Below are 144,179 nucleotides of genomic sequence, written 5' to 3' on the forward strand. Positions count from 1 at the left end.
CTTTAGCTTCCGGAGTTACGGGTTGTGGCGCGCGGTCGCAAAGCAAATTCCGTTTCAAACCAATACCGCGATGAATGCAAACACGTCACAATTTCGCTTAAATTTGTGTCAAATAACTTGCGTTTGAAATTCTAAATCACTGACGGCCAAGCGAAGTCTCGTTTCCCGGAAGTGCCCTAAGAAAAGTGACCACCAAAATTAACAAACCCACATCAGCTTATCGGGGATGGTTTGGCCGATTTGCACACACTTATTCCCAAGTGAAAGGTAAAATATCCCCACAGACGTCTAGAAAATTTGTATAGATCGCTTTTGTGGTATAGACTGAACCGTCTGGTCACATATGAAATTCCCATATAAGCCGGAACTAAATTTTATTATCAATTGAGGGACCTCATGAAATGTCATAAATTGAATTCATATTTTGATGCCAAATATCTTTAATATGCATGAAACGTCGAGATTTTATGCAATTCCGAACTTATTTTTAACATTTATCCACTTTTTGGGTCTTAACCAATTTTGCTCCTTTTGTGCCTATATGAATAGAATGGTTATGCAATCACTATGAAAATCCTCGTCCCGGCTTTTTTCGACTGACAATGTTTCTGGATTTGAACAGAACGTAGCTAGGGGTTTACGGAGAGCGGTCAGCCCTCCCCCTGGCTTGAAAAAAATGGCCGCCTAGCAGGAGGCTGTTTCTAACCTAATCGCGTGAAGTTTGTTACAATGGTGTACAGAAATCGAGATGCCACATTCGAAATGTAAATGTCATACAATCTTGCGTATAATTCTGTATCATTTGACTATTGGTCGTCGAGTGTAACAAAGAAGTTGGACGAAACTCAATTTGTTCATTTTAATAATGGCGAAGGCAATAGATTCGACTGTTTTATCGGTGAAAGCACGTAAAGCCGATGAAAAACAAAGACAAATTCTAGAGAAACTTTAGAATAGGACGTAAGTAACAATGAGAGATTTCTTTTGGGGTCTTTCTCTTCTGTTCATTACTTGGTCGTTTCAACATTTAGCACTCAACTGTTTGCATAATATTCTAGTAAAACCCATCGGCTTTCGATATGTACTGCGCAATTAGTGCAAAGTGTTATAGTGACGTCGTAATAATCGAAAGAGTATGTAAACAAAGAAAGGCTCTCAGTGTTACTTACGTCCGGTTATAAATTTTCTCCAGAATTAGTTTGATTGGTTATGTGTCACATTAAATTGTGGAAGCTAAAATACCATCAAACAGATAAGTTTTGGAAGTATTTTGCTACAATATGCGTTTTGTGAAATTATCCGCAACGGAAAATGCAAGAAATCCTTAACCCATCCATGCCCATGTTGTTTGTGGACAACAACGTTTTTAAACAGCTATAACTTTTGATTAAGGCATAATTTGCTCACAAAAACAAGTAAGGCTAATAATAAGGCTAATAACTATTGCCTTTCATTTGAGTATTAATAGTTTCAAGGACCAGCTCTAGAACTGAAGTTATTGCAATTAGTCTGATTGGATTCCGATGGAGCAGTACTGCCAAGACTAGTTTACGTTGACGACGGAAAATGATTTTTTCATATATCTTCGTTATGTTGCCATATTATTGAAAATTGATAAAACTTATCGATTAAGACTGCCTTTGGCTACATTTTCCACGCGATGGGACTATTGTAAATATTCTAGGAGAATTGCATTGAGCATTGGAAGATAAAAACTGAGGAGCTTCTAGCACTGCGAGGGAAGCACCTATCTTTATAAAAAGGCTTTTCGTATTTCTTGACCCCACCGTTTTCAAGGAAAAATAGTTTTGAAACCCTACGTTCACGAGAAAAAAGTTGGGCATGAAAGGACTAAAAAACTACTTCTCTAGGACGTACCATCAACAGAATTTGCGTCGATAATGCTGCTATTCAGGCAGAAAATTCCAAGCTGAAAGCAACTAATTCCCCGGGCGCTTATGGCGTTCCGTCATTTTTTTGTTAAAAAGTGCATATGAGGGCTTCTTGAACCAGTCGAGTCCTTGTGCTATCACTCACTACTGGAACATTCACTTTCTGCTGGATAGCAGCGCACATGTTTCCAGTTCACTTGATGGGGAAAGGGGGTTTGGGGAAGGGTGGTATGTGATATGCGGGGGGTGCTAACCCCTCACCGCATACCCATAGCTACGCCCCTGTCAAAATACAGAAAACCTATATTAGTCAGAAAAAGTGTAGTTGACGGTGTCAGAGTGATTGCATAACCTTTCTATAGCAGAAAGGCAAAAATGTGAAGTTGCTCTTCAACCCGTAGCTCCGGAACCGAAAGTCGGAATTAAATGAAATTCAATGGCAGCCTATGGGAGCGTTGTATCTTTCATTTAAGACTAAGTTTGAGAAAATCGGTTTGGCCAGCTCCGAGTAACCGATGTGCATTTGTTGGTCACAACCATACACCCGCACACATACGCACATACACAGACATTTGCCGAATCCGACGAACTGAGTCGAATGGCATATGACACACGGCCCTCCTGGCCGGGATTAAATTGACGATGTTCAGAGTGATTGCATAACCTTTCTATAGCAGAAAGGCAAAAATATTAAATTGCTGTGTGGCCGCGCTCTTCAACCCGTATCTCCGGAACCGGAAGTCGGAAATAAATTAAATTCAATAGCAGCTTATGGGAGCGTTGTATCTTTCATTTAAGATTTATTTTTAGAAAATCTGTTCGGCTATCTCCGAGTAACCGATCTACATTTGTTGATCACATAAATACACACACATGACATACGCCCCCCGTCCGGGATTAAGTTGACGAGTTCAGACTGATTGCATAACCTTTCTATAGGTGAAAGCCAAAAATGTGAATTTGCTGTGTGGCTGCACTCTTCAACCATTAACTCAGGAAACGGAAGTCGGAATAAAATGAAATTCAATAGCAGCCTATGGGATGTATCTTTCATTTAAGACTAAGTTTGAGAAAATTGGTTTGGCCAGCTCCGAGAAACCAATGTGCGTTTTTTGGTCACAAACATAGACACACACACAAAAAAATAATGAAATTTAAACGACATGCAAGTCAATACGAATGTAAACATTCAAAGATTGAATCAAAACTTTGATTGAAAATTACGTTAAAATCAATGCACTCAATTGGAGGATCAAAAAGCATACAATTTTAAACTTGCATTCGTGTAATGTTACATGTCATTTATTTTACAGCAATAGGCGTGTAAAAATACATTGAAGTGCATTGGTTTTCCGTTTGAAGAAACTATAATTTTCAATCCACGTGTAGAGTTATAATAAAATTCGTTGAAGAAAGCACGACAAGTCGTGTGGATTTTTGGTGGAACTTAATTTTACATTTATGTGCATGAAAATAAACTTAAAATCACAAAATACTTTTTTCTGTGCACTCATACGCACACACAGACATTTGCCGAATCCGACGAACTGAGTCGAATGGCATATGACACACGGCCCTCCTGGCAGGGATTAAGTTGACGATGTTCAGAGTGATTGCATAACATTTCTATAGGAGAACCTTTGGGTCACTTCAATCCATTTTTGGGTCCATTCATTTTTCTTGGAACGGTTTCAAATTTTACAGGTGTTTTTGTTAAGTTAAAAGGAAACTTTTTTAGCCCGTAGCTCTTCGAAATCGAGTGATGTTGCGAAAATGGGCAGGCTGCTGGTTAGGCTAATTGAGTATGATATGTTTTTGCCTTTCTCATATAAAGAAAGGCTATGCAATCACTGTAAAAATCGACTTTTTAACCGAGGCCCGGAGGGCCGAGTGTCATACACCATTCGATTCAGTTCGTCGAGATCGGCAAATGTCTGTATGTGTGTATGTGTGTGTGTATGTGTGTGTGTCATTTAAACTCACACAATTTTCTCAGAGATGGCTGAACCGATTTTCTCAAACTTAGTTTCATCTGAAAGGTATAACGCTCCCATAAGCTGCTATTGAATTTTTAGTTGATCCGACTTCCGGTTCCGGAGTTACGGGTTGAAGAGTGCGGTCACACAGCAAATTCACATATAAACTGGTACCACCATGATGTTCAAATAATGTAAAACATATTAAAATTGATGTAACATTACTCTAGTTTGCGGGTCTGGATCACTAATGATCAATGAAAGCAGCTTTGACCACATTGGCCACCTATGACGGTTCATGACGCCCCCGGGGAACCCGCCAAGTTCCTAAACTAATATCACACCCATTCCCTAACGAATTCTCTACCGATTTTTACAAGCTTAATTTCAAATGAAAGATGCAGTAATACCATTGACTGCTGCTGAATTTCATTCGGTTCTGACTCTTGCTTCCGAAGTTACAGGGGTGTTAGTAAGGATACACTGGAATTTCCCATATGAATCGGTACAATCGTAATACCTCAGAGGTTAAAAACTATTGAAATGGTCACCAAATTACTTCTAATCGCAGATCTAGATCACTGATTGCCAATCAAACATTCTTTGAATATATTGTGCACTATCGACGATTCCGGAAGTCTGGAATTCCGGGCATATTCCACAATTAAAGTTACATCGGTTCATCGGTGATGACTGAACCGATTTTCTCAAACCAAGTCTCAAATGGAAGGCAAAATATGCAGTTGAGTATTGCGTCGCCGCCCCTCCCCCCGCCTTGCCCTTGCACCTCCCTCCTTCATCACTCCCCTCCTCTTGGACCACCCTCACGCCCGCATTTCCTTCATCCACCCCGTATACCGAAATAAGATGAAGGATTTCTGACGCATCCTCCACTCCCACTCTACTAACAATACACGTTCAAACCCATTCCACCAACCTTTCCAAATTTTAATCACATGAAGATAACATTGAACTCATGCTTATTAAGCTAATTAAATATTATTCTTTTGCTTTCTTATATAGAAAGGTTATGCAATTGCTCCAAAAACCGACTTTCTAACCGAGGCCCGGAGGGCCGAGTCTCATATAACATTCGACTCAGTATGTATGTATGTATGTATGTATGTATGTATGTATGTATGTATGTATGTATGTATGTATGTATGTATGTATGTATGTATGTATGTATGTATGTATGTATGTATGTATGTATGTATGTATGTATGTATGTATGTATGTATGTATGTATGTATGTATGTATGTATGTATGTATGTATGTGTGTGTATGTGAGGATTTGTTAACAAAATGTCCACATCGGTTTCTCGGAGATGGCTGAACCGATTTATACAAACTAAGATTCAAATGAAAGGTATAATATTCCCATAGGTTGCTATTGAATTTCATTTTCAACCGACATCTTGTTCCGGATTACGAGTTGAAGAGTATGGTTACAAAACAAAATTTGTTGATTTGTCCACATCGGTCTCTCGGAATTTTCTGAACCGATTTTGACAAACTTGATTTTAAATGAAAGGTCCATCAGCTGCTGTTGAATTTTGTGTGGATCCGAGTTCTGGTTCCTGAATTACAGGGTGATATTTTCCAAAATGTAAACACAACTGTTGAATTTGTAGATCTAGATCACCAACAGTCATTCAAAGTCTCTTTGGCCACACTGGCCACCATCGACGGATCCTGAAGTATCCAAATTCAGAATAACGGTTATATTGGTTTCTCGAAAATGGCTAGACCGATTTGATCAACTTAGTCTCAAATGAAAGGTGTTGCGTCCCCGGAAATTGATATTAAATTCCATATCCATCTGACTTCCAGCTCCAGAGTTACGGGTTATGGAGTGCGATCACATAGAAAACTCCGATTCAAACCGATACCGCGATGAATGCAAAAACGTGCTCTTATATATACTTACCAAGTGTAATAAGAATGAAAGACATTTCCATAATGTTATATTGTACGAACCAGCTATTAAATCATAGTTTGGAGAAATGAGAAAGGCACAATTGCACCTCTAGGTGGATTAAAACAGGTTTTGTTTCAAGTGTTTCACTATCGACATGTAGCTCATCAGGTTCGCGGCTAGCGAGCCATTGTGTGTAGGTGCGAAGTGTACTGAGAATGTAATAGACATTTTCACAATTATGTTGAGCATAGTTAGACAGTTTGAGAAATGAGAAAGGATAATTGCACCAATAGCTGGATTAAAACAGGTTTTTTTGATTTAATGTTACCGTGGATGCTTCGAAAAATTTTTGCAAACTATTTTTGGTAATTAGACCATTTGGACATAAAGTATCCTTGCTACACTTGGTGTGAACATTACTCTTCTTCTCCCACCAGCTGATCAAGACGACCAAGCTACGCCTCAAATCGCCGATTACTGGTTCTGATGGTTAAAGTTTTCAGTTTTGCTCTTTTTCTTTTACAAAATTTCAGAACTCGAATATTGATCGCTTTTCTTGTATATAGTTGTCATCTTATGTATAATAAAAATACATACATTTGAAGCTTTACAACAACGACAAAATCCTAGTGTTCATGATTGAGAAAGACACAATTGCACTGCTAGGTGGATTAAAAGAGGCTGTTAGTTATATTTCCAGCTATGGAAAGGGGTTAAAAATCTTTCCTCCGAGCTCAATGTTTTTAGTTCTCTTTTGATAATAGTTCGAATATACCAACCTATAGCTCGTTGGATGGGTATTGTATACAATTTCAGATGATATGCAGGGCGTTGTACAGTGGCGGATTTGGCTAAAAACCTGGCCAAAAGTCGAAAATTGCATGGTAGTACTTTGGGGTCTAGTACATATATTGTCCTTCAGATGGTGCTGCTGCATGCTATTTTAAGTGAAACACTACAAAATTTCCATATTTGAGGTGTTGGCACATCCAAACAGTTTAAACCATGGCGTTTTGCTCATATTTTTCATCGAGCGCCCGAAATATCAGTATTATTCAAATCTAGCTAGATTTTGATAAAAGTGTCGGTTTCAAATGTGTAATAATGGAAAGTTATGCTGACGGTATGTACATTAATTATATGTATTAATGTCAAAACATATTACTTTTTTTGTCTACAGAAAATGTCAATAACTTTCACGCTTTTGTAGCAGACGGTTTCAACAGACATTTTTGCTAAATTATTGAAATACTTTTTTTGTCCACGTATGTCCACTATGTTTCAAGGCAATTTGTGTTCCTTAAACGATTCTCTATTTGGAACATAATAGAATTCTTGCCCGAATTTGCCCGTTTATGAGTAATCTTTGATTAAGTGGAGAGGGAGATGGATTATAAGATTTTCAGTTTAAAATTTGGACTCGTACTTTTAATTACTGCTGCACCTCCGATTGTCACAGCGAGTCGAACAATACTGAATTTTGATCAGGAAGAATTGTGTATTTAGTGGTGAAAACTTTATCGAGATTCATAAACATTTTAAAAAGTTATCAGAAGTGGAACGCAAAAGACGTAAATAATTTTGATCGTTCACATTGAAATCCAACGAGTTCAACAGAAGTGGTCGCCAAAGGTTCCAAATATCAAAAATAGATGATGAATACCATGATTAAACGTTATTGGAGAACTATGACCTTTGATCATGCAAAACAAAGCAAATCTAGAGGTGGAATATAGGTCTGAATATTACAAGCGAAAAGAGTAGAGTAGTGCAAAAGAATACTGGGATTTCCGGCCGTGGTTTGGCCAAAGAGCTCACTTTGGCGTACACTCCAGTTTGTCGAATTTGTTTGTGAGAAGACAGTCGTAGCATGTCAGCAAGCATGACAACAAAACGTGGTTGCTCAAAACTATAACAGGAAGCAGTACTAGCATGTTCTGACCAAGTGTAACGCATGAATTTAAATGGACGTTTCATCGTATAATAATGTACTTTGGACAAATCCTTGGTCAAACTCAATTTAAATGAAACTATTAATCTTAGTGAATTTCACTTATTTTCGTATTTTTCTCATATATTAGTTACTGCAATTTGCATGCAAAATTGTTGTCAATTTTCACTCCATGCATTTCGTCGCAGAATCGGCTTATATTCTGTATATTAAAAAAATACTATTTTTCGTTCTTTGAAAAATATGTGCCTCAACAATTGAACAATAAACGTACTGAGAGTTTAAAAGTTTTGTAACTATGTTGCATAATATTCCAAAATACATAGTTTGCAATGACTAATAACATCAATTCTCATAATAGCTACATTATCAGACACCCAAACCTATTAATGCGTGCAAATCAACAAATTCTATCATTTAGCTACACACTATTTAAAATTCGATACATTATAAACGTTATTGGCAAACACTGGAACCATTAAATCTTCATTCGTGAAAATTTACTTATATTTAGATTAAAATGTCGGCCATTTTGCATGCGCCATTTTGAATTTTGAAAATCTGACATCAAAATCGTAATCTGCGCCCCAAAAAACCGTGGTATGCACGGTTTTTGGTATCAGTACGGTAAGCTCGTCCAAAATGCAACTTTTTTAAATATTTTTTTACATATGTAGAATGGTTTCCGAGTTATCAGTGATTGAAAAATGTTCAATTTTTTATAACTTTCAAATTTCAAAAACTCATAACATTAAAATATATTATATTCAGTCAAAACGAAAAATACAAATCAATTATTTTCAGCTAAAGAATGAAAGAATTTTGTTTAAGGAACTAAGAAGTTTGTTTGTAAATCGGACGTGGAATTCCCCGTATATCTTTTCAGAATTAGCTTAAACAAACATTTGAATGTGTTGATGTGATATGAAGAACTTAATGTGGGTGAACATACATGTTATCAAGGTCACCCCTGAATACGAAAACAGACTTCATGCATCAGTACATTATTTAAAAATGTTAAACTTGGAAAAAAGATTCAACTGTAAATGTGTAATGATTACTTCAAAAGTGATCCAAGTCGCTCTGGTGTACGGTACATAACTATAAAGACACAGGTAGGCAACGCGTCAGACTGGCACTGTGCAGCATTCAACACAGATGAAATGAATATCTACTACGGACACGGTGCAGTCATCAGCAGAAAACTTTTGCTCATCGAAATTCAGCTTTTCGTTAGCATTAGTATTTTATTTTCAATTGCGTTTTGTAAGATTTCCTTGCATAATATAACTTTATTTGTTGTTTAATTATGTATGTACATTGCAGTACTTGATCTGATATCTCTGTTAAGGTAGCATTCTCTCTCTTTTACTGTAATTGCGTGAACATTGCGTGCATCGTGCAATGTTAACTGATTACTTTTTCTTGTGCTTAAATAATTCGTTTTGTTTTGAATTTGAACAATTCAATTAATTTTTTTCCGGGAATCCGCGAAACTCGGTCGAAATCTTAGAAATAGCTCGATATCCAGCCTTAATCGGCTATTTCCAAGATGTCTTTCAATCAGTTAAATTATTCATGACGGCTCCCAAGAATAGACAATATTTTTCTTGTATTTGAACTCATTATTGTTTTCAGCACTATGTTTCAATAACTGAACTATAAAAGACCCCTACGTACACCATAAGGTATGTCAAATCACTAATAAATAGTTTTGTTGGCGCAAAAGCTATGAGCTCCTAATATCTTATTGATTAAATGTACCAACAAATCGGCACTGGTAGGATAGGTAACATTCACGCCTATATATTACAAGAACATTCGTCTGACATTCCAGCACCTTAAGCAATATACTCAATTATTTTGAAAGAATTAAAGGATCGACGACGGAACAATTGTTGAGTATCCGGTGGTAGGTAGGAGGGAAAAGAACAACAGGGTAAGGGAAATACATTAAAACAGTTCGTTGCCCTCGCTTCCGCTGGAACTGATCAGCTCATTCATGGTTAGCAGACCATCCTTATTAGTGTCGACAAAGCGTTGTAAAATTGTCCGAGCTAAGGCCGGATTCGAAGTCATCTCGTTGGCGAACCAATCCAGTGGAAAACTGTCGAAAACAAAATGTAAGAAATAACAGAATATAACTGATTGCATTGACATTGCATATGTTTTTGTGAATATCTAGATTGATTGATAGAATGCTTTTATGCTATTGTTTTATGCGAATAATGCTGCGAATGAGAGAGCTATCAAAAACTAAATACCTCTCCTGTTCTCCGATCATCTGTTGCACTGAATCGCCGGTCTCACCGACAAGTTGTTCGAAAAGCTTCCGCGCTTCCCGCTTATCGTAGCTCCAAGGTGCATCGTCGGCCGTTCCGCTGCTTCCGCTACCCACGTTGTCCCCGATCGGAACACGCCTCTTGCCAAATCCTCTAGCTGTCATCATTTCCGAGTTGCGGAACGGTGCCCTTATTGAACGGGGAATTTTTGAGGCTCGAACGGCCAAATTGGCCAACTGGCGTGCCGGACCGGCATTCGAAGTGTGACAACAGAGCAGGATGCAAGATATCACCACTGCGAACAGCAGCTTGCAAGCGGACATTTTCATAACCTATAGCAGAGGAAAATTGAATGTATTGTAATATTTTAATTAAAGAAACATAAATCAGAACTAAGTGGCTCAATCAACTTTCACCTAATGCGCATGGCTGTGATCAATGTGTGTGTTTCGAACAAACAGATTGGTTTAGATTCATTTTGAGCTTAGTTTAAGAATGTGTTGGAACTTTTTTGTCAAAACAATGTATGGTCTATTAGTATGTGTAGAACAATATTGGCCATATCTTTTGAATACAAGTTTTCGTGTTATTCGTCCTTATTCGCGGTGACATTTACTATTCCGCATCGCACGTCCTGTCCCAGGTTTCATCTGGAGCCAGAATATCAAACTACTTGAATCAGCAACTCTTGTAAGGACACTGCACTTATAAATAGTTTTGCCTTTCTCATATAAAAAGGCGATGCAATCGCTCTAAAAATCGTCAACCTAATCCCGGCCCGGAGGGCCGAATGTCATTCGACTCAGTTCATCGTGATCGGAAAATGTCTGTGTGTGTATGTGCAAAAAAATGTCACCTCTGTTTCTCAGAGATGGCTGGACCGATTTACACTTAGTCTCAAATGATAGGTACAACCTTCCCATCGGCTGTTATTGAATTTTTTGTTGATTGGACTTCTGGTTCCGGAGTTACGTGTTGAAGAGTGCGACCACACAGCAAATTCCCATATAAACTGAAATGAAAAATTCCCAAAGGGGGGAGTAAGGGAAAATTTCAAAATCGAATTTGTATTTTGGATGTCAAATGACTTTAAAATGAATGAAACGTTGAGATTTGATGAAATCTCGAAAAAAAAATTTTTTGGCGAAAATTGATTTTTTTGACTTTGACTTTGACTTTTTCTTCTGATATAGAAAGGTTATGCAATCGCTCTAAAAATCGTCAACCTATTTTTTTTGGCTTGTATAGGCTTAGGTAGAAGTATGCAGTAAGGGGTTGCTACTTTAAAATTATAACTAGTTTAAAATTTCTTAACGGATCTTCCTCCTTGATTCGCCGCTGGTTTCAAGCGATGTTTCAGTGTCGACACATAGTATCTCAAAATCGTGGCTGTCGATCAATTGTATGTACTATGTGCAAATCGTACTGAATATGTAATATACATTTCCACCATTGTATTGAACATAATGAGCCATGGAATCGTAGTTTGGACAAATGAGAAAGGCACAATCGCACCACTAGGTGGATTAAAACAGGGTTTCATATTGAAACGACATTTAATTAGCAAGAGATCAAAAGGTGTGAAATTTTTCCCAATATTGAGAGCCAAAGTACTCAAGGAAGAGCAAGAAGTTGAAGCAAGAAAGTTTAGAAAAGCGTGGAATAGAGTCATATGAGCAAGCTTAGAGTTTCCCGGCGACTTAACTTTTTCTCTTCTATACGTAGAAGTGAAGATATTTTGAAGCGTAAAGTCACTTAATGACTTATGCTGTCGGAACTGACAAAAAGGGAAGTCATGGAAAACTTCCACACTGAGCATTTTGCGACATTGAAACTCTTGAATGAACTTCTAAATATTCGCAATCTTGAGATTCAGAAATAAAAAATGTGCATGTTTGCTAGTAGTGCATAGTGACAAAAACCTAAACTATTCGGTGTACCATTTTCTAGGTATTTATCTTTAGGCGAATTTCGTGCTAAATCGTATTCAGGGTTGGCAGCACCCTCTCAGATTTCAATAAAACTTTCTGTACATGAGAACTTTGTCACAAAAAGCCACTTTGCATACATTGTTTTTTTTTTAAATTATCTAGACTGTCTTTTGAAAAGGGTCAAACTTTTTTACCATTTTTTTCCAATGGCTATAGTCTAAAAATGACAAATCCTACAAAAAATATTGCAGGAGTATTTGTCACAAAATTAGTTAAATTTTTTAATAAAAATATTGAAAAAATTGACCCCTACACTGAGAAAAATCGATTTTAAAAATTTAAAGTAGATTTGCAAAAAACCCCATCTTTGATTTGGATAAAATTTTGTTCCAAGATAAGTAATTATGTTCCCTACCTACCGTCAAAAATTCGAGTTGGGCACTTTTTAGGTAAAAAAGTTATTTGAAGAAAAAACTTTTCCTTGTCCAAACTGTTTTTTTTTTTTTTTTTCAAATCATTGAAAACTAAACCAATGAAAGTCATAATCATCTCAAAATCCAATTTCCCAATTGCTAGTTGCCTGAAACAGGCAAAAAGTATCAATAACGAACTTGGTATATATTCATAACAAACTTGAATGAGGGCAAAGATAAGCCATTTAACATCATCGATTTATGCGAGATTCAACTAAATACATTTGGCCGTGTACGAAGAAGTATCTTGTCAATGTACCCGCCCGGGAAGTAGAGATTGATGGTGTAGTCTCCAACAGGGACCTTAATTGCGAAGTATAAGGTTCGCTCCTTCAAGAACCCTTTGCTACGGATTAAGGAGTATATGAAAACAACTTATTTTCCATCAGCCTCATTTCGAACTTATCACCGAATTTGCTCTTCCACACTTTCATCTTTTGGACGGGGCTAGTCTACCTGTTCGTCTTTTTGCGCCGCGTGGCATGAACTGCCGTACACTGTACACTAATGAGCAAGAGTCTGACCATCCCATTATGGGATCATCTTCTAATGTGCCTATAAATTTCCGAAAGAGGAAAATCAGTTTTCTCTCCTAAGCTTCCTCGTAAAGGCCTGAGAGTGTCCCTTGAAGGGTGCTGTTACAAAACCGAAATAAGTGTTTCCTGGCCTCGGTAATCTTAGAAACTAGCAGGAATTTCCACATGGGATATCAATGTCCCTATATTTCAGTTCCTGCATTTTCCCCCAGGTTTTACACAATGCATTTGCAGTACGATTAAAGATCAGACAAAACGAGTACCCGACGCGAACAACCGTGAACAGTCTCAGTCAGGACTTTTGAACGTCGTATCGTCCGATTTTTTTCCCAATATACGCAACGCTAAAAATGCAAATGAAAAACTTGATGAAAGCTGAAAACGCGATTATTGGCAGCAGTCCGTCGACGGATTAATGGACGGATCATCAGAGAAACAATGTTTTTTTCTGGAGGCTAGGACCTACGTTGTGTGTTCGATTCATCCTGTGATTGGAATATAAGGAACGTTCGTCATATGATGACAGCTATGCATCGCTTTTATGCTAATTATTATGACAGTAGTGGTGAGTGCAATCATAAAAGGGGCTGTGATGCCAACATTCTCCCCACATAACTGATGGTTTTATATTTACCTATCAACGACCATGCCCACATCGTTACAGTTACGGCAGGCACTCCGTTTGAGTTTTTGAGTACTTTATCTGAAAAAATCATAGCAGATTACCTTAGTTTGAGTTCTTTTGCCGTATTCCATTCCTGGTAATGAGAAGGCGGACACTTGGATTAAAATGATAATGAGAAGGTGGACATTTACGCATTTGAAGGTGATACATATGAAAGATCGCGTAGCTTCAACGAGGTTCTAAATATTTCTTCTCAGAGGACCCTCGAAAATTGGCAAATTTCGTGGAGCGATGGATGTTCAGGAATCCCAAAGGTATCAACAAACGTTGGTCCAAGAGAATGGCTGAGGGTCATTACTTCATTTGGGTGATATCTCGGGTCATGTACAATCATTATACGTAGAATGCCCATCGTCGGCGTGTTGGGGTCGTGGAGAGCGGTCTCTGCGCTTGTGGCGGTGGTTATCGCGATATTAAACATGTTGTCTGCCCTAATTTTTTTTCGACTCGCATAAGGTTTCAGGATTTTAACAGGGGCGTAGTTGATGGTTTACGGAGAGGGGTTACACCTCCCCCTCTATTGTTCGCTCCCCTCCCTTAAAAATCTCTTTAAATCACCCCTCAGACCACCACCCCATCCAGCCCTCATACCCCTCCCTTTCAACCCCATCATCTTTAAACCACCACTATATCACAAAGCATACCAATTTAAGCTGGGGAGTCATTCGTTCATGGGACTTTCACCCTCCTCACATACCCACCCCCGCATGACAAAATGAGTTAGCAAGCAGATAACCTTGATCTAATGCTGATTAGGCTAATGAAGTATGATATTTTTTTTGTTTCAAGTGTCTCACCGTCGACACGTAGCTCATCAAGTTCGTGGCTGGCATGCCATTGTGTATAAGTGCAAAGTGTACTAAGAATGTAATGGACATTTCCACAATTATGTTGAACATAAAAAGCCCCCGTGCCATAGTTTAGAGAAATGAGAAAGGCACAATTGCACCGCTAGGTGGATTAAAACAGATTTTTAACATTTTATTGCTCTATTTTGTAATACCGTGGAACATTTTTGTCGATATTATGGAACATATCGACGTGTTTAATGTACATTGTTAATATTCTATGGATCAATGTCAGTTAATTTATGGCGCAAAATGTAACATTTTATGGAACATTTTCAATATTTTTATGGGGCATTGGATGGTTTTAATTGCTCGTTTATTACTATTTTAGTGCTCTTTTGAGATCATTTATGGCTCAATTTTACATAATCTATGGATCAAATCACCCTTTTTATGGATATTTCACACTGTTTTATGGATTTTCAGTTTTGTTTTATGAAACATGGACAACTTTTTATGGATCGTTTTACAATTCTTTATGGATTTTTTTAAATATTTTATATGCAAAAGTATATTTACCCGTTATAATCCACTGCCCATGTTTGGAAGAAAGTAGTTCTCCAAATGATTAGGATCACGAGGTATCCTAAAGATTATCTGTGTTGCACAAAGTACAACGCGCGAGTGCTCGTGTTGCAAAATTTGACGTGAGTGCCGGAGGGTTAAATATTGAAACTTCGTATTTCTTGTTAATTACTTCTTTTTTGGTGACACTGGCTTTTGGTTTGGAAGTTTTAGGTATGTTTAGAGAACAGAGCAGTTTTATTTCGGTGTTTTTTTTTCGTTCAGGACATAAAAATGCAGATTGGAAAATGAAAATCGATACATACTCGGTTTAGAAAAATTAAATTGAAAAAATCAGTACATCCACGGTTGTTTATAACGCAGTTTTTCGTTTCGTAGAGTATTATTGAGTCCACGAAAAATGTTTCGCATAATATTTAAAAATTCGATTTGTTTATTGACCAAATTTAAATTAGAGTCATACAAATGGAATACAAAAAATAGAAAGCGACAAAAATATTTAAAAGGTCAAATTTTCAATTCTACTGTATATTCTCTAAGAAATCGAAAATACTGTGGTTAAATAACAGTTAAACATTACGGAAGATATATTTCCGACCGTGGATCGTTTCCAAAAACAATTGCATAGGTGACGCAGATCATTTGTTGTTTCGAATTAGAACCTAGGACTGTTATCGCATCGCCATTCTGAAACGAGCTATTCCATAATTAATGCCAACCAAATTGGTAAAGTGAATCCTTCATTACTGCGAAAGAATCAATTTTGCACCAGCCAACGAAGCAAACTTTTGTTACCAGTTTAGATTCAATTTTCACTATTGAAATTATGTCGTCATTTTCCGCTATAGATTTTACTTTTCATCAGTCTGGAAGCGCTGGGATTTAATCACTCGTAGCAAGACTAGTCTAAGTTATTTGAATTATGTTGCAGAAGATGTGTCAGCTCTTTTTGGTAGGTATCACTACGTATTGTTGACCAATGGTAGTATTTTAAGCGTACGTCCAAACAAAATTAAAATCAATATGAAACCATAGACAATGTCTCGTTCAGGAACGATTCCTCGTATTTGAGGAATAGTATCTATAGTGTTAAAATAAGATCTATAATTTAAAAGTTAAAAAAATATAATTTATGTGAGAAATCTAAAATACGAAACATCGAAGCCCTAGTGCTCGTCGCACAATTTGTTCGAATGTATTTGATAGATAGAGCACGAATAGTTTTCAAAATTGTTATAAATAAACGAAAGCAATTAGAGAAAACTAGGATTAAAACTCAACGTCAAAGGTGAATTATTTGAACAGATGTGCCGATCTGTTCACTAAGATGGGACTAAGCAGAAAAGGTCTAGTTTAAAATGGTGATTTCAAAACACTTTTTAATAAAATAGTATATATGTACTCATGATTCATTCGTATGACAATGTTCATGTTTAGAAAGTGAAACAAGCAAGAAATCTAGAAAGTCGTTATTGACAATAACACTTTGTGGCAAAAACTTCTATTTCGACATGTAAGCGGTTGATTCGAAAATCAATTAACAATTTGAGTAGACGTCAGCAATCCTACAACGCTAACTAAATATACAGAAAATAAATGGCGGGTGTTTCACAACAGGTACATACCCCTACCCTTTACATGTGAAATTTTCCCGCCACGCAAGCACAAACTTGGTCATGCATTAGGTACATGGGAAAAGTTGAATTAAATTATAGGATTTAGATGTACTGCTTCATATATGCAAAATCAATCGATTTATGATCATTTGCTTGAAATTTCAATCACCATGCAGCATCTTGGCAATATTTGTTGATATTAGTTTTCAGCGATTTGGTATCCACCACTAGCGGACAAAGTTTTTACACCCCGTGCTGCTGTTAACAGTTCGTAGATTAAACTGATTTACTCGCTAATAACAACAAAAAACAAAATTGTTGATAAATTTCTATTAACAAGTGCAAGTTTTAAGCACTCTACACAACCCTTAACTATAAAAAGAAAACATCATGTGATTTAGATAATTGGTCTGGGTTGTAGCGTGACTGTCGCAAAAATTATGTAACGGAGGGCCTTCACAAGATGGGTGCCACAAAAAATTAATATATTCAAAATCAAAAACAAAAGTTCAGATATGTATTTTGATTAACACAAATGACCTTTTTGCTGTCGCATTATATTCTTGTTCAAAATTTTTTCCAAAGCATTTCATACCTCAAGGTTTTAAATAGAGTGCTCCCCTTAACTTGTTAGTATATTTGGACGTACAATAATAATCGAAATGTTGTGCGTTTACTCTCTTGGCGCATACGATAGGGGTCTTCAAAAAGCAATTGAGTTACTTAACGCCAATGAAACCCATGTGTTTTCATGTATCCCTAGACGGACTGAGAATGTGTGCGTACAGACACTTTAACCCAAATTAAAAGACACTATATAGTACAACCTCAACCGTCACACTAACACAAACACATTTGTATGAGACTATATGAAATAGATGATAGATGTTTTTAAAATACTTCAAATATTTAGGGGGCCCGGTGCTATTAGGGCCATGGGGGTAATTCAGACCCCTTCGATTTCTCATAAAATCGTACGACTTTCTGACTGTCGTACATATTGGTGGAACCGCTAGTCTAAAACAATAATTTTGACAACTGAATCTAATTCTTTGTTTTTTTAGAAAGGAGACGTGTTAATGTTTTAATGATTAAAGCAACAAATAAAGATAAAAAATAACTGGCAAGTGTTTTGGAAATCTTGAGCTCTTATTTTGTGCAATGATTTTTGTTTAGGTGAAAACATAGATATTTTCAAGAAGCTCACCATTTTTGTGCAAAATAAGCATATGGGGCTATTCGGACCCCTATTCCATCAACCACCATTCAGCGGCTTGCGGTTACGCACACGATTGCACAGCTGAAAAATACATGATGCACCAATCGACAGCTGTGACTATCCAGATTAAGTTTTTGCAACGCAATTTATTTTGTTACTATGTTTCAATTTATTTTGTTTTGCTTCTTAAGGAGTTTTTTTTTCCATAGGAGGACATAATTCCATTATAAAAAATTGACGGTCTGAACTGCCCCGTACGGAATTTCGAATTACCCCTATATTTAAAAAGGATGGGAAAACGTAGAGTTTTGCAAATTGTCACTTAGCGCTACCATGGAGTGGTACAAATGAGCTTTTATGGCACCAAAATGTAGGTGTAGTTTCAAACTAACAATTAGCACATTTGACCGATAAAGTCTTTCACATCTATCCACCTAAAAGGGCAATTTCCTTAAGTAAGTCCGAATAGCCCTGGGTTCCCCCATACATCGAGATTGCTAAACCGAACGAAACATTGCAGTTGTGTTCGGTTTAGCAATCTCCATGATTTTTTCTGGCTATGGCAATATTTTGATACAAGATCAATCTTTCAAAAGGGCGTAGACGTTCTGCGTGCTGTACTTTCAATTTATTTTGTTCGATTACTGTTTCGAGCAGCAAAGCTATCTGAGAAGGAGTTAGACGCCCCTGTTAATATCTAAAAACCATATTACACCGTAAAAAAATCAGTTTTTCCGTCAATTTTTTTAGAAAGATGGGTGAAGTGAATTGGTCGAAACTTTTGTACATAATACTACATCATTTCAATAACATTCTGTAATTTTTTCATACAAAAATACCTACAAGTGACTTGATGATAAAGATTTTGTGGAACGTCTCTGGAAAAAACACGATTTGCTGTGTTCGATGCCATTCAAAAACTACTTGACCAATTTATTTCAAACTTTGCATACACATTCTATGTAAAAAATGCCTAACCCCTACGTTGAGTTTTTGAGATAATTTTTCAATTACTAATTTACGAATAAAATGGCGGAATCGCTATTTTTCAAGAAAAATTTCGCAATTTTATGAATAATACGCCCCCTTAATTGAAAAATTATCCCAAAAACTCAACGTAGAGGTTAGGCATTTTTTACATAGAATGTGTATGCAAAGTTTGAAAGTTTGAAAGAAATCGGTTCAGTAGTTTTTGACTGGCAGGTAACACCGTTTTTTACCAGACACGTTCTACAAAAAGCTTTGTCACCGAGTCGTTTGTAGATATTTTTGCATGAAAAAATTACCGAATGTTATTGAAATGATGTAACATAATGTACAAAAGTTTCGATCAATTCGCTTCACCCATCTTTCTAAAATAATTTGACAAAAAACTGATTTTTTTACGCTGGAACCCTTAACCACAAAGAAGAAATGTTGAAGAGTCCATGTCGACATTTCTCGCCTCCACCACCGTCTCGTGATCTATAAGCGTAGACTTTTTCGTACCCCCTACCCTCCCTAAGCCGTCCACTTGGTATATGAACGGGCCCTAGTGGATTTGCGCCAACGTTCATCCCGAATGATTTTAAACCGCAGACCATTATCGGTGTTTTTTGCGAATTGTCAACTATTGAGGTAATAGAGCGAAAAAAATAATCTGGATAAAACAATTACTGAAAATTATTGAAACAACGAGAAAGCAAGAAGATGAAAGGCAAGTACATCATAGCGTTAGGAAAGCAACGTAGTAGGGAGATGATTTTTCTTGTGAATTGTGACAATGAGTAAAATTGCTTAAAAAATAAATAATTTAATGCAATTCAAAGTATGTTCGGATTTTAATTCTCATACGCTACTTTCATTGCGTTGGTATTTTAATTTAAAATAGCGAACTGTTTGAGCGGAGATGCAAAAAAATGGGCTTTCATTATTAATTGCTATACAAACTTTAAACACTATCCAGGAACCGAGAAATAAGCAATCGCCCCCAGAATTTGCTGTCTTTTGAAACCATATACGCTACTTAACCCTCCAACACACGCGCCGTTATATTTAGTGCAACACCTTCAGAAACTCTAGCGAAATCTTCTTCGGGGAGCCATTCGCGCGAGTGCCGGAGGGTTAAAAAGAAGCTCACAAACCATTCATAAAGTACCTAACGCTGTTAGGAGTGTGAGAAGGGGGAGGGAGAATCACCAAATATTACATTGTGACATATGGGGGAAGGGGGAGTAAACTAGACCATTACGTAACACGTTTTCACTGCAGAAAATGTTATGTACTAGGAGAGGAGGAATGATGAAATCTTTGACATGACTTTTGCGTTACGTTATTTTCGATTTTTGCCGTACAACCATGAACCACTATATTGAACATACATAAGAATCTTATTACTATGTTCGATCCCATCAATACATTTTTAAATAGGAATTGAATTTGAATTTGAGTGCATTTATTTTAAACGCCCTTTGCTCAAAACTGTGTTTTAAAGTAAGTTTATACAATATCTCAAATGGCTGAACCGAGTGAGTTCTACGATATTTTTTATAGGAATAATCGAAAAGTTTTCCTCGCTGATACCTATTTTCCATTGACAAATATTTTGTGCTGTAAAATCTCATTTGGTTATAAATAATATTGCACTTTCGGTCATATACCTCGTTGATAGCAATATCTTGATTTTCCTTCCGTTTTCAAGGGTGGGCAATCTCCGTACTCCTATCCAACTAGAATGAAAATCGTTTAAACCTTGTTCACAGAATTTTTTTTGGGCTGTTGCAAAAAATATTTCATTTTTGAATGAAATCGAGAATTTCAGAAATGTTTACACAAAATAGAAGTAACCTTTGAATTTTTGAATTGGATCATATACCATGTAACAATGCAAAAAAGTAATCACGATTGAGGAAATTAAAGAAGATCAGAGTTAAAAATATTCAAATTCATTGAATGAAAATTGATCATATTCAGCCGCATTCATTTTCAATATTCAACGACGCAGCTGAAAACGTCAAACGAACAAACCGCCCATTCATCCATGCAGATTTTCATTCGTCTCCGATTATTACACGAAGCGACCGTGCAGCCACGAATCAAACGCATCGAAGTAGGCCCTGGCACAATGTAAGCGATGATGATTATTGTTTGATATGCTTTACCGGCATTTGAAAACATTTTCCTAGATAATTAGTGAAATGAATATATTGTCCGATATTCAACTGAATGAATAAGGCTGGATATTCGAATGAATATTTTTTCTATTCACCGCGAGTCGCGTCAGGCTCATTTTCAGCCATCAAAAAAGAGCTTCGATTATTTTTAACTCTTCAGAAGATTGGATCAAGGGTTTTTGGTAGCAAAGTTGCGACAATCGTTATATTGAAATGCATGTGCGATTTAAGTGTTTCTTGCAATTGGAAAAAAATGTTGAAGGAAAACAGCTTATACCAACTGTGGTGCAAAATTGTATTGTATTGTATTGTTTAATGGGGCTTTAACCTCGATAGGTCATTCGCTCTTGATGTAAAATTATTTTAAAAATGGACAACGATGAAGAATCCCCTTGTGGTATATGGAAGGTCCCTTATTTGTTCGGTTAATTACGGGATAATGATTCATATTCTTGTCTTCATTCTTTTAGATGGTCCCATTAAGAGCTATCGAGCATTCCGTAAAATGCTATTTAAGGCAACTCACAGAGATTGGAGATATTTTTTTGAAATATATTTATAAAAATAACTTTTTTAATTTAATATAAACTTTACCCCAACATGTGCATAAATTTTCACGACAATAAATCAAATTCTATCTTCCAAATAATACTGAAAAGTCTCTTTCTCTGCTATCCTGGCTGCGTATAACAATAAACGGTGTTCTATTTCGATTGATAATCAGACAGCAATCATGGCTTACCAATAATGGAAAAAAAATCTTTATATAATATTGAACCAAGTTTCGCATTGATGTGTTTTTATATCTCCCAAACAAGCGATATACCTTTCATGCTTTAGTCGAACAATACGAGACGAATTCACTTTCCACTGAGTAGAGAATAGATCTATAGCACATCAGCTACTTGCAATCATGACAGCACTGGGATTGATTGACTAATACATATTTATTGATAATTTGGTTTATAACAGAAGAAGAAAGCGAGAAAAGCACAACCCAGGCGATGAGTCAGCAATTGAACAATCATAATACCCATTCAATTGTTCTAATCGATTATAAGAACGAAAATACCGTCAGCACTCATTTAAACCAAAAAAATCATCGTTAGTTCATTCGCGTCAAATGAAGCAACACATAAAACAACTAACTATAACTTGACAACTTCCCATTTTGTGCTCCGATATTTCACCACTTCCGGTCCGCGAAATAAAAGTGACAAACTCAGTCGACGGTGTTATTATGTGCTGGTAGGACAAACTAAAATTTTCAAACGGTCCACTGCATTGCCTTTGTTGAAGGAAAACCTCAGCGGTTGTGGTAGCTTCCAACAGCAGGATAAGTTATGCTTATATTTGTTGCTATCAAATTATGCGCTTCCTTCTGGCCACTACTAATAGGTAAGTCCAACAACATAATTATGATGAACAGAATGCAACGAACTTTGTTATAAAATTTGCTACACCTCAACAGGTCCTAAGTGGTCATCTCTGTAGCTTACTTTACAGCTGTCACTAGCGACCAAATTTATTGTCGCGGCTGAAAAATGAAAAATGAAGCACTTTGTGGTACTGTATCTGACTTCAAGATTGACGCTATTATACTAGGATGGAATAGAATTTACATCTATTTACGCGAATTCACCCATACATGTAATTAAAACATTTTCAAATATTCATCGCGTCTAAAGGGGGTATGAATAACAATTAGATATACGTACGCTCTGTACACATACCATAACCCAGTAATTCATTTTCAAATATACTACAACCGATACTACTAATTTTCCTTGGTTTTGATATACTTTTGTACATGAAAATGCAGTTAACAAATTTTCTATTGCGTTAGAGCTATGTTCACCTGCTAAAACATGTTAAGATATGTCTAAGGAACAACCTTTGATGATTTGTGGGCATGCAGGGTTTATTAAGAGGTTATGTACAAATTTGGAACTCAAAAATCGATAAAAAAAAAAAATTATTTAATATTCTGGAAGTACATACTTTTGAAAATATCTGTGCGAAATTTCATCCAGATCGGAGCACTAGATTTCATACTACATCCGTACACAGCGCGCTGGTTCTTCCGCGTATGAAATTAACACAAAACTTTAAACACAATTTTCTCCGAACTAAGTTTTTCGAAATGTACCGTTGCGGTGAACGTGATAGGGTAAAGACCTAATTTTGGCCCCATTAGGGAGGGTACCACCCCATTCTATTAATTACCTAAGAGAAGAGACGACAACAGGCTTCTTGCTCTTCTTAATTTTCCCGACTTGGCCCTGCAGTACATCTAAAGACAGCAAGCGTTCATCGTTGCCAGATTCCTTTTGTATGCTTTTCGCAATTGCTGAAAATAATTTTACCTCGAAAATCGCACCTCAACTAACAATTTACAATGCATAAGCTGCATTTAAAAATTTAATTTGATTTTTATTCGTGTCTCTCTTAACAGTAGACGTAACTATATCGTCATTCAGGACTTTTATTGAATTTGCATGAAATGTTGATGTGTATGAAAAGTAGCCAGAATAGATTCAGCAGCACTGTTTTCCATCCCGTTGGTAAATATAATAAACGCTCATGATTGGCAAAACGACCAATCAGAAGCTGGTTCAATATTGAGGTTAGGACTGGATCAAATTGGCTACGCGATTGTCTTCTCTTCTCTTAGTTAATTACGCAGCCTACACTCGTTAAAACGCGCATAAATTGGCGTCAGTATCCTTGCTTCATTCCCAAGAACCAATATAATAACAAAAAGGTCCTGAAAAAAGAGAAACTATTCTGTTTGAGAGCCCCGAAAACTCGAATCGAATGCTCCTATTTTCGCACTACCATTTGAGCTAATGCGTTGAACAAAGATGGCAGACGCTGCTCTAACTAACGGCTTCAAATGGGTAGGGCGATAATAGAAATAGGGCGAAAATAGTCTCCACACCCTATCTTAAAAACTTAAAGTTAAACCACAGAGAACAGACGTCCAACTTCAGTATTCAACTTGTGTAAAATCTCTAACGGTTTCGAAGGTAGTTTGGATATCTAAACCAAGTGCGCTACTGTCGTCATGTTTTTTGTGGCTGAGTGCGACAGAATTGACAGCGGTTATTTCTCTACCCAGTCAAACTAGTCCGGAACCGATTCGGACTTCCAGCATGAATTCCAGCTCAAATGCGTCAACCGATAGAGTCGGTATCGGTTGTTTTCTTTGAGCTAGATTCCATGCTGAATCCATCCAGGATTTCGAACCGGTTCCGGAATCGATTTGACGGATAGTTGGGATAGGTTGGTGTGGCGGCGCTAGTGTTTTTCGTATATGAATTCAAACGTTTACACACGTTTTTTAAATATTTTTGTTCGATCCTGGATGTCTGTTCTCTGTGGTTAAACTGTACTCTCCAATATAAAACGGTATCATTATGATAATGGGAAGCAAAACGATGAAAATAAAAAAATCTCAAGCCTGAACGTGATCCACAGGAGCTAAAAATGGACTAACGAGTGAATTCTGCCTAAGAAGGGGCGGTGACATTTCGCTTATGAGAGGCATTGGGGGTACAACAGTCCACTGTAGGTATTAAGACCGGGACGGGGATCACGATACTGTTGGGAATCTGTTATGACATCATCACAGTTCCTCGATGGCGGAGTGGTTAACGCACCCAACCGTGGCCCGGATGGCCGAGTATTATATGTCATTCGATTAAGTTCGTCGATATCGCCAAATGTCTGTGTGTGTATGTGTGTCAAATAATGTCACTCGATTTTCTCAGAGATGGCTGAGCCGATTCACACAAACTTAGTTTCAAATGAACAGTGTAACGCTCCCATATGACGCTATTGAATTTTTAATTGATCGGACTTCCGGTTCCGGAGTTACGGCTTGAAGAGTGCGGTCACACAGCAAAGTCCCATATAAACTGGTAACCCTATGACGTCCGAATGATGTAATACTTATTCAAATGGTTTCAACATTACTTGGATTCGCGTGTTTGGATCACTAATGACTAATCAAAGTAGTTTTGAGCATACTAGCCACCTACGACGGTTCTTGATGCCCCCAGGGAACTCGTCAAGTTCCTGAGTCACACCTATTGCCCAGCAAGCTCTTAACCGATTTTTACAAGCTTAATTTCAAATGAAAGATATAATACTCCCATTGACTGCTCTTCAATTTCATTCGGATCTGACTTTTGGCTCTGGAGTTACAGAGTGATTATTGCGGTCACATAGGAATTTCTCATATAAACCGGTGCAAAAATCTATATTAGAGGAATTCCGAAAACCTCTAAAATCGTGACCGACCAACTTAGATTCCGATAAAACTTTACAGGTTCAACCGGCATGGAAGATTAAACATTTTTCACAGTCAATAAGATTATTTTGGCTCAAGCGTAATTTTTTAAAAGGGCGTAAACGTTTCTACGCGCAATAGTTTTAATTTTTTTTTTTGTTCGATTACACTATTTTATACAGTAAATCTATCCGAGAACGAGTTACAAATAATGAATACTTCTGCACGAAAAAAATATACACTGAAAAAAATGTTGTGCCATTTTTCACAAAAACAAAAATTTATGATAAAAATTTAAATTACAAAAAAAATTATATTTTGTCAACAAAAACCTAAAGAGAAAGGACATATTTTGAATGTGGTTTCATAATGTAGAAATTATCAGCAAAAAAGTTTTTCTAACAATAACTTTACACATGTTTTAAAATTTCCTACTAATTGACATACAAAACTATAATTTTATTACATTTAACAAATATCTTCAAAAAAAGGAGACAGTTTTCGAGATATTTGGAATTTTGCTCCAACAAAAACAATTAATTCTTGTAATTATGTCCTTTTTAAAAGTTATTCGCGTAACCCCATGATTAATTGTCAAAAGTCTAATGTTTATCGTTTAAAAGACATAAAAGAAGCTTTTTCAGTGTATTTGGATCATGCAGAAGCTTTTAATAAAAACCTGTTTTAATCCACCTAGCGGTGCAATTGTGCCTTTCTCATTTCTCTAAACTATGGCACGGAGGCTTTTTATGTTCAACATAATTGTGGAAATGTCCATTACATTCTTAGTACACTTTGCACTTATACACAATGGCATGCCAGCCACGAACTTGATGAGCTACGTGTCGACGGTGAAACACTTGGAACCAAAAAATGTCATACTCCATTAGCATAATCAGCATTAGATCAATGTTATCTGCTTGCAAACTCATTTTGTCATGCGGGGATGGGTATGTGAGGAGGGCGAGAGTCCCATGAATGAACGACTCCCCAGCTTAAATTGGTATGCTTTGTAATATAGTGGTGGTTTAAAGATGATGGGGTTGAAAGGGAGGGCCCCTGTTAAAATCCAGAAACCTTATACGAGTCGAAAAAAAAATTTGGCCGGGATTAGGTTGACGTTTTTCAGAGTGATTGCATAACCTTTCTATATGAGAAAGGCAAAAATGTGCAAAATCCAAAAAAGTGAATCTTCGTCAATTTTTTTTCGTGTTTGCATCAAATCTCGACGTTTTATGCACCTTGAATACATTTAGCATCAAAAATAAAAATTCTATTTTTAATTTTTCCTATAGTTTTTATGAGAAATTTCTGTGTGGCCGCACTCTGAAACCCGTAATTCCGGAACCAGAAATCCGATCGATCCAAAATTCAATAGCAGCCGATGGGAAGGTTGCACCTTTCATTTGAGACTAAGTTTGGGCAAATCGGTCCAGCCATCTCTGAGAAAAATGAGTGACATTATTTGACACATACGCACATACATACACACACACACACACATACACACACACATACACACACACATACATACACACATACACACACACACACATACAGACTTTTTCCGATCTCGACGAACTGAGTCGAATGGGATATGACACTCGGCCCTCCGGGCCGGGATTAGGTTGACGTTTTTCAGAGTAATATATGAGAAAGGCAAAAATGTGCAAAATCCAAAAAAGTGAATCTTCGTCAATTTTTTTTCGTGTTTGCATCAAATCTCGACGTTTTATGCACCTTGAATACATTTAGCATCAAAAATAAAAATTCTATTTTTAATTTTTCCTATAGTTTTTATGAGAAATTTCTGTGTGGCCGCACTCTGAAACCCGTAATTCCGGAACCAGAATTCCGATCGATCCAAAATTCAATAGCAGCCGATGGGAAGGTTGCACATTTCATTTGAGACTAAGTTTGGGCAAATCGGTCCAGCCATCTCTGAGAAAAATGAGTGACATTATTTGACACATACGCATATACATACACACACACACACACACATACACACACATACATACACACATACACACACACATACAGACTTTTTCCGATCTCGACGAACTGAGTCGAATGGGATATGACACTCGGCCCTCCGGGCCGGGATTAGGTTGACGTTTTTCAGAGTGATATATGAGAAAGGCAAAAATGTGCAAAATCCAAAAAAGTGAATCTTCGTCTATTTTTTTTTCGTGTTTGCGTCAAATCTCGACGTTTTATGCACCTTGAATACATTTAGCATCAAAAATAAAAATTCTATTTTTAATTTTTCCTATAGTTTTTATGAGAAATTTCTGTGTGGCCGCACTCTGAAACCCGTAATTCCGGAACCAGAATTCCGATCGATCCAAAATTCAATAGCAGCCGATGGGAAGGTTGCACATTTCATTTGAGACTAAGTTTGGGCAAATCGGTCCAGCCATCTCTGAGAAAAATGAGTGACATTATTTGACACATACGCACATACACACACACACACACATACACACACATACATACACACATACACACACACACACACATACAGACTTTTTCCGATCTCGACGAACTGAGTCGAATGGGATATGACACTCGGCCCTCCGGGCCGGGATTAGGTTGACGTTTTTCAGAGTGATTGCATAACCTTTCTATATGAGAAAGGCAAAAAGTTTTCCTAACAACAACTTTGGACAAATTTTTATAATTCATACTATTTGCAGTCAAAAGTATAATTTTATTTTTGAATATGATTCTAAACACCATTTTAAATCAAAATGCTCATAACAAAAATTTTCTGAAATGTAGCAGTTTATTTCAAATTTTGTTTTAACAACAAAATTATTTTGTTTTATTACAACCTTTTCAGAAGTTATTCGCGTTTCTCCATCTACAACAATTAGTTTTTCGTAAGGCCCATAACATTTCCTATAACTTTCCCATTGACATCAAGGCGATATTGTAAACCATTTGAAAGCTCGGAAATATGTCATTGTAGTGCCGACCAGAGCCAATTCGATACAGAACATGAAACTTTTACTTTATGCTTTCAGATGATTCGATTCCAAGAAATGATGATAGTCACCAACAAATCGGACGAGTTTGAGCAGCTGTTTTCAGAGCAACCATAACAATAAAAATGTTTTTATGTAGTTTAATATATGTACATACTTTTGACTGTAAAAAGTTTATTTTGAAATATTTTTGGAACAATAAATGGATTAAAAAAAAACACGTTTTTTGGAGGAACCTAGCCTTAATCAAATGAATCACATAAGAAATCAGCTGCATTCAGCAGCTATTTAGATTTTTTAATCGGGCGAATGACCTAATGGTTAAAACCCCAATCAACAAAATACAAATTTTATAATGACGAAGACTTCTGTGTAACGGAATCAATTACTCCATTAAAGAAGAATGAAGCTTATCATGCAGCCATTGAGTTTTCTGTATTCTTGCATGTTAACAACATACCTGAAGGCAGTCAGTTTAAAGAAAATTTGACAACGAGTTCACTAATTATAAAAGCTTGAGGCAAAAAATTACTGCTAAAAACTAATGAATGATTTTAAGGAATGAAGAAAATATTGAAGCTGTTGTGGACATCTTCTGCAAAATATTATTTGAAGTTATTCACGACATTATACCATTGAAAAAAGAAGACGTCGCTATAACTCAAAATATCCCATCTGGTTCAACAGAGAAATCAAAAATTTTAAATATTCAAAACAGAAAGCCAAAAAATCTATAAAAAAATTTAACAGCGAAGATAACATAACAAACTATTTAAATCTATACGATCAATTGAACCTTTTTATTGATATTGCGTTTGAAGAGTACAATGCAAAAACTGAGCAAAACATGATCAAAAAACTTATTTAATCACGCAAAAACTAAACAATTTTTTTTCTAGCAGAAATGCATCTTGGCGGAAAGGTAGGGGAGATGACTAGTGGATGAACTATGCCAGCGCCTAAGCAATTTTAAAAGTAAAAAAAAAATGTTTAAAAAAGGAAACGCTGTGTAAGACCCAATAGTTGTGATAGTGTTCCTATAGTTGGAAGTCTATGTTCCTATAGTTGTAATATTTGTTTTCGCTCATCCACATGGGTTATTTCGTTCTATTTTAACAAATATAATGATTCAAACATTAAACATTATCAAATTCTAATAGTATAATAGTACAAATAGTATAAAAATTATTAATGTATTTTCAGTTTTTTGGTTTTACAGTAATGTGTCCGACAGGATACCAGGGTACAGGGGCGGGTCCAGAAAACAAATTTCGGAGGGGGTCTGAAATTTCGATTTTGAAATGTTCAGTGTACAATACGTAATATCTAATAACCTTAGGTAAGTTTTGGTTGTTAAATCTGATTTAGAATGATTTTGAGCTTAGAACGAATTTAAAATAGAAATTCTTTTAAAAATTATTAACAAGTTAAAAATTTCGGAGGGGGTCCGGTCCCCCAGGACCCTCCCCCTGGATGCCACTGCCTAGGTATCTTTTCATATTTAAATCCATGAAATTCCAGTATTAATCTCCAAACTGGGGATTGGTATTTAGTGACATCTTAGAACATCCCCAAGCTTAGCTTTTTGGGAAATAAAATTGATGATGTGGAAAACGGGGGCCTGAAGAAGGACTTCTAGATTTTTTTACCCCGTAACAGGCCGACAACGGTACCTGGGTACCCAAAAACTTAAATGCTCATAACTGCGGCATTTTCTAACCGATTTTGAATCTTTTAAATGTTTTGGATTCATGAACCCATCTACTTTTAGACTCTGAAAATAAACCGGATGAATTCATCTGGTTGTCGGGATTTCGGATGTTTCGGAGCGGATACATGCAATAAAAACTTAGAAAAATGTTTACATTGCGGAGAAAATTCACACGAGCTCCTTGAATGTCCCATATATAAATTGCGGGAGGATAAAATTAAACGATCCTTGAAGGAGAGGTCTAAGCGCTCTTATGCAGAAATACTGAAAAATGCTACTCCTGAACCCACGGTCTCAGAAAACAGATACGCTATTCTATTGCCGAGTTCCGATGCAATACCGAAACCAGTCCCTCCCGGTTTTGGTACACTGATAATATAAATTCTTAAATATAATGAAATCGATCATAAAATGCACGAATTCATTCGTCGTTTTCTGCAACGAAGCATTTTCGTGCATTCTAAATAGTAGGTTTCGTTCATTTCATGAAGAAGAATGGCCGCTTGGCGAACGAAATCTTTCGTAAATTTTACACGTTTAATGTATACTGCACGAATGTTATCGTTGATAACAACATTATTTTTCGTGAATGAAACGAAATGTTTTGTTTATTTTAATAAACGTGTGTGTATATTACGAACGATTTCGTTGGTCGCACGAATTCATTTCGTTTATCTTAGAAAAGTGTTCGTATTTATTATCCTCTTATTGTTTTCAGTCGATCTTTTGGGATCGATGTTTGACAACATAGATTTTATTTTTATTTAAAAAAATCGATGTGTCCGAATCGATTTTATTGTGGTACGAAGACATGGCCGCTTGATGAACGAAAGTTTTCGTAAATTTTACTTATTTAGTTTACATTGCACGAATGTAATCGTTGATAACGACATTATTTTTCGTGAATGAAACGAAATGTTTTGTTTATTTTAATAAACGTGTGTGTATATTACTAACAATCTCGTTGGTCGCTCGAATGCATTTCGTTCATCTTAGAGAAGTTTTCGTATTTAATAGCATATTTTGTTACATTGCTCCGGCAGAGAAAAACTCAAAATTATTCATGCAAAACCATCGAGCGATGGCTCAGCTGAATCCGTACTGCTCCGGATTCTGGATTAACTAGAAGTGGAAGAGGTTTAGAAAATATTCCTGAAACCGGCGGACACGGATACGGCTACTAACTAGTCAGACCGAGACCGTCGTGAACATCAACAATTATCTGGTGTATAGTAACAATGGCTCCATATTGAAGCTCTGTTGACGTTGACGGTTCGACGAATGGTGCTCGTAAATATTATAAAGACATTCGTATATAGCAGCGAACAATTCGTTTGCCGAACGAAGCTGTTTCGTAATAAGCCAACGAAAGTCGTTTCGTGGTTTTCACGAAAAACTCGTAATAAAAAATAAATAGGTTTCAATAGAACTACGAACAATTCATTATATGTACGAAAAATTCGTATATTTTATGAAAATTATCTGTACGAAACTAATGCATAGCGATTTACGAATATATTCTATCAGTGTAATGTACAATCCAAACAGAACACCATTACTGGAAATAATAAAACTTCAACTTCCTCCGAGCCTCAACCGGGGATAGGTTTATTGAAATTTTCTGAAATTGTTGATTGGATTTTCGAAGCATTCAATATTTCTGAACCACTAAAAAGTATACTTTCAGCGTTCCTCCCAACAATTAGAACATTTTTTAGAGCAGCTCATTGCTCAATGGCCCATCCTTACAGCGATTGTATCTTTCAATGGATAATTCACCTCCTTCAGTGAAAGATTCCATCACTGTTTTACAGTGGAATTGCGGAAGAATCATACCTAAAATTGATTCCTTTAAAATTTTGCTGCATAATTTGAAATGCGATGCTTTTGCTTTATGTGAAACATGGCTTACCTCAAACATTAATTTCAACTTGAATGATTTCAACATTATTCGCCTAGAGCGAGACACCCCGTATGGAGGAGTGCTTCTAGGAATTAATAGGTGCTATTCTTTCTATAGAATTAACATCCCCTTGTTTGCTGGCATTGAGACTGTAGCTGTCCAAACGAACATTAAAGGCAAAGACATGTCTATCGCTTCTATATATATATATATACCTCCCAAAGCTCAAATTGGACAACGTCAGATTTTTGAGGTAGTGGAATCCATGGCTGCTCCGCGGCTGATACTGGGAGACTTCAACTCGCACGGAGTATTGTGGGTTTCCCTCTTCAATGATAATCGATCCTCTTTGATATACAATGTTTGTGACAAGCTCAATATGACAGTTTTAAATACAGGCGAAATAACACGCATCCCCAGACCACCCGCACGACCAAGTGCATTAGATCTATCTCTATGCTCGACATCACTTCGGTTAGATTGCACGTGGAGGGTTGTACCTGATCCTCACGGTAGCGATCATTTGCCAGTCGTTATTTCAATTAACAGTGAATTAGGCCTCACGAATTCAATCAATGTCCCTTATGACTTGATACGAAATATTGATTGGAAAAAATACCAATCTTTAATTTCCACTTCTCTTGTTTCGATGGAAGAGCTACCACCTACCGAAGAATATGAATTTCTAGCGGGTTTAATTATTGAAGCAGCAGAACAAACCCAAACGAAATGCAAAAATTCTATTGGAGACGCTTCGTTGATGGCTTGTCAAGAGAAATCGAGGAATCGAAACATAACTAATGAAAGCGAAGATTTTTCGAATCACTGGATATTTAATTTTGCCAAGAAAGTTTGTCCAGATTCTGCTCCTGCGCAGAAAATCATTCGCGATGCTCCCACAAGTAACGATTCCATAGATTCGCCTTTGACAATGATGGAATTTTCAATTGCACTCCTCTCATGCAACAATAATGCTCCGGGTCCAGACAGAATTAAATTCAACTTGGTGAAGAATCTGCCTGACCTAGCAAAAAGACGCTTGTTGAATTTCTTCAATAAGCTTCTTGAGCAGAACATTGTCCCGCACGACTGGAGATAAGTGAGAGTTATCGCCATTCCAAAACCGGGAAAACCAGCCTCCGACCATAACTCGTATCGACCGATTGCAATGCTATCCTACATCAGGAAATTGTTGGAAAACTCTATCCTACGATGTCTCGACAATTGGGTTGAGGCGAACGGCTTGCTATCAGATACCCAGTTTGGTTTTCGGAGGGGAAAGGGAACGAATGATTGTCTGGCGCTACTTTCGTCAGAAATCCAACTAGCTTACGCAAAAAAAGAACAAATGGTGTCTGTGTTCTTAGACATAAAAGGAGCATTCGACTCTGTTTCCATTGATGTTCTCTCAGAGAAACTACATCAATGTGGTCTTTCACCAATATTAAATAATTATTTATACAACTTATTGTCAGAAAGGCAAATGGATTTTTCATATGGCGATTTGACAACATTCAGAATAAATTACATGGGCCTCCCACAAGGTTCTTGTTTAAGCCCCCTTCACTACAATTTTTACGTGAATGACATTGATAATTGTATTGTCAGCCCATGCACTCTAAGGCAACTTGCAGATGATGGTGTGGTTTCTGTTACAGGACCAAAAGCCATAAATTTACAACAACCACTGCAAGATAGTTTGGATAATTTATCAAGTTGGGCTTTGAAGTTAGGCATCGATTTCTCTACGGAGAAAACAGAGTTGGTTGTTTTTTCAAGGAAGCGTGATCCAGCTCAGCTTCAGCTTCAGTTGGTTGGTAGAACGATAGCCCAAGTCATGACCTTTAAATATCTCGGAATCTGGTTCCATTCTAAAGGTACATGGGGAGGCCACATTAGGTATCTGATAAAGAAGTGCCAACAAAGGATAAATTTTCTCCGAACAATAACCGGATCTTGGTGGGGTGCTCATCCAAGTGACGTGATAAGATTGTATCAAACAACGATACTTTCAGTAATGGAATATGGGTGCTTCTGTTTCCGTTCAGCTGCAAACACTCACATTATTAAATTGGAACGAATACAGTATCGTTGTTTACGAATCGCCTTAGGTTCCATGCAATCGACACATACGACGAGTCTTGAAGTACTAGCGGGAGTTCTTCCCTTAAAAGATCGATTCTGGGATCTCTCCTCTCGTTTACTTATACGATGTGAGGTTATGATTCCACTGGTAATTGAAAATTTCGAAAGACTTGTCGAGCTTCAATCCCAAACCAGATTCATGACAGTGTACTGCAATCACATGTCACAAGAAATAACGCCTTCTAGTTATGTTCTGACATGTGTTAATATACTAGATACTCCCGATTCCACTTTATTTTTCGACACGTCCATGCAAGAGGAAATTCGTGGAATCCCGGATCACCTGCGCTCTCTGGAGATCCCTAAAATAACCAACACATTGACTGCCATAAAATGTTCTACGCTGATGGGTCACGAATCAATGAGGCCACTGGCTTCGGTATTTTCAACAATAACACCTCGATCTCTTTCAAGCTTGCAGAACCTGCCTCTGTTTACACAGCCGAATTAGCAGCAGTTCACTATAGTCTGAAAATCATTGATACTTTACTTCCGAGCCATTATTTCATCCTCACAGATAGCCTCAGCACAATTAAGGCACTACGCTCTTTAAAGCTTGATAATCACGCTCCGTTCTTTTTGAAGAAGATGCGAGAATACTTAACTAAATTAACAAATAAATCTTATCAAATTACCTTAGTGTGGATTACCGGGTAATGAGAGAGCGGATAATTTAGCCAAAATAGGGGCGCTGGACGGTGACATCTATAAAAGACCTATTGCCTTCAATGAATTTTATAGCGCTTCTCGTCAGAGAACGCTTGCTAGTTGGCAAACATCATGGGACAATGGAGATCTGGGACGGTGGTTGCACTCAATTATCCCTAAAGTATCAACGAAGGCGTGGTTCAAAGGGTTGGATGTAAGTCGAAACTTCATTCGTGTGATGTCTAGACTCATGTCCAACCATTATACGTTGAATGCGCATCTTCGCCGTATTGGGATCGCAGAAGATTATCAATGTGCTTGCGGAGAGGGTTACGAAGACATTGAACATGTTGTTTGGTCTTGCACTGAATATCGTGAAGCCAGATCCCAATTAATAGACTTTTTACGAGCCAGAAGAAAACCACCCTATGTTCGTTTTCGTGATATCCTCGCTTTACGAGATCTCACATACATGGGCCATATTTATCATTTCCTGAAAACAATAAATGTTCAAATATAATTATCCCCACAATGTTTCTAGTTTTTTTTCCCTTGCTACCCACAAACAATTTAGATTTCTTCGCAGTTACTTAAGTTAGATAAAAGGATATAAATAAAGAAAAAAAATTACAGAAAAACTATCAATAGGTTTACAATGAAATTCAAGAAAATAGAGTATAAATAAAAATATTCAAAATGATGATTATCCTCAGTGTTAGCATTAGAAAGTGAACTTTTATTATAACGTGATAGACTTAAGAACTTTTGTAACATGTTATATAAAAAAACCCCGGCGTAAAAAAACTTTTGCAAACGCCGTGTCAAATAAACGTTTTATGAAAAAAAAAATTATCAGTAAGTTATTGCAATCAGTCTGATTGGAATCCACTGGAATCAGCGCGTCAGGGAAATTTTCAGTTAACGGTGGAAAATGAAATTTTAATATATCCTCGTTGTCTTGCAATAATGCTCAAAGTGATAAAATCCAACAATTGAGACTGTCTTGAACAATGTTTTCCTTGCAATTGGACTTTTTGTTATATTCTAGGAGGATTTTATTAAGTATCGAAAGGTAAAAATTAAACAACTTTTAGCACTGCGAGAGAAGCACATGTTTGTCGTGTTACCCAACAATCTTAAGGAAACATATTTTTGGTATGATATGTGCTCTACAAAATAGATAAGCATGAAAGGGTTAATTATCATTTTCGCCAAGAACCAGCTAAAAATCTGACAAAATAAAAGGTTAAGGTTGAACAGAGAATGGGTAAAAATCGAAAACGAAAAAAGCAGTTTTTTCCATACCGTGTTTTAGATTTTCATAAAAATCAATCAGCAGTACTGTAACAACATTCTACATAAGCTGATTGATTTTTATGAAAATCTAACACACGGTATGGAAAAAACTGCTCTTTTCGTCTTCAATTTTTGCCCATTCTCTGTGCAACCTTACGCTCTGAGAACCAAGCTGTGTCTTAACAGTTGCCCACTTAATGATGTTTGGCCCATGAACAATTCTTGGAGAAAAGAGTCACATAGGGTAGATGAGCCCATATTCATCTCATTAGTCAGGATATCACACTATTTCGTTTATAACTCTGCCAACTGTCACTGGATTGCGCTTAAATTTTTTTTCAAAAAGACATATCTGCAATGAGTTAAAACCATCGTCTTTCGATCTGTACTGTAAAATAAGTGGAAAGTGTTATAGTGACGCCGTAAAAATCGAAAGAGAAAGTAAACAAAGAGAGTAACTCATTGTAGATATGTCGTTTTAAATAAAAGCTCTAGAAATATGTTTCAACATCTTTGCTTCGTTCCTAAGAAGTAATACAATGAAAAATCTAACCTGGAAACTGTAAAATACTCGCGTTTAAGTGAAGTGAAAAGTCGAGTACAACGCACCCTTATTCATCCTATTATTTTAACTAATGCGCTGAACAGAGATAACAGATACTGCCCTAACTAATGTGTTCAACTGGGTTGGATGAATGAAGGTGCTAAGATGAATTAGGGAACTGTTAGCCTATATGTATTTGAAGAAGTTCAAATGAAAATTTTCTCAACAAGACTCAATTAAATAACGTAGCATCATTCCACGGTGTTGAAGAAAAACAATACACATAAACAGGTTCTGTCAATTCAATGAGCACACTAATGAAATTCTGCACATGCCTCCTCTTATCACGAAAGATAATATAATAATAAGTGGCACGTGCAGTGGATATAAAATAGAAATCGAAAACATATTCTCTTCTGGTAAGACATAATAAATCAATTTTTCATTAGAGTGCGAATTAAATATTCGGATGAAAGAATAAGTTCCCAAGTTGGTTAAATATTACACCCAATAGTATGAAGCTTTCGAACGTGATGATATTACGAAACCGACCAAGCCATGTAGAGTTGCAGAAATTCCTGACGTGGGTTAAGAACGATTTATGTTCAACATATCAAAACACATGTCTTGCAGTTATTTTTATTTGCCGCGATCCTTCGAAGCCGTACTTGTTGAATTGAACTGCCTCACACCAAAAGAGTTCACTCATATCATGGATGGACGCGAATGAAAAAAATCAAGTTTGGAACAGTATAACGTTGTCTGTGGCACTACACAATGAAAAGTCCGCTTTGGCAACCAAATCAAATTTCTAGGGATTCAATTGTAGATACACTGAGAGAATATTTAAATCGTTATAGTTCTCCATGTAATGTTTTTTATTACGAGTTTTTCATAAATACCATTTTCGTCCGAATGACGAATATATTTTTTTCAGTGTTGACGTTTACAACTGGTTTGACGAATGTGACAACCTATGTTTGAATGAAAAAAGCTGTGCTAAGAAAATAGGGTACACGGATAAATATGGGACACATTTTTCACGTAACCTTCCGACAGTCGCGCTAGTGCACTGAATGAACGCTGCTCTGAAAATCTAGCCAAATCGTCTGGGGGCAGCTGCGGCTGCTCGTTCAATGAGCCATTTGAGCGACTACGAGAAGCATCGTTAATTAGGCTTTCAAAACAGATACTGCAAGTTTAGTGCAGCTTGTTTGAATAGAAATAAAGTTATCCCAAAAAATATAGTGACCGGATAAATGTGGGACAACACTTGTTTAACTTAAACTTCCATAACAAACGAACAAAACGCACCAGGGTTTCCACATTTTTAGAAACATCGTGATTAAACTTCAAAACAAACCCTGAAAATTTGGTGCAGTTTGCTTGATTAGAAAAAAATTTTCCAAAATGTGCTAAGCATACTTTTTATAATAGGGTTGCGAATGTTATAATGTACTCATAATTGTTTTTATGTATATTTCTAATCAACGGAGCTATTACCTTCATGCAACAACGCACTCTCTTTTTCGTTGATTGCGGTCAACTTATCACGGTGTCTCAGGTAGAGCAATATTTATACAAAAAATCAGTATCGCTGAAGTACCCAATAATCGAATGCTTAGATACTGCTCTTTCATTTGAGACCAAATTTGAAATGTTCTATCGGGGGTCTGTAATATTTTTTTTACATTTTAAGGATTGTTTTTTTTAAGATGACTTTTCAAAGAATAGTTTTCAAAAGATATCTCATTTTTTGGTGCATGGATTTTTAGACAAACAGTATCAAAAGAAATGACTTGTTACGTTAATAGGTGCCTCTCAAGACGCCAATGATCGATATTTAGCTAATATTACGTTAATTCAAATTTAAAATTTGAATAATATTTTTACTCGGGGTTGTTTTTGTTCCTTGTAGAACAATATTACCATCAGAGCTTAAAAACTTGACATCCCTGCGTGAACTTGAAAGTAAACGAAATTAAATTCATGTCCGCTGCGATGAACGAAATTTGTGGTTCGTTTCCCTCGTCATTCGTTCTCCCGACCAGAGTTAAAAATAATCGAAGCTCTTTTTTGACGGCTGAAAATGAACCTGTTACGACTCGCGGTAAATAGAAAAAATATTCATTCAACTATCCATCTTATTCATTCAGTTGAATATCATACAATATATTCATTACACTAATTATCTAGGAAAATGTTTTCAAATGCCGATAAAGCATACGAAACAACAATAATCATCGCTTACATTGTGCCAGGGCCTACTTTGATGCGTTTGATTCGTTGCTGCACGGTCGCTTCGTGTAATAATCGGAGCCGAATGAAAATATGCATGGATGAATGGGCGGTTTGTTCGTTTGAGTTTTTCAGCTGCGTCACTGAATATTGAAAATGAATGCGGCTGAATATGATCAATTTTCATTCAATGAATTTGAATATTTTTAACTCTGCTCCCGACGCAGCGCATTCAGCATATTCGGTTTCAGAAGCAAACTGAATTTTGTTTCTATGCTAGCTCTGAGAGGTATTATCGAGCAAAAGTGCAAAAGGGCGTCGGCGGTAAAACATGATGATGAGTTATGTTCTACCATAGACCATGCGGTAGACTTGGGTGAAACGCCCAACTCCTACTCTGCAGAAGGCAAAAAATTCTTTACATTTCCTTTCGATCATGCCCATATGAGCCTGCCTAGTTCTAGTTTTCCGTTCTAAGTTAATAACTGATTCGCTCTAGAATACCTATCCGTCTTTCAATTTCATTGCTTTCGTTTCTCTTAGCCTCAAATTTGCCGAAAATAGCCAACAAAATCGATACAGTAAAACACCTAATTAGCAAACTGATTAAAAAGTGTGAATGGTGTCTTCATAATATATCCGTTCCTCAGAAACTGTGTAGTCACTAGTTTAACTTTCTAAAAGTGGCATATTAGTTTAGAGCTATCTCAGTGAAAAATTACTTCAAAATTAAGCCTCAAAATTGAAATTCAAACATAAATGTTCTAGACCCCTATTTTAGCGATACTGATTTTTTTTATTAAATACTAGCTAATACCTGTTGCGCGTTACTGCGACTTTCAACGAAATAGGAGGAAAACACAATTTGTTCCAAAGCGCCATCTGGCGGGCAGATAATCCTCAACCAATAGCACACAAACACGCTCCATAACAAATTCCTACTACATGTAAAGTTTGACGGCAATCGGTTAAGCCGTTTGGATAGATAGATATTCTACAAGAGACTCCGTGATATATCATGCGGTAAACATGATGTCTTATTCAATATCACTAGTTTACACCATTTCTGAACTAAATAAGCTAGTGGTCATTTTCAATGTAAAATCGTGTGCTGAATCCGAAAATAAGGTCCAAAAAATTTACAGTAGAAAAGTTTTCGAGTTACAGTGAAAAAATGAATTTTACCTTTAAAATTAAAAGTACGTTTAGTTAAATCCAAATATCTTCAGTTGTAGTGCATCGATATGAAATATTATTATGATGAATTAAAGGTAATTGAATGCACTTTAGATCGTTGGAACATGTTGTTTTAGTGCGATTACTGGTTCTGATGTTATTTACGAATCCATTGAACTTTTTCTTAATTTTTCGTCATTTTTTGAAGAAAAATGAAAATGTGGTCAATAAATTTAGCAAGATAAAGCAATCCTAAAAATTTTATTTTTATAGGAAATTAAAGCCGGCAAAAAACCAATGAAAATAAGCACTTGTTAGTTTTAATCCGATGAAAATTGCGAAAGTTATTCAATTTTTTGTAAAATGGCAATTTTTAGTGTTTCTCTGGGTCAAGTTATTGAACCGTCTCGCTTCCAATTTTTTCTAGGGCTTGTTTAATAATATATGCGGAACTCTCTGTCTGAATTCTGTTAAACATGTAAATAAAAGAATTTTGAAAGAATTTTATGTAAGGTAATACTCGAACTCGTTTATCTAAATGATTAAAGACTTCTGATAACAATAATTTCAGGCTCAGTGGAGTAACGTCATCAAAAATTTGGCATTAATAATACGCATAATATTTACAGAATCGTATATGTAGAAACTACGTTGTAAACTGCACGCTCCACAATGCCTTGATACACACATCGGAAGCTTATCACCGTGTAAAATGCTAAATTCGGGCACTAGCTTAACGAAAGATGACTTATCCGCCTATTTCGTCGCGTTTTGTTCTACAAACTATTTATTTTACGTTATTAAAACGTTTATAAGTTGAAATAATATTGGATTAACATTCTCTTCTACGATGTACCGATTTTACTGTAGTGGTTCACAAAACTTCAAACTACTACAATGTATTGCGTAAAACATCTAAGTGCAATTACAAAATATTCTACATTCTTCAAATCATTCTTAAGTTCAAATTCTGAGATTTTAGACCTAAAATAAGTCTTGTTCGATGTCTTACATAATTTCAAAACACTAGATGTTCTATGAAGAATTACAAATTAAAAGTTTTCAAATTAATAATTTTATAATACTTTACGTAGAGTGATGAGCCTATTTGCGCCATGTTTCTATTATCACCCTACCCATTTTAAGCCGTTGGTTAGAACAGTGTCTGCCATCTTTGTTCAACGCATTGAGTCAAATGGTGGCGCAACAATAAGGGCACTCGATTCGAGTTTTCATTGTGCTCAAACACGAGAATTTTACTGTTTTCAACGTATTTATGTTATTATATTGGTTCTTAACAACGAAGCAAAGTGGTTGATGTCAATTTTTACGCATTCTATTGATTGTAAGGCAAGAAATTACCGAATTAGTGAGGCACCTTGCTTAGTATGGTGAAAATAGGCTCATCACCCTATGTAGTATCACATATTTGAAAGCAAGCAGCTTTCAAAATACGAATTTTATAACTTGTGCGGGTTTAGTTTACAACGAATTTTGTATCATAAGAGTGATATTTTATGTAATACCTACACTTGTAAATATTACACGCAGTATTGCATACCAATCATTCGATGACTTATAATTTCTTTGATCCTGATATTATTGATATCAGAAGTCTTTAATCATTTGGATAAACGAGTTCCCCACATTAAATTCTTTCAAAATTCTTCCATTAACTTGTTTAACAGAATTCTGATAGAGAGTCCCTCACATATTATTTAAGAAGCCCCAGAAAAAATTGGAATCGAGATGGAAACACAAAAATTGCCATTTTACAAAAAATTGAATACTTTCGCAATTTTCATCAGATTTAAACTAACAGGTGCTTATTTTCATTGGTTATTAGCCGGCTTTAATTTCCCATAACAATATAATTTTTAGAATTGCTTCATCTTGCCGAAAATATTGATCACACGCTCATTTTTCTTCAAAAAATGACGAAAAATTAAGAAAAAGTCCAAAAGATTCGTAAATGACGTCAGAACCAGTAGTCGCACTAAAACAAAATGTTCTAATGATCGAAAGTGCATTCAATTACCTTAAATTCAACAAAATAATATTTCATATCGATGCACTATATCCGAAGATATTTGGATTTTACTGAACGTACTTTTAATTTTAAAGGTGAAATTCATTTTTTCACTGTAACTCGAAAACTTTTCTACTGTAAATTTTTTGAACCTCATTTTCGAATTCAGCATGCAATTTTACATCAGAAAAGGTGTTCGAATATTGAAGTTCAGATTTATATTTTTATTTTGTAAACTAGTGTATTTAGCAAAGGGATTCGCGAAAAATGATTGAAACGTGGCGATTTTCCTTAAAAATGTCGCGTTTTGGGAGCATTCGCATTTGTTTTTGGGCATTAGGATTAGTAATAAATCTTTTCTAAAATATTGCGTCTGTGTTAGGTCGAGAGACTAGATATTTTCGAACTTGCGTCACTTCACTTTTTGTCTGCATGAGAAATCTCTGGCACTAGTCTCCAATTTTATTGTGATCATGAATAAAAATCCTAGCAGAGAATCCTCAAATAGCACTTACCTTTTTAAGAATAAAATTCAATGCAAGACAAAAGTTTAAAATAAAATGTATAAACGTACACCTAAACAAAAACTAAACTGCGTTTTATGTTTTTGCCTTTCTCAATAGAAAGGTATTGCAATTGCTCTGAAAACCGACTTTTAAACGGAGGCCCGGAGGGCCGAGTGACATATACCATTCGATTCAGTTCGTCGAGTTCGGCAAATGTCTGTGTGTGTATGTATGTGTGTATGTATGTTTGTGTGTGTGTATGTGTGTGTGTATGTGACCAAAAATGTCACTCATATTTCTCAGAGATGGCTGAACCGATTTTGACAAACTTAGTCTCAAATGAAAGGTGCAACGTTCCCATAGGCTGCTATTGAACTTCTAATGGATCCGACTTCCGGTTCCGGAATTACAGGGTGATAAGTACGAACACGCAGAAAATGTCGATTTTAATAAATTCTGCAATGAATGTATAAAGGTGAAAATTTTTCCAAAATATGACCACAACTGCTTCGATTTGTAGTATTAGGTCACTAATATCCATTCAAAGTCTATTTGGCCACATTGGCCACCATCCTCGGTTCCGGAAGCCCCGGCGGAAGTATCTAAATTCAGAATAACAGTCACATCGGTTTCTCGGAGATGGCTAGACCGATTCGACTAAACTTGGCCTCAAATGAAAGGTATTGCGTCCCGTAAATGGCTATTTAATTTCATCCCGATCCGACTTCCGGTTCCGGAGTTACAGGTTGTGGCGTGCGATCACATAGCAAATTGTGATTCAAACCGATACTCCGATGAAAGCAAAAAAGGTAAAAATTTCGCTAAAATGTCTCTCAAACAACTTAAATTTGCTGTTCTAGGTCACCGACGGCCAACCAAACTTTCGTTGACTACATTGACCACCATAGACGGTTCCGGAAGTGCCCGGGAAAAGCGGCCATCTTTCAAAATTTACGAACTCGCATCAGTTTCCCGGAAATGGTTAGGCCGATTTTCACAAACTTAGTCCCAAATGATAGTTATAATTTCCCCACAGATGTCTATAAAATTTCGTACGGATCGCTTATATGGGTCCGGAAATATAGACTAAACCGTCCGGTCACATATGAAATTCCCATAAAAGCCGGAACTCAATTTTTTTTTTCAAAGGGGGGACCCCATGAAATTTCAGAAATCGAATTCGTATTTTTGATGCCAAACATCTTTAAAATGCATGAAACGTCGAGATTTTATGTTATCTCGAAAAATTTTTTTTTATAAAGATCGACTTTTTGGGACTTTGCCGATTTCGCACCTTTTTGCCTTTCTCAATAGAAAGGTATTGCAATTGCTCTGAAAACCGATTTTTTAACGGAGGCCCGGAGGGCCGAGTGACATATACCATTCGATTCAGTTCGTCGAGTTCGGCAAATGTCTGTGTGTGTATGTATGTGTGTATGTATGTATGTGTGTGTGTATGTGTGTGTGTATGTGACCAAAAATGTCACTCATTTTTCTCAGAGATGGCTGAACCGATTTTGACAAACTTTGTCTCAAATGAAAGGTGCAACGTTCCCATAGGCTGCTATTGAACTTCTAATGGATCCGACTTCCGGTTCCGGAATTACAGGGTGATAAGTACGAACACGCAGAAAATGTCGATTTTAATAAATTCTGCAATGAATGTATAAAGGTGAAAATTTTTCCAAAATATGACCACAACTGCTTCGATTTGTAGTATTAGGTCACTAACATCCATTCAAAGTCTATTTGGCCACATTGGCCACCATCCTCGGTTCCGGAAGCCCCGGCGGAAGTATCTAAATTCAGAATAACAGTCACATCGGTTTCTCGGAGATGGCTAGACCGATTCGACTAAACTTGGCCTCAAATGAAAGGTATTGCGTCCCGTAAATGGCTATTTAATTTCATCCCGATCCGACTTCCGGTTCCGGAGTTACAGGTTGTGGCGTGCGATCACATAGCAAATTGTGATTCAAACCGATACTCCGATGAAAGCAAAAAAGGTAAAAATTTCGCTAAAATGTCTCTCAAACAACTTAAATTTGCTGTTCTAGGTCACCGACGGCCAACCAAACTTTCGTTGACTACATTGACCACCATAGACGGTTCCGGAAGTGCCCGGGAAAAGCGGCCATCTTTCAAAATTTACGAACTCGCATCAGTTTCCCGGAAATGGTTAGGCCGATTTTCACAAACTTAGTCCCAAATGATAGTTATAATTTCCCCACAGATGTCTATAAAATTTCGTACGGATCGCTTATATGGGTCCGGAAATATAGACTAAACCGTCCGGTCACATATGAAATTCCCATAAAAGCCGGAACTCAATTTTTTTTTTCAAAGGGGGGACCCCATGAAATTTCAGAAATCGAATTCGTATTTTTGATGCCAAACATCTTTAAAATGCATGAAACGTCGAGATTTTATGTTATCTCGAAAAAATTTTTTTTATAAAGATCGACTTTTTGGGACTTTGCCGATTTCGCACCTTTTTGCCTTTCTCAATAGAAAGGTATTGCAATTGCTCTGAAAACCGACTTTTTAACGGAGGCCCGGAGGGCCGAGTGACATATACCATTCGATCAGTTCGTCGAGTTCGGCAAATGTCTGTGTGTGTATGTATGTGTGTATGTATGTATGTGTGTGTATGTGTGTGTGTATGTGACCAAAAATGTCACTCATTTTTCTCAGAGATGGCTGAACCGATTTTGACAAACTTTGTCTCAAATGAAAGGTGCAACGTTCCCATAGGCTGCTATTGAACTTCTAATGGATCCGACTTCCGGTTCCGGAATTACAGGGTGATAAGTACGAACACGCAGAAAATGTCGATTTTAATAAATTCTGCAATGAATGTATAAAGGTGAAAATTTTTCCAAAATATGACCACAACTGCTTCGATTTGTAGTATTAGGTCACTAACATCCATTCAAAGTCTATTTGGCCACATTGGCCACCATCCTCGGTTCCGGAAGCCCCGGCGGAAGTATCTAAATTCAGAATAACAGTCACATCGGTTTCTCGGAGATGGCTAGACCGATTCGACTAAACTTGGCCTCAAATGAAAGGTATTGCGTCCCCGTAAATGGCTATTTAATTTCATCCCGATCCGACTTCCGGTTCCGGAGTTACAGGTTGTGGCGTGCGATCACATAGCAAATTGTGATTCAAACCGATACTCCGATGAAAGCAAAAAAGGTCAAAATTTCGCTAAAATGTCTCTCAAACAACTTAAATTTGCTGTTCTAGGTCACCGACGGCCAACCAAACTTTCGTTGACTACATTAACCACCATAGACGGTTCCGGAAGTGCCCGGGAAAAGCGGCCATCTTTCAAAATTTACGAACTCACATCAGTTTCCCGGAAATGGTTGGGCCAATTTTCACAAACTTAGTCTCAAATGATAGCTATAATATCCCCATAGATGTCTATAAAATTTCGTACGGATCGCTTATATGGTTCCGGAAATATAGACTAAACCGTCCGGTCACATATGAAATTCCCATAAAAGCCGGAACTCAATTTTTTTTTTCAAAGGGGGGACCCCATGAAATTTCAGAAATCGAATTCGTATTTTTGATGCCAAACATCTTTAAAATGCATGAAACGTCGAGATTTTATGTTATCTCGAAAATTTTTTTTTATAAAAATCGACTTTTTGGGACTTTGCCGATTTTGCACCTTTTTGCCTTTCTCAATAGAAAGGTATTGCAATTGCTCTGAAAACCGACTTTTTAACGGAGGCCCGGAGGGCCGAGTGACATATACCATTCGATTCAGTTCGTCGAGTTCGGCAAATGTCTGTGTGTGTATGTATGTGTGTATGTATGTATGTATGTGTGTGTATGTGTGTGTGTATGTGACCAAAAATGTCACTCATTTTTCTCAGAGATGGCTGAACCGATTTTGACAAACTTAGTCTCAAATGAAAGGTGCAACGTTCCCATAGGCTGCTATTGAATTTCTAATGGATCCGACTTCCGGTTCCGGAATTACAGGGTGATGAGTACGAACACGCAGAAAATGTCGATTTTAATAAATTCTGCAATGAATGTATAAAGGTGAAAATTTTTCCAAAATATGACCACAACTGCTTCGATTTGTAGTATTAGGTCACTAACATCCATTCAAAGTCTATTTGGCCACATTGGCCACCATCCTCGGTTCCGGAAGCCCCGGCGGAAGTATCTAAATTCAGAATAACAGTCACATCGGTTTCTCGGAGATGGCTAGACCGATTCGACTAAACTTGGCCTCAAATGAAAGGTATTGCGTCCCCGTAAATGGCTATTTAATTTCATCCCGATCCGACTTCCGGTTCCGGAGTTACAGGTTGTGGCGTGCAATCACATAGCAAATTGTGATTCAAACCGATACTCCGATGAAAGCAAAAAAGGTAAAAATTTCGCTAAAATGTCTCTCAAACAACTTAAATTTGCTGTTCTAGGTCACCGACGGCCAACCAAACTTTCGTTGACTACATTGACCACCATAGACGGTTCCGGAAGTGCCCGGGAAAAGCGGCCATCTTTCAAAATTTCCGAGCTCGCATCAGTTTCCCGGAAATGGTTAGGCCGATTTTCACAAACTTAGTCCCAAATGATAGTTATAATTTCCCCACAGATGTCTATAAAATTTCGTACGGATCGCTTATATGGGTCCGGAAATATAGACTAAACCGTCCGGTCACATATGAAATTCCCATAAAAGCCGGAACTCAATTTTTTTTCAAAGGGGGGACCCCATGAAATTTCAGAAATCGAATTCGTATTTTTGATGCCAAACATCTTTAAAATGCATGAAACGTCGAGATTGTATGTTATCTCGAAAATTTTTTTTTGTATAAATCGACTTTTTGGGACTTTGCCAATTTTGCACCTTTTTTCAGTTCAATATTACCGTGGCTGTTTTTTCTTTTTCAAAATTTTAGAACTCGAATAATGATTTATTTTTCTGTATATAGTTGTCATGTGATGTATAATAATAAAATGTAATATATGCATTTAAAAGCTTTTAATGAATATAAACAACGCACACATTCTCGTGATTCATGATTGAGAAAGGCACAATTGCACCGCTAGGTGGATTAAAATAGGTTTTTTTTTTCGTGAATACTTTTTCCTATTTTTATGTTATAACGATATTTAGGTAGCAAGCGACTGGAAAATGTGAAGTATTTTTCAATATTAAGAGCCATAGTTCCCAAGGAAGAGCAAGTAGTTGAAGGAAGAAAGTTTAGAAAAGCGTGGAATAGGGTCATATGAGCAACCTTAGAGTTTCCTGACGACTTAACCCTTTGTCTTCTATTGCAAGAATCCGGATGTTTTTGCGTTTTAAATACGAATCATCTGAATCTGCGACACGTCCGGAAAAGCGTAAAGTGACTTTGTAGTTTAGGCTGCCGGAACCGACTTTTTCCTATACTTACTTCTAAACACAGTAATACCATTTTATATGTTTCCTTATGTAAGAAACATTGAAAGTTTATTTTTTAAGTTTCTCGTGAGTTTTCTATTAATTTTGCCCAATACTCATGTTGCAATGCATATTATTTTTAACTGGCAGCGCGCAGCATGACGATAGCACTGAACTATTTATTATCTTCCAATCTAACATTCCATGTTTTTGTAAAATGGACTGTATAGATGTGAAAACGAATATAACATGTTTTAATAGATTTAAGCTTCGTAGCTCCGTGGTATCCGTACGCTACGCTTTTCAATGATTTAATGGAAATATACACGACGCACTCTGCAGCATGCTCGATAATAAACTGCAACGCTTGCTGACACGTCACGTGCTGCGTGTTTCGACTTGTGGCACTCTTAAATATCTAACTATTTTGCTATTTAAAAATTACGCCATATTCTAGTAAACTGGGTTGTGTAGATAAAAATCGGGAATAATATAATATATTTTTCAGTGAGTTCAATTTGGCGAAAAGGCATGTTTCGTCAATTTCAATTATATAATTGAAATTAAAAAAATAATTTCAACAATAAAATTTTGCTTCAAATGCACCTTAAAAGCTTATGAAATTACGCGTAAATAAAAAAAATGATATTTTCAAGAACAAATTTTTAGTAAGATGCAAAAATACGTGTTCAATAAATTCGTTCAAAAATGACATAAAACTACAAGCCTACTGGGGTTGTACGGACTACACGTAGAACTATACTCTATTGACTATAATATCAATTAATTTGATAGTATAATAATCGAAATATTGTATAAAAATAATCGACATATTGTTAATAAAGTTTTCGATGAGCAAGTTTATGTTTTCTACACAATCAACCTATTCAAACTTAGCTTCCCATTCGAAAAAATGTGCCCAATCCATATTTTGGAACATCTTTCCAAAAAAATAAGTCATGATAATTCAGACAAATATTTTATTTTATATTGATGTAAGTTACAAGATCCCCTTCTCACAATTTCCCAAAAGTCCTCATAATGCTTAAAACAATAGGTTCTCAATGTAGTGATCAAACAATATTCTTTCAACAATGTTTCGTTCAAATTTTTCAGCATCAATTTTATTTTTCAATTCAATTAATTTTGGTTTGGAGGGATGGGTTTAAACCCTAAGCCCCTCCCCCCACCCTGGTTACGCCACTGGACTCATCGTTTTATGTGACACTACGCTTTCCGGGCCTCGGTGAGAGTGTCGATTTTTGGAGTGATAGTTTACCCTTTCTAATAAGAAAGGGAAAAGTTGATCAAATTTTTTAAAGTGTTCTAAATCAAAGGAAATCGTTACATTGCTTTCAATAGGTTCGAGAGTGTGGCTTTTACTTCAATAGCTTCATGTGCATACTTACAGCAAACAAACTTTTTTCAAGTATTCGCGGTCCACCTCTAATATTCTACATTTTTGGCAGGTTTCATACAATATGAGAAACCCTTGTACTGTTAGCAGTATTTGGCGAGTAGGAAGCATCACCTTGTATCATTCAGCTTTTTTGATGAACACAACCGCTTCACACTTTTATAGAAGGGTTCGAATTTCAATTCAATGATCAGCTTCGCGCACAGGTCTTATATCCCAAAACTAGCTTCCTAGCAATGAAACGGAAGTAAACAAACAGCCATGCTCACTATACCGCTACATGTGTTGGGGTGGCTATAAAATAACAGTCATTAGTTTTTAGTTGTTACTAATAAAATTATAAGAGCCAAACAAAAAAATATTTAAAAGTTTGAATCTAATTAATTCTCTCTCAGAAGTTTTTTGATGATATGAACCCAGACTAAATATCTGGAAAATGTATCTATGAGTGATACCTCGTTCGTCAGGAAATACTAACCACCCTTATGTACACAATAGAAGCGTTATCGTTTTCCACGGAATTCATCATCATTTGAGTTGGGTGTTATCTTATTGTATTAGGTAAAGGGTCAATTGCTACCGCTCGCAGAGTAGGTACTATTTTTCGTTTATACTATTGAGTTTATGCACAACTGGCGACATTCAAACGTCACTGGAAGTAAACACATTCGACCCGAGAATGTAAAAATAAACGAGTTCGTGGAAATTGCGACAGTAAATATTTGGCTATCAATGACTCAATTTCTGCGTGTGGTGGGGTCGGGGTCGAATTCGTAACAGAATTTTTACGTTGACAAATATATTTTAAGGTTGGGTTTATGCAACTAACACAAAATTTTTGCCACACGGTAGTTATCGCATAAACATCAAGTGTCAGGTAATTGTTAAACATGTACTTGGAACAGTATCTGGTCAAGGCTTCAGTCTGTCATGTTACAAGTTTACGCATCTTTCATAAATAAAGTCTGCAAAAACGATAAAATCAGATTCAATCACAATTGCACATTATTAAGGTCCCTAAACCCCACATTTTTTCTCCAAGAAGTTATTTTCTATCATGAACGGTTTCCGCTTTATAGTCATTTTAATACGTCTGTCACGTTACGCAACTTTCGCTGTGAGTTTTGAGGGGGGCCGACTAAATTGAAAAAGTCTGTTCCGTTGACCCCAAAATTTTAAGTTAAAGCCTGGAACACAAAGAAGAGATTGAAATATAGTTTTTTTTCGGAAGTAAAACTCTTTTTTCGAATTTATGGAGTATTATCAATGATCTGTCACGTTATAAACAAAGTCTGCCACGTTACAATTGTGAAGCAAGGATTTCAGATCAGTTGTACACAAAACATCTTTGATATGGGAACTAAGTATTAACAGGAAATTTCATGGTTTAGTATTTACAGGAAATTTCATGATTATTTGGTTTTGATGAAGAAAGGTGAATAATTTATGAACAGGTAGAAGTAACTAAGTTTAGTTTATGTAGAAAGAAAATCTAAAATAACTTGAAACGGCTGCAGTTGGAAGAGCAATTTTTCATGAGTATTTCCATTTTGAATTGAAAAAAAAAATTTGAAATGCATTCTATAGCTAAATCACCTAAAGATGTTGCAAATTAAATGAATTTTTGAAATATGTTTCAAGTTTTTGTTGTATTATCTTTTATTGTTATTTTCTCAATAATGCAATTATATTTAAAACGTTTTTATTTGCAATAATATTTTAAACGGCTTCTGCTTTTTATGTTTGGTATTTGTGAACAACTTATTAAAAGGGCGTATTTCCACTACTTAATATTTTTGTTGAAAAAAAAACAAAATGTTTTGAAATTTTTGCTTCGAAATGACCTGTAGTATTGTGTTGAAGTAGATAAGCGAAGTGTCACTGTAGGCATCTAGTACGCTGTTATGTTGCTACCAAAAGTTAGGTTCATTTTCCGCTGTTCCGCATGTACAGTGTTGTACGGATCAGCTGTTTCCTAGGTAGTTGGTTTTTGAAACGAAGAAATAAAATTCAGTAGTTCTTGACCGTCGAACAGTGAACATCGCCTAAAAGAAAATTGGAATTAAAGTGCAGTGAAATAAAATCTTACCTTTTTGTGTGATCCAAACTGCTGTTAGTGCATTTAGTCCATCCCGCTGCCGTGGTATTTTCGCTTCCATCGTCGAGTAAGGAGATTTCTTTCGTCGTTGGTGAAACGTTACGCAAAAGTCACAACGTAGGGAAAATTGTGCGCGATCATATTTGGTGCCGTGACCAGGATCGCCATCTGCAAACGATCGGTTCCACCATCGTCGATTCGCTGGAAAACGCCATTGCGCTGCTGGAAAACACCCTGAACGTTCGCCAAATCGCCATTTGTAGACGCCGTCTATTCTTGCTGAATACCCGAAGACCGCCATCGCAAGTTCTGGATACAAGCTGTTGGGAAATATTCGTACAAGGTCTGATACCTTCAGGCAGAAGGTTAGTTTCTGTCCAACCCTTTTTTGGTGCTTTCTGGTGCGCTCTAGATACCCGTTTCTTTCTTCTGCATTGCATTTTTCTCGAGTTTTCGGCAACTTCGACTGTCGTGTCAAGAAGGACGATCTTGGTGAATCAGCTTCATCAGCAAAGAGGTAGGCAGCCAGGTTCTACGCTCAATTCATACGCCGGCCCCTGCGCCATTCTTCGGATTACTTTGCCGGCCCTTGCGCCGTATCCGGTGGGCTTGAGGTCCATCGCCTTACACATCCGACGCCATCTTGTTAACGTCGCCTGCGGCCATCGCTGTAATAACTTGAGGAGAACGCTTCCTTTCGTTCCGGAATTAAGCTGCTTACTGCACTTATCGTTCGATAGAAATCAAACTGCTGACGTCCATCACGTGCAGTGTAACCTGTTCCTGTTGTATTAAAAATCCAAGGCTTTTCTTGCCTTGGAAAAGATGGCCGATGACCAGCGAATCTACCAGCTGACAACGAGGAGAAATACAGTGGTCGAGGCTTTGGGTCGGGCAGAGGCTTTTTTAGAGGACTATATTGCTGAAAGAGATCAGGCGCAAGTACAGTTGAGGTTGGAGTACCTGGACACGATGTGGACTACGCTGGAGGAAGTGCAAGCTGAACTGGAAGCTGAAGCGATAGATGATGAAGGTAGGGCACACCATGCATCAATTCGTGCCAACTTTGAACCTCGGCTTTTTACAATAAAAGCTTCTTTGCTTACTAAATTGCCTCAACTTCCTGACGCTAGTATCCCTCACTCTCTGCATGCTAATTCCGCTCTTTCTGGCATCAAACTCCCGACGATTTCGCTACCCGAATTCGATGGGGATTACCAACAATGGCTTACCTTCCACGATACGTTTTTGGCTCTGATTCACAATAATGCTGATGTTCCGCCTATTCAATAATTCCACTACTTGAAGGCTGCCGTTAAGGGAGAGGCTGCCCAGCTAATCGAGTCCATTGCTATATGTTCTGCTAACTACTCACTAGCATGGGGAGCACTTGAAGGTAGATATTCCAATGATTATCTTTTGAAAAAGCGACATCTGCAGGCACTCTTCGACATTCCGCACATGAAGAAGGAGACTGCTGCAACGCTACATAGCTTGGTAGATGAATTCGAGCGCCACACAAAAATTCTGCACCAATTGGGGGAACCGACCGACGCATGGAGTACCCTTCTTGAGCACCTGCTGTGTACGCGCCTCCACGATGATTCCCTCAAGGCCTGGGAAGACCACGCATCTACAGTAGATAACCCAAACTACACTTGTTTGATAGATTTTCTGCAGAGGAGAACACGAGTTCTAGAGTCGATATCCGTCAATCACCAGCCTGCTTCCAACCCCGGTTCCAGTAGCGACATTGCATCTTCCCACCACTTCAAGAGGCACTCCCAATTCCGTTTATCTGCTTGTGCTTCTACCACTGGTTCTTCTCTTAAATGCCCGGTGTGCAACCAGGCCCATTCTTTGTCGAGGTGCGAGAAATTCATTCAGTTTTCGATGGCTGAGCGACAGCGGGCAGTCAACTCGAGGCGACTGTGCCACAATTGTCTGAAAGGGAACCATTTCGTTCGCAACTGTCCCTGTGATCTGAACTGCAGAAAATGCAACTAGCGTCACCACACTCTTTTGCATTTCGATCAATCCAACGGTCCTAGAAAGCCCAACATTACTGTTCAAGGTGCCGGTCAGCTATCCAAGGCGATACGTGAATCGGTATACGCCCAGATCACTTCAAGAAAAGAGAATTTTTCGTGCGGCGTTAACTTTCTTGTGATGGATAAGGTCACCGCCGACCTACCTGCACAAACCATCGATACAAAGATGTGGAATATTCCAAAGGACCTGTTCCTGGCGGACCCAGCATTTAACAAAAGCCAGCCAATCGATATGGTCATCGGCGCTAAACACTTTTACTCTTTCTTCCCAACCGCGTCTCGAATACAGCTGCACGGCAATCTTCCGTTATTAGTAGATAGCGTTTTCGGATGGATTGTGGCAGGCTCTGCGGGTTCAGCTTTCTCTATACCAAGCTTGACATGTACCTCCAACTCTTGCAGTGTAGTAGCTGTATCGATGGTCTCTTTGGAGGAAAGTCTAGAACGATTCTGGCAAATGGAGGAACTAACTACCAAGGACAACTATTCCACCGAAGAACGTCATTGTGAGTCCTTTTACCAGTCAACGGTTGCGAGAAATTCCGAAGGACGATATATGGTTCGTTTACCCAGAAAGCAAGACTTCGCCGTTATGCTAGGCCAGTCTAAAACAAACGCATTGCGCCGATTCGAATTTCTAGAGAGACGTTTGGAACGAGACTCCAGTTTGAAGCAGGAGTACCACCAATTCATGCAGGAGTACCTCCAGCTTGGGCACATGCAGCTGGTCAAACCCGAAGATACTAGCTGTGGTATAGAATACTACTTACCCCATCACCCAGTAGTTAAAGAATCCAGCACGACGACAAAGGTTCGCGTCGTATTTGACGGCTCAGCAAAAACTTCCACTGGATTTTCGCTCAACGATGCTCTTTGCGTCGGACCAGTGGTTCAGGATGACCTACTCGCCATAATTCTTCGCTTCCGTACATACCCGATCGCCCTCGTCGGAGACGTGGCAAAAATGTACCGACAAGTTCTAGTGCACCCCGACGATACTCCATTGCAGCGCATTTTATGGCGGTTCTCTCCAGAATCGCCTATTCAAACGTACGAATTGCGTACTGTGACCTACGGTCTAGCTCCGTCCTCCTTTCTCGCAACACGCACGCTTCAGCAATTGGCAAACGACGAAGGAGGATCGTATCGATTTGGCAGCAAGGCTTTACGAAAAAATTTCTACGTCGACGACTTCATCGGCGGGGCAAAGTCGGTAGACGAAGCCATTCACCTCCGCACAGAGCTTAGCGAATTACTCGAGAAGGGAGGATTTGAACTTCGTAAGTGGACATCAAATCGGCTTGATGTTCTGCAGGGATTGAACGACGATCAAATTGGCACCCAATCTACATTACAATTCACCCCCCATGAAACAATAAAGGCGCTTGGAATTAACTGGGAGCCGGAAGGAGATTTTCTACGGTTCGATTCGCATGTGCAGCATCGCGATGAAGCACCTACCAAACGTTCCATTTTATCGGATATTGCGAAATTATTCGACCCACTTGGCCTCATTGCTCCGGTCATAGTTAGAGCCAAAATTCTAATGCAAGAGATGTGGTTATTATCGACTGGTTGGGATGAGCCAGTTCCTGAAAACGTTTGTCATAAGTGGAATAAATATCATCAGGAGCTGCCCAAAATCTCTGCCTATCGAGTAACCCGCTATGTATTCCTTCCACAATCAACCATCCAGTTGCATACATTTGCAGATGCATCCGAATCGGCATACGGTGCATGCACGTACGCCCGCTGTAAAGACGAAATGGGAAACGTAAGAATTCAGCTTCTCGCCGCCAAGTCACGAGTCGCCCCACTAAAGCGTCTCACCCTTGCCCGTCTTGAACTTTGCGCTGCTGTTTTGGCTTCGCATCTGCATGATCGCATCAAGCAGGCCATAGATGTTGAAGTTTCTGCCTCGTACTTCTGGTCGGACTCCGCCGTCACGCTGCAGTGGATTCGATCACCTTCAAACACTTGGCAAACGTTCGTAGGGAATAGAGTCTCTGAGGTGCAGCATTATACCCATGGCTGCCAGTGGATGCACATATCTGGATACGAAAATCCGGCTGACGTAGTATCCCGTGGAATGTCGGTAGAAGATTTTCTGAAAAGTACGTTGTGGGACCAAGGCCCCCGCTGGTTGTCACTGACCGAAGGAGAATGGAAAACTCGTACCCCGCCAATTGTTGCTGATGATGTACTCGAAGTGCGACACGTCGTAGCAGCTGTGCAATTGAACACATCGGTCAATCCGTTATTTCTTCGCTGGTCATCGTTCACTCGCCTGCTTCACGTCATTGGATACTGTATCCGTTTTATAGTCAATACACGTACAAGAACCAGAACTCAGCCTCCCCCCACATCGAATCCAGCGAGAACATTATCTGTGGAAGAGTTATCGAAAGCCAAAACGTTAATAGTTCGACTTGCACAACAAGAAGCCTTCGCCCCAGAAATCAGAGAGCTGGAAAAAGGGAATTCGGTTCCAAGTTATCCCAACTGCCCTACCAATCAAAACATCCTGCCCTACTGCCTAGCTTCCACCCGCTTTCCTACTAATGGAATATTATCACCGCCGAATGCTACACGCCGGTGGGCGCCTTTTATTATCAACAGTACGCGAGGAATTTTGGCCACTGCACGGACGCAGATTGGCGCACAGTACCGTACGAAACTGCTTTCGATGCACTCGACTCAATCCTGTACCTGCGCAGCAGCAAATTGGTCAGCTACCCGTCCATCGAATCATTCCAAGCCGTCCATTTAGTATCACCGGTGTAGATTATGCTGGCCCGCTCTATCTCAAACCAATCCACAAACGTGCCTCTCCGACGAAGGCCTACATTTCCGTGTTCGTCTGCTTTGCCACCAAAGCTGTTCATCTAGAGCTCGTGAGTGATTTGACAACGCAGGCTTTCTTATGTGCACTCCGTCGGTTCATAGCCAGAAGAGGACATCCAGCGCACATTCATTCGGACAATGGCAAAAACTTTGAAGGGGCTAAAAATGAAATGGGAAAATTATTTGCTATGCTCAAAAACCAGAACGAAATCGACAAAATCTCATCGTATTGTGCAGAGGAAGGAATCATTTGGCATCTAAATCCACCGAAGGCACCTCATTTCGGCGGATTATGGGAAGCAGCAGTCAAAGTGGCCAAGAAGCATCTATTTCGGCAGTTGGGTCCATCGCGCCTATCGTTTGAGGATATCAGCACAGTGCTCACGCAGGTTGAATCAATGATGAATTCACGTCCTTTACTGCCAATGTCTGATGATCCTAACGATCTTGCTGCTCTCACGCCGGTTCATTTTCTTATCGGCACCAGCATCCTCGCCTTGCCCGACCCAGATCACCACAACATTCCGGTCAACCGACTGGATCATTATCAGCAGCTGCAGTTGCACGTTCAAAAATGTTGGAAACACTGGCGCTCAGAATATTTGCAGGAACTGCAAAAGGATACCACCAAGCATTTGCGGAACGAACAAATTTTGCCTGGACGTATGGTCATCGTCGTAGATGAACTGCAACCACCAATCCGTTGGCCACTTGCTCGAATTGAGTCAACTTCCCCGGGCCCGGATGGGCTAGCAAGAGTTGTACTGCTGCGCACTGCTCGTGGTACAATCAGCCGTCCGATCACTAAAATCTGTTTGCTGCCGGATTTCGCTGCTGCATCAGAAGACGACGACGACAATTAGCTGCTGGCCACCAACCCACAACCGGCCCAATCTGGATGATTTGCTGTAAAAGAAAAAGAAAATATTAGTAAATAGTTGTTAGTAATGTGAAGCATGTAGAATTACCGAAATTGTTTTGTTTTGTTTTGAAATGTGTTATTTCAAGGAGACGGTGATGTTGAAGTAGATAAGCGAAGTGTCACTGTAGGCATCTAGTACGCTGTTATGTTGCTACCAAAAGTTAGGTTCATTTTCCGCTGTTCCGCATGTACAGTGTTGTACGGATCAGCTGTTTCCTAGGTAGTTGGTTTTTGAAACGAAGAAATAAAATTCAGTAGTTCTTGACCGTCGAACAGTGAACATCGCCTAAAAGAAAATTGGAATTAAAGTGCAGTGAAATAAAATCTTACCTTTTTGTGTGATCCAAACTGCTGTTAGTGCATTTAGTCCATCCCGCTGCCGTGGTATTTTCGCTTCCATCGTCGAGTAAGGAGATTTCTTTCGTCGTTGGTGAAACGTTACGCAAAACTCACAACGTAGGGAAAATTGTGCGCGATCATATTGATTTTGGATAAGAAAATTATATTTATGACTGGAAAATACTAGGAATTTTAGAAGCATACTTGAAGTCGTTGTTAAAAATGTTTTCTTACTGATAGCTTCTTCATCATACAATTACAGTCATTCTATACAATTCTATTTTTAGGCTTGCGTTAACAAAAAAACATAAGATAGTTTTTTTGTAGTTACATTTTTCAACAATTTTTTTTAACATTTCACCAAAAATTATTCACACAGAATAATTAATTCCCTACAACTCGCTATCACATAGTTTTGCTGTACAAATCAAGAGTGAATTGAAGATCTCATACACCTTTTCTAAATATTACTTTTGAATAAAAATGGTTTGTTCATCTGTGGAAAATTCTTTGTCTCCCATACAGATGAAACGTAAAAAATTTCATCAGAACCGAAGATGGTCACCATTTTGGACATAATTGCATCTACGCGGTGCTACAGTGACTTTGGCTTTTCAAGAGACCTAGTACAGTTTGTAGGATGAATCAAATGCAATGCTGCGCTGTAATTTTTCAGATAATTTGTGATTGTTTAACTCTTTTGAAAGAAAAAATAGACATTTTCAACGGTATGCTATATTATGCTGTTTTGTAAGAAATAAGGTGCAATTTATGGACAATAATATGAAAATTATCATTTTTTTCAGATTTTTTCGTGGAAAATATGCAAATAGTTCTACATTTTTACAATGGTACGTCCTAGTTCTAATAATACTTCGAAAGAGCAACTAATTCCACGTCCAACGGCATTTAGATCATAAAATCATCGGTCGGGAAATGGCAAAGTTCTTCAATTATTCCCAAATTAGGATTTGAGGTGCATGGACTCTTAGCGAAAAATGTAATTTCGAGATAACCGCTGCGATGCAATGCTGATCACAGTATCAATGTTACAAAAACTCCTTAAAAGTCACGAGAGACAATCCCTAGCTGAGGCTAGATCAGATAACTCCATTATCTCTCGACCGATTTTTGTGATAAAAATGTTGTTGGAAGCGGAATTTAATGTTCTTTCGAATTGTGATTAGAACTATGACGTTCCTTTAGAAAAATATTGAACCATTCGCTTGTTTTTCATGAAAAATCTCCAAAAAAATTCAATTTTCATATGGTTGTGCATAAGTCGCACATTATTTCTTGGTCTATTTTTCTTCTTTCCACCAATGTCAAAAAATCGAAAAATGACAGCGAGCAAATTTTTAGTATCGAAAGTCCCAAAGAATTGATTTTTTGCTATAAATCATGATTTAGAGAGTATATTAAACTGGCCCAGCGTGGTTTTTTGTTGCATTTGAGTAGACCTACAACCTATGCTAGGCAACTTGAAAAGTTCGTTCAATGTTTTATTTTTTGTAACAACGTGATATCTGTCACGTTACATAAGTTCAACTGTGTTTTCTCAAAAATGAATGAAAGTTTAAGGTTTTCACAATACTGTTTCAAAAGGTATACTCAAATTAATAAGTAAAAATGTGGGTTAGACATTCTATGCAAGCTGTTGGTGTGGTCCTAAAAACTTTTTCGAATTTTCGATCTGTCACGTTACAAATTATTTGTTTATCATCACTTTATAATTAAAAATTCATCTCAAATTTTCAAACCATTTTATCAAATTCAAATTAGGCTTCGTTAGAAAAATGTGGTTCCAGACAAAAAGTTGAAAATACGTATTTTATTTACCTTTTCATCTCCTTATGACCTTTTAGTTATTTTCAAGTCATACAAGACACATCAACAAGTTTTAATAATTTCCTACCAATTCGTTTAGTTTGAAGCAGGCAATTACATTCTATGGGTTATATTATAAGTATTAACATCGTCAGTTCGCCTCTAATTGCATCATATTGTTCAAAATTCACAGTTGAAAACATGTCACCGACAATGTTTTATAATTCACCGTTTGCCAAGAGGAATTGGTAGTTGAGATGCATTTTCAAATAGGATTTAAAGGTACAATTTAATAGTTTGCTTATAATCTAATAATTTTGTCTGTCTTTGGATTATGCATTGTACGTATTAAAAAAGGTTCCTTTGTAAAAAAAATACTTGAAAGCATAAAACAAATGTCCAAAATATGACGTAAAAATTGGGTACCAATTTATTTAAGCACCGCTTTATTTTCTTTTTATTAGCAGTTTGTTTATCAAATTGGAATAACCAAAACCCAAAAGATCAAGTAACGGTAGGTGGGATATGGATTTTATTCAGAATTCTTCTCAAATTATTAGCAATATATGGAAATTAATGCAATTCAATGTTTGATTCTGTTTGTTTAATTGTGAAAATTAAAACACGACAATTCTGATAGAGGGATTATCCAAACAATGTCGTTGCTAAGACGCAGAAAAATTAAGCACATTTAAACCAAAAATATGTTATTGAATCCAATCATTTTTTGTTTATTACTTCAAACAACAAACTTATTGGTCTGAAAATATTTCTGTATTGCAATAACCATAATTTTTTGCTTCAAATAAAGACATTCTTAATTTCAGTAATTTTGTTTAAATTTCAATAAAATGTTTATTAAAAAATGTAACAATAACTTTTTTTATTGAAACGATAAATAAATTTCATTAAATTCAATTGATAAATTTATTGTCTCCCGACCAATAATTTTATTTATTGAATTTAATCCTTTTTTATTGAACCTACAAATCTTTTTTCTGCGTGAAGTAGTCGCTGCAAACTTCATAAACGTAGTTCACTCTCATTGCTAACAGTTTTGTTTGTCGGTTGATGTATGTATAATGGAAAACATAGTAAAAATCTGTATAATCCACCTAGTGGTGTAATTTTGCCTTTCTCATTTATCCAAACTATGATGTAATACACTACAATATATGTAATATACATATACATAATATATACATAATACATAGTGACAATATTTTAAATTCGTTCTAAACTCAAAATCATGCCAAACCAGATTTGACCACTAAAACTGATTTTAATTAAATGAGGTTATTACATATTACGCATTGTATAAAGAACATTTCAAAATCGAAATTTTGGACACCCTCCGAATTTTTTTCTGGATCCGCCCCTGAATTCTTGCAAGGCCGCTTTAAATGGTTTGCAATAACAAAAATAACCTTTATATAAATTCTCAGCAAGATATTATAGAAGACGTTTGTGGCTATCCAATCTATCTGCTGTAGCTCGACTTTTTTCAACCCATTCTGATGTGAGACGTCCTGAAGGAATGTTGAAAGCCACGGTGTTGAAGATCATCACTGTTATCGGCGGAGAAGATTACGGTTTTGTGCAGTAGGAGTAGGTACATCACAGCTTTACACACAACGCATGGAATTTCACATCCCCTCTCAGAGAGTGCCACGGAACACCAGTTCCATTTTTCACATCCCTCTGATCCTGCAGTACCCATTGGCGAAAGATTTAATTGTTTGCTCGGCGATCCTTTGCATTTCAAAGCGTTGCACTAAATTTGTCTTATATGACTCTAATCATATGAACGTTCCGAATTTTTCAACGTTACATGAGAATACATATATGACAGCACCGCATTACGCCTTCCGGAATGTCGCATAGAACAAAATAACTTGAAAACTTTTCGTTTCTTGAGGATGGAAACTCCCACTCTTGCCACTTGAGATGTCTCAGTACTCAGGTATATACCAGCATCATATCGTCGCTTATGTGCTGTTTTGTACAAATTACTTTTGTCTTACAATTTAGTACTCGAAAGTCATCAAGTTATGTTAAAGCCTAATGAAGGAAATGGATCTGAACTGTACATATTAAATTTGGTTGCCACTTTTTCAAAACTCCTAAAAATGTCGAGGGTAACAGTAAGACACGAACGACGATATAATTTCTCATTGTGTAATGACAACCATATACCTAACAACATCCAACGGTTTAAGTATCGATATTTGTTTCATAAAACTCAGCCTCCACGCGACGAGACAGCATCCTTCTTCAAGAAAACGACAGTGAAGCTGGTCGGTTTATGTCCGGTTCTGTCGACGTTGTCGTTTTCTTTATCGTAATGAATTGTTACGTATGTTTGCATTGTCATTACAACTTGTTCACGAGTATGTGCAGTCAACAAAGTACCCCACTTGCATAGATTTACTTAACTCAAGCTGGGTTAGGTTGGGATTGGGATATAAAAACAAAGAAGATTGTGTGGAATTTACTTTTTCTTCGTGACAATCAAATTATATGACAGATAATATACTCTAAAATAAACAAAAATTAGTATAAATATCGACTGGCCTAATAATTCCTAATATTCATAGTCAGAGAATATATTAGGGCAACCAATTTCTACTAGTCAAAACGAGAAACGCACATCTCTCAGTTGAAAGTGCAATATGTAATGCTTAACTGTATATATCAAACAAATTTCAGCAAGCCACAGAATGAACTCGAATACCTAAATTGATAAAATGTGTCAGAATTTCAGGACAAAATGTTTCCTGCAAGTAACAACGTTGGAATGCGTGTAGCGTTTTATTCTTCGAACTTGAAATTTCTTATCTACGACCACATGAGTAGTATCAGTTTTTCTCTCCAGAAAATGATATCATGTGACGGAACCTTGTACTGGTGGAGAGATTAGACCACACAATCGGAGGTAGTAGAATCACATTTGATTTCATGTTGGCGCTGTAATTATATCTACCGTATATTTATTTATTTGAACTTCGCTTGAATTACGTAAGTTAAAGTATGATAAAGATTGAATACAACGTAGGAGTAAAAAATAGAATGTTTATACGCAAAATTGTGCAATGTAATGTGATGTGAAGTAATGTGAAAATATTTGTTATAAAAATTGGTTTATTCGACGTAGCAGTACGATGAAACCTTCTTCACATTATCACATTATTTTTATATTCTATTTTACTAGATCATGTTGTATAAACCTACTTTTTAAATAAGGCACGTAGTTACACGAATCTTGAAACTAATTTTCATATTATGAAAGAAGCTTATCATTGCAGTTGCGTAGCCATAAATTTAGTGCAGTCAGTTGCCAAAAAATCCTAAACATCAGTAGAGTATATATAGAACAGCTCTTTTGCCCACCAAATTCTTATTCGTAAATCATATGATTATGATAAATAGTCGCAAAATAGAAACTCAAGAGCAATTTTTTAAAAGATCGCAAAAGTTTCTACATGTAGCATTTTCGAAAACAAAAATTGTTTGATTTCCGTATTTTATACAACAAAACTATCTGAGTACAAATTACAAGAAATGAATACTTCTGTATGAAAAATATTGTTCCACATATGTAAAATATTTAAAAAGCGAAAAACCCATTTTTTTAATTTTTTTATATTTTATCAATTAGAATATAAAGAGAAAAGAAACATTTTGAATGTAATTGGAGAACTTATCGGTAAAAATGTTTTTGTAATGGTAACTTTATACATACTTTTAAATTTTATACAAATTGACATTTAAAACTGTAAATTTTATTTTTAAATTTTTTATTACAGAATATGTTTCTAAGTATGATTTAAAATCAAATTGCATTCAACAAATGCAATGGTTGTGGATATATTTGGAATTTTGCTTCAACAAAAATAATTGATTCGTGTAATTATGGTCTTTTAAAAAGTTATTAACACCCTTTAAAAACAAAATCATCATAACAAAAATTTTCTGAAATAAAGTAGTTATCGAGTTATTTTAAATTCTATTTTAACAAAACAAGTATTCTTTTTTATTACGATTTTTGCATAACGTATTTTTATTTCTCCATGAACAATAATAGGTTTTTAAACAGCCCCACAAAAGCTACACGAAAACATCCAAAATATTATTCAACCATAGGGTATAATGATTAAACTATATAGTTGAATCATATTTTGGTTATTTTCATGTAGCTCTCAGATAGTTTACAATCCCTTGATGTCGAAGGGAAAGTTACAGGAAATGTTATGGGCCTTTTGAAAAACATATTGTTGTTGATGGAGAAACATGAGTAACTCATGAAAAGGTCGTAATAAAACAAAATAATTGTTTTGTTAAAACAAAATTTAGAATATCTCGAGAACTACTACATTTCAGCAAATTTTAGTTATGAGCGTTTTGATTTGAAATGGCGTCAATAAACTATAAACTATAAACATTAGACATTTTATGATAGGGAAACGCGAGTAACGTTTCAAAATGTTTAAATGTTTTAAAGGAATGCACGCAGAAACGTATACGCTCTTTTGAAAAATTGCCCTTCTATTCTATTCTAACCCGTACACAGCCAGTATTGAAAAGCATCCTGGAAAACACTGCAGTGTTTTTCTTGTCAACTTTAACGTTTTTTTTATATTTGCGACATACTATAATATGCTTCAAATAGCATATTATACTATGTCGCAAATATTAAAACGGCCAGGTCTACTGTGCAGAGTTGGGTTTGAAGATGTTTCAATATTATACGGCAATTGAATTGAATTGAATTTAATGAACAATTTAACCAACGAATCGTTTTAAAACATACATGAGAAAGAAACGAGGACAACCGTACCAACCGTTTCATCTTATAGGAGATAGTATAAAACGTTGGGATTGACTTGGCTAAGAAGGTTAATGTCACTCCTTTGGTCCTTCATACGAATCGGCGATGGTGATATTTTACGGTCGGCTGTTTTCGCTTGGAATACCTGCTCCACAGTTCTTCGGCGGAATTTTAAAATTCTGTGTCAAAGATTTGGGTTTTTTCAATTCGTTTATTCAAAACAGTGCAATGTGCAAACGTAACCTTCCGGCAGTCACGCTAGTGCACTGAGTGCACGCTACTTTGAAATTCTAGCGAAATCGTCTTAGGGTCCCAGCGGCTGCTCGTTCTGTGGGCCATAAGCGCGACTCCGGTGGGAATAGGGGGGGGGGTGTTAAAGGTTTCAGCAAGTAAAAAAAATCCTTTTTTGGGAATTTTTTAGCACTTTGGATAAAGCGAATAGACCAAAACTTTTGTGTGTTATAATGTATCATTTCAATGATTTGCGGTGTTACCTGCCATTCAAAGACTACTTAACCGATTTATTTCAAATTTTGCATACACATTCTATGTAAAAAATACCTAACTCCTACGTTGAGCTTTTGAGAAAAAATTTTCGATTAAGGGGTTTTTTTACTCATAAATGGTGGAATTTTTCGTGAAAGATAGCAATTTTTACTTCAAATGAGTAAAAAGCACCCTTATTTATTTTTTTTTTCTGCGAAAACTCAACGTAGGGGTGAGGTATTTCTACCATAGAATGTGTATGCAAAATTTGAAATAAATCGGTTAATGTTTCGGCTTCGCCTCATCAGAAACCGACACTAACTTTTTGTCGGAATAGATTAGCGCCGGCTTGACGTAAATCCCTTAAAACTAAAACACACTTTGTGTTTCAATCGAACGACTGATCAAACGTGATGTCCCATCCGAGCAGCAGTTCTGTTTATGCCGATGAGACACAGTGAAGCCGATACTTGTCTTGGCTTAGCAGGCCTATGCGAAAGCACTATACTATATTTCACCCTAAGGAGTAAACACCAAAGTGCAGCGTTTTTTCCGTGATGCAATTTGATGTGGGACACCCTTTAATAGCGTTTATCTCGAAACCGCGTTTTACAAATTGGCGAACACGATAACTCAAAAAATAATCAACCAACTGACTTGAGCCTGTCGAAGAACCAAAGGAAACCGAATTTTTTTTTTCTCCCTATTATTTTGAAGAAAAAAGATCGAAGTTTACAGTAAAATATGAGATTTTTCGGCTTTCGTGAAGACATTTTCCGAAACTCGAACTTGTTTTCATTTTTTTGTTTATCGAGTAAACACAAGTCTAAGCTTTGCAAATCTTATTGAATTTCATGCGTCAGACAATTTTATCACGAGTTATCATGTTCGCCGCGGCGCTCCTCGACTTGGAAATGTTTGGATGTCTACTCTTGGAACACTCATATGTGTGGCTCTGCGTGACTTAAAATATTTCTTTTTCGTGCACAATAAATGTATAAATAGATCTTGGTATTACACAAAAGAGATTTCTCTATCCAAAGTTTATTACATCAATGGTAAAACAAAAGGAAATAGAATTTGAAATAGAAGGACAATCGAATTATTACTAATGCTTTGTGAACAAAATACTAAAATTCTCCGATGAATGTATCATTTTCTGGATTTCCCGTAGGAGCCTTTATATATTGTGCTGGGTCAAAGAATCAAACAAAAAAATATTGAATTTATTTTGAGTACATATCTCAACAGCGTTTACTTTAATTTTAAAGGCGATCTGAGAACTAGAAATGAATTTGCAGCTCTATATAACACTCTACCACAACGCGATTATTTTTAAATAAACTTTTTCGAAAATTTATCTCACTGTGAGTAGCATATTTCGAATACCATTGAACCAATCGAGCTGAAATTTCTCAGCAATTTTTATACTCACAATAGATAGAGATTGAAACAAGAAATTTTCCTTTGAATAACTATTACCAATCACACTACCAAGGGACAAATTGAAAATCTCTCTCGAAACCCAATTTTTGCCTTTCTCATATAAAGAAAGGCTATGCAATCACTGTAAAAATCGACTTTTTAACCGAGGCCCGGAGGGCCGAGTGTCATACACCATTCGATTCAGTTCGTCGAGATCGGCAAATGCCTGTGTGTGTGTGTGTGTGTGTGTGTGTGTGTGTGTCATTTAAACTCACACAATTTTCTCAGAGATGGCTGAACCGATTTTCGCAAACTTAGTTTCATCTGAAAGGTATAACGCTCCCATAAGCTGCTATTGAATTTTTAGTTGATCCGACTTCCGGTTCCGGAGTTACGGGTTGAAGAGTGCGGTCACACAGCAAATTCCCATATAAACTGGTACCACCATGATGTTAAAATGATGTAAAACATATTAAAATTGATGTAACATTACTCTAATTTGCGGATCTGGATCACTAATGATCAATTAAAGCAGCTTTGACAACATTGGCCACCTATGACGGTTCATGACGCCCCCGGGGAACCCGCCAAGTTCCTAAGCTAATATCACACTCATTCCCCAACGAATTCTCTACCGATTTTTACAAACTTGATTTTGAATGAAAGATAAAGTAATACCGCTGACTGCTGCTGAATTTCATTCGGTTCTGACCCTTGTTTCCGGAGTTACAGAGGTGTTAGTAATGATACATTGGAATTTCCCATATAAATCGGTACAATCGTAATAACTCAGAGGCTAAAAACTATTGAAATGGTCACCAAATTACTTCTAATCGCAGATCTAGATCACTGATTGCCAATCAAACATTCTTTGAATATATTGTCCACTATCGACGATTCCGGAAGTCTGGAATTCCGGGCATATTCCACAATTAAAGTCACATCGGTTCTTCGGTGATGACTGAACCGATTTTCTCAAACCAAGTCTCAAATGGAAGGCAAAATATGCAGTTGAGTATTGCGTCGCCGCCCCTCCCCCCGCCTTGCCCTTACACCTTCGTCCTTCATCACTCCCCTCCCCTTGGACCACCCTCACGCCCGCATTTCCTTCATCCACCCCGTATACCGAAATAAGATGAACGATTTCTGACGCATCCTCCACTCCCATTCTACTAACCCCCCATTCCCTCCACTTTCAAACCCATTCCAGCAACATTTCAAAATGTAATCACATGAAGATAACATTGAACTCATGCTGATTAAGCTAATTAAATATTATTCTTTTGCCATTCTCATATAGAAAGGTTATGCAATTGCTCCAAAAACCGACTTTCTAACCGAGGCCCGGAGGGCCGAGTCTCATATAACATTCGACTCATTTCGCCGAGATCGCAAAATATCTGTGTGTATGTATGTATGTATGTATGTATGTATGTATGTGTGTGTATGTGCGGATTTGTTAACAAAATGTCCACATCGGTTTCTCGGAGATGGCTGAACCGATTTTGACAAACTAAGATTCAAATGAAAGGTATAATATTCCCATAGGTTGCTACTGAATTTCATTTTCAACCGACATCTTGTTCCGGATTACGAGTTGAAGAGTATGGTTACAAAACAAAATTTGTTGATTTGTCCACATCAGTTTCTCGGAATTTTCTGAACCGATTTTGACAAACTTGATTTTAAATGAAAGGTCCATCAGCTGCTGTTGAATTTTGTGTGGATCCGAGTTCTGGTTCCTGAATTACAGGGTGATACGTACGATCACGCAGCTAATCCTGATTCTGCGATGAATGTAAAAAGGTGAAATTTTTTCCAAAATGTAAACACAAGTGTTGAATTTGTAAATCTAGGTCACCAACAGTCATTCAAAGTCTCTTTGGCCACACTGGCCACACACGATCGACGGATCCGGAAGCATCCAAATTCAGAATAACGGTTATATTGGTTTCTCGAAAATGGCAGAACCGATTTGATCAACTTAGTCTCAAATGAAAGGTGTTGCGTCCCCGGAAACTGATATTAAATTCTATCTCCATCCGACTTCCGGCTCCGGAGTTACGGGTTGTGGAGTGCGATCACATAGAAAACTCCGATTCAAACCGATACCGCGATGAATGCAAAAAGGTGCTTTTATATATACTTACCAAGTGTAATAAGAATGAAAGACATTTCCATAATGTTATATTGTACGAACCAGCTATTAAATCATAGTTTGTAGAAATGAGAAAGGCACACTTGCACCTCTAGGTGGATTAAAACAAGTTTTTATAGGGAAAACTGTCACCATTTCTGAAACAATACGCTCACACGGAAATCCGTATATCGTTACATTCAAGATTAAAAATCGGTTATCTAAGATAACTTTATCAAAACCGGATATATTCTGTCTGGTTCTTATACTGAATGTTTTTGAAAAAAAAAAGTGAAATACAAAACATATCCTAATACCACCATTTTCCGTTTTATCAAAATAATACTCGGCAGGTTTAATTAAACGAATCGTTACTATATTTAATTATGGGTGCTGAAGCGCTATACACAAACAACATGTTAACTTTTAAAGTATTGAAGATAGATACTTACTGTCTTAAGCAAAGTTTTTCGCAGTAGGAAGAGCTACAAATTTGCTGAAGATTCGTTTTAAAGAAAAATAATGAAAATATCTCTTTATTAGAGGAATAAATCTGTAAAAATGCAGCACAAAAAGTGCATATTGCATATACTAAATTCTCCGAGAATGATATCAAATTTAAAATTAGCCGTTTTAACATTAAAAAATAAATTGCATGTTTTGCTCTTATTTTTAGATATTGAAAAATGGTAACATTTCTTCTTCCGCTTTTAACGACGAATATCTCTTTTATAATAGTCTAATTTCAACAATCTATAGTTCGTTCGAAAGGTATTTGTAGGGTAAGGTGGGGTAAATGGTTTTGGCTGTAAAATGCTCATTTTACATCGGATCAAGTCGTTTTATATACCAAGGTTAGACTCCTGGGCAACTTTCTATATATAGCATTTTATTCGGATCTTGGGAATATTTTGAGATACAAGCTTTTAACGAAAATGTTCATTTTTGCTGTTTTCAAAAATGGTGGGGTGCACCCGACCCCCTATGTTTTTGGTTGATTTAGTGCAGATATTACCCAAATTTTATGGTTTTTTGTAATATGAAGAAAATGGAGTTCAATGTCAATCTTGGTATGCTAAAATCACGAGCAGTAGCACGTAATGATATTCTCATTTGCATCGGAGCAATTGCTTGACGAATACTATAATCATCACGTTTTTGTGTCTTTCGTTTGTAGTTAAGAGCCATTTTTCATAAAAATAATATAAAATAACAATAAACATATATTTCAATTTGATAAATAAACATTTTCTTAGCAAAAAAGCGGTCGGATTTACCCCACTATTTGGAGGTCGGATTTGCCCCACCGCGTCGTTTTTCATTACGATGCAATTAAAAAAAGTTGAACCAAATTCATCTACGCACTTTGTAGGACTTTATTCAAAGAATTTAAATCCACTTACATTTTTTATGCAATCACTTTAACAATCAGAAATATCCTGTAGGCAATAATGCAAAAAGTCAAATAAAAATTTATAAAAACACACTTTTTGTCGTTTGAGCATCTCAATGTAGATTAATAAAATGCTGTCATGCCACCATTATGATTATTTTCGATGCTCTACACGACACCATTGATATTAGTTCGCGTAGTGCTTCTGATTTTCGGTAACAGAGGGGGTCGGGTTTACCCAACGGTCGGGTTTGCCCACCTTACCCTATATGTTTTCTGGTGCATCACTTACACACGTTGTCAATTTTGACAGTCAATCCGAAAAAAACTGCAAAAAAATTTTCCCAAGCTAATTTCCATATCTTGGAAATTAAGCATCAGAATCAAAAACATTCTAATAGCGTTCTATCTGAGTGTTGGTCTTTTCATTTGAAATATTGGTTTCGATAAGATCGGTTCAGCTATTGCTGAGAAACACGAATAAAAGTTTGTCACATGAACACAGACATTGTCCCAAATCGTCTAGGTGACTTTATAAGACTCGACTCTCCGGGCCTCTAAAAAAATCTTGGAAGTTTGATCGAATCCTATACATTTCTTTTGCACGAAATTTAAAAATATATCCTCGAATATAATCCTCTAGTAGACAGTGTTCGAAGTCGTTTCTTGTGGACGACTTTGTTTACACGTACGTGAAGCTATTTATTTCGCTCCTTTTCCGAGATATGTGCCAGATCGATTCAAGAGTCATAAGTTAGAAAATTAGCTGTCAGAAGGTTCTGGCAAATGCAAGTTTGCACAAGTGATCAAGGTACATTCAGACAACTTGAAATTGTTCGGTATTTATTTCGAGCGGTGGTAGATAGAAAAATGAAATAAAAAACATGTCCTGATATCATCTTTTTCTGTTTTATCGAAATAAAATTCGGTCGGTATATTTAAACGAACTACTATCACAGACTAACAGACATAACACTATGAAGGAATTCTCTCAAAAAACATCGATCCGACAATTTTCCACAAAACACTAGCTCCACCTTTTATTCACAGTCCCAAACACTTATTTACTGGTGGGTTACCCCTCCGGTTTGGGAACAATTTTTCACTAGTGGTCTATCCCCCATATGCTTGTTTATATGTCAGTGCGCCATAATTTCAAATGTGGCCACAGTTCCAACTACAAATATTTTTAAAATGACCGTTAAAGCGGACGAAGCTTTGTTTTTGAGTGTTATGTCTGTTAGTCTGTGCTACTATCTTGAACAATAAACAACATGCTGTAACTTTTAAAGTGTACAGGATAGATACTTGGTGTCTTTACCAAAGTTGTTCACAGAAGAAAAAGATCATGTCAATGTAATCACTTAAAACAAAATTAATGAAAATGTCGCACTAATAAAGGGATTTATATGTGAAAACATAATATCAAAAGAAAGACCAAATAATCTTCCGAAGATGCAATTGACCTCAACTCAGCCGTTTGGGTGTTAACTCAAGTGCATGTTTTTGATCTTATTTCTAGATATTCGAAAATGGTAATAATCTGTCGACCATATTTAACGTTAAATATTTCTTTTGATGATAGTCCGATTTCAACAATCTATAGCTCGTTCGAAAGGTATTCGTATAGGCTATCTTAAGATATATATGTATCTGGATTGTCAATATCAACTTTAAATTTTAAACAATTACAAAAAGCATATTATTACATGTACATATACAATCTTGTAAATTAAACATCAAAACCAAAAACAAATTAATAGCATTCTGTCTTAGTGTTAGGTCTTTCGTTTGAAATTGGTTTGGATAAGATTGATTCAGCCATTGCTGAGAAATACGAATGAGATTTTATCCGTTACATACACACACAGACATTGCCCAAATCGTCGAGTTGAGTTGATTGGTATATAAGACTCCCCCCCTTTAACAGTCAAACGTAGCCTTCTTTAAACAACCTCAATACCCTCTCCTCCTAAATCGAAGTGGTTTATGAGCAGCCCCTAAAAAACGAAGTGGTAAATAATTTTGTATATCTCCACTAATGACAAGTAGAGATTTATTTCCACTGGCAAACTTCGTTGTTGAAGAGCTTACATCTGCAATCCAACCTCAAAAAGGAGCATCTTCTTAATTGTAACTTTTTCTATGCGTATTTTAGAAACTATTATTAACCATTTCAATCGATCACGTTCTTAGCCTGTCTTCTAACAGTTATTAGCCTTTGAAATCAATTTAACAACCAATCATCCTTTCTATGTTATAACCGGAAACGAGCAGTGAAGCTATCAATCTGTTGTGCAAATATTGGCACATGATTAGCCGTGAAACGTTGAGCAGTATTGCACTATAATACGATAAAACGTTGATTCGAAACATTCCACAGTGATTCGTGTCACTGATGCGAATCGAAGTAGCGCGTTGATAGTATGTTACACACTTAATTTTGTTCTACCGAATCTCAGCTTTTTTCGCAACTTTTACCGAGCTTTACACAGCCGAGCTCTCAGCTAACAAAGCTTTTACCGGGATTTCAGTTGAAGTGACGTTGTTTTGCTGAAACTCGGAAAATATATTGCTGAAAATCAGTAAATTAAAACCACTTTGCTGAGTCATCAGCTGTGCGGAAATTATCGAAATGAGTGTGTAAGAAAAAAATGTTTCGACCTACACATCTAAAGTGTGTAAAATACACTTTACACATGTACATGCTGAAGCATTACACCACCTTTTACTTAAGGTTCAAGTTACCTTTTTTAAGCATGTGTTAGAATTGAATGCTTGGTAGTGTGGGTAGGAAAATTTGTGTTCAGCTTTGCCACCGGATTATCCATTTAAACCTTTTTAAAACTCTAAAAGAAGAATATCAGTCGATTTATTAGATCATCACGATTCAATTCATGTAAAATACCTGCTGGAAAAACCATCGGCTTAGCTAAACGGTGCTTTTGAAAAAGTGGCTGTGGTTTTTTCATTGCGCAGTTGTGGTGCGTACCCCAGGTCGGTGTGGTAGTGTGATAAAAAATCACAGCCACTTTTTCAAAAGCACCATCCAGCTAAGCCGATGGTTTTTCCAGCAGGTATTTTACATGAATTGAATCGTGATGATCTAATAAATCGACTGATATTCTTCTTTTAGAGTTTTGAAAAGGTTTAAATGGATAATCTGGTGGCAAAGCTGAACACAATTTTTCTTACGCATACTACCAAGCCTTGAGGTAACTTGAGCCTTAAACATGAAGCTTACACTACCTTTGATTAGTTCTGTAGCCCAATTCTGCTCACTAGTGTAGACTTAAGAGATATAGGCCAAGTGGTAAATAAAATAAATGCTCATATTAGATTTCATCAGACACGATTGCATTTCTCACGGACGTCATCAAATACTCTGTCTGGAACAAAAATGAGCGTTTCGTATTAGAAGATTTCTGAATGAAATTTTGACGTTGGTTTAAGTCTATGTGTTTAAGAAAAGCTCAACTTTTTACGTTTACGTCTATGTGTTTAAGAAAAGTGTTGAGTTTATTCTATATTTCAGGAATATTCCGGGATTCCAAATACCCATTAATTTAGCTTGACGGATTTGGTAAGTGTATGTTTGGCTATGAATGTAGGGTTACCAACCGTCCTTATTTTAAAGGAAATGTCCTTATTTTCGAGGTTTTTGGTTAGCGTCCTTATTTTACTTCAAATGTCCTTAATTTTAGTCTTAAACCTTGGCATATACAGGGTGGTTCAACATGAAGTTTTTTAACAGGGCATTTTCCAGTAGTTAACGGGTACTAACTGCAAACTGTCGTGCTATTGTAGTTTAGTATTGTTTGCCATTTCATAATGGAACGACTTACACTGGCTCACCATCTTCAAATTATTAAACTATATTTCGAAAACTCAGCGATCTATGGGAAATGTGTTTAGTGCACTCCGTCCATAATACGGTCGACATAATCGGCCAACTGACTCAACTATTCACCATACAACCAAAAAGTAAGCGTTGTAGTTCTCGTTATTGGATGATTAGCGAACAAATCGACCACATCCAGCACGCAATGAAGAAAACATAGCGGCGGTAACATCCATAAGCATTGGAAACCAACATTACCAACTCGAATCCGTCATCAAAATTTGGACCAGTCGAATGGACTACCTGAAGCTCCAACATGGTCAACACTTAAAAGAAATTGTTTTCAAACAATAAATGGAAAAAATGTTCTTTTGATTGACAAATAAACAATTCGCAATTTACTGCATTTTTCAATTTTTTTACTAGATTAAAAAAACGTCACGACAAATCACCCTGTATTAAATTATTCAGATCAACTTTATTCCAAAAGAATAAATTTCAATTTCTTTCAGCGATTTTTTTGGTAATGCATACTCTCTGCGACTCATGGCAACCAAAATTTGTTTTACTCAGAAGTAACCAAAATTTGTTGGATAGCTCAATATGAGGTTTTACCAAAGTTCGGTATTGGCATTATACTATTCTAATTTTTCTCGATTGAGATACAACGTCCCAGTTCAACCGCTGGAAATTAGCCAGAATTTCGACTGTTTTTTTTCAGAATTCTGGATCAAGTGACATAACTGGCAAAACATTTGGCAGGGATGTCCTTAATTTGCTCTCAGTGCATTTGGTAACCCTAATGAATGTGTATAATATTATATAACCAGCGCCAATGCAAGCATTTGCTAGTTGAATGGCTGGCGTCCGAAAGGGGCAGAGGGGGAACAACTTGACAGCTCCTATACAAATCGTTGAAACGTTGAATCGTTTTTTTTTATTCAAGACCAATTTCTCAAAAAAGCGTAAACTTGTTTACAGTGAAAATTTCCTCGTTCTAATTTTTTACTTTCGATAATACATTTTTGAAGACTCTTTGAAGGTTTGGTGTTGTTTAGTTATAAAAATATTTTTTTTCCTTTTTTGTTAACGACGTCGTAAAAAGCTTAGTGTGGAAGTTTACCGTAACTTAACTTTTTGTCGGTTCCAACAACATGAAGTTACTTTACGCTCGTCCGGACATGCCGTAACAAGCGGCGTGCATACTAGCTAGTGAATATCTTCATTTAGTTTTTGTAAACATATCAAACAATGATAATGGACTATTTCTATCGCTGTCCGATAAAAAACGAGCTGTCATCACTTCTGAATTTCGCGGTAATCTTTGCATCGTAAATGTCACAGCGCCTGTCAGTTATTCTGTCAGAAATAAACAAACGACGTCAATCCCATCTTTGTTGAATGTGGAGTAAAAAATGACAATCACAAAGCTTAATGTATTTAAGGATTTACGGAAAAGCCGCCAACTTACCCCAGCCCCGGGGCCGGTATGTGTGGTGTAAGTTGGCGGAATGCCAAAAAATAAATAATAAAATAGAAATTCGATTACATCAGTGATCCTTATGAAATGTGCCGATTGTCTTTTTAATAAAACTGTATATTATTTGACACTTTTCTTTATATTTCAGTCTTAATACCCCGTCATTTTGATTACGACGAGTACTCCATATTTAAAAGCAAATTTTCGAAATTCTTCAGGCGATTGTCCGAAATAATTGTCCCCTGCATTGGCAAGAGACACGAAAGAAAGTTTCTCTTACTTTGGAGTGAATGTAAGGAAAGAAAAAATTTAATGGTTATTTTTGCATTGTAAATAATACCGCCAACTTGCCCCGTGAGCATCACCGCCAACTTATCCCCACCACACATCTTATAAAATATGATTTAAAAAATTGCTTTTGTGTATGGATAGGTATAATATCTATATGGATACTACAAGCTCTTTTCACGCACTATCGAAAAATATAATCATTCGGGAAATAGATTGGTAACCACCTTAAATAGCACAAAATGTTTAAAATTTAGAAAATTTACAAAGTGTGCTCAAAAACACAATATCGCCCACAGCTTCTACAAAACAAAATGTTGTGCAACAAAAACACATTGATTAATGAGATTTACATTACTTGAGGTTCACAACGAGAGGCAGTGCTTTATGTCTAATAGAAACGGAGAAAAGTGGATTCCGCCAACTTACCCCAACCGCCAACTAGCGCCGGGCTCTCCTACATGTACTACTTTTCAATCCATGAGCATTTTCGTAATTCGAGGGAGTAACCCCGGGGGTACCTAGCGTCCAAAAGGGGCTAAGGGACCATCCATAAATGACGTAGCAGTTTGTGAGTGATTTTTAACACCCCCTCTCCCATCGTAGCATTTTGTCACAAACCTCTAAATACCCCCTGGTAATTATGTAGCTTGGCGGTAACCCTCCCCCCTTGTCACCGCAAAAAAATTAAAAAAAAAATAAAAGCGATCTTAGTTAGTGAAACGGGTAAGATTGTCGTTACATCAGGTCAACCCCTATATCCCTTTAAAAAAAGCTACGTAGCATGACATGACCCCCTACCCCCTGTCGTCACACATCATCACAATATACAAAACTTCAGAATTTAATGCTATTATGAATGGTCCCTTTATTTGATTATTTCATTTTCGTTTATTTGATTATTTCATTTTCGTTTATTTGATTGTTTCATTTTCGTTCGGAATTCTTTCGCTAGGGCGATGCTGTTATCAACTTTTTAATGCAACGAAGTAGAAAGATGGTGTCCACGGAAAAGTTGTATGTCAGGTAATTATAAAAATATCTTTTGAAGATACCAACTTTGCAAGTCCTAAAAGTTTTGAAATATGGCGCATTTTTGAAAACCTAATCTTTAAGTAAATGTTTCACTAAAACCTTCTCTATCTCGAAACACACAGGACCTACAAAGTTTGCATCCTCAGACGATACACAGACGGCCTACAACTTTCTCGAAACACCACACCACTATTTAGCTTTATTAAAAAGTTGATAACTAGAATGATTCAACCAAAAAAAGCGCTTAGTGCCATACAGCAACTTGTCCGAAGACATCATAACTGTATATCAAAATATAATAATTGATTCCACGTTTTTTAACTTTCTGACCACAATGTACCGTTTTTCTTTATGTACATCCAATATAATTCCCAAATGCGAAAACCATCGAAACCACCTTTTCTGCATTACAGACCAAATCTACTTACGGCAATATACTAACAAAACTTAACCTACGACGAAACAAATTGAATTAGAGTACACCCTACAATGAAATTAGTTCGCATGTTGAAGTATGAGTTAATTTTGCTTGCTGATCCTTTGTCCGAAAGGCGGTGTATTCTATACACATATGTACTTAAATTGAGAAGCAATTCAAAATCTAAAGTTATGAGCGCAACCCCCCAGAATAATTGGGTTTATTATATATTTTATGCAGAAGTAACGTACGTATTAACAAGAGATGTGAACCTTAACACAATCTAGCCAAAACACGATTCAATTTATTAGTTTTTTCAAGTAGAACCAATAATCAATATTGCTATATGCATCCTTCGTCGATGACATTTTAGTGTCCATTGATTATTCAAAATTACGCCCGGACGGGTCATCTCTCAGTCTCTACAATACAGACATGATATGTACGATTTCCGCACCAACGTACACATGCAGTTTGTGTATCTTTGAGTGGAAGCCTTCCGCTGCGATTTCCCTTTCCTGGCTATAGCTGGACACATAATACCGGCGTGGTACCCTCAGGAAACGAGTAGTTGCCATTGATATCACATTTCTTTCTATCGTCAAGTGCAACATCTACTATAAGCATAGGATAAATTATGTCGAAACGATCCCTGGAACCAAACATATCATCCAAGTATAGATGCTGTGCTCATTCACACACAACCGATAGTAAAAGGTAATAGGTAACTTTCCCCTAATCAAAAATCTGTTTAATTGCCGTCGTTTTAATCATGAACTCTGTTGGGTGCTATTCACAAATCGTGACACGAAATGTTTAACCAGTTTGAAAGCTGAAATCGTTGCTATCAGAACGCCGGGTGCTCTGGTTTATGGACGAAACCCGTCGCACGACCAGTGATGTACCTTTCTGGTTAGAATGTGCCTACGCACTTTTATCAATTTCAGTTGGTTCGTCAGGAAGAGCAGATGTGTTTGCCTTGTCTAACTTCAGCCCGATAAACATGCAACAGGTTGAGTTTTATTGCGTTTTTGTAGCACAACGGTAGACATTCTTGTGGTCAGCCGTAAAGTGAAAATATGGCGCGAGTATGGGACGTGAGCGGGATGTTTCTGAACGAACCGACATTGTAGGACCGTTATGGAATGAACTCACTAGGATATTATTTTCATGTTAGGTGGAGAAACGAAACAAGATTATTACTGAGGCTCAGTGAAAGTAGATGGATAAGGTAAAACGGACCAGTTACGTACACAGAATAATCGGAACATGATAAAACGTCCAAGGATATCTAGTCTCAGTTCAATTCTTTTTTACATTTGTTCAATTCATATAATTATTTCAGTTTCTAGCAGGTGCATATTAAATAAAATAATAAAAATATCGATTTCAGCATTTTAATTGGGTCCATCTGACAGTACGATGACAGCTGACAACAAAACATTTCTCTACGCTTAGGACCATTAGATTTCTTTCACACCAGCTGTGAAAGATATCAATAAAGGAAAATTTAAAAATCGAATTTGCATTTTTGAAGCTTTTAAAATGCATGGAACGTTGAGATTTTAAGTAATCTTAAAAAAATCTACTTTTTTGGATTTTGGTACATTTTTGCTTTTCTCAAATAGAAAGGTTAATCACTGTGAAAATCATCGACCTAATCCCTGGCGGATTTTTTGACTGACATATGGTTTCTAGATTTTGACAGGGGCGTAGCTAGAATTGTACGGAGAGAGGTAATCCTCCCATTAAACCCCATTTGATATTAGATTGAATATTTTGAAACTTATAAATGGAAGAAACAATTCAGAGAAGACAATTGATGTTTCTATCAATTCTGAATTAATCTCTTAATTGTTACGAAGGTCACTGGAGTATGAGAGTTTTTGTTAAAAATGTAAGCAAAAGTCGCACTTACACGTGACATAAGTGTGTATTGATGACTAAATTTTTATGACGTGTCATAATTGGTCGGTGTTAAGTCAGACCAGACTAAGTCGCAAAACATAAAAAAATGAGATAATGGTGGCAGTGGACAGAGAATTTCTTCAACTACATTCGACTTTTGCCAGAATTTAAATATGTAACAATAAACAAGAGTTATGGCACAAATTAATTTCAAATTATAATGTAAACGATGCTGCAATTCAAACTTTTAACTAGTTTTTCGCGAAATCAATATATTGTCACTTAGTCCGGTCTGACTTAACACCGACCAATTGTACATGGAATATTCTCAATACAAATAAAGCATCAATTATCAACTTTTATTAATATCTTCGGCTTAAATTGCTCTAGAAACAATCGGTGAGATGCATTCTGAAGCAAATTGTTCAGGGAATCCGAAAAAATAGTAATTGTTGGTTACAGTGTTGCCAAATATGCTAAATTTCCAGTTTAAAACGAAAACTGCATTTTTCTCACAACTCGTGCATGTTTTTTTGAAAATTATAATGCCGTTGTGTTACTTAAACAGTTTTACACAGAGAAATATCTGAAACATCAAGATAACTTTAGCCAATCCCAAAATACAGTGATTTGAAGCAAAAAACTCACAATTACTCAGCATTTATATATCAGTAACCAAGCAGAATCTCAAAATTCTGAAAACGCCGCCATGTTTTTGGATTTTTTCAGACGAGTAATGTGGCATATCTAACTCAGTTTACTCCAAAATGGCGTTTGTCATAAGATAGTACAACAGTGACGATGCAAAAAAGTCCAGAGAATCGATTGAAAATAATTATAATAATCTCACGAAACGTTTTTTCATGAATTTGTTACGTAATAGGGGAGGGAATGATAGAGAAATTTGTGACAATTTTTTACATGGGGGAGGGGGAGTTAGTTTTGGCCAATTTTTGCGTTACGTAATTTATGAATGGTCCCTAATGAATATGTTGAGTTATACCTTACGCATCACTGAGAGATGCTGAAACCGGCTCACCGAAGTAGTTTTTCTTAAGTAAAACAGTTCAGAGAATCGATTGAACATACTAAACGCATGAAACGCGTTTACCCGTTTTACCCCAATTATTTCTCTTATACAAATGTGAAATTATATTTACCCCACATTGCAGAAGTAGTATTTTTTATATTAAGTAGTCCAGGAAACAAATTGAAGTTGACTAGAATGTCTGCACGAAACATGTGTACCCGTTTTACCCTAAGTCCCTCGCATTACTCAAGTATGAAATTAAACCTGGCTGTACTTCTCGGAAATAGGCTGGATGCAGCTGATGAAAAGTAAAAATTCTTAAGTACAAAAAATTCGCGTTCAGCCTGTTTATGAAATGTAGCCAAGTTTAACTGAAAACATGGGGTAAACGGGTTCACACGTTTCGGACGACCATTCTAAATCTGTAATCGATTTCTCGGGTTTTCATAAATAAGAAATATTACTTTTGATAACCCACACTAAGCCTTTTCGTAAATGTGGAGTAAGGATTAACTCAAACTTGGGTTTTGCGAACTGGGGTAAGACGGGTATACATGTTTAGTACGGTCGTTTTATTTATCTTCAACCGATTTTCCTTTTTCATATAGGAATTAATACATTTGAATAGTCGCATTTAGTCTCTTTCTGAAATGAAGGGCTAGCTTTAACTTAACACATGAGTATTAGCAAGAATACACACATATACGCGTCTTGTACGGTCCTTCTCACTATCTGAGCAGTATTCGACTTCTTCCCTAAATGTAAAACCTGGTTTAGCTTCAGTCTTGAACTATAGGAAGAAGAGGGGGGAAACCGGCTCTCACATTCCATAACAACATTCTGACTATCTGCAATCTATTCTCAGGTCCTTTTTACATAAGCAATTCAACTATTGATCAACTTGCATTCAGACTCTTTCCTAAATATATTGCCATGTTTAATTTACCTCCAGAGTTTGGAGAAAATTGGAGTAAAACGGGTTCATCTGTTCCGCACGGTCATTCTATCAATCTTCCCTCGATTCCTGGAACTTTTTTGAATAAGAAACACTACTTTTGATCAGCGGCATTAAACCAGATTCTAAAATGTTGAGTAAAGTTAAACTAAAAACCCAACATTTAGGGAGAATTGGGGTAAAACGGATTAACACGTTTTACGCAGACAATCCTACTGTCTTCTATAGAATCGTTGAACTTTTTTGCATGAGAAATACTAGCTGTGGCAGATCACATTTCGTTTTCTACCAAGTTATTTAGCCAGTATTAAAAATAAACAATCGCAAAAAGGGGAAATAAGGCAAAACAAGCATGATAGTGTACTTTGCGGTCATTTTATATATCTACAATCGATTTCCCAGACATTTTATCATAAGGAGTGCACATTTTCGATAACCGCACTGAGCGATTCATCCCGCTATTGACTAATGTCGCGTTTTTTATCCTTTTTTGTTTCAAATGGGTAGGGTGAAAATAGAAACATGGCAAAAATAGGCTAATCACTCTACCACCACTGTATCACCACACATATTAAATTTTGCTGGGGAGTGATTCGTTTATGGGGTTTACCCTCCTCACACACCCACTCCCGCATGACAAAATTAGTTAGCACGAATACAACATTGAACTAATGCTGATTAGGCTAATTATGTATGATATTTTTGTTTCAAGGGTTTCACCGTCGATACGTAGCTCTTCGAGTTCGGGGCTGGCGAGCCGTTGTGTATAGATGCAAAGTGTACTAAGAATGTAATAGACATTTCCACAATTATCTTGAACATAATCAACCATGCATTCATAGTTTGGAGAAATGCGAAAGGCACAACTGCACCACTAGGTGGATTAAAACCGGTTTTTTCTCAACACTTTTTTGATTTCGACATTATAATAGAACGAATTGTTGTGTGTTATACATCAAAACAACTTAATATGGGTTTTGTTTATTAAGTACAAGAATCAGTTCGTGTAGAATCAAGTAAATTAAATCAAGTTTATTACGTACAAGAACGCTGCTCAAGCCAGCTATTATTATAAAATTGCATGTGGGGCCATATGGCATCAGTTGAGAAAAAGAGATGAAAGTATTCCTACCTGCAACATTATTTTAGCTACTTTTGCTGATATCCCAGCGAATTGCCATTAATCTACCAGAAAGTCGTGGGCTTTCTTGTAGGCTAAGTAAGCACTTGTAAGCAAAACAACCACACTGTTTTTTTAAAGGTGGATTTTTCAACCTCGTTTCAAAAAATGTTTGATGACTGTGGTCAACTATATGAGTCATATACTAAATGGCTCCCAAAAAGAACGTACCGACTTAAAACAATTTTATGCTCGAAGGGCACAAAACTACACGTAATTCGTAAAAATACAAAGTGACGTCTCCGAGTGCCTTGGAGGCCTGTTTTCAGAAGCAAACAGAATATAAGTCTTAGAATATTATAGATTACACTGTATCCATTTTGTTGGCTATTTTCGACAAATTTAAGACTAAGAGACAACGAAAGCAATGAAATTGTAAGACGGATAGGTATTCTAGAGTAAATCAGTTATAAACTTAGAACGAAAAACTAGGACTAGGCAGGCTCATATGGACATGATCAAAAGGAAATGTGAAGAGTCCTACGCCTTCTGCTAAGTAGGAGTTGGGCGTTGCACCCAAGTCTACCGCATGGTCATTGATAGAACATAACTCGTCATCATGTTTTACCGCTGACGCCGGCAAAAGAAACTTCACAAATCCTCGCCTAGAACGACCATGCGATCATTATTTTCTTCTTCTGCTGGCATCAAGCCGTGCCGTATGCATTCAATCGACACCAAGCTATCGGTGTCGCAACGATCCTATTGTGATTGAACTACTTTTTGATTTTTTCGTTCTGCACACACGGATGGTTGAATATTATAATATTATATGAAAATATCTTTTCATTTACATGTTGTAAATTCATTGATCATATACATTATTTTAAAATTTAATAAATATTTAAATACCCGAGAACGGTAAGCTGCTCGCCACAAGCTATTTCTTACAATTTAGTTATTCCGATTTTCTATTTCGTTAGATTTCCCAGCCATTTACTGGTTTCATAAGGAAGATATAATATATCCAAAGCGTAGTCAATGAAAAACATTTGAAGAATTCCATGAGAAACCGGTCGATCGCAAAATATGACTATCGCCGATTCGAACAAAACTGTGCAGTTGTGGTCGATTTACGAATCTCCATGATTTTCTCTGACAATTGCAATAATTTGATACAAGAGCATTTTTTCAAAAGGGCGTTTCTACGTCTGCGTTTCTTCGTTAGAAAAGGGTAACGATTTGCCACTATTTTTCCTTTGTTGACTGATTCTAGATCTTACGACCTATCCATTTTCTATTCACGCAAAAACGGCATGAATCGTTCGAATCCGATTGCATTTTTTTAATTAACCCCATTCAATATTAAGTCCAGAAGAAGAATAGCTAAATGGTTCCCCCTAAATAATGGCAATCTCACTTGACAATATTTCAGGTACATTTTACGCATGTAGCGGTCATGATCCAAAATCAAGGGAATATTAATTACCGTTAATTAACATTAGTAACAGGCAATCCTAGTAACAATTTAGGTTTTAATGTAGTTTTATAGCCACTCATAAAACTTAAATTGTACTTGTAGCGTGCTAGAAAACTTCAACTGTTACTTGGGAACGCTACTGTTACAGCAATTACTATGCGAAAGTTATACTTACAAGCCATTATTTTCAAAAACTATAAAAAAAGAAATCATACAAGTAAAAATCAGCATAAAGAGAACGATTTTCTTTTCTACTTAAAAATTGAATTAAATTAATTGAACAAATGATTAAAAACCAGTACATAATACTAATTGTTACTTACGTGTTACTATGTTTTAATTGCCGCAAGGTTCTACTGTATCGATTTTGTTGGCTATTTTCGGCAAATTTGAGACTAAGAGAAACGAAAGCAATGAAATTGAAAGACGGATAGGTTTTCTAGAGCGAATCAGTTATAAACTTAGAACGGAAAACTAGAACTAGGCAGGCTCATATGGGCATGATCGAATTCACATTTCCTTTCGATCATGCCCATATGAGCTTGCCTAGTTCTAGTTTTCCGTTCTAAGTTTATAACTGATTCGCTCTAGAATACCTATCCGTCTTTCAATTTCATTGCTTTCGTTTCTCTTAGTCTCAAATTTGCCGAAAATAGCCAACAAAATCGATACAATTGTTACTTACGTAGTGAAATAACCGGTATTTAAATTGGTATTGTCACGAGTCACATTTCCACGAACAGAACGAAACACTAACGGTAACCGTACACTGGGGTACAAATATACCCCACACCAACTTTGACTCCTGCTTCCACGGAGGCGAAAAGCAAACTGGCTTTACCACAATTTCCTACTCTTACTATTAACTTAAAAATGGAATTATGGTTAGGGTCCCAGGTCGGTAAATGACGAATTCTCGTCTTCACACGGCTCCAAAGATAGCGTGGGGTGCATTTGTACCCCAGTGCAACGTTCTTGGAATAATTGATTAAAGAATTGTTTGAATTTGTATATAAAATGCTTCACTTACACACTAAGCCAGCCAAAAGTTGTTCAGTAATTTCTTTTGACGGCTTGAACAGTAAAGTGATATTTTTACGGAGCTACCAGCAAATTGTTTAAAAAATTGCGGTAAAGTTTTTATTTTTTTAGCGATTTTCAGTAATTTTTCCAATAATTTGCTGAGACCCGCAATATTTTTTACTAAATTTATCAGCGCTTTTGTTTTTTCGGTACATAAACATTATCCAGTAAAATACTGACTGATTGTTCGGCAAAATTGTACCAACATTACCGACCCTCGTCAAAAGCAAAACAGGTACAGCAAATCATCTGTCAAGTCGCCATTTTCAGAGGAAACTGCTGACTGACTAGTATTGCGTAGAGTTCGGTAACCGAATTGTCTTACTGAATTGATTACCGAACGGTTTGCTGTTCAAAACCCCAGCAAAATTTTACTGTACCCAGTAATTCAAATTAAGTGTGTACGCTTTCTTATTGGAGTAGATATACAATGCGCACTCTTGCCCCACCGTCAGGTTTTAAACTTAATAAATTGCTTTTTAAATGGCAAAATTCTTTTCATCAAAACACTTATTCCACAATGCACCATAAGTTGAAGACTTTTAGGGTACTATAGTTTGGGGCTCCTGATTTATTTAAACAGTGAATTTGTAATTCCTAAAATTTATAACATTACATCAAAACAGCGAAAATGTTACTTACCTGCTATCTTCACGTCACTGTTATAAAAAGTCGACCTTATTATAAATCAAATCCATAGAGAGTTGCCAATTTCTGAATCTTGCGTACTTCAAAAAGTCCAATGCTTACTTTTGCCCCACGCGCACTTTTACCCCACCTTACTCTATTTTACATGTATCAGCAAAATGATTCAATCTCTTACTTCAAGCATTCGTAGCAGTTTGCCTCAGTGATGAACGATTGCGCCTCATTCTAATCACCGATGATGACTAAAATCCGTAATCCTGTGGCACCTGAGTTTGCACAATTGCGTCCTCATCGATTGGCAATATGTTGGTTGAGGATTTTATTCCTTGTTTTTATATTCCTCTCTCTCTGCGATTCAAGGTAATCGAACGATTTGTGAAATGAAGCAACTCATTCCCACCACTCAGGATGTTAGTAGAGTAGACTAAGAATGGGCGATGTCGATGCGACTTTTATTTAAAAACGGATTTTCCCCCGACAAAACGATTTTTAATCCGATGTTTCAATTTCAATTTCAATTTCAATTAAATTCAATAATTTCAAGAATGTTCATGTCTCAAAAGCAGTTTACATGTCTCGAGACACATTTAATGGCCACTTGCATTTCCAGCACTTTAAATACTTATTCTGATTGTTTGAATTCATGGTACAGATATGTATTTTTTCTTTTTCATGGTACAGATATGTATAGGACTCATTAATCCATATCTCTGGAAGCATATCTCCGACCGAAAAAAATCCACCAGCTATTAGGATCAAAACGTAGCCAAAGGCAATCTAAATTGATGTGTTATTAATTTTCAATAATATTGCAAAATAACAAAGATATATGAAAAATTCATATTCTGTCGTCAACGTATACTGTCTTTGGCAGCACTGCTGTAACTGTTTTTACTCAAATGAAAGGCAATAGTCACCTTTATTAGCGTTACTTGTTTTTGTGAGCAAATCTTACAGCTATTTAAAAACGTTGTTGTCCACAAACAACATGGGCATGAAGGGATTAATCATTCTACTCTTTTCAACTTGATTATTTTTTTTACTTTAATATTTTTTAATTTCATTTTGTTGTTTTGTTGAATTTTATATTTCTAAAATTTCATAATGTATTCAGTTTATTCGAAGTATTATTCATACAAAACTCGAAATTGTGCTCATCCCTCTTCTAACTAGTTGGGTGCCTGAGTTCTGCAAACTAATGAATGATCCAACAGTAGGGCACTGCAAAAAAGCCCCCCTCTCATATTGCGACAAATGTCAAAGTAAGCTCAGGTGCCAAATTTGACATCATTTGGATAATTCTAGACCCCAGCCCACATCGCTTGAATTTTTTTGGAATTGGTGCTATGGAAAAATATAGAGGAAGTAGCACTCAGAAAATTACAATTCATACCTCTTTTTAAAAGGAAACAACCTTAGTATTTTAATGGAGATATTTCTGTTTCTCCAAAAATGCGGGAAAATGGGGCACTGGGTCCTTTTGTCGCCAAAACCCCCTATTTATAATAATTTTCCTGCTCCGTGATACAGATAATACATATTTTGCAGTTTTTTTTTAATTTGAAAATCTCAGAAATCGAGCGGAACCTTTTTGACCTTTGTCCGAACACGAGAAGTTGGGGTTATAGGGCCTTTTGTCATTTATATTAAATTTTATCATTTTCTGGTGCATATATCCCCATCGTTGAACGTGGAAAATCATTAGGAACAAAATAAAACTTCGAAAAAGTGAGGATTTTTTTTTTCATTGCATCCTGATTTTATGTACCTGATATTTTTAGAATACACAAAACTACAACCCTGTCCTTGGTTGATCAGAACAAAGCAAATTTGAATTGGAACAAGCCGAATCATTAATGTTTGAATGATATTGTTTTCATGCCCGATTTTTTATCACCAAGCAGAAATGATAAACCACTACCTTTAACTGCTAGCAGTGTTACCAGACTAGTAAACTGCCCATAAAAGCATAAGAGCCCCATGTGCATTTTTGTCGAAAATGAGTTATCTGTTGGATTGTATTCTGTACGACCACTGAATCACAATGCAGAAATATAATTACCAGGTTTGTTAGAAAATATCAAAAAAAATCCAAAACATGGTTGAACAGCGTTTTTCTCGGCTTGCTCTTTTCAATCTAGGACCCGTATATTTTTATGGGAAGAACAGAAATTATAACTAAATAAGTAATTTCAAGTAATTTCGCAATTTCTTTCTCCCAAGCTTGCACATCGATGTTTTACTGTTTTTCGAAATAAACCGATTGCAAGGAGGACTCAAAATATTCTTTATAGTCTTAATTTTAATAATACAAACGAATTTCGTGTCATTTAGACATTTAAAAAAAGAAGCTTACATTTCTGCATAATATGAGGGGGTCATGTTCGGAAATTTTCTTTGGTGTAATGTGGGAAATAACAAAAATCGCTAATTTTGCATCTAAACGTTGTCAATTACGTAGTTCTTGTCATCTCACCCCACTTACTGGCTACCGCCATTATCGATGGGACCGAAAGTCCCGGAGGAAGTATCCGTGTACTGAATTAATGCCATTTAACAAATTAAAAGTGTCACACCTTCCCCACTATTGAATTTCATCTCAATTCGATTTCCGGTCCCGAAGTTAAAAGGATTTGAACATGATCAGTCGGAGCTCGGCAACTCATAGAAAAATAAATGTTATGGATTAGTTTATGTGTAAAAAAGATAGCTTCGCTATAGAAAGTTTAATTATGACAAAAATAATTATAGTTATGTTAATTTAAAGAAACTTCCAAAAAGGTTTCCACTTTACCCCACTTACCCCTATAGTAAAATTTAGTACATATGATTGAAGGAAGCGTAGGGCGTTATTTTATTTTTTCATTGGAATAGCATGGAAAGCTTTCGGTTACAATGCTGACATCAGCTCTTTATGTTATCTAAAAAGAAGATTTTTTAAAATATCACATCAGTTGTCAATAGTGGGTCTTGAATTAAATGTTAAGTCAGACGGGACTAAGTGACAATATATTGATTTCGAGAAAAAAGAGTTTAAAGTTTGAATCGCAGCATCGTTTACGTTATAATTGGAAATTTACTTTTGCCATAGTTCTTGTTTATTGTTACAAGTTTCAAATCTGGCAAAAGTCGAATGTTGCTGAAGAAATTCTTTACTCGAGCAAACGGAAAGCCCATAGTACCCCCATGCTCATGGGGTTTGACGTGGGTGTTTGAAAACACCATCACCATGGTCCGGAAGATCCCATATAAAATACCATATGTTGGTGTATTTATAGGTTATTGAAACTTTGTCTTGATGGTTGTGTATTTTGGCACGGACCATGTTTAAGGTCTTTTCAAGGGGCTATGTGGTGTTTGAACCCATGAATATTTGCTTGGGTATCCAGTGCTATCATTATCTCATTTTTTATGTTCTGCGACTTAGGCCGGTCTGACTTAACACCGACCAATTGTAAATTAGTTTGGTGAAGACATTCGAATGTTGAGCGCCTGATAGTACACTGAAAAAACCTAACACGTTAACATCGTGTGGAAATCTTGAATTATTTCAATCCACAAACACATGAAATGCACACGGTTGCCACTTGAATATCCATTCGAGTCTAGGAAATATGGTTTTCAAATGAAATTCATGCGAACATGGTGTGAAAAGCACATCAACATCATAAGAAATACCATTGACTAAAATTTCCAAATGATTTACACGTGAATATCACTTTGTTTTACTTATAGATTTCATTAGCAGGAGAATCGGTGAAATCAATTGTTTTACATGTAGAAATGTACTACATGTTTTTTTCATGCGAAAGCCATGTGGAAAGTTCTTAGTTTACGACTCAATAGCATGGCAATGAACATTCAACGGATAAATATGTCGTATTCACGTGAAATTTGTTTGAATTTGATTTGAAACACCACATAAAATACTTTTTAATGGATTTTCATGTGAAATTCAAGGGAAACCATTTCTTTTACTTTTTAACATGAGAACGCACATGAAAGTGATGTTTAATTGCATATGGTTTTATCGTGTCGATTATTTTCGGTGTAGCACAAATACATACAAAAACGGGACTTGTCGGACCTCAAGAAGATTTTTATTTATTTCTTTTATAAGAAAGGTAAAAAGTACTCATCGTTTCTAAGTGCCAGTGAAATGGGCTAGTTTTTTATCTGTGAACAAGGAACTTTGCCATGCCTATCCCGAATGTTCTTTCCGTTGCTCCAACCTCAAAGATTAGCATATGCATATGACATAACTTCAGAATCATAGCTCTATTCATATGTAGTGTTGTACTAATTTCAGTTTAGATCATAAACACATCTCACGTGTTCCAAACATGATTGACCTGATAACCAGTGAGACTTATTAAATACCGCAACAACTACCACACCAGCAAAGCGCAGATCGCGATAATTGCCATAAAGAAAGGACTCATTTTCAATCTTTTTTGATCATTTTCCATTTTTCTCTTGCCACCATGCACTGCTAGCAGAAAATAAACAAAAAATCCTAATGGAAATAATTTATCCTTTGTACGGTGTCGAGCTGGATCAGAATAGGGAGGAATTGTGGGCGCATCGGGTAACAATTCTCTAGCAATTTAACCACCGGAGAAGCGGCTTCTGGAGCAGAAAATTTTGAAATCAAAGGCGACCACGAGGCGAGAATTTTGTTGCATAATAATTCACTCTTCGGGGCTTTGTTGATACAGTTCGCGGGCTTTAAACGATAACGGGAGTGTTAATTAATTGTGCGGTGGTAAACTGTTCAAACTAATTGGTTAAGATCAAAATATTAACTAAAAATGATCAGTACCAATCAATTCAGGTAGTGATCCTGTTAATATACTAAAATTAATCAAACAAAAGATATAACTAAGGTCAAATTACTGCATAACAGTAAATTAAACACTAAAAGTCAAAATTTAGCTACGGGTTTATAAAACCATGACTTTGATGTACAAACAAATAATCGAAAAAAATTGGTTCCATAAGTTTAGTAGACTATTTAAAACAGTTTAATAAAACACATTTTTGTGTACCATACTCTCAGAAATAAAAGTTTATATGATAAGGTGTAAAAACTTAATTGATTCGTGAATCTTTTAAGTTTTTGCACAATGTACAACTTGCTTACGAAGTTTGCATTATCTACGCTGTCGATTGCATCCTGAGGTCAACCAGTCTACCTTATACAGCGCTAACGTACACGTACATGTCATCAGTACTACTTTTTTGATGTTCACGAAGATATGTCGTCGCTGTTGTGCTATCTTATGACAAGCGCCATTTAGAACATTTCATGAAAAAACGATTTTTAAAGTTTGAGATTGAATATCTCGAAACTTATAAGATATATAAACAATTCAAAGAAAACAAGTGATGCTCCTATCTATTCTGCATTAATCTCTCAAATATTACGAAGATCGGTTGACTATGTTGCGAGTTTTTATTAAAAATGTAAACATAAGTCGTGTCATAGGTATTGATGACAAAATTTGTATGGCGTGTCATAATCGTGCATGGAAAATTTGCCATAGAAAAATATCATCAATTATTTACTTTTATTCATATTTTTGGCTTCATTTGGTCTATAAACAATGGGTGAGATGCATTTAAAGGAAATGAGTCAGGGAATCTAGAAAAATAGTTATTTTTGGTTACAGTGTTGCCAAATATGCTAAATTGAAAAAAGTTTAAAACTTAAATTGCATTTTTCGCAAAATTCGTGTATTTTTATTTCGAAAATGATTATGCCATTATGTTTCTCAGAAGGTTTTACACGTAAAAAATCTTATAGGGTAGACGTGCCCTTATTCATCTCATTACTCACGATGTCACACTATTTCGCTGACAACTCGGCATATACTGATTGGATTGCGCTTAAATAGATATCAACATCTTCGCTTCGTTTTTAAGAAGCAGATCAATAAAAAGTATGGATTGTAAAATGTAAAATACTCGCGTTAGAGCGAAGCGAAAAGTCGAATGCAACGCACCCTTATTCATCCTACCATTTGAGCTAACGCGTTGAATAGAGATAGCAGATACTGCTCTGACTAATGTGTTCAAATGGGTGGGATGAATAGAGGCGCTAAGATGAATTAGGGCACAGTAACCCTACGCGCTCTCGTTACACCGGCTTAGCCTACCGGTGGGTCTGTACCGGATCCTGAAAAGTTACTTCCAGAACCGCGTACTGCTATACGAGATTGACGACGGTCAGAAAAGGGTTCTTATTATCGCCGGAGTCCCGCAGAGCTCGATCCTGGGCCCGGTGCTATGGAACCTCATGTATAACGAGGTTCTGAGACTAAAGTTTCCTCCTGAGGTCAATCCCTGAGGTAGAACTAACCGAAGAACACGCGATCAACACGGTGGAGGAATGGATGAGCGTGAGAGGCCTGGAATTCGCTCAGCATAAGATGAAGGTAGTTATTGTCAACAACCGCCAGTCACAACATGCGGTTATCCATGTGGGACAAGTCGTGATCACTTCACAGCGAAGTCTGAAGGCTCTCGGATTCATCATAGACGACAAACTGACCTTCGGCAGCCATGTCGACTATACGTGCAAGAGAGCCTCGACTACTGTTGTGGCATTATCGAGGATGATATCCAACAGCTCAAAGGTGTGCGCCAGTAGACGTAGGCTACTGGCAGGCGTTGCCGTATCTATCCTCAGGTACGGCGGCCCGTCATGGTCAAGAACACTGAGGGTAACCAGTTACCCACAGAAACTGGAGAGCACCTACCGCGTGATGTGCCTCAGAGTTATATCTGCTTACCGCATGGTATCACACGATGCATCTTGCGTGATAGCGAGCATGATGCCAGTCGGGCTGGTCATCCGGGAAGATGAGGAGTGCTTCGAGCTACGTGGAAACAGAGAAGCCCGCGAGCGCACCAGGGTGGCCTCGGACGCCAGATGGCGGCGTGAGTGGGATAACTCCTCGAAAGGTAGGTGGACCCACCGGCTGATACCTAACATATCGAGCTGGGTGGGCAGACCCCATGGGGAAGTTCACTTCCATCTGACACAATTCCTGTCAGGCCATGGCTGCTTCCGCCCGTACCTCCACAGGTTCGGGCACGCGGAGGTCCCCGTCTGTCCTGACCGCCCAGGTGTCGATGAAACTGCCGAGCACATACTGTTCGTATATCCTCGCTTCGACGTCGAAAGAAGAGCAATGCTTGATGTCTGTGGCTGGGACACAACCCCTGATACCCTTATTCAGCGGATGTGTCAAGCGGTGGAGAAGTGGACGCAGTCTCGACTGCAACCACCCAGATTGCCTGCAGGCTACAGGGAATCTGGCGCACCGAGCAACAGACGACAGGCACGACTAACTAGTGATTGGTTAGTTGGAGCGAAAAAGGCCGAGCGCAAAAAAGTAAGTGAATGGTCTGTTCATGCTGAGGCAGGTTTGGCGCAGCGACTGGCAACCGCGTAAGGGGTAAACCCAACCACCCCAAAGCAAGGCAGAAGAGCGAGTGTATAGGCGTATATGTGGACTGCCTCATGCCAAGATGGGAGGGTCGTAGCGTAGTATGTTGGGACTTAGCTATCGATGCCTCGTGGTGTGGTAGAGGAGTAAAGGGTGAGCATAAAAGTAAGCCTTACATGGTATCTTAGAGGTGAGCACAAAAGTAAGCCTCACAAGGTATGAAAACGGTGAACACCCAAGTAAGCCTCACATGGTACGTCAGAAGTGGGGCCTAAGAAAAATGTCCCACGTGGGATGCCAGTGGGAGCGATAGGGGTGTAATAGAGTGGTATGATCGAGAGTGAATCAAGTGATAGGGTGAGCATCCAAGTCAGCCTCACATGGTATTTTGAGGCGAGCACAAAAGTAAGGCACAAATCCCCGACTACATACGGGAAACGTGCCATTTTAACCAATATATTCTGATTCCTGAAGCCTCATGTGGAGTGTTAGAGAGTGAATCAAGGTGTGACAGAGCGAGCACCCAAGTAAGCCTCATATAGGATGTATGAACGCGCGAGCGAGAGTGAGTGAGTACATCAAGTACAGCCATCCCCCCAGAAGTAATACCGAGCGGTAGTCTCTGGGGGGAACAATGGCGGTACCCAATGGAGTTTAGTCGGTATTACCTAGTCATGGTGTCACCATGGAAGCCTGACACTCCAGTACACTCCGTGTGGTAGTTTGGCATCTACTAATAGCACGTGTACTGGGTTAGTGCGTAAATTGCATTCTCCATTGAAAAAACTACATCAAGATAACTTGAGCTAATACAGTCATTTGAAGCAAAATAATTAAAAAATTCTCGGCACGTTTCGCGCTATATCTCAGTAACCAAACAGAATGTCAAAATTCTGAACACGCCGCTTTGTAGAATTTTTTTGGACAAGTAATGTGGCATATCTAACACAGTTAGCATAGCATAGCATATACGATTGCACAAAGCGTGGGTGGCTGTATAATGATCAGCTAATATTTAACAAGACATCCACCATACCGGGTCGCAAGATAAAACATTTGGGATTAACGCTTTTTCTTCATAGTGTACACCTGGCCACGTCCTTATAATCGTCGAGGAAGGGAAGGAACGTTAGTTCAACATCTACTCGCGAAAGTGCAGGGAACCCATACTACTTTCATATATGTTTTAGGAATAGGAGTTTGGGTTATTAGGACAGGTTATTTATGAGGAGCTTATTCAACAACATTTCAGTGCAAAATGAATGTAACTTACCTTGTTTAGCCCGTATTTACAGTAAGAAAATTATCTGGAGAAAAAATATAAACATTGAAAAAATAACATAAAACAATTTCACCTGATTCTAATTAATTGAGGGGCAAAAATTCTCTTCTATCATCATTAAAATCGAAAATTTTATTAATGATTATGTGCGTCCAGTTGCATCACGGAATGCCGAAAATTTTTCAGTACCGCATTAAAATTTCGTTTTTTAAATTGTTCGATTTTTTTTTTGGTAAATCATGTATCAGTTGAATAGCTGGGACCTTTTAGAAGGCGTTCTGATCATGAGCCCATCCATAATTTCAGAGGAAAATGTCGTCGTGCGGCATCTCTCCCATACAATTGGGAAAGATGCCGCATCAAAATTGCTGGTGAGATGCCGCACTCGATGGCGGAGAATACGTAGCTAAAATATATTTTTTCACCTCGGAATGTTATTAAATGATCATTTGCGTCAGATATAGGTTCTTAATAAGGTATATCCACAAACTAACGGACCTGACAGCATTTCAGAAACTTGTCGCAATTGATAAAAATGATTTCATCAAATATTGAATGGTCTAATTCGATGCAGGATCGATTTTTAGAAATGTGCGGCATCTCTCCCAAAATTACCCTATCATAAAAATGGCATTATACTAATAAAAATATGTTCAGTGCACTAGCGCGACTTCCGGAAGCTTAACATGCGATTTACAGCTATGTTAAGCAATCTTGATTTTGTCAAACTTTTGTTCGAAACCCCGCCACTGTGCGTCACACAGAAAATTAAATTAATTCAAAACCTGATCAAAAGTCAAAAATCTCAAATTAAGTTATCATAGTTATGTGCTGTTTTTATTTTGTAGTTGGATGATTTCCGCATCGTTTGACAGATTCCTGGCTTTTAATTGTCGTGTTCACCCAAGTTACAAGAGGTACTAATCGGCCAATTATAGCTTCTTTTTGCGTTGCATTTAATCCTCAAATATTTTGAATTTAATACAAAAGTTCAGGATGGCTTGGTGCGATTTTAATTCAAAACAGCCATTGAATTTGTAAAAGAGGTCTAATAACACCGAAGACCCGTTTTTATCAGCCCCTTTAGTATGTATTTCTGTTTCAATTAAATTGCCTTTTTTGTTGGAGACAGACCACTGCGACATTTAGATCTATTGTGATATTGCCTTAATATGTACGTATTGAATATAAACATAAAAATTTTCAAATTCACCTAAAATTGCGCAATTAGATTTTCCGGTTGAATGAAATATATCATATGAAAAACCACCCAGTTAAGCTCAGCCGGAAATGAACCGGAATTCTGGCTGGTTCCAGCTCGTATTACGGCTCCAGTGACACAACTGATTCTAGTTAGAATCGGTTGTGTCACTGGAGCCGGAATGCGAACTAGAACCAGCCAGAATTCCAGTTCATTTCCGGCTGAATTTTACTGGGCAGTTGTTCCTTGTTATAATAGTGAAAGAAAACCTACCAGATATTGCCGATTTCTCATTTTAAATCACTTTGAAAATATTAAGCTGTTCTTATCAAAATGTGTGTTTTTCACGATATGGCGGAACTGTTACCATAGTTACAAGAAATATTCTTTGTGATTTAATGGAAAAATGTTGAGACAGGCTGTTTTGCTGCAGATTTTACAAAATAGATAGCAGACCAGAAAGAATTGTATGTATGTATGTATGTAGGTAGCCACCATCCTAGCTTGAGTCTTGCTCTGCATGCGGCTCCACTTAAACAGTACGCTTAAAGTTCGTTACCATTCTGAATTCAGCAAATATATGAAGGGCCAAAAGGGGGGTGGCGGACCCGTAGGCAATTACACCTACTCAGTATCCGCGGGAATCAAAGAGTCTCCTTCCAACAATATGATCCAACAGATTGAATAACGAAATTCGCGATACTTGTCAAGCTTTCCACGGGATGGTTTGTTTGAAGAAGGACGCGTCAAATTGTTTACAACTGTTAGAGAGAACTGTGGCCGTCGCGTGCGACAACCACCTTTCCTCCTTGACTCCGATTGGCTGCCACTTCATTGTCCAGTTGTAACTTCAATGATGTCCTGATGCACCCTCCTCGTCCCGTAAACGATATACATATATATAATACCAATATTATAATATTATATGGATAAATTAAATAAATAGTTCAATAAATAATTAGTAATCATTAAACAAATAATAATTATATGAATCAATAAATAAATAAATGAAAAAGAGAGAAAATAATAAAAAAGAAAAAAATGAATAAATAAATAAATATAAAATATAATTTAATTTAATTATTCAATAATTAAATAAATAATCAACGAATTGTTATAAGGATAATTAACAAAATTCAAGATGTCTTACAGGAATAGGGAATTCGGAATTTAGTTGCTGTTCTGATGTCCTGATGTACCCTCCTCACCCTGTAAGCGATACACATATGATGTCAATATTATAATATTATATGGATAGATTAAATAAACTATTATATGAGTAAATAGTAGGGTAAGGTGGGGCAAATCCGAAGTAGTAAATGGTTTTGGCTGTAAAACGTTCATTTTACATCGGATCAGGTCATTTTATATACTAAATTAAAGATTAGACTTCTAAGCAACTTTCTATGCATAGTTTTTTATTTGCATTCAGAGGAAACTTTGAGATTCGAGCGTTTTACGAAAACGTTCATTTTTGCTGTTTTCAAAAATGGTGGGGTAAACCCGACCGCCTATATTTTTGGTTGATTTAGTACAGATATTATCCAAATTTTATGATTTTTCAATCATAAAACAATGAATGTTATGTTATTGAATTGTAACATGAAGAAAATGGAATTCACTGTTAATTTTTGAATGTTAAAATCATGAGCAGTAGCACGTAAAGATATTCCCATTTGCATTGGAGCAATTGCTCGACAAATACTATATTCATCACGTTTTTGTGTCTTTCGTTTGTAATTATGAACCACGGTCGGATTTGCCCCACCTTACCCTATTGAAACTAATAAATAATTAGATAATTAAATAATTATGTGAATAAATAAATACATGAATAATAACGAAAAAATACATAGGTGGATTGAAAAATGTCTGAATAATTAAATGATTAGATAAATAAATAATCAACGGATTATCAAGATATCACAACGGGCATACAGAAATTTGGAATTCAGAATTTATTTGCTTTTATGATGTCCTCATGTACCCTCCTCATCCTGTAAATGATATACATATGATATCAATATTATAATATTATATGGATATATTATATAAACTATTAAATAAGTAAATAATATATTAAACTAACAAATGATTAAATAGATAAATAAATATGTGAATAAAAAATAGATAACTATTTGAATAAATAAAAAATACATAGAAAGATTGAAAAATAAACAAATGATAAACAGTTAGACAAAACAAATGACTAAATAAATGAATAATTAAATATTCAAATACATGAATAATCACCTAATTGTTATATGGATAATTCACAGATATCAATACGGTCATACTCGAATAGATAATTCAAAATTTTATTACTTTTATGATGTCCTGATGCACCCTCCTCATAACCTTATTGGGTTAAGCCAATAATTAACTAAATAAGCGATAAATTAATAAATAATGAAATAAATGTATAATTGATGTGACGTGATGTGATATGAAGCCACCAACAGCTCAAGGTTTTTCCCGTGAATGCGGGTAGACTTATGGTAGCTCCGAAATAGTTTATCATGAAACCTTCATATTATTACTGTTACTGAATGGAAGTCAAAAGGTTTTGCGAGCCCGTAAGCAGAGACACTTACGCGCATCCCGTGGGGAAAAGAATCCCTTCCAGCAACAACATCCAGTCAAAGGATAAAAGATTTCGCTATACCTGCTTTACCCACCTGATGGTTTGTTTTGAGAAGGGTGCGTCAAACTCATATAAGACCTAGATAGCAGACCAGAAAGAATTCTTGAAAAAAGATGATAAACATGGGCAAGTCATTTAAAGTAAGAATGGGAGGCAACCAAGTATAAGAAGGAGTATTACCTTAACATGCTAAAACGATTAGTAAATTTTTTAATTCGATTACCCTCCTGGATTAAGTCAGCGCTTTAGAAATTTGGTGGACAATTTTGAATTTTTCGAAAATATTGCGCGTAATAAGTGTCGCCAAACACGAAATTCCATTCATGAACTTTCGCTGCTCAAAAGAGCTAATGCCGCTGACAGGCTTGTGGAAATGCTGCTGCTCTCGTTTTTAATCAAGAAAGTTACAAAGAGTTCATCTGAAGCGCAAACGATCCGTAAATTAACACAACATGTCTCAAATTGAAAGCTCACTCGAAGGCAGCCCTGCTATTTTTATAAAGTGACAAGCCGTCCTGGGTTGGGCGGAACAATTCCGGATTTCAAGGTCTTGCCCGCATGGTAGAACATGCTGATTTTTATTCCAAAATAATCATATTGCACAAAACGCTCATAGAATTTTTAAGACATTCTCTACATTTGCACTACGTGCAAATTGAGCCAATTTATTCGGATTGTCACGCTGCACAGTGGCTGGAGGCTGGCCAAAACCTCAAAAATTTATTTTTGAAATATTGATATTTCATATTTTTCCTAAATTTCTCATGTATTGAATGATGTATATTCAAAATTTTATGATCATTGAATAAGAAAACGATTTTTATCAGGAGTTTAATCGTAGCAAAGTCCGGATTTTTTAATGATTTTCATTTCCGAAACCACCATTGCTCTGTTCACTTCAAATGCATGTTGCTCTTTCGATTTTGGTGCGATTTTAGCACAACTAGTTTCATTGTGTAGAGGAACGAAAGAGCTTGGTTAGTGAATAAAATACATTTGGTAAATTTGCTTGGAACTATGACTTTTTAATTTGAATATGTTTTAGGTGGTAAGATCAAAAATACTTTTTTCACTAATTTATTCTGAATCATTTCGGAACGGTCACATAGTATACATTCTATGGGAAATAATCTCTACTTTTCGAATATCATGGCCTCGTTCTGCGCCTAGATGCGCAAAAAGGTTTAAGGAGATTTTGAAGCTTAGTTGCTGATATGGAGGCGCATGGTGTTTTGTGTAAAATAGTTAGACAATCTACAGCAAACCAACACGTTATACAAGGGATTTAAAGTAGTGTTCTTCATTTTTTATGATATTGCTGACATTGGTGAACGGTAACGGAAAATTTGTTATGAAAAAGGGATCAGAGTTATAAGAAAGGTTGAATGACACTGTATGGAAAAATGCATTTAATATTTTACGACTTTTGACATCAAAAATGTGTTCAGCACCTCAAAATTAGTTTAAATTGTGATTTTTAGCCAAATTAGGTAACATTTGAGGTTTTGTCCGACTTTTGTTTGAAGTCTTAAAATTATTTATAAAAAACCATTTATGTACCCTACTATTTTGTTATACAATAATAATGCTCATAACATTTTACCTTTGCTTGGGTTGACTAACTACCAAACAATAATGTACATCCACAATGCTTTGCATAATACTATTGCTCATAATAATCTAGAATTTACGACAGGAATTCGAGCTCACAGCACCAGACAAGCCAATCATTTATTATACTCCAGAGTATCCACGAACCTTGGTCAAAGACGCATTTCTTTCATCGGACCTAAGTTATTCAACCAGCTTCCTACGGATTTAAAGCAAATAACTTGTCGCACTCGTTTCCAAGCAAAATTGAAACTAATTTTAAAAAATAAAATAGGAGAATTTTTAATATTAACTTCGTTCACCACCAATCGAGCTTATTCCTTAGCTATAATTGGTTAACATTTTTTAAATAAAAACAATTGATAAATGCATGTTTTATAGCAATAAGTAATAAATAAATTTAAATTATTATGAGCTTCCTGCAAAGCTACGATGGGACCCTTAAAAGGATTCTTTTGCGCTGGGTACTCGCCGTAGCTTCTTGTCAAATTTTGTGTTTTGTCGGTCTCGTATTGTTTTTTTTTTGTTCTCAGCGTTTCCGCGATTCGTAACTTTGTTTTGTTGTGCTGACCTTTTTTTTGTACGCTGAGAACTGATGTGTCCACTACCAGGGGGCTCCGTTTGTGAGCTTTTTGGTGTGGGGGTAAGAGGCGGGCTATTAAAAAAAAAAGTCTGTGCGCTGCCCTTTTCGACTTCAAATAGGAGCCAGGTATTGAATCATTACGAAAGGTTCCGCACAGATTTCATTTCAGCACCATATAATTTTAATTTTGCATGTAGGGTAAAGTGCCTATTTTCATCATACTAAGGAGGGTGCCTCACTAATTCTTCCATTACTCGGCCTACAATCAATGGAATGCGTACAAATTGGCATAAAAGCTTTGCTTCGTTGTTAAGAACTAATATAATTACACAAATGCGCTGAAAACAGTGCATTTCTCGTGTTTGAGCGCAACTAAAACTCGAATCGAACGCCCCTATTGTTGCGTTACCCGTTAACCAACGGCTTTAAATAGGTAGGGTGATAATAGAAACATGGCAAAAATAGTCTCATCACCCTATTTAATCTAAAAATATGAATTCAACAACGAGAAAAGTAAAATATCACTTAAAGGTGGATTGATTCGAACCATTTTTCTTCCAGAACCCTCTAATACACTCTTTTATGAAGTTATAAGTGTTTGTTAAGTAAAAAGTCCTTCGAAATAATTTTTATCAGGTTTAGTGAATTGAATGCTCCACTGTGCGTCGTAGGCGGCCAATGTGGTCAAAGCAACTTTAGTTACACCCAAAACGTACCCGGTCAAAATCATTTGTATTAAAGCAATAAATACGAGCGAAAATTACAAGCATTCTAGTAATGTGCAAAACTTGCATGAAGCTTCCTTGCATGTAATGCCAGAAACAGAAAAAAACTTATTTTGCCTATGTATTAGCGATATATGTGTATTGGTGGCAAATATATGTTAGCTAAAAAGACTGCTGGCCAGGGATGCCAAAGGTAAACTACAATTTTTTCGGTATATTCACATTTGCGCAAGCCGTACAGCCCGCTACAGCGACGCGTCACTTCAAGCACTTGCCAGAATGGTAGCCAACCCAAAAAAAAATGTAGCAGTAGAATACATTTTTGTTTTGCTGCTGTACTCCGACTGCTCGGTGAGAGTGTGGCGTAGTAAAGTTTGTTCTCTCGCTTTGCACACTTTTCTCTGCTTAGTCAAAGGGAGAGGCCCGCACACGAAAGCGTTAATACCGGTCGTGGCGTAAACGAACCGCATTCATTGTCGTCGTTTGTGATTAAAAATATTGAAAAGATTAAAAATATTAAAAAGTGTAAAATAAGGAAAGAGAAGCTGTACCGCTCGCTTCTGGTGGCTGTACTGGGGGCAGTATTTTTTGTCATGTTACTGCTTTGCTTACAGACTGCCGTACAGCACTGGGCGTCCTGCATTAGCGAGCATTAGAAAAATTACAGCCGCAGGAAATGTAGGCATTTTGCATCCTTGCTGCTGGCATTAAAAAGAGTACGCACCGGCAGATTACTAATCACTACTTTATCCATCCAACCATGCTATCAGAAAATTATCAGTGGATAAAAGTCATATATAAACACTTGGACGATTTCACGATTAATAAAAATAGTAATAGGACGCATCCAGATTTCAACTCATGCTCTTGTGCATTACTGCACTGACCGCTAGCAGTGTTGCGTTCTTGCACATGTGCACATAGCGTTAAACTCATACAATCAGCACATTCGCAATTCGATAAAGTCTCATGTATAATTAATGAGCCACAATATTGCGTGTAATGGTGTTGGTGAGAAATGAATAAATAAAAAGCTACAGTAAATAAAAATTTTCCGTGCGTTGCTATAACAAACAGCATAACTACGTGATTGTGGTTGCAATACATAAATAGTTGTGTTGAAGAAACTGTGTGTAGGCACAGAGCAAAAGATGAAGTGATTTTATATGCTTGTGAAAATTGCAAGCGACTTTAACTGCAAAGTTGCAAACGATGCTAACATTATTTGCAAGTAATTGTCGCTTGCAATTATTGCCAGAGATTTGCGTTTTGGGTGCAGCATTAGTCATCTAGACTGGCAAACTAAGTTATTTTACACCCATTTTAGAAAGTTTTGCACAATTTTGATATGGTGATGCCTGTTTTGAAGTTTTAATCGGCTACTTGGGGCAGAAGCACATTTCACTCTACAATGATTCTAGATTTATCTAAGTTTCGAATAACACAACATAACGGCTTGCTGAACATTTTTGAATGGTTTGATATAATAACCTACCGTGAATTTAACAAAAAATTTAAGGACTTTAAATACAAAAGGGCTAATGAATTTGTTTCCCATAGCCAGTTTGATGCTCACTCATTCTATCGGTAACTTGTTAGCCGGATATTTTCGATCAGTTATTAAAGCCTCTAATCAGAAATCGAATTTAAAGATTTCTTTCTGATTTTAAAAGCGGTAAAATATCGAACCTACTACTATACGAATAATGCAATAGAAACCAACAATAAAACCATTTTCATGCTATTCACCGTCATAAAAGAAAAACAAATAAATTTTGAAAAAATCACATAAAAATACTGTCTGCAAAAATGTGTTCATATTGAACACAGATTCAGTGTTTTATAATTAGTTTTTGAAATAAAAATACACCAGTGCTATTATAGTCATTCAGTTTTGACAATGATAGGAGCGTCACCAAACCTATGGAGAAGCATGGTATGCTGTATGTTCACATTGAACAAGTTCACTGTAGACTTCACCTACTACTACACGTATCTTGTATGTTCACATTGAATAATTTCACTGTAGGCATGGTCGACTTCACCAACTTTAATTCCATCACTATTTATCTCGACACCAAATTTCCCCAAATCATAATAAATCTATTCACTACTCACCTCCATAGCTCCCACTGTAGATCACTAAATTCGTCAGTAGTTTATCACGATGCAATTGAGCTTCGGCAACAAAATTTATTGCAGCTCCTCCCGCTTTTTTGTTTGTTCTTTGGCGGTAACACCTACGCAGCCCGTATATGCAGCGCAATGTGAACGTTACAGTGGATCCACTTCCAACTAGTTGCTCGGACGGCGCCCCGATTCCGACAAATCTTACGGGTTTTCAAATTTATTCATAGACTTTCCGCGTCATAAATCTATTCACTAGTAACGTGCTGCTCGAGGGTGTTTTTACCACTTTTCAAACAGTAGTCTCAACAGGGCTGACAAGTGGCGAGATTTAAGTGGATCTGAATGAAGATGCACTTGAGTTAACCTCTCAGTGGAGGATAATTGTAAAAGAAGTAAAGAAATAGTCCCAACGTCGCATTGGCAGTCGTTGTAAAAAAAGAAACACACTAATTTCAAAAGTGCACTCGGCCGTCTGCTTCCTTCACTATAATTCACAATGTAACACTCTCACACGGTTCCGTGAAAAATCTATGTTGTATAATTTGAAATGCTTTTTGTTCTATGCAATAATTGTTTTCCGCAGGATGCACCTGCTAAATCGACACAAATCTGCACTCTCTGTCGCTATTCTACTAATGGTCCTATTCACTGTCACTAAAGATCGCTTGCTGCCGTCCACTTATATATCTTATGCGCCCTCTGTATCTCCTCGGGGTTACCAAAAAGGAGTGCTTACTGCTCAACAAGATCAGTTCCTTTTATTCCCTTTACATCCATCATCATCATCGCCCCCATCGCATGCGGCGCGTGGTTCACCGGTATGTTAATGTGGGATGTCACGCAACATGCTCTGGCTCAGTGATGATGTTGCACTGATGTTGTGCCAAAGATTGACCGGCAGGTCGCATAAATGTTGTTGGTGGATACTGTGACAAATTCATCGGATACCTTTACAAAAGTAAGATTTGTAGTTTTCTTCGCATTTACCAAGCCAGAGTACATGGTAAAAAATAATCGGAAGACAAACGAAGCATGTGTAGCGAAAAAAGGTAAAGGTGATCCAATTAAGACTGAGTTATAAATCCTGCTCGTTTTATATTTGTATTGTTTGCAAGAAGCATTTGAGATCAAATTGTAGCTTATACCGATTAAATTTCAAACAACAGATGAACACTTTCTTGTCATTCGAAATATCGCTAAATAAATATTAAATATAAACAAACAGTATAAGATTAACCCTCCGGCACTCGCGCCATTATATTTTGTGCAACACCTTCAGAAAATCTAGCGAAATCTTTCTTCAGCACCAGCGGTTGTGTCAATTCTAGTGCTAGTTATCAGTTAGGCCCCGGAGCGGTGCTAGTTACCGACAAGATAAATTCGATGCACCAAATCCCAATTTATTGATTTAGTTATTTGTTGGAGCAGGAAAAAGCCCACTTGAGATGAGCAATCATTGCTTCTCTCGTAAACCTCCCCGTCACCCTAAGCAAACAAATGTGTAACTCAAAATAAGAGTTACAGATAATGTTGTAATATATATGAAATACCGTTTTTTCAACAGCCAAAACTGATTTAAATTGTCATTTTTTCGTGCATTTATTAATTTTTCATGAATTTTTAAAACGATAAAAAAACAAACGTTTTTACTCGCGGGGTAAAACGGATATCTCCATAATTATACGGATCCTGATGAATATAGTAATTCTTGATATTGTTACTATGTTTTAGTTGCCGAAGGGTTCTACTGTATCGATTTTGTTGGGTATTTTCGCCAAATTTAAGACTACACACCCAATTCAGTTCGGTAATTTCCGCACAGCTGAACAGTCAGTAAATTTTTTCAACTGATAGCTCAGCAAAGTGGAGTTAATTTACTGATTTTCAGCGATATATTTACCGAGTGTATTCAAAACAAACGTCACTTCTATTGAGATCTCGGTAAACGCTTTGTTAGCTGAGTGCTCGGCTGTGCAAAACTCGGTAAAAGTAGCGAAAAAAGCTGGGATTCGGTAGAACAAGATTAAGTGTGTAAGAGAAACGAAAGCAAATGAAATTGAAAAACGGATAGGTATTCTAGAGTGAATCAGTTATAAACTTAGAACGGAAAACTTGGACTAGGCAGGCTCATATGGGCATGATCGAAAGGAAATGTGAAGAATCCTTTACCTTCTGCTAAGTAGGAGCTGTGTTATTAATTGCTATCAGCCATCCGTGTGTGCTGAACGAAAAAAGTAGTTCTATCACAATAGGATCGGTGCGGCACTGATAGCTTGGTGTCGATTGAATGCATACGTCACGGCTTGATGCCAACAGATGTCGAAAATAATGATCGCATGATCGTTCTAGGCGAGGATTTGTGAAGTATCTTTTGCCGGCGTCGGCGGTAAAACATGATGTTGAGTTATGTTCTATCAATGACCATGCGGTAGACTTGGGTGCAACGCCCAACTCCTACTTAGCAGAAGGCAAAGGATTCTTCACATTTCCTCTCGATCATGTCCACATGAGCCTGCCTAGTTCTAGTTTTCCGTTCTAAGTTTATAACTGATTCACTCTAGAATACCTATCCGTCTTTCAATTTCGTTTGCTTTCGTTTCTCTTGGTCTTAAATTTGCCGAAAATAGCCAACAAAATCGATACAGTGAATTCTTGATATTTCAAAAACAGAATGTATTTGAAACACAACACAATATGTTGGCTGATATTTTGTTAGCTTAGAATCAATCCAATGCTACAATTAAAAAAATGCATCGAATGATTTTAAAAGTCAAGTAAGTCAAGTAAGAACAGTCAAGTAGAACTCCCTCTTCAAATTAGCATGGGGCAACAATATTGCGAAAAATTTCAAAAATCAAATGACATCGAAGGTAAAGAGAAAAAATACTCTTTCAAATAGGCGGAAAACCCACCTTTTACCACTATACTTGTATACCACCCAGTCCCTTTTTTAGACTGTTTTGTATAAGACAAAGAACCATTACGTCCTTGTAAATGTGAACGACTGAAGTTTCTTAATATTTTGATAGACCCAAACATGAATCATACTACAATCGTTGCTGTGGGAAGTAACATTTACCACCTTTAGGATTTCCACCTAAAACTTATGTGTTGCTTTTGCTTGAGGCTAAAACTTACTCAGTTCTGGAAATCGTCTTGGGTTCTAACCTGAAGTATATTTCAGTTTTTCTAACATCACCACTGTTTTGCGTGGACCTAACTCAATTTCATCAAAAACGTTTATTTGAAATAACTACCCTGGTTTCGTTCTTAGTTCTCAAACGAAAACGTCAATAGAAACAATTCCGAAGCTTCAACGAATCTATGGATTCAATATGCATTTTTTTAAATTCTGACTCTGAACGGCTAAGAAATAGGGTTTAAAATATGTAAAACTTATTAACTGTTGTACTATATTAAATGAGATACCAACAGAGCCCTTCAATAGTAGCACTCAAACACATAAGACGAATTTTTAATTCGGCGGTATAAACCTGCGTTGAAAATGTACTTCTTATGCTATACTAAACTATCAAAAAGGGGGACTGGAGAGCACACAAGCCCCCCTTCCTCTTCTTTTTTTTATTTTCTGACTACGTCTATGTTATTCAGTAATTCATTCTGAACATTTCATTCAAAGGTACCAAGTCTCTGCGATGACTATATTCTCATTTATTTAAGTTTTAAATGTCGATATCGGTGGTGCACTGGCAGCGTTGGAAAAAAATAATGAATTTCTGCATTTGGGTTGAACCATAATTTTTAAAATCGTTATAACTATTTTTTTGAAAACTTGTGGCTAGTTACCGTCTTCGACAAAGATGATAAGCAAGGTTGTAACTGTAGTTTTATAAAGCTGGTTTTTCATATTGAGTGAAATAGCGATTTCTATTAACGTAAATGCAAAATAATTGATTTCCCCTTATACAATTCCATACAAACATTGAACGCAATGCGCAAACTGGGGAAGCAACCGACCGCTCCCAAATTTTACACAAGCATTTGGGACCAAAGGAACTCAAAAAAGATGGGTAAGTAATGTCAGAGACATAACCGGAGTGAAGTAGAATACACTTTAGGCTGTTAATATGAATGCTACAATTTTAACTATCTTCTGATAGGTTGTATTGAAACCAGCTATTTCATTATTTCTAATGGAAATATCGTAATATCGGTACACGTACATCGAAACCTAAAATATTCGAACATATTTATCCTCATATGGTAACCCTGAAAAGAGCATTTAATGAGAGTGAAACAATTCGTTTGGCAACAGCAGAGAATCGGATATAATTGAACCGTTATTTCGCTATTTCCATCAGAAACACCGAAATAACTTATTTTAATAAAACCTTTCATAAATTAGTAAAAATTGCAGCATTCGTATTAACAGCTTAATATGTATGCTACTTCGTTTCGGTAATGCCTACCCATCTTTCTAAGCTAATTGTTTTGAAATCCCAATAATTACATAACCTAAGGCGATTTAAAGCTACACTTTTGTGAAATTCCGACAAAAAATCGATATTTAATCGATCACAAATTTCCAAAAAATTCTCATTTCTAGCTTAAATAAAATATGGGTGGATAATGTCTGCGATATAACGAGTGTCGTGACTACACTTTGGGGCGTTAATTCAAATATAATGCTATTGAACGTAATCACGAATGGGAGATTTTCAAATGATTCGTTATGATAGTTATGGTTAAGAAATTAAAATTTAAAATTGGGAATTCTTTTCCATCGTCAACTATTTTTCTTCTTTTCAAATCTGCAACATTCTTTGAAAATATTGTTGAAATTTTATTGATGAAAAGCTGAAAATGCGTTTGGCAACACTGCCCACTAAATGTATGGTGGAGGAAAGACGCGTATTCGTTTAGATTATGCTAGTATTAGTAGTAGAAAGGAATGAAAAAGTGCATGGCACGAAAAGATTTGCGCTACTATTCTAAATATTGGTCGGTCGGTTTTCTCATCATTCGTTGTACACTAGAATAAAAGAAATTTTCGCGCCATAGCCCGTACCAAACAGACCGTCCGCAAGCAGTCAGCAACGAAAACCATCCGCGAAAGTACCCCAACACCTGGTGACGTTGAGGAGCCAAATGCTACGGAACAGGAACTGTCACCCTGTTAGAAATTCGCCGCTATCGGAAGTGAACGGTATTTTCCTCCTACGATAAAACAAACCAATGGTCCTTTCCAGGACTAATAAATTATATTGCAAGAATTTTTAATTGAAATTCCATAACACTCCGGTTGTCGGACATTACATGCACGTCTTTTTTATTGGAACTGAAAAATGCATAATTTGTTTGCCGATGAGGAAAAATCCGCTAGATTTTCTTTTCATTAAAAATTTAAAATAGCAGAAATTTGTAAAATTTCAATTTTAGAAAAGTGAAAAGAGGTTCCTCTCAGCGGCTAACCAAGCACGGTGCAGGGCCGGCGAAAGCGTGGGTAGTATGGGTAGTATTACCCACTCGAAACTAACCGAGTGGGTAATTACCCACTCGAAATTTTGAACAATTTCAAAAAAATTAGATGTGCAACGCAAGTATCTCGCACTACACATATTTGAAAACATCGATGTACCACAATTCCAATTGCATAAACGAACGTGACTTAATGTGAATGTAATGTAAGAGTATGCATTGCGAAAAGGGAAAAATCATTACTAAAGGACCCCTCATCCAATGCTTTCTACCCACTCGGGCGTAAAATGTTTCGCCGCCCCTGGCACGTTGTGACATTCAAGAACGACTAAACGACAGTACTAGCGGGAAATCCACTTGGTCGTCAGTTATATTCCAGCTGAAAATTAGATACAAAGTTCGATGCCCACATCAAGGTCTATCACAATCCCCTGGAAGTTAATTGCTGGGAATAACGAAAGATGGCCGGTCAATGAAAATGCATGATGATTCAGTTAAAGTAGGAAGTCGAAACTTCAGAAGAAATTCTATGCGATAAGCCGGGGATCGTACAAAGAGGATCGCTAAAATTTGTAAGTTATATATAAAAGAAGAAGAAGAAAAGAAGGATATCGACCGCCAAAATTGAACCAGTAAGTACTACATATTACCATATTGAATACATAGTTCGAAATCATTCACGTTTCCAGGATATGTCGCTACTATGTGCATATTATATTTAGTGATCTTTTTAATTGGTAAAATTTTTCGTTTTCGTGAATATATTGGACTAATCTGTATTGTGAGTGTGAATCTTCCACAAGCTTTAGTAAGGATTCGTCGAAATAAATCACACATATATTCAGAGTTGCACACCACTTTTCAAGTTCATTTTGTGATTCCGAATGGAGGGGAATTACGCTGCTGTCAGTTTTTTTTTAAATTGAGTGGCTTTCATTTTGTGTTCTATATCCTGCTCCGTGGTCCACAATCGGGAAGACCACATTGGTTCCGCAGCTTTCGTCAAGTGATTTTATTCCCATCGTTTGTGCGGAGAGCGATAATCCAACGAAGGGCCGGGTATAAAGAGACCAATCGAGCACCCAAAAGTACTCCGAAGTACTTCATTATTTGCGAACGGATAGACAGGATTTCAAGTTCATCAAGACACTCTGGGATGGATCTGTGGCTGTGCACAGTTTAAATGAACGTCCATCAGCTTTACTGAAAATCGGTGAGGTCTTTTCTTATTTCTTTATAAAACTTCTCCAAACCATTCCTATTTGGAAGTAGCGATATGCTACAGCGCAAACATCTTTCGCTATCATTGTTTATGAATATGCTTGAAGAACAAATGTAGTGTTTTGAAACTTATTAAATTATTAAATTTTATTTAATAAGGTGTTCATTAAATGAATAATTTAATTATGATATAATTTTGAATCGTTCTCAGACCCAACTCTGCACAGTAGGCCTGGCCGCTTTAATATTTGCGGCATATGAAAATATGCTTCAAATATTAATATTGACAAGAAAAACACTAGACTAAATGTAGTGTTTTCCAGGATGCTTTTCAATACTGGCTGTGTAAAGGTTAGAATAGACTAGAATAGAAAATGAGAAAAATCCGCTAATTATTATCACAATTTGAATAGGTGAGCTATAAACACGAGAAATAGCATTAACGAAAATTTGCACTAATAATTCTTCACAAGTAGATTTTGTTAGTCCTGAAAAGGACTGTTTTGGCAACATTTCGGACGCGCGAGTTTACTTGCTGACGATGATCATCGGGGCAGCTTTCTTGGCAGGTGCGGCGGCCTTCTTTGACTTGTTCTCTGCAGCCTTCGTTGGTTTGGCCTTCTGTTTATTGCTAGCTGCTACCACCTTTGCAGCGACAGCGTTGGCCTTCTTCGCAGCCTGTTTTTTAGAGGCAGCCTTCGGTTTTTTGGCCTTCTCATTACCTCCACCACCAGCGGCTTTTCTTCTCTCCTGCGGTAGTCGATTTCCTCGGGTTTTTTTTCGCTGCAGCCGTCTTATCACCAGCCGGTTTCTTATCCTCGACCATCACCTTAAACTATCCGGAAGTGCCAGTACTCGTGGTGTTTTTCCTTTCCGGCAACCGTATTAAAATCCTTCGTGCCAGCCTGGCGATGTCACACACATGTAGTAGGCGGCGGTGTACCTTTTTGATCGTATTCAGCAGCTGGGGAACTTTCGAGGTTGCTCCTGTTCTGCTGCTCCTGTTTTACTGCTTCTACTGCCGCCGGAATCGGGAGTATGTAAACGAATGACGAAAAATTCAAACAAACCTTATATCTTATAATCGTTGCATGGTTTAACGTCGCAAAAAAGGCGTGGCTAACTATGAAATGAAATACTAACATACGCGAGTCGAATAGTACTGGCCAATGGTGGGACAGATAATAATTGATTTCGAAAAATCATTTTTTCTTTATTCGTATAAGTTATACATACTTACAAATCTTATAGAAGATTCCTGATTTTTTTCTGACTGATTGGTTCAAACATTGTGTATTTTGGTTAAGTACAATGAAAGTTACAAACTTTCAAAACGCGACCTTCGGTTTTTTCCGAAATTTTGAAATGGGACTTCTATTTTGAAACGTTAGTCGTATTCACAATAATAGTTGGCGAAAGAAAAGATTTTCAAATTTAATTCTTACGAGTGGAATGATAGCGCTGATAAGGGCTAATTTGTTTGTCGAAGAAAATATTCTCCGAGTGGGAGATTTTGTTCCAATTGTTCCTGCTTTCTAACACGGAGCTGCACAAATTAATCCACGGAGATGAATCCTAATAATCACCTTCTCTCCCGGTGTTGACATACAGTCTGTGGACATCAGTCAAGTGGACTTGCTGAAACCGACTGAAATGACAATTCTTTCTGATCAAGATTTGCGGCTCTGGGCATGAAATTAGCGAGAACCAATCAGGAACGAGCTTCAGTCAGATGATTTGAAATTAGTTTTTTCGTGTGTGTATGCTACCTTACATCCATCAGAAATGAAAATGGTGGCTTCTGCTAGTAGCACGTATCGACACAAACTGATTCATCCACCAGTCGTGTACAGCTCACAAATATTTCTCGGTATTGTACAACCATCCGTTCGCACCAAGCAACCAAATACGAATGTTGATAGAAACAAATCTGTAGCGGACCTATATTTAAAACTTTTCATCATTTAAGTGTTTGGTTGGTGCACCATATTGACGGCACTGGCCGAGATGAGCTGAAAATTTTCACCATTTTCGGTAGTTTAAAAAAAAATTAAACAGTATTTTCGGTATTAATGCTTATTATACATACTCCAAATTTTACTACTATATTGCGGAACACAATTTCGATAAAATTGCTTTAAATCTCAAATCATTCTATTAAGTATGATGGAAGTTATTAACGTTCAAAATCTGACGCGACTGCCACAGCCGATATTTTGAAACGGGACCCCTATATTGAAACGTTAGAAGTATTCTACTTCAAAATGTTTTCTACTAATAATAAAACCAAATCACGTGTAATAATCCAGCTGTGGTGAACATATTCTCAACTGTTTCAACACCAAAAAAGCCCCGAGGCGGAGTCAATTTGTAACATGTCATGAAAACATACGCTGTATTGCAAATAAATTTTACCACCTAGTTTCAAATCGAGTTCAACTATGTTTGGAAAATTTTCGGTGTTAATGATTTATTTTGGCAAGATAAAATGGAAAATTTGGAATTGAATATTTTGCTCTTCTATACTTAAACTGCACCGGCGCGTCATGATTTACCGTGAATTCTTCAATTTTACGTTTATATTTTCAACGCGCCCTCAAAAAAAACTCAGAAATGGATGAAAATATAACAATTAGATAGAGCACTCTAGGCAAATGACGCAGTTTTCGATTGCCCCTACCAATACGCAATTCGAATATAGCTCAAAAAATTATAGAAGCATCATGGCCGCCTTCTTGTTGTGGCTGATTCGTTGACAGAAGAAAAACAACGAATACAGATGCATCGATGACACCATCTCGTTGTTGCAAATTTGTTTTGTTAAAGTGTGGGCAAGTATTTCACAAGTTTGCAAGAATTTTGTTCTATATATATATATATATATATATATATATATATATATATATATATATATATATATATATATATATATATATATATATATATATATATATATATATATATATATATATATATATATATATATATATATATATATATATATATATATATATATATATATATATATATATATATATATATATATACATATATATATATATATATATATATATATATATATATATATATATATATATATATATATATATATATATATATATATATATATATATATATATATATATATATATATATATATATATATTGCAAACAAACAGTGCACTGCCATCTGCTATCCACTATAGTATTGAGTTACTATCAACTAACAGTTATCAAACATAAGAGGCTCCACCTACTAAGTATCATTTAGAGTCGATGTTGTTAAATCGAAAATAATTCTTTTAGCCAACAAAACCACGATTTACGGTCCGATTAGCAGCAGCAAACTTGTTTGTGGTGTATAGTCTGAAAAATGCTTTGATACTTTTCTACAACTGATATTCAACTAAATAAGTAAAAAAGTTTCCTTATACTTGTTGCATATGTTACTTGGGATTGATTTCAACCAGAAACACGAGCTGCACTTTTCCTGCCAAATAGGTATTACAGTAACGAAATAGTCCTTAACTCTGCAATTTTGTGAAGTTTTTCAAAGAAATTTTTTATTTTAACTTTTCAAATTTGTGTATAAATGCACATAAATTTTTAAATAACTATGACTTTTCTTACCCTTTCCAAAAATCACGGAAACATGCTGGTTTTTGTTGACTCCTAAAGCATTACACTCTCTTGAGTGTGTACCTATTAATTAAGGACACTTTCTTAACATAAACTACCCAAACAAACGAACGAATGAGATAATCGTGAATTGGAAGAAACCGTTAAACTATTTTTTACTAACTTTTAAACTATAAAAAATAGACACTTGACATCTTCAGCAAAGTTGATTGCAAGAGAAATTATATAAATTAGCAGAAGACATCATCTCAATATAATCACTTAAAAAATATTAATGAGAATATCTCACTTATAGGCATTGGCTATTGGGAGTTCGAAGAAGATGCTAGGCTATTGCGTGAGTCTTGTTAGGATATGGTGGGGTTTGAATTGGGCTCTGCTGAAAAAAAAACCATGACTCCGAAAGCAGCTCCGACGAAACGAGTTTGTACCGCTTCTGCTAGGACCTACGATCCCCATAACCTAAGATTCCAATAACCCAAGATCTAAGCAATAAAAGCACCCTATCCCAACCGGAGTACAACCGACACATCAGGATAGACGCCATCCTGATTATGGTATACTGGCCATGGCGAACGTCATCAGACAGGACGCGGATCACGAATTGGACGGCGACTTTGGTCTGGCAGGCCTACGAGTAAATAAATAAGCGGAAAAATATTTCAAGTGTTTGGACTTTGGACATTTAGCAGGGGCTTGTAAAGGTCCGGATAGATCCGGCATGTGCTGAAAATGCGGGGAGACGGGCCATCTTGTGAAAGATTGCACACAGAGGTCGAAGTGCTTGCTTTACACTCCAGCGGATGGAAACGACAATCAGACGGGTGGTTTTAATACACTGCCTACATGAAGGCGACTGCAGGCTAATGGTAATGGAGATAACCCAGATAAATCCGAATAACTGTGACACCGCAGTCTAAATCCGAATAAATCCGAACCACTGTGACACCGCAGTCTACGTGGCAGTCTACGACAGAAACTATGCGTTATGTCGCTTTAATCGCAGAGCAGTACTAAATTCCCCTGATAACGGTAACTGAGTAGCGGATAAATCGGAAACGGCTGTGAAACAAGTCATGCGCAGATTTCCCATTCAAGAAGCGATAGCAACGGCGTCTTCGTATGTAGCTATTATGCTACTCTAAGTTGGACGGTAGAGCAGCTCAGCCTAATGCTGGAGCAGTTAAGCGAGCAGTTGATCGGTCGGAAGCCAGTAGTCATTGGTGGTGACTTCAACGCCTGGGGCGTGGAGTGGTCCAGTAGCGTAACCAACACAAGACGGTGTATCCTGCAGGAAGCTCTAGCGAAGTAAGACGTACGACTGTGCAATGAAAGTTTTGTTAGCATATTTCGGAGAGACGGGAGGGAGTCAATCATCGACGTCACATTCTGTAGTCCTTCATTGACGGTGAACATAGATTGGAGAGTATGCGAAACGTATACGCATGATGACAACCAGGCGATTCGCTACCGTATCAGTGCACGGTGTTGGTGGCCAGATAGTTGCATCGTGCTTCGTGAAAAGATCCTCGACGATTATCTTCAGCTTACTTGGGCACATTTCGGCTGGCGTCGTCGAGCCCTTCATTTTCGCTATCACGACTCGGCACGCGTCGCCCAGGGATTGGCGTCTACTTCTCGGCACAGCTTCTTAGGAAATCTGACTTGCGCTATTTCAGTTTTCGCGACATTGTCGCGCCACAAGCCTTCTGGTTGGGTTAGCCTCAACGACGAGATCTGAAGGCTATCGTCTCCACTTTCACTCGCAGTTCATCCTTCTCCATGCTGCAGCTAATTTTCCAATTTATAACCATCGGATCGATCTGTAACATATCTCGGAAAATGGAAAGTTTATCGAAGAGTTCCGCGAAAAAAAATGTGCCAGTGATGATTATGATTTTTCCTGAAGAGATTTGAGAATTTTTTTTAATGTGTTCTTTGCTATTAGGATTAGCAATAATATTTCAAATCAAAGATACTACTGGGAAGTCACTTTTCGAAAAAGTCGATATCGAAGTAAAGTTTGAAATATGCACGCATGTACTTCAGAGGCATCGTTATACCAAGAGCTGCAATATCAGTTCTTAGTTCTCAGTCGCGTTGGAAATTTGAGTAAACTCTATTGAGAGTATGCACTTCAAATAGATTCAATAATTATTTTTCGATATTTTTGGCCGAACAAAACATATATAGAATATAAGATTTTATGATCACCGCAACATATTTATTTCGTGGATGCGTTGATTTTCCTCGGTGAAAATAAAACAGCAAATTTTTCATTATTACATGTAACGTTTCGGTTTACTGTTCTTCAGCCATCGTCGGACGCCTACAAACATTTATTTAGCATTAACCTTAACATCAATTTGTTCACAAAAAATTACAAAGCTTTCCAAAAACAATGACAATTTTCAATCAACTCATATAAACTAATATCACACATCCTCCATTCACTCCTGCTATCGTTCACTCTCCACCGCTGGGCGGGCGATCACTCCTCGACTGTCTGCGTTTCTCGCTATCGGTAAAATCGGGTAATTTGGTAATTTGGGGAAATTTGGTCTTCATAGATGGAAGGATGGATCAGCATGTGTTCCCGTAAAATTGCACTGTTCTCGTAAAATTGTAGTGTTATATTGTACTGGATATAAGAAATTCACTCAGGAGAAGAACCTAATACTACGTTCACACTACGAGTTAAAACGTGTTTTAACGCTATCTTGATGGCATTTTTCTTGTTGCTAATTGTTATAACATGTTTTAACTCTGTAGTGTGAACATGGTATAACGCATGAAATGTGCAATGAAAATGGGAAGCAAGTTGACGCTATATACACTGACCACAAAGCTGCCTTTGACAAGATTGATCATGACATACTTCTGTACAAGCTATCCAGGCTTGGTATATCTGACATAATTTTGCAATGGTTGGAGTCCTAGTTGTGTGGAAGAAAGCTAGTTAACTAGCTGATGATGATGGGTAGAGCGAAAGAGATAACTAGTACCACGACACTATGTTAACCGTGTTTGAAAATGGAGCTCATATGTACAACCGATTTTGTGTACGAATAATTGTATTCAAGATTGTACACAAAAGTGTGCTGGAAACGAGCACAACACACATGAAAGCATAGCGTTTGAACGGACAAGCTCAGTCGCGTGTTGGAGGGCACTGGGTAGCGTACCTCCACAACCAGTGTAGCGGACTTCTAACTCAGCTACACTGGCTGTGAAAACACACAGCGCAGTGATCTGTTCCGCCAACCGTTCAACAGGCAACTGAGCTTGTCCGGCCAAATCCGTTATTTTCTTTAAAAAGTCGATGATGACGTCATTCATAGAAGTGTAGCGCGCTAGGTACACAAATCTGTCGTGCCGGACTTGGGAAGTGCTACCTTCTGTGTGTAAATGCGCGACATTTTGACTAGGTTGCACATTATTTAAATTTTTAATGCCATGATATCAAAAATTTTTGGGTATATCTATTGGGATCTATTCTTAGAAGTATTTCTAAGCTATATGTGCAAAAAATTTGAAAATTTATCGTAAGATGGCTGAATTATATGCGTTTAAAGTTCGACCACTTTTCGTTACATTCCATTTTTGTAGAATTTGCAAAGTGCACCCCCATATCGATAACAAAGATGTAGTCCTACGTCAAAAATACATATTTTATGTCTCTATCGTGAAGAAATGCATCGATAACTAATTATAAATAATAATAATTAACAACAATAAATGAATCCCAATCGTCTGAACTCTCGATCGAAGCAGATCGTTTTCTTGTGCTGTGCATAGAGTGGATCAATATAAATATATACATTGTGAAGGCCAGTCATTGTTTGCGGCAGGCTTTGTTCGCCGGTGCCTAGGTTGGTGAAGTGAATAGTTCAATAACCGGACAAGCCGCTATATAAGCTAAGTATCTTTTTTTTTCTCATTTCCCTTTCCCCCGATCTGTCACTACTTCTTAGATCCCTTTCCCCTGAATATAAGTTTCATCTCTCGTTTACACCACGTGCTATCCTCGTGCCTAAATGGCCGAGGGCGAAGTAACATTGGATGGGAATGATATTCCCATGGATATACCGGATAAACCCGAAATTACTCCCTCCCCTGATTCCCCCAGTCCTCCTCGTATTAAAACATACCCACCCAGTTCAACTGGGCCCTGGGTTGTCTATTTCCGGCACATTACGAAATCGCTTAATATTTTAGAGATCTCACGGGAGCTGACTGCTAACTACCCGGCCGTAGCTCAGATAACACGTGTTAGAGCTAATAAGATACGCATATTAGTGAATGACCTCGGCCAGGCAAACCAGATTGCTCGCAGCGAGCGCTTTACAAAGCAATTTAAGGTGTATATACCTTGTTTGGCAGTGGAGATCGACGGGGTCGTTGCCGAACCGGGTTTGAAGTGCGAAGACGTGTTGAAGTATGGAGTTGGTTGCTTTAAGGACCCCTCACTTGAACATGTGAAGATTCTGGAATGCAAGCAATTGTATTCAGCAAAAACTGAGAATAATAAGACAACTTATTCATTGTCAGACTCGATTCGGGTGACTTTCTCCGGGTCTTCCCTCCCCAACTATGTCCTCCTGGATAAGGTTCGTCTACCGGTTCGCCTGTTTGTACCGCGGGTAATGAACTGCAGCAATTGCAAGCAGCTGGGCCACACAGCCACCTATTGTGGCAATAAGAAAAGGTGCGGCAAATGCGAGGGAGAACATGAGGATGACGCTTGCAGTGGAGAAACTGAGAAGTGTATTTACTGCGGGGGCCTTCCGCATGATCTTAAATCATGCCCCGCGTACAAACAGCGCGGGGATAAAATTAAGCGCTCCCTTAAGGAACGCTCGAAGCGCTCTTATGCAGAAATTCTTAAGAATGCTTCACCATCTGTCGCTTCCGAAAATTCCTTTGCTCTTTTGGCTGGCGTTGAGCAAGAATCTGACGACCCACAAGAGGGAACATCTTTGGTTAGCCCAGGGGAGTCCAGGAAGAGGAAAAATCAAGCTTCCCCTAGATTGCCTCGTAAGGGTGCCAAGGTGTCGTCCACTCAGAGTGCGCCAACTACAATCAATAAATCCAACGGAAGTGATGCACTAAAGCCGAAGCAATTTGCTCCAGGACTTGGAAATTTTAATTCTAACAAGGAGTATCCACCACTTCCAGGGACACCAAAAACCCCAAGTGTTCCCTTTTTTCAAACAAATACTCAGTCCAGTAGCGGACTAATGAAATTTTCTGACATAGTGGACTTAATTTTCACAGCTTTCAATGTTACTGACCCTCTTAAAAGCATTCTGATACATTTTCTCCCTATGGTGCAAACATTTTTGAAACAGTTGACTACTAAATGGCCCCTCCTTGCAGCGATCGTATCCTTCGATGGCTAAGTCATCGAACGAGGTCACCGATTCGATCACTGTCCTACAGTGGAACTGCAGAAGTATCCTCCCGAAAATCGATTCCTTCAAATTCTTACTAAACAGTTTAAAATGTGATGTTTTCGCATTATGTGAAACTTGGTTAACTTCCGATATAAATCTCAACTTCCACGACTTTAATATAATCCGTCTGGATCGAGAAAACCCTTATGGAGGAGTACTATTCTTTCAACCGAATTAACCTCCCTTCGACACCAGGCATTGAAATTGTCGCTTGTCAAGTTCTAATCAAAGGTAAAGACCTTTGCATTGCTTCCATCTACATTCCTCCTAGAGCCTCGGTAGGGCACCGAACGCTTTGTAGTATCACGGAATCCTTACCGGCACCGCGGCTAGTTCTGGGAGACTTTAACTCGCACGGTACGGTATGGGGCTGTCTTCATGATGATAATAGATCAACATTAATCCAAGACCTTTGCGACAATTTCAACATGACCATCTTAAACACGGGAGAAATGACGCGGATTCCTACACCACCAGCACGCGCAAGCGCGTTGGATTTATCGCTATGCTCGACATCGCTACAGTTAGATTGCAGGTGGAAGGTGATCCCTGATCCCCACGGTAGCGATCATTTGCCTATCGTGATTTCAATTGCTAACGGTTCAAGACCATCGGAAACAATCAATGTCTCGTATGACCTCACACGGAACATTGATTGGAAGAGTTACGCGACCGCGATATCCGTTAAAATCGAATCCACTCAAGAACTTCCTCCGGAGGAAGAGTACAGGTTTTTGGCTGGCTTGATTCTCGACAGTGCGAATCAAGCTCAGACTAAACCAGTACCCAGCGCGAATACCCATGGACGGTCTCCCACCCTGTGGTGGGATAAAGAGTGCTCAGAGCTGTACGCGGAAAAGTCCACTGCATATAAGGCCTTCCGGGAAGACGGGTTACCCGCTAGCTATCTACAGTACGCGTCGTTAGAAAGGCGAATGAAGAGTCTAATGAAAGCCAAAAAACGCAGTTATTGGCGCCGGTTCGTCGACGGGTTAACGAGAGAAACAGCGATGAGCACTCTTTGGGGTACGGCTCGACGTATGCGTAACCGTAGTAGTACCTACGAGAATGTGGAATATTCAAACCGTTGGATATTCGCTTTCGCCAAGAAGATCTGTCCGGACTCTGTCCCGGTACAGAAAACGTGCCGCGCCGCGTCTCCTCACGATACCGCGAACGAAACACCGTTTTCGATGGTGGAGTTCTCACTTGCTCTCTTATCATGCAACAATAACGCCCCAGGGTTAGACAGAATCAAATTCAACTTGCTGAAGAATCTGCCTGACACTGCAAAAAGGCGCTTGTTGAATTTATTTAACAAGTTTCTTGAGGGTAACATTGTCCCTCATGACTGGAGGCAAGTGAAGGTCATCGCCATTCAAAAACCAGGAAAACCAGCCTCCGACCACAACTCGTATCGGCCGATTGCAATGCTGTCCTGTATTCGGAAGTTGTTCGAGAAAATGATCTTGTATCGCCTCGACAATTGGGTTGAAGCAAATGGCTTACTGTCAGATACACAATTTGGCTTCCGCAAAGGCAAAGGGACGAACGATTGCCTTGCGTTGCTTTCTACAGAAATCCAAATGGCCTATGCTAACAAAGAGCAGATGGCATCAGTCTTCTTGGATATTAAGGGGGCTTTTGACTCAGTTTCTATCAACATTCTGTCAGAGAAGCTGCACCAGCATGGTCTTTCGCCAATTTTAAATAACTTTTTGCTAAACCTGTTGTCTGAAAAGCACATGCACTTTTCGCATGGCGATTTAACAACATTGCGATTTAGCTACATGGGTCTTCCCCAGGGCTCATGTCTAAGTCCCCTGCTCTACAATTTCTATGTGAATGACATTGACGATTGTCTTGCCAATTCATGCACGCTAAGGCAACTTGCAGACGACGGCGTGGTCTCTGTCACAGGGCCCAAAGCTGCCGACTTGCAAGGACCATTACAAAATACCTTGGACAATTTGTCTGCTTGGGCTCTTCAGCTGGGTATTGAGTTCTCCACGGAGAAAACTGAGTTGGTTGTTTTTTCTAGGAAGCGTGAGCCGGCGCAACTCCAGCTTCTATTAATGGGTGTAACGATCAATCAGGTTTTCACATTTAAATATCTCGGGGTATGGTTCGACTCTAAAGGTACCTGGGGATGTCACATTAGGTATCTGAAACAGAAATGCCAACAAAGGATCAATTTTCTCCGAACAATAACTGGAACATGGTGGGGTGCCCACCCAGGAGACCTGATCAGGTTATACCAAACAACGATATTGTCGGTGATGGAGTACGGGTGTTTCAGTTTCCGCTCCGCTGCGAACATACACTTCATCAAACTGGAGAGAATCCAGTATCGTTGCTTGCGCATTGCCTTGGGTTGCATGCACTCGACCCATACGATGAGTCTCGAAGTGCTGGCGGGCGTTCTTCCGCTAAAAAATCGATTTTGGGAACTCTCATATCGATTGCTCATCCGATGCGACATTCTGAACCCGTTGGTGATTGAAAACTTCGAGAGGCTCGTCGAGCTTAATTCTCAAACCCGATTTATGGCCTTGTACTTCGATTACATGGCACAGAGCATTAATCCTTCTTCATATACTCCCAACCGTGTTCGTTTCCTAGATACTTCTGATTCTACTGTATTCTTCGACACATCCATGAAGGAAGAGATTCGTGGAATCCCGGACCATATACGCCCGCAAGTGATCCCCAATATATTTTATAATAAATTCCGAGAAGTCGACTGTGACAAAATGTTCTACACTGACGGATCAAATCTCGATGGGTCCACTGGCTTCGGTATCTTCAACAATACTATCACCGCTTCATTCAAGCTCAATGATCCCGCTTCAGTTTACGTCGCAGAGTTAGCTGCAATTCAGTACACCCTTGGGATCATCGACACTCTGCCCACAGATCACTACTTCATCATTTCGGACAGCCTCAGCTCCATCGAGGCTCTTCGTGCGATGAAGCCCAAAAAGCAATTCCCATATTTCCTGGGGAAGATACGGGAGTCCTTGTGTACGTTATCTGAAAAATCTTATCAAATTACCTTTGTTTGGGTCCCCTCTCATTGCTCTATTCCGGGCAATGAAAAGGCCGACTCATTAGCAAAGGTGGGCGCATTAAATGGTGACATATATGAAAGACCAATCTGCTTCAACGAATTTTTTAGTATTTGTCGTCAGAGGACACTCAGCAGTTGGCAAACCTCGTGGAGCAATGGTGAACTTGGACGATGGCTACATTCCATTATCCCAAAGGTATCAACGAAGCCTTGGTTCAAGGGGATGGATGTGGGTCGGGATTTTATTCGTGTAATGTCCCGACTTATGTCCAACCACTACACCTTGGATGCGCATTTGCGGCGTATTGGGCTTGCGGAGAGTAGTCTGTGCGCTTGTGACGAGGGCTATCACGACATCGAGCACGTTGTCTGGGTATGCGCCGGGTATTTGGACGCCAGGTCTCAGTTAAAGGATTCCCTTCGGGCCCGAGGTAGACCACCCAATGTCCCAGTCCGAGATATGCTGGCAAATCGTGATTTCCCCTATATGTCCCTTATTTATACTTTCATAAAAACGATAAATATCCCAATTTAGCCCCTCTCTTTTTATTTCTCGTTTTAGAAGTTTTCTCCTGCCTTTTGGGACCGATCAGCTCCAGACTGCAACTATGTAACCGCCGTCGCACTTACCACTACGGAAACTGAAGCGAGAGCGACTCGAGGTTCGATGACTTTTGAAGAATTCCCCGCGGGTCCGAAGAATACCATCCGCCAATCCGACCTACTAGACTGAGGCGCTAATTTGTCTCGCTGATCTCCCGTTTGCCCGAAAGTTGCAAGTTTTGCTCTTCTCTCCCGGTCACCATCTACGCTTTCTCTCCCCTGTGCTTGATACAACTGCTTCTACAGCCCCCTCTGAATATCTTGACCAAGCATAAGTCTCCGCTAAAAAAGTTTAAATTTGTATTCTGTATTCCTAGTTTTAAGATAGTTGTAATTTTACCTCTTTGTTAAAACTATTGTCCCCCATCTTGTAAATAGAATTGTATCCCTAGTTTTAAAACACCGGTGAATTTTCTCATAAACATTTGTTCCCCCTTTTGTGTACCAAACTATATTGTTAGTTTTAAGATAACTGTAAATATTTCCTAAAAAACTATTACTATTGAATTCCTTGTTTTAAAATTTTTCATAAAAAAAAATCTTTTGCTCCCTCTCTTGTATATAGAATCTTATTTCTAGTCTTAAGATAGCTGTAAAATTTTTCTTTAAAAAAAAAAAATATTTCACCATTGTAACCTCCTAGTTTTAAAATATCCAAAATGTAAAAAAAAAAATATTTCACCATTGAAACCTCCTAGTTTTAAAATATTTAAAATGTAAAAACAAAAGAATTTGGCACCGCCAAGCTAACGCATTTGTGCCTATCAAATAAACGAAATGAATAAAAAAAAAAACAATAAATGAAGAAAACCACAGCTTTTTGAATATAACATTAACATTGTAGGGTGAACTTAAACTTTTTAAAGTGTAATAAGAATGTAATAGACATTTCCACAATGTTATATTGAACGTAATCAGCAATTAAATCATAGTTTGGATAAATGATAAAGGCACAATTCTTTCACTAGGTCGATTAACCCTAGAACGTTGCGTTGGGGTACAAATGTACCCCACGCCTTCTTTGGAGCCGTGTGAAGACGAGGTTTCGGCATTTGTCGACCTGGGACCATAACTATAATTCAATTTAGGGTTCTTAGTAAGAGTAGGAAAGGTGGTTGTTTGAAATAAATTATATTATTATTATTAATTATTAATTATTAAGCTATTGGATACCATCCTAATCAAATTGAACTCCGACATGAAGTCGTCTATTGAACTTATTCAATCCACTGAACTATAAAATATGCTTTCCGTTTAGCTCATATTTCCCGTAACATACACCGTGTCCAATAAATTCTCATACAAAATGAAACCCAAATTATTCTGTATTGGTAAGTTAAATTTTATTGAAATTTTTTATACTGTGATGCTATATAATACTGATCATTTACAGCATATGTTTTGGAATGACACCGCCTTTTAATTTCTTCACCAGCTTTAGACGTTTCTCAAAACCATCACAAGCGGCACGCACGGCTTCCATCGGCATTTCGTCCCAAATCCGTTGAATTACGGTTTTGAATTGGGTTATATTGGACACTCTGTATTCGTTGATCTTCGACAACATGTATGACCACACAAAATAGTCCAAGGGATTAAGATCCGGAGAGCTGGGAGGCCATTCGTCCTTCGCCAAAAAGTCGTTCAAATTGTTCCGACACCAGCTCTGAACGACATTCGCTGTGTGGGAAGGCGCTCCGTCCTGCTGAAACACATAATGGTCATTTCCAAACATTGTTTGCACACTTGGCTTTACGATTTTCTCTAAAACTTCAGTTTTATAATACACAGCGTTAATTTTAACGCCTCTGTCGATGAAAACAAGCGGAAATTTTCCACGCTTGCAAATTGCTCCCCAAACCATCACTGCACCGGCGCTTTGGAATCGAGGAATATTCCTGTCACTATCTGACACATTCCTGGAAGTGACAGCCCACAATCGGTCATTTTGGACATTGTGAGATTGCTGCAGGACAAATAATTTTTCATCAGAAAATATAAATTCTTCCCCAGCGTGCCGTGATAGGATAGCACTTGCTCTTTCAAGTCTTTTTTCCTTGGAAGCTTCCGAAACTCCGTGTACTTTACGTTTCTTGAAAGCTTGCAGTCCCAGGTCGAGTTTTAAAATATTGTGCATCGATGATTTCGACATATTCAGATCAGCAGCCATTTTCCGAACAGAGCGCTGAGATTTTCGCCTAATCCGTTCCTTCACGACTTTAACCACTTGTCCAGTCCTTACCGAACGAGGGCGGCCGGATCTTTTTCTGTCATCCAATGAGCAAGTGTCACGGTACCTTTGGATGGTCCGGTAAACATAATCGCGCTTTACTCCAACACTCTTTAAAATTTTGAAAATAGCGCCCGGGCGCTCACCAGCCAAACATTTTTTTATCACCACGGCACGGAATTCCTTCATCGTCGGTAGAAAATGTAAACTGAATGAAAGAATGTATGTTATCATGTCAGTAATAGTGCAAACATAGTACAACATGTCACCAATACATAGCTAATATATGTGTTGTGCGTACACAACAACAATGCCTTTGAAGAAGTGTATGAGAATTTATTGGACACGGTGTATACACACATATATTTTTGATATAAATAGTGATTCATGCAACTCTGTAAGTTTAGTTTTAAGATATCAGTCGATTATATAAGTTGAAGTGCGAACTACGTTGTTTAACCGCTGAACCTCCGAACTCCCTACAATTAGCGTCCGTGAACCTTGTCCGCGAGTGATAAAACATAATGGTGTCGAAACCCGGGACTCGTGTCGCCGGAAATTAAACTTTTATGCGGAAAAGATTTCACGATTCTAATCGAGCCAGTTGTCGTGAACGTAGTAATTCTCAAATAGTGAACCGTATATTTGTCGAAGTGGTGCTTGATCGAGTGCGAGCACGTGTTAGTGGCTAAAGGAAGAAATCGAAGGAACATCATACAGGTACGCCAGGGCCGCCGAGAGGGGGGGGGGGAAACCGGGGTGTTTCCCCCCGGGCCCGGAGTTCTGAAGGGGGCCCGGATTTTTAACAGAAACCAAAATTTTGACAAATACTTTTTTGAGAATGCAATTAAAAATTCAATATCTTGTGTATCAGGTAACTAGAATAGCGAAAATTCTAAACTACTGCATATTTGATATCAACTATTTTTATACCAACCTAATTCTCGCATCGAAACAAGATCAGACTCGAGCGAGAATAGCGGAATTTGTACATTCGAATCCCAACCCCGCACACAGGAATAGAGATTATTTATAGGAAAATTCCTAACCTGAATGAAAAAGGGAATGACCTTAAGGTTAAAATGTCTATAATCGAAACTAGAATATGATTAGACTTGTAAGGGTTAAACAATTAAATCGTTTGATTAGAAGTCATGAGGTTGTCTTCAAATTTCGCCAATACGAAATCGATTTTTTTTATTTATTGTATTTCCAATCTTCGAAAGCATTGGATTAGTATCGAAAGTAATTATTGAAAGAAAAAACCCTGCGTAGGGTTGCCACACCGGTTTTTGGAGGCGAATTCCGTGTCTTCGTTCAGGTAAATTCGGATTCGCCCGGAAGAATCCATTGGATTATTTTGCGTTGCCCTTTTCTTTACCAGGAATCGTCCAGCACACAGTCCTCTTAAACATCATCCTCGGGTTGCAGACCCTAATTGTTAAAGAGGGCCCCTCTTGGCGTTGACAATAATATTATTTTAAAAGCACCATTTGGGTTTACTTTACCCCATTGAACCTTCGCTTAATGGATCATTATTCCTCATAAAGATTCTCTGAAGAAACTGAAGTGTGATTTAACACTCTGTGTTTGTTTACTGAGGAGCAGAGCAAAGCTCGCTCGGGTTATCCTTCACAGCGAGAGTGGCTGGTGCTTTTAGATTCTTTGTAGGAAAGAAGGATAGCGAAGTACTACACCCAACTACATAAATCGACAAAAGTGTTAACAAATGCAAACATACAACTAAATGTGAACGGCACAGAAAGGTGGAGTGCTTTAGCAAAACATTACACTTTGCATTGAATGTGAAGAAAATAAGATATTCTTCCTCCTAGTGCCTAGTGCTACGAACTGCATAAGAAATATAACAGTACCTATTTATGTGTTTTAAGCGTTTTATACAATAAAAAGCAATGGAAGCGCTCCAAACTTCTGTCGAGTGATCACTTTAATTCGAAATTGTAATTGATACTCATGTGTCTGTTGAAGTCTATCCTCTGCTCAGTAAAACTCTGCTGGTGAAAGTACCACTAGAGGCGGTAACCCTACCTCTAGAGCTCAATTGGTCAAATAAGTCATCAAAAACTCTGGATATGCCTAAATAATTCGACATTTTCCAAAAATTTAAAATTAAAATTAAATATATTTGGTTTGCCGTTCATTGTTACAAAATCCATAAAAAATCATATTCAGATACGAGATGATATCGAAACATTTTTGTCAAATGATGTAGCTTTTTCGGCGATTTTCGACTACCAATCCCCCCTTTCAAAGCGACCAGGGATGGAAAAAAAATAAATACGTTTTACAAGTCTTTCAAATACGGCCTTTTATCAACATTTTCATTATAACAGCAAATTGCATACACAACTAACCCCTTTTATGACGAATATAGTGTTAATAGTTTTGTTTTGAATTTTATATGTCATGGAGCATGAAGAGAAGATCTCTCAGTTCATAATTCTGCAGCTGCCAATAATTCTAAGAAGCATACGTTCAACTAAATTACTAGATTGTGTTTAATTTATTTCGAAGAGAAAATTTAACTCTGCTACCAAACTAAACCAACTAGTTAGCAAGATTAGCTAACTAATGTAGCAAGTTAAATTCGGATACAAAATCTTTTCGTTTTGGAGTGAGTGAGCGTGACATTTTGACCGACGCTTCCTTAACGTGACGATTTTATTTTTGAACTATTTAATAGAAATCAGTTACAACATTCTTATAAAATATTTTAGGGTGTGCTAACACACCAACACAAATAAAGAATAAATCATGTTTTTTATAGGATTATGAATGTTTTCGAAACCAGCATAGCGTAAAATCCAAACCCAACCCTTATTAGAAATTTGATCCATGTTTCTCATTTTTTTTTTTTATTTTTACATGATTTTTTTTATTTTGTTAAAATTTCATTTATCTATTTTTTCAAGTTTTGTATTTCTAAAATTTTAAGATTCTGCCTTTTTATCTATTTCGATATTTTATTTCATCCATATTTTTACGTTCCTTACTTTTGGTTTTTTCTATCGCTGGTTTTTTCTATCTTTGCTTTAATTTATAGTTTTTTTCTCTGTTATTTCATTTTATGCGCAATTTTTCGAGAAAATTCTGCTTTCTTTATTTTATTTTTCTTATTGTTTCATATTTTAATACCCTGCTTTTTATTTGTTTCTTTTGTCATTCCATCTAATTTTTAGAATTTGTCTATGTAGTATATTTATTCTCATCATAGCCTTTTCTATTTCCGTTTTTTTCATATTTTTTGCATTTCCATAAGCAATTTTACTTATTAAAATTCATTCCAATTTGCCTTATTGTTTAATTTTTTACCTTTCTCCTATTTTCTTCCTTATGTTTTTAGCTTTCCGTTTTTCGTAGTTTTATTTTTTCCCCATGATCGTTTCATATAATTTTATTTATTTCTTGTACCTTTTTCTTAAGATTTTATTCGTTATTGTTATTTCTTCATTGTTTCCTTTTAACCTATTTTGAAAGTACTTTTTCTGTTGACCATTTTCTTGTACGTTTACAATGAATTTTTTTTATTTTCCTAAAAAAACATTTGATCTTTTTTGTCACGATGTGCGCTTTTTCTTAATTTTACATTTAGTTCGTTGTTTGAATTTTCATTATTAGTGTTTTTCTATTCTTTAAATAACTTAATCCATTTTATTCATTTTCTTCGTGTTAATTTCTTCATTTTTTTGTGTTTCTATAGTATACCAAGTTGGCTTTTTCCTGCTATTTTTGTTTTCCATTTTGTCTGCTGCTCCGTTTTTGTTCATTATCCAATTTTCTTTACTTTTTCGTCTTTTCATCATTCCACTTTTCCAGTTTTTCAAAATTTTCCGGTTCGTCCGTTTATTTAATTTCTCTATGGTTATTTTATTCTTGTCTTTTATATATACTCCTCTAATTTTATGCATTCTTAACGTTTTATTTACTTTTTCTATTGCTTTAAATAGGTTTTGTTTTAAATGTTAAATTTTTTTTATTATTCTTGATTTATCGAGTTTTTCAGTTTTATGCATTTTTTATATTAGTGTTTGTATTCTTTTTAGTAGTTCTTCTTTCATTTTCATTGATTTTAAAATTTTTCCTACTTTCTTACCGATTTTTTAATTATTTTCAACATTTGTTCAATAATGTTCGAATATGTTTTTCTAGTTTCCTGTTTTCTCTTATCAATTTTTATAGGTTTTGTTTTGGTTTTTCTCGATTAAACATTTTTTGACAATTGACATTGATTTGTTTATTTGGTTAATTTTGTTGTTTTTAGATCTTTTTACATTCTATTAATATTTAGTTTTCCTATTGTTTTTTATCTTTTGCCGTTGATCGCCGTTTAGATATTTTCAATTATTGTAATTACTACATTTTTAATCTTTCCATTTCCGTACTTTTATAAATACTATTGACAAAAATGACGCTTTTCAAAGTCATCAAAACTGTCGAAAAGGTATTAAAAAAACTCCCAAAGTATAAAAAGCTCTACGATTTTTCCTTCATTGGCACTGCAGACAATTAGAGCAAAAACTGGTACATAAATAAAAATTTCAGTGTACTATACATAATATCAGTGAACTCCAATGGATTTCAAACATTATTTTTTGTACTCAGGCAATACACAGTGGCGGGGGCCCGTACGTTGAACCCCCCGGGCCCGTATTTTCTTTCTGCGGCCCTGAAGTACGCTCATTCTACCATTCTGTAAATTCCGTGCCAAAGCGATGAACCGATCAATGAACCCCAAACGCAAATCTCGTCCGGCGGCTAGCCGAGCTTATGTTATAACTGAACCTTCTAAAAGGTGCCCTGTGTGCAAGCATGGCCATACGATATATCATTGTGATCAATTTAGACAGCTATCTCCGAAGCAAAGATTTGAGTTTGCTAAACGGTGTAAGTTATGTATTAATTGTCTTAACGGTAATACTCTCGCGAAAAATTGTAACTCATCGCTTTGCAGTGTCTGTGATAAGCGCCATCATACCTTACTACATTTACCACCGATAGAGATTGGTGAAAGTACTACGAATACTCTTATCACGAGTGACTCACGTCGGAGTGTAATAGATTCGCATCCACAATCACATGTTGATCATACGGTTCAGATGAATTCTCTCGCGTCGCGTTCATCCAGTGCACAACCACTTACCACGCTGCTCGTCAATAATGCGCCATCAACCGTTAATGATAAACCAATAGAAACAAAACAAGGGACAGTGTTATCATCCAGTTCCACCAAACAGCATCCGTTGCGTGACGGTTGCAAAGTTTTTTTGGCTACTTCTCTAGTAAAGGTGAACAATATTTCTGAAAATGTTCATTATGCTCGGGTAGTTTTAGATAATTGTTCGCAGTGCAATTTCATTTCTGATAGACTAGAAAATTAAGACTGAAAAGGTTGAAAACAAATATGGATGTGGTCGGAATCGGTCCAGGAAAATTACATGTCGATGAAATGATAGAGCTAAACGTCGGAGCATTTGCAAAAATAATATTGTGTTTGATAATTCCCATCAAGATACCTGCAATTCTTTCAAGTAAAAGTATCGATATAAGTGATTGGAATATTCCAAATTATTTACCACTAGCGGATCCCAAGTTCAATGTCAGTGCGGGGGTTGACATTCTTATAGGAGCTGAAATTTTCTTTGCTTTGATTGAAGGGAAGAAATATAATTTATCTGAAGGATATCCGTCTTTACAGAAAACAGTGCTGGGATTTGTCGTGTCCGGGATGTATTCCGCGCCGGCTAACAAACCGTCCATCTGTATAATTGGCACTGGGTCCAATCTCGACGCGATGTTGCAGCGGTTCTGGGAGCTGGACCGTATTGACGAGCGACGCACTCTATCTAGTGATGAGCTAAAATGTGAGGAGCATTTTCGGAGAACGGTTGCTCGAGATGAAACCGGTCGCTACGTGGTTCAATTGCCAGTTAGGGAAGAACGATTGCCGCTTCTGGAAAATACTTATCCAATGGCCCAACGTAGGTTGCAGTCCATCGAAAGAAGATTTACCAGAGTACCTGAGTTTTATGAAGACTATCGTCAATTTATGGATGAGTATGCTCGTCTAGGCCACATGGAACCAACTAAAAGAACAGGTACCCCAAGTTTCTTTTTACCTCATCATGCAGTGCAACGCTCCGATAGCTCCAGCACTAAAACACGCGTTTGTTTTTGATGCATCCTGCAACGGGTGTAATCAGTTGTCGTTAAATGATGTGTTATATGCTGGACCAACGGTCCCACCAACTCTTTTATCAATCGTGTTAAATTTTCGTATGCCAAGGTATGTCTTCATTGCTGATATTTAAAAAATGTTTGACAAATTTGGATACATCCAAACGACCGTAATTTACTCCAAATAGTTTGGAGAGATAATCCAGTATTACCCTTTGAGACGTTTCGACTAACCACGGTAACATATGGTACTAATTGTGCCCCGTATCAGGCAACTCGCGTTCTAAATCAGCTCGCTATAGATGAAGGGAAGAAATTTCCGCTCGGTGCGAAAATAACTACCACTCGAACATATGTCGATGATACAATAGCGGGCGAAGATAACCTGGAAAGGGCAGTCGAATCGACTGTACAATTGCAAAAGTTGTTGAAAGCGGGAGGTTTTTATCTCAGAAAATGGTGCGCAAATGATTCGAGAGTTCTTCGTATGCTTCCCCCTGAACTAATAGAGATGCCAAGTCAGGTAGAGATAGATCGCTCGACGTCTGTGAAAACATTGGGACTCTTGTGGGATCCTCATAACGATTTATTTTGTTTCAAAATTCCCTCCTTTCTTCCGTAGGAAGTGATAACAAAGAGAATTGTTGTTTCAGAAATGGCTCAACTTTTTGATCCTCTAGGATTATTGGGAGCTGTAGTTATTAGTGCTAAAATCTTTTTACAAAAACTGTGGGTAGAAGGTTATGGATGGGATGAGAAACTTCCTGACACTTTGTCAGAGTGGTGGATGGATTTTAGATCTCAAATTTCAGAGTTTTCTCAATAGACCGTTCTCGTCAAAAAATTTTATATGATAGGATGCTTCCTTTTTTATCCCCAATTCGTTACTGCCGATTGCCGCGATGATTTGGTACCTCTAACTATTGAAAAAATCAAAAATAGTGCAAGCTGCTCATTTAACCCCATATTCTGAATACCTATCTTGCCTTGTTTCCCCGTATTTTTACACCATTTGGATGAATTTCCTGTGGGGAATACTAAAAGGATGCCAGATCTGCACATATATTAGTAAATCTGCAGATTTTGCATTTTCACTGCAGATGTTTTGCAGATTACAAATATTTAGCAGAACAAAGCCTATGCCAGCCAATTTATACACAAGCCTTCAACATTTTTGATCATTTAAAATATATACATACTACATTTCTATGTCAAATTTATTGAAGATTTTTGTAGCAATCTGCAGACTTTTATATTTTCACTGCAGGCTATTGTTTAAATAGACCTGGCATCACTGATGCTGAAATGATTCATTCATATACCTGTCAAAAACATAGAGCATTGCGTGAAAATGTATAACCTCACTTTTCTGACAGTTCAGTGTGCTTGTTTACCTAAGACTTGTTTACATGGACTTTTAAAATTTACATTACTTGAATACTTTCGATGCTCTTTGAAAGAAACTCAAGAGGGATGAGGATTGGAACAATGGGAACCTGGTGCCACATTATGCAACCAATTCGAATCGACCTTTTCACACAAGCTTGAATACAATAAACCTTTCGTTTCGAGATGCGTAATGTCACCCCTGGTTCATACATTGACCAATCGGCGCTGGATGCAAAACCCGGTGGCATATGCTGAATCGTAAGATCAGCTGAAATTTTGGCCTTTAATCCAAGTCCCTGCCATTGACATAGCGACAGACGAGTGCGGCGCAGGTTGGACCATCGGTTGACTAGGTGCCGGACAGAGCGAAACAGCTGTAACAGGAGCGGACCTAGTATGGGGTGTAAAGGTCATCAATTGCCATAGATCACCAAAATGCTCGGCGACTAACATTGTGAACAAAACAAATCAAACGAAATTGATCGAAACAACGATAAAATAATCTAAATTCTACCCAAACATTTGAAAATGAGAAAAAGGCAAAAGAAGTTTTGGTCGAATTCATTATAATTCTATTTAAAAATTGAATACTGTTTTATTTAGTTTGATTGCGCATATTGTTTACATCAGACACACCCCTTAAATCATTGAGTACGTATTTCACTGCCTTTATAATCCTTTTGGAATCAGTTACAATAATCCTTTATAATCATTTTATAATAAGTGTATTGCTAGTTAGGACTTTTATATCAGCCGGGCTCTTTTATAAAATCATTATCAAAATTCTTCATAATCCATTGTTGCGTTATGTTTATGCATATGGCCAGATAGATAGTTTTTAACTGGGACGGAACGTGTGGATACGAAAAAACCTAATGTCAATTGTAGCCAGGGGGAGCTGTCAAATGCAGCCAAAGGGAACCGTCAAATGCAGTCAGGGGGGACTGTCAAATGTAGCCAGTCCATTTAAAATATGTGAGGAAGAAAGAGTGGCTATGCAAGACAAGAGATAAAATGAACAGAAAAAAGAAAAAGAAAACATCTATCCACAGGTTCTGTCCCAGGATTTTAATAGAGAACATCAAAATTCGATTTGTTTGCATTTGGCAGTAGGCCTTTTTCAAATGTTTGGCTAGAAATTCCTTGCTTCTTCAATGAATCATGTACAAGAAAAGTAAAAATGTTAAATTTAACGGAACAATGTATGATGCCGACATCAATTAAAAAATACAACTGAGCGACCTTGTTGGGAAAGTGTTAACATTTGGCAGCGAACCAAACCAAGTTTCTCATACTATGATCGAATTAACAAAAATTCCAAGATCATGTAAACAATCTCTTTGAACTGTCAAAAAAGTGAGGTTAAACATTACCATGCAACGAGAGGTTCACTTTAGTTTGTTTACATAACCAATGAACTTTGTACCGCGACTCACCACTTCATTTGCCGCGTTGCCAGGAAGCCAGGCAAAAATATACAAATCAGTGCTGCCCAAACACATATTTTGAGTCCCACCATTCTTGCAAAGGTGAAAAAAATACTCAACATTCTTGCATTTTTCAAATTAAAAATCACGATAGCTCTAAAAAGTCTCATTTCAGCGGAAATATTCTTAAAAATGTGTAGTCTTTTAAATAAAAATAAGAAAAAAGGGGGTTAGGTCGGACGAGAAAGGTCTATTGATAGTTCCTCGACGTGTTCTAGTTGGCCAAAATTATTCAATCCATTACTTTTGCGATGCTTCAGAGAAAGGTTATGGTTGCTGTGTGTATGTTGTTTCCGAAGACGGAGGAAATAACCTGTCGTATTCCACCTTGTAACCGCCGGTTCTTTGTTTTCAAAGCCGCAAAATTTCGCTATCGAAATTGACGACTTGTTTCCACAACACTCGTTTACAGAATGGTCTTTTTTTTAGCATGAAGCTCGCTTGACGCAAATTACTCATGCTCTCTTCCGGCTCGAATTCGCGTTTCCCTTGTTCCTAGCGTTCTACTGGCGTTTCATTCATTACTCTGTTTTTTATGCGTTTCATGGATTGTGTCTTGGATAGCATATTCACCGTAACAAATTTTCAACCGTATATCCGGTTTTACTAAACAATAATATTTACGGTCTATTACGGTATTGCTAGTATCACATTTGTTCATTAGTGCAAAAGAAAACTAATTATCAGTTATTTGTAATCAATGCTTAATATATTTATCATGTTATTGTGGGTCACACTCATCAATTAATGTATTTGACCTATATCAATATATATTAACGTAGCCTAATATAATTAATTTAACGGTAATATCGATATTATCGATAAAATTACATATCGATTATAGCATTTTATTGTAACTCATGTTTTGAGTCTACCTTTAAAATGAACACCCTATCACGGAGTATCACCTCACATCTCATTGTGCTAAATTTGGACAGTTCTTATTTCCATACTGTGTTTTATGCTGCGAATAGAACATTGCATGAAAATGTTTAACCTCACTTCTTTTGACAGTTCAGAGAGCTTGTACTAACATCATGTAAACAAGTTCACTGAAATGTCATTTTTCGAGCATTTTTTTTAAATTACGTCATCCTGCAATTTTCCATTATGTTTCCACTTGTCAGTTATTTTTTTTGTGTTGCTTCTTACGATCCATATATAGTTCCTACATAACCCAACCAGTAACTTATTAATTTCTAAATCAAGAGTAGCGCCACTTCGTGGGATGACCATTCCGCGTCTGGAACTGTGTGTGGCGTTACTGGGAGCGAAGCTTGTAGATCAAGTGGTAAATACTACGGACTTTTCAGGACCAATAACGTTTTGGACCAACTCCACCGTCGTATTACAATGGATAAATTCCCCTCCTTCCGTATGGAAGATCTTTATTTCAAATCGGATAAGTAAGGTGCAAAGAAACGTCGCCCTGTTGTATCACTAGTATCTATTAGCACAGAAAAGGAGCAACTTGATATATTTGATCGTTTTTCGGAGTTGGCTAAGCTCTTACGTGTAACTGCATACTGCTTGAAATTTTCGTTCAACTTTTCAACATCAGCAACTCATCGCAACTTACAAGCTTTATCTCATGACGAGATATGTTTTGCTTTCGTCTCATTACTAAAACTCGCTCAAAAACAATCATTTCCAATTCACATTAAAAAATTACAGAAATTGAAAATTGAATACCTAACCAAAGACGAACTAAATTTTAAATCCTTAATCAAGGACTTGAACCTGTTCCTTGATGAACAAGGTTTAATCCGGATAAGAGGACTATTAGAAAAACTAAATGCTCCTTTTGACACGCGATGTCCAATCTTGTTACCTGCAGGCAATCGGTTAATAATATTAATCGCCAGATCAATACATGTTCAAACTCTACATTCTGGACCGTCGATGCTTCTAGCAACGATTTTGGCCGTTACGTGGCAGAAAATTGGTTCGAAAAACAGTCCAGGGATGTGTACAATGTTTTCGGTGTAGACCTCGAGCACAACATGTCATTATGGGCCCCTTACCGAAGGTTAGGATCACTCCAGCGCGCATCTTTTCTAATTCGGGATTGGACTACTGTGGGCCCTTTATGGTCCGTCCGTTATCTGGAAGGGGCTCGTCTGTAAAAATGTACGTTGCATGTTTCATATGCATGGCAACGAAGGCAATCCACCTCGAAATAGTGAACAATCTATCTGCACAATCGTGCATTAATGGAATAAAGCGATTTGTTGCACGTCGTGGTCGATTATTGAATTTATATTGCGATAATGCAACTACATTTGTAGGTGCTAATAAGGAACTGAAGGAGCTTCGATTACAATACTTACAACAGTTTAAAACGGAAACATGGAATAATTTCTGTGTGAATCAAGGGATAGTTTTCAATCATCCCCGCTCACCTCATTTTGGGGGACTGTGGGAAGCGGTTGTTAAATCCTTCAAACATCATTTCCGACGCATTCTAGGTATGAAATCGTTTCGATTTGAAGAAATGCATACAGTCGTAACGCAAATTGAAAGTATGTTGAACTCACGTCCACTTACTCCACTATCTAACGACGCAACCGATTTGAATGCGTTGACCCCTGGACATTTTATAATTGGTGAACCGATGTTTTGCATACCAGAGCCAGATTTGACCACCGTTAAATACAACAGCGTTCGTCGATTCCAGGAAATGAAGCGTACCGTTCAAGATTTCTGGAAGCGATGGTCCCGCGACTATATCAGCCATCTCCACCAGCGACCGAAATGGCAAGCCGAAGGCAGCACGCCTTTAGGCGAAGGTATGTTAGTTTTACTGAGGCAAGACAGTATGCCTCCTCTTCAATGGAACCTAGGACGAATCGTATCAATCGCTCCTGGAAGCGATCATCGGGTGCGAGTGGTTCGAGTACGAGCGGCCAAAGGACTTTTCACACGGGCTGCGACAGAAATATGTCCCCTTCCCGTACACGTTTCAGAGGAAACGGAGATTCAGCTAATTGAGAGACAGGACAAACCGGAAGAAAAATAGAACCGCAGACAGGATTGCTGAAAAGCGAAGTAAATAAAAAATCATAGCGATTTCGTAAGTTGAAAACTATTCAACGGGAAGCGGTGTGTTTGAAATAAATTATATTATTATTATTTGATCGCGCCAGGTAGGTAGGTCCCTACGTTGTGCTTTATACTCGGGAATTGGGTGTTCGAAGGTTCCATTCCGAAAATGGAACTTTATTCTCTGCGGCTCATGGTTCAGCAAACGATGGAAAACATTAAGATGTTTCGAACAAATCAACGATGGAATTTAACGGCTATCATATTGAAGCACAATGCACACTTAACATGAAAACGATTTATTTAATTATTATTAACAGAAAGAGGCCGACTGCCCACAGCGATGATTGAGTTTGAACTGAAGTCAATCGTTTCTATTGGACGATTTACAATAAATCTGCTATATTCCAATTACAAGGATAAATGCGTTGTCGATATTGAGATGGTCGAGTTACTCACACTAGTTTTCGTCAGCCTGGTGACAATTTCTAATGAGGCTGAATTTGGGGAGCGTCCAATTATTGCGTTACGCCGCAACATACTCCCCCGCCAAAACCAACGGTTTTATATAAACTTATTACTAATTTACTAAATATTCATGCATGTATATCGAGGGCAAAATTTTCGGTGCTTCTGTGACGGATGTCGTGGACGTTGCACGCCGTGAATAGTTCTACTCCTGCTCGCCGCTGTGAAATTTCGATTCACTGTTGACGTTTCTGTAGTTCAACGGTGTATTGTCTGGATTCGCTTTAATAATAATGATTGCAGTCAATATAATCTACGGCTGCAATTCGATTTTCAGATGAATGCTCCGATATGAAGAATGGATTTTTCGATGCTGTTATCATTTGGAATTATTTGGTAGCTAAATCTCTGCATGGTGAACAATGGTAAGTTGTATGGCGGCACAGTTGTGTTTCTATTACATTTGTTTACGGTGGATGGATTTTAATCGAAATCAATTTGAGTGTTTGGTACCGATTCTAGCGCTGGGAGACGATCCTGAACAAGGCGGTTGCTCGCTGATACGCACGAGGCAACACAAGCCTCACTGCTCCGAGTCCAAGGCCTGCGTTCTCAGCACGGTAAAGTTGGTAGATGGTTTACTGGTAGATGAGTCGTGATTGGAAGACTGGGTTCCGATAGGTGGAGAACTAGCTCCGACTGGTGAAGGACTGTGCTTCGAAGAATGGAGGACTAAACTCCGGTTGATGGAGGACTACGCTCCGGTGAATGGGGGACTAAGCTCCGCATGATGGAGGACTGGGCTCCGCTTGATGGCGGACTACGTTCCGATGGATGGAGGACTACGCTCCGATGGATGGAGGACTAGGCTCCGGTAGGTGGAGGACTTGGCTCCGAACAGGGAAGGACTAGGCTTCTGCGCGTGGAGGGCTGTGCTCCAAGGTATTCTCTAGGGTAGTGGACTGAAATTGTTTTCACATGTAGTACATTATGCAAAATGGCGAGAAAATTTCGGCAAATTTAGACGATGTGTGCTGAACAATGGCGTTGGCTTCTTATACAGGTTGACCGATGCGTATCCTTGCAGCTTCTTTCGATCATGCAGGAACTTCTGGTATACACTAGATTCCGGTATCTGCCTATCCTGATCACGGCACCATTATGATCGCGCCAGGTAGGTAGGTCCCTACGTTGTGCTTTATACTCGGGAATTGGGTGTTCGAAGGTTCCATTCCGAAAATGGAACTTAATTCTCTGCGGCTCATGGTTCAGCAAACGATGGAAAACATTAAGATGTTTCGAACAAATCAACGATGGAATTTAACGGCTATCATATTGAAGCACAATGCACACTTAACATGAAAACGATTTATTTAATTATTATTAACAGAAAGAGGCAGACTGCCCACAGCGATGATTGAGTTTGAACTGAAGTCAATCGTTTCTATTGGACGATTTACAATAAATCTGCTATATTCCAATTACAATGATAAATGCGTTGTCGATATTGAGATGGTCGAGTTACACACACTAGTTTTCGTCAGCCTGGTGACAATTTCTAATGAGGCTGAATTTGGGGAGCGTCCAATTATTGCATTACGCCGCAACATTATTAATTATTAATTATTAGGCTATTGGATACCATCCTAATCAAAATGAACTCCGACATGAAGTCGTCTATTGAACTTATTCAATCCACTGAACTATAAAATATTTAGCTTATATTTCCCGTAACACATACACACATATATTGTTGATATAAATAGTGATTCATGCAACTCTGTAAGTTTAGTTTTAAGATATCAGTCGATTATATAAGTTGAAGTGCGAACTACGTTGTTTAACCGCTAAACCTCCGAACTCCCTACAATTAGCGTCCGTGAACCTTGTCCGCGAGTGATAAAACATAATGGTGCCGAAACCCGCCAGTTTGCTTATAGCCTTCGTGGAAGCAGGTGTCAAAGTTGGCATGGGGTACATTTGCGCCCCAGGTTACGGTTGCCGTTAGTGTTTCGTCAGGTTTCGTGCTGTCAGTGGAAATGTGACTCGTGACAATACCAGTTTATATACACGTTGTTTTACTACGTAAGTAACAATTAGTATTATAAAATCGTTTCAATCATTTATTCAATTAATTTGATTTAATTTTGAAGTAGAAAACAAAATTGTTCTCTTTTTAGCTGATTATTATTTTTTTATTGTTTATTTTTGTAGTTTTTCAAAACAATTGCTCGCAAGTACAATTTGAGCACAGTAACTGATGTAACAGTAACGTTGCGTGTTACCAATGTATTACTATTTCCACTATTCCAAATAATTGTGCTTTTTCAAAAATTCCGTACTTTCACTTACACAGCTGTTTTTGCAATTAAAAAACGAAGAAAATGATGTATTATACATTTCCTTTGCTTGCTGCGAAAATTTCGATCAAACGCGTGGGGTACATTTGGTCCCCAGTGCAACGTTCTAGGGTGGAAAACGCAAGGGTAACGTTCTAGGGTTAAAAGAGGTTTTTATTTTGTTGTGGTGATACAGAAATATACTATCTCCTTTCAATTTATGTATAATAATACCACAACTGAAAAATGCTTCCTCATATTTCCATGGCGAAATACTAAAAATTGAGCGAATGATAGTAAATCTCCGGAGGCGCATCACCTAAAACTTGTTTTGCGGTGTACATCGTAACTCAAAATCTACTGGACTAATCCTTTACAAACTTTGAACATTGCTTCTTCACATCATTCCCCAGAGAATGATGGGAGCTTCTTTCTCTATTTTTTTTGCTTAGCACTTTGAAACCAAAAATCCGATTTTTGCTAAAAAGAAAAACAATCAGCTAACATGTTATAGTAAAAATAATAATGAAAAATATTTTCTTTGACTTTTCCGTAGTTGCCTGGGCATTGATTTGAAGAAGAATTGTGCAAAATTTCAATCGATTGGTTCAGGAGATTTTGAGTTACGGTGTACACCGCATGCCAAAATTCTGGGAAAACAATGTTCAAAATTTACTGAATAATCTAACTTTCTCGGTATCGCCAAAAAAGTTTCCAAGGATTATATTATTTTCACCGGAAATTTATATGGAAATTGGATGTGTGTCTGCACTCTTCAACCCGTAACTCAGGAAATAGAACTTCGACCCTAATAAAATTGAATAGCAGCCTATGGCGATGTTTCATACATACATATACACACATACACACAGACATTTTCCGATAACAACGAACAGAGTCGAAAGGTATATGAGACTCGGTTCTGTGGACCTCGGTTAAGAAAGACTTTCTATATAAGCGGAAGTCAAAATAAATGTATAATTAATGTAAATAAAAATTGTGTTTAGTAGGGTAAGAATAATTCCTTAACATAAGTGCATTATGTCGAGGTTTCCAGAAGAAAATTTTTTTACGATCCCTTGTGTAATCTATGAGACTCTACTGCTATACATCCATATTGCCGTTGTAAAACTGCGATACATATTTATGTAGCATTGCCTAGTGAGGTTCAGTATCGGAACAATTTATCGCCGTTCCAGTATTTATTAGCTTCATGATGCCTCACCTTGCGAGGTGTCACATAATGTTTTACCAATCGCGTAGCATACGAATGTTCAAATTTGCTTTCGTGCAAGCCTCAAATGAACTCCGTACGAATCTGCGCAACATAAGAAAGCACGTGCTAAGAATTCATCTGTTGGGGCGAAAGTCTAGTCTTCTTCAATGATCAGATTAGACGCGTAGGCTAGCAGTCGGGGTTCAAAAAACTTCCTTCTTTACCATACTTCCATCCATTAGGTATGTGCTATGTGTGGTGGTAACACAGTTTAATTGTGCGAAGAAAATAGCTTCCAAACTCGTCTTTTTTCATGCTAGATCAACGCAAACCGTAACCGTTAGAGGATTGAAAGATATTTTTGTGGTTCAATGGCGCTTTGGAAATCAAATGTTGTACTGGAAATATCTTCAACCATGATAAATAAAGCAGTTTCGCTAAGAAGCTGCAGCTACTACAGCGTTAGCACTAAAAATAACTCAAATTCAAGATTTAATTTATTTTTAGTAAATAAATTGAGAACGAACTGCTTTGCAAACATGTTTGATTTCAATTATACTTTTCACTGTTCTGTGGTGTGGTGTTTTGGATATCCATAAATTTAGAGGAACAAAAGCAGCAGAACATGATGATTATTATTCTATAATTTAATGCTTATGGCCATGCAATCACTCTGAAAATCAACTTGTAACCGAGGCGGGAGCGCTGAGTTGCTTATATCATTCAACTCAGTTCGTCGAGTTCGGCAAATGTCTGTGTTTGTGCTTGTGTGTATGTGACCGATTTTATCAAATTAAGTCTCAAATGAAAGGAACAACGTTTCCATAGGTTGCTATTGAATTTTGTTACATTCCGACTTCCGGTTCCGGAGTTACGGATTGAAGAGTGCGGTCACGCGTAAAATTCGCATATAAATCGGTATCAGCATGTTATCTAAAATATATAAAAATGTGTTCTAAATTGTTTGGAATCATCGCTTTAATCCTTTCATGTCCAACTTTTTTCTAGTGTACGTAGAGTTTCAACACTATTTTTCCTTGAAAACAATGGGGTCAAGAAAAATAAAAAGCTTTTATTCCCAGGTGCTTTCCTTTTATTCCCAGGTGTTTCTCCAACAGTGCCAGAAGCTGCTCAATTTTTACCTTCCAATACTCAATACAATTTTCCTGGAATATTTACAATAGTCCACTTGTGCAGAAAACGTAGCCAAAGACAGTCTAAATTGATAAGTTTTATCGGTTTTCAATAATATTGTAACATAACGCAAATATATGAAAAAACCTATTTTAATCCACCTAGCGGTGCAATTGTGCCTTTCTCAATCATGAATCACGAGAATGTGTGCGTTGTTTATATTCATTAAAAACTTTTAAATGCATATATTACATTTTATTATTATACACCACATGACAACTATATACAGGAAAATATAATTATTCGAGTTCTAAAATTTTGAAAAAGAAAAAACAGCCACGGTAATATTGAACTGAAAAAAGGTGCGAAATCGGCAAAGTCCCAAAAAATCGATTTTTATAAAAAAAATTTTTTTTCGAGATAACATAAAATCTCGACGTTTCATGCATTTTAAAGATGTTTGGCATCAAAAATACGAATTCGACTTCTGAAATTTCATGAGGTCCCCCCTTTGAAAAAAAATTTGAGTTCCGGCTTATATGGGAATTTCATATGTGACCGGACGGTTTAGTCTATATTTCCGGAACCATATAAGCGATCCGTACCGTACCGATCCGTAGTTTGTGAAAATTGGCCCAACCATTTCCGGGAAACTGATGTGAGTTCGTAAATTTTGAAAGATGGCCGCTTTTCCCGGGCACTTCCGGAACCGTCTATGGTGGTTAATGTAGTCAACGAAAGTTTGGTTGGCCGTCGGTGACCTAGAACAGCAAATTTGAGTTGTTTGAGAGACATTTTAGCGAAATTTTTACCTTTTTTGCTTTCATCGGAGTATCGGTTTGAATCACAATTTGCTATGTGATCGCACGCCACAACCTGTAACTCCGGAACCGGAAGTCGGATCGGGATGAAATTAAATAGCCATTTACGGGGACGCAATACCTTTCATTTGAGGCCAAGTTTAGTCGAATCGGTCTAGCCATCTCCGAGAAACCGATGTGACTGTTATTCTGAATTTAGATACTTCCGCCGGGGCTTCCGGAACCGAGGATGGTGGCCAATGTGGCCAAATAGACTTTGAATGGATGTTAGTGACCTAATACTACAAATCGAAGCAGTTGTGGTCATATTTTGGAAAAATTTTCACCTTTATACATTCATTGCAGAATTTATTAAAATCGACATTTTCTGCGTGTTCGTACTTATCACCCTGTAATTCCGGAACCGGAAGTCGGATCCATTAGAAATTCAATAGCAGCCTATGGGAACGTTGCACCTTTCATTTGAGACTAAGTTTGTCAAAATCGGTTCAGCCATCTCTGAGAAAAATGAGTGACATTTTTGGTCACATACACACACACATACACACACATACATACATACACACATACATACACACACAGACATTTGCCGAACTCGACGAACTGAATCGAATAGTATATGTCACTCGGCCCTCCGGGCCTCCGTTAAAAAGTCGGTTTTCAGAGCAATTGCAATACCTTTCTATTGAGAAAGGCAAAAAGGTGCGAAATCGGCAGTCGCAAAAAGTCGATTTTTATAAAAAAATTTTTTTTCGAGATAACATAAAATCTCGACGTTTCATGCATTTTAAAGATGTTTGGCATCAAAAATACGAATTCAATTTCTGAAATTTCATGTGGTCCCCCCTTCAAAAAAAAATTTGAGTTCCGGCTTATATGGGAATTTCATATGTGACCGGACGGTTTAGTCTATATTTCCGGAACTATATAAGCGATCCGTACGAAATTTTATAGACATCTATGGGGATATTATAGCTATCATTTGGGACTAAGTTTGTGAAAATTGGCCCAACCATTTCCGGGAAACTGATGTGAGTTCGTAAATTTTGAAAGATGGCCGCTTTTCCCGGGCACTTCCGGAACCGTCTATGGTGGTTAATGTAGTCAACGAAAGTTTGGTTGGCCGTCGGTGACCTAGAACAGCAAATTTAAGTTGTTTGAGAGACATTTTAGCGAAATTTTTACCTTTTTTGCTTTCATCGGAGTATCGGTTTGAATCACAATTTGCTATGTGATCGCACGCCACAACCTGTAACTCCGGAACCGGAAGTCGGATCGGGATGAAATTAAATAGCCATTTACGGGGACGCAATACCTTTCATTTGAGGCCAAGTTTAGTCGAATCGGTCTAGCCATCTCCGAGAAACCGATGTGACTGTTATTCTGAATTTAGATACTTCCGCCGGGGCTTCCGGAACCGAGGATGGTGGCCAATGTGGCCAAATAGACTTTGAATGGATGTTAGTTGCGTTGCGTTGCGTTGCGAAGCACGGTGCTATTCGTAGATTGCATACTAACGATTATCATGTTGCCTACAGGTACCTCAACTCATCTTGCTTGTGAGATAAATGATCGGGAAAGAACTTTATCTCTTATGAGTTCAGTAAACCAATAGCATGAGAATCGTTATTGCCGGCCACGACCATCTTCACCGATACTTAGGATAGGGTAGGAAATGCTGATGTAATACCTACTTAAGGAAGGCCCCCGACTCAGCGACGCTTCCATAGGTATTACGGAGTTGGATTGAAGGACAGGTGCAGGTCTAGGATTCGCCACAAGCAGGCAATGCGACCACAAAATGAATATGTTTTATGCGGTGGGATGGTTAATCTCCGAG

The 144,179-nt window shown here is 37.3% G+C and overlaps 1 protein-coding gene and 1 long non-coding RNA gene across 2 annotated transcripts; both read right to left on the reverse strand.

Moving 5' to 3' along the window:
* Positions 1–8,964: 8,964 nt before the first annotated feature.
* On the reverse strand, positions 8,965–103,330 carry LOC131689355 (allatotropins-like). The gene is made up of 3 exons (XM_058974385.1): positions 102,579–103,330; positions 10,006–10,355; positions 8,965–9,848 (listed from the first exon to the last, which is right to left on the reverse strand). Exons 1-3 carry the CDS (start codon positions 102,582–102,584, stop codon positions 9,695–9,697), a joined length of 510 nt encoding a protein of 169 aa, XP_058830368.1. The 5' UTR covers positions 102,585–103,330; the 3' UTR covers positions 8,965–9,694.
* Positions 57,128–57,666, reverse strand: LOC131689356 (uncharacterized). The gene is made up of 3 exons (XR_009305378.1): positions 57,570–57,666; positions 57,286–57,455; positions 57,128–57,223 (listed from the first exon to the last, which is right to left on the reverse strand). It is a non-coding gene; the product is annotated as an uncharacterized LOC131689356 (long non-coding RNA).
* Positions 103,331–144,179: the final 40,849 nt, after the last annotated feature.

Source organism: Topomyia yanbarensis, chromosome 3 (assembly GCF_030247195.1).
Source record: "Topomyia yanbarensis strain Yona2022 chromosome 3, ASM3024719v1, whole genome shotgun sequence".
NCBI classification, from domain to species: Eukaryota; Metazoa; Arthropoda; class Insecta; order Diptera; family Culicidae; genus Topomyia; species Topomyia yanbarensis.

Excerpts from the sequence above, each read along its gene's own strand:
- LOC131689355 (XM_058974385.1), bottom strand. Across the intron at positions 9,849-10,005 it reads ATGATCGGAGAACAGGAGAG|TTTTCCACTGGATTGGTTCG; the intron begins GTATTTAGTTTT and ends TGTTTTCGACAG.